Source organism: Phalangium opilio, unplaced genomic scaffold (genome assembly GCF_054372755.1).
Source record: "Phalangium opilio isolate 3A_F unplaced genomic scaffold, DU_Popi_V2 ptg000082l_1, whole genome shotgun sequence".
Classification (NCBI taxonomy): domain Eukaryota; kingdom Metazoa; phylum Arthropoda; class Arachnida; order Opiliones; family Phalangiidae; genus Phalangium; species Phalangium opilio.
In genome coordinates, this window is record NW_028324189.1 from 9,421,680 (window position 1) to 9,543,575 (window position 121,896).

General features: G+C 37.0%; 5 protein-coding genes across 15 annotated transcripts; 2 read left to right on the plus strand and 3 right to left on the minus strand.

Annotated features, from left to right (window-relative positions):
• The first annotated feature begins 3,144 nt into the window (after window positions 1–3,144).
• LOC149651470 (uncharacterized) lies at window positions 3,145–64,889 on the plus strand. 4 transcript variants are annotated; one of them, XM_089848400.1, is made up of 16 exons: window positions 3,145–3,875; window positions 18,134–18,235; window positions 44,091–44,268; window positions 54,388–54,514; window positions 57,515–57,705; window positions 58,727–58,855; window positions 58,918–59,103; window positions 59,185–59,375; window positions 59,461–59,694; window positions 59,756–59,905; window positions 59,966–60,130; window positions 60,196–60,435; window positions 60,495–60,683; window positions 60,754–60,913; window positions 60,987–61,067; window positions 61,131–64,889. In XM_089848400.1, the coding sequence occupies exons 3-16, from the start codon at window positions 44,253–44,255 to the stop codon at window positions 63,893–63,895; spliced, it is 4,824 nt and encodes a 1,607-aa protein (XP_089704526.1). In that variant the 5' UTR covers window positions 3,145–3,875; window positions 18,134–18,235; window positions 44,091–44,252; the 3' UTR covers window positions 63,896–64,889. The 4 variants fall into 4 exon arrangements, with proteins under 4 accessions (XP_089704526.1, XP_089704527.1, XP_089704525.1 ...); XM_089848401.1 differs by lacking the exons at window positions 3,145–3,875; window positions 18,134–18,235; window positions 44,091–44,268 and having other exon boundaries at window positions 53,902–54,514; window positions 61,131–61,213; window positions 61,310–64,889; XM_089848399.1 differs by lacking the exons at window positions 3,145–3,875; window positions 18,134–18,235; window positions 44,091–44,268 and having other exon boundaries at window positions 53,902–54,514; window positions 59,188–59,375.
• Window positions 64,890–65,485: 596 nt separating this feature from the next.
• LOC149651471 (uncharacterized) lies at window positions 65,486–75,067 on the minus strand. The gene is made up of 5 exons (XM_089848408.1): window positions 74,919–75,067; window positions 74,459–74,560; window positions 68,820–68,854; window positions 66,971–68,713; window positions 65,486–66,234 (listed from the first exon to the last, which is right to left on the minus strand). The coding sequence occupies exons 1-5, from the start codon at window positions 74,932–74,934 to the stop codon at window positions 65,989–65,991; spliced, it is 2,142 nt and encodes a 713-aa protein (XP_089704534.1). The 5' UTR covers window positions 74,935–75,067; the 3' UTR covers window positions 65,486–65,988.
• A 788-nt stretch (window positions 75,068–75,855) lies between these two features.
• Window positions 75,856–82,385, plus strand: LOC149651472 (guanine nucleotide-binding protein G(s) subunit alpha-like). 3 transcript variants are annotated; one of them, XM_089848411.1, is made up of 14 exons: window positions 75,856–76,623; window positions 76,725–76,771; window positions 76,838–80,074; window positions 80,279–80,454; window positions 80,517–80,592; window positions 80,746–80,800; window positions 80,857–80,976; window positions 81,043–81,140; window positions 81,197–81,251; window positions 81,314–81,417; window positions 81,478–81,657; window positions 81,716–81,846; window positions 81,913–81,974; window positions 82,046–82,385. In XM_089848411.1, the coding sequence occupies exons 4-14, from the start codon at window positions 80,343–80,345 to the stop codon at window positions 82,247–82,249; spliced, it is 1,197 nt and encodes a 398-aa protein (XP_089704537.1). In that variant the 5' UTR covers window positions 75,856–76,623; window positions 76,725–76,771; window positions 76,838–80,074; window positions 80,279–80,342; the 3' UTR covers window positions 82,250–82,385. The 3 variants fall into 3 exon arrangements, with proteins under 3 accessions (XP_089704537.1, XP_089704538.1, XP_089704539.1); XM_089848412.1 differs by lacking the exons at window positions 75,856–76,623; window positions 76,725–76,771; window positions 76,838–80,074 and having other exon boundaries at window positions 80,383–80,454; window positions 80,517–80,656; window positions 82,046–82,383; XM_089848413.1 differs by lacking the exons at window positions 75,856–76,623; window positions 76,725–76,771; window positions 76,838–80,074 and having other exon boundaries at window positions 80,383–80,454; window positions 80,517–80,623; window positions 82,046–82,382.
• A 768-nt stretch (window positions 82,386–83,153) lies between these two features.
• da (transcription factor daughterless) lies at window positions 83,154–110,866 on the minus strand. Of its 6 annotated transcripts, none has more exons than XR_016371231.1 (16): window positions 110,407–110,866; window positions 109,799–109,875; window positions 109,518–109,691; window positions 95,627–95,711; window positions 94,150–94,295; window positions 93,864–93,914; window positions 93,368–93,616; window positions 92,474–92,719; window positions 92,303–92,362; window positions 91,608–91,853; window positions 90,236–90,675; window positions 90,019–90,132; window positions 88,944–89,089; window positions 88,677–88,840; window positions 88,390–88,482; window positions 83,154–86,641 (listed from the first exon to the last, which is right to left on the minus strand). XR_016371231.1 is itself a non-coding variant. In XM_089848407.1 (16 exons), the coding sequence occupies exons 1-16, from the start codon at window positions 110,486–110,488 to the stop codon at window positions 86,600–86,602; spliced, it is 2,247 nt and encodes a 748-aa protein (XP_089704533.1). In that variant the 5' UTR covers window positions 110,489–110,866; the 3' UTR covers window positions 83,154–86,599. The 6 variants fall into 6 exon arrangements, 5 of the variants coding, with proteins under 5 accessions (XP_089704533.1, XP_089704529.1, XP_089704528.1 ...); XM_089848407.1 differs by lacking the exon at window positions 88,390–88,482 and having other exon boundaries at window positions 90,236–90,509; window positions 90,585–90,675; XM_089848403.1 differs by having other exon boundaries at window positions 88,390–88,428.
• A 347-nt stretch (window positions 110,867–111,213) lies between these two features.
• On the minus strand, window positions 111,214–120,508 carry LOC149651474 (angiotensin-converting enzyme-like). Its single transcript, XM_089848409.1, has 10 exons — window positions 119,191–120,508; window positions 118,798–119,077; window positions 118,489–118,724; window positions 115,605–115,832; window positions 114,770–115,019; window positions 114,493–114,704; window positions 114,284–114,425; window positions 112,754–112,849; window positions 111,514–111,642; window positions 111,214–111,417 (listed from the first exon to the last, which is right to left on the minus strand). The coding sequence occupies exons 1-10, from the start codon at window positions 119,270–119,272 to the stop codon at window positions 111,270–111,272; spliced, it is 1,803 nt and encodes a 600-aa protein (XP_089704535.1). The 5' UTR covers window positions 119,273–120,508; the 3' UTR covers window positions 111,214–111,269.
• Window positions 120,509–121,896: the final 1,388 nt, after the last annotated feature.

Sequence of the window (121,896 nt, forward strand, 5' to 3'; positions counted from 1 at the left end):
ATTCTGGGCTTAATAACTTAACACCACTCCATATGGGAAGTAATTTAAGTTTCCCGTTATTGTTGTATTGATGCATTGAAAAATGAATATTACAACTGTTGAACTTCCAATATTGTTTATTATTGCGTCATGAGTCATGGGTAATCTATGAAGTTTTGACTTGAAAGACGGTTTCCAAAATAATAATACAGTCCTTAACAGTGTAGGTAGCCATTTAAATGCTAAAATCTGATCAGATAAAAGCTAGTTCAAGCCTTTTACTAATTTTTAATGCAAAACCGAGTACCTAACTGCTGATAAAAAAAGTGCTAAATGGGTGGAACGCCTGTAAAAGCGTTTCAACTGCTAAATAGCTATGTACTTAAAAAAAGAAGATCAATTCCAAGGGGCTTAGATTCACAAATACACCATAGTAAAAAAATACGAATTCCTCGGCTTTCCCTAATATTTACCGTAATTTCACACTGAAGTCCTTGATTTTTCCAGGTTATTCAGGTAATTACTTTCTAAGATATTGGCTTAAAATTCGATAGATACTAAATATTTTAGCCACGATATTCCATTTAAACTAATACATCATTGCGGTCAAGACAAAAAAAAATATAATATAAAAATGCGAAAAATATTGGGTATTATTTTGTTGGATGTTTTGTATCTTTTCAATTCGGTGTAATCTTATCCCATGGCGATAAAAAACACTTTATCAAATACACGGACGTCGGCAGTGTTAAAACACGATTTAAAAATATATTTCCCATGTTAAACGCGTTGAAAAAATTAAATTTAATAAGCGGGCGAATGTATATAGAAAATGGGAGAGTGTATAAGGGTTGTGTATTTTTTTTAGATTTTCTTCATCTATGTAAAATGTTATACCGTGTAGCTTCGCATACTGATAAACTATATATATATAATTCACGAATTTCTTACGGTCGCGTTCGCTCGAACACGTTTTGCCAATCAAAGAACTGAGCTGAACGACGTGAGATAACGCGAAATTACAAAGCGATTTGGGTGGTGGTGCACCATGGTTATGGTGGTGAATTTAAACACCAAATCTCAAACCGCAATATATTGAAATATATCTGTATATATCATAAGCTCATAAGATATGTTCACCATAAGTTTGTCACTGGTTACAAACTGGAACTCGTCATGAAGTGACGTGGGTCATAGATTAATCGACGCCTGCTTTTTGGCGCTGTCAAAGGCTTAGTATACAGACTAAATAAGAAGATGAACTGAAAAACTAACCGAGTGTAGCCATGCAATACTCGCTTGACGTTCTCAGCAAGTATCTTGCATTACGAAGTATAGGTAGTGGCATAATTATGGAACATATCTTATAAACTTATGATATATTTAAATAAAAAAGATCACTATTAAAAGTTTCATTTCATTTGAGTATGCATGATATCAGGCTGAGATTCTTAGCTAAGCTTAGAGATTTTAACAGCAGTAGCTAAGTCTATAATTAAAGTATAATAGAAAGGTCCAATTAAGAACATGGTAAAGTAATTAGTAAATACTTGACATATTCTAAAGTCCAGGCTTGAAATTTTACGTATCGTATTTAAGTTTAATAGATAGTTTACACACATGAATTCAAACCATTTACACCAGAAGACCAATTTCCAAGCTACCTGATGGAGGACAAAAAGGGGAGACGGTTTCTGTCCTCCAGGTAGCCTGGCTGACCTCCTGGTGTAAACGGTATGAATCCTCCATGTCTGTATACTATCTATTAAACTTTACGTTCGTTTACAAACACAAATGAATCTAAAGTTTACATAACCGAAGAGTGCGTTGTATTTAATTGATTGGCTTAAGTTAGAACGCCTAACGCGTCTTTCAAATTCAAAATCACCACGGATTTAAAAGAAAAATTGAATATAATACGATTTAATAAGGTCTAAGGTAAAATTGATCTCCTAATTTACGCGGGGTATAGTTCACATGGACAAAAAGAGGAGGGGGGAGGTAAAAAAACGTTCTTACGAATGTGGATCACGTATCGTCGGTTTTACGGATTTACAAGATATTACACGCTTCCTTTCTTCGTGCTCGGAGAGAAATAAACGCTCCTTCCAATACCTTAACCGAGGGGAGGGTAACTCCATCAATTGATAAATGAAGCCATTCCTAAGACCCAGTTAACCTTGATGTAAGAAAAAAAACACCTCTCCATTCTCCAACGAAGGAAGTGATCCCCATCTCGACATTCTGATTGCCGAAAATTCGAAATATATCCCTTAAAGTTATATACGGGAGGGGGAAAACTCCACACTCCTAAACTTCTCAATACCCTAAATATCACTCCCCCTACTTTAAGTCGGGACCCCAGTTCGAAGAAAAAGCAAGAAATTATATAATGCATCTCTTTTCAAGAAAGCTCCAAAGAGCATATACTTGCTAGGAGGAGCGAGACCGGATTGTGTGAGTGGTAGTGGTATAGCCAAGTTTTAACCCGGCCTCGCACCATGGAGGAGAAAATTCCGTATGATTTTAAAGGAATTGCGTAACAGTTTAAGTTAAGTTAATTTAATTTCATAATATGTTCTTTGTAATAACCAAGAAGTGATATCTAGTTTATTAGGGAGAAGGTATAAGATGCCTAAGTTTTCGCGCGCCATAGTCCCAGTCCCCCTTTCAAAATACAAGGGGGGACGTAAAAGGAGGCCGGGCTATTTCGCTGCCTCTCCTCAGTCGGAAAATACGTAATTTTCGTCATTCGCGTCGCGCTGACGTGTGTTCTCAAGAACCAATGAGATGCTGGTTGTTATTTAGAGGCGGGGATTAACTCCGGACCTGCGTTTGGACTGGAGATAAAGCTGGAAATGTGGCTAATTTAAACTTTCTCCCTAGTAAACTAGATATCACTTCTTGTAATAACCAAACCAAGTTCTATAGTTAAAATATAATTGTCACGCCTAAATTGAAAAACATCAATTGATCTGATAAGAAACCTCATAACTCATTAGACGACTTAAACGTATTCCACTATCCCTTTAAGTTTTAAGAAGCGGAATCCTTAAGAAAAAGGGGCTGACTATAAGAAACAAGAAAGTTTTTCGGGGGTGTGGAAAAAAGAACCAAACCCACCATTAAGGAGTCGGCTAAAAATTCGCGTCACAACGCATTCTGCGTAGCCGGGAGAAAGGTCTAGTATGAGTAAAAAAAAATAAATCTCTCATCAGTTTTTAGCCTTTTTCTATAAACCGTCCGCTAAGCGCGTGCGCCTGTTAAGCCCAATCTACGGAACGGATGATACGATCAGCGCCACAGTTCGGACAACATCCGCGTCATTCCAACTGATTCTTTGGCTGAAAGCCCGGGAAAAAATCTTGGAAAAGGCCGCGGCGTCGACTCGCGAGAAAAACGAAAAGACTTCTCAACTATCGCTGATGTCTTCATCGAAAAACCAGCTAAGCGTTGAGTGAACCTTCTTAAGAGACTCTAGAGAGGGAATCGGGCGGGTAGGCAAGACATTCGTGGTTAGTTCGTTCCACCGAGAGTCCGTAACCATCGGCAAAAACGCAGCACGAGTCTCGCCGACGGAACATCTGCATTCCTTGGACCGAAAGTCATCGCGACCAACCCATCGCCGGATGTTACTTTTTAAACGCTCTTAATTAAGGATTGTTAAGTCTTCCCATAAGTTTGTTGCTTGAAAGATTTTGAAGTTAAGCCTAACTCGATCGACTCTCATCTTCTATCTAGCACGTGGTGTGTGTGATTCAGTTCGGTTCCGTTCCGTGCCGTTTAATCGGACCATAACGTTTACTTAATTGAACTATTTTGTAAACTATCTGCTTGGTACATTTGCTAATTGGATATTCGTTATTGATACGTAACTAATTGGATTGGATCGTTGTGTAAGTATTAGCAGGGATCTAATTAAGTTAGTTAAATTGGGTTAAATGGGATAATGGCAAGGTTATATTAAGTTTAAAATTGGTTTAGGCGTAAGGGTTCCAATTAAGTTTAAGTACTTGATTATGACAGGCTTTCGGGTGTTTAAAACGATATAGAAAAACATTTTGTGAAATATCAATTTAACCAAGCTGCTATTAACTAACTGACAAGTGAAGCCAAATGCTTAATCACCTAAATGCCAGGCTACACAACATTCCTAGTAGCTGTATGCATTATTGGTAGAATATTTTAGCTATAGAGAAAGACTATTACAAAAAATATCTATGAAGTCGTTATATATAGTAATTTATACACAACTTAGTCGGTGTTGTGTAAACAAAGCCCATAAATACTATATTGTCAAAATATTTAAGAAGTACGTCTGTAAGTTTTAGTAACGCATAGATCTGGCCACCATTTTCCAAGATGGCGGTGGATATACCTTTCTTAGTAAGCATCTAGTACTTAACATAAACTTCCAAACAAAACTAATTTATTTCATCATGCCAGGTTAAGGGGTTCTAGAAATAGACTACTATAAAGTCCTTTAGAAAGTCTGCAATCTAGAAAACTGCAATGTTAATCCAGAAAATGGTTCTTAAAGAACAGAAAACTTCACAAACTTCACGAGTCAGCTAGCCCTAAAGGAAAACGATGACTAGAATCTGATTTCAAACACAAGATAACACGGGCGATTTTCTGCATTAAATTTTCTCACGTGGTTTATGTTTCAAGTTCCAAAAGAAAAACTATGTCCCTTTGAAACAAACCGCTGCCGCCGAGTTTGCAAAAAAAATCACAGGAGCACCCCGTGTTAAAATCCGTATATATCTAAGACAGTTAATCCTTAATCTCTGCCAATACTGTACATAATTTAATAAATAAAACATAAAACGATAACTGTAGAGAAAATTTACGACTGTTTATTAAAACAAAGTTTTGCAAGAACAAAAAATGACATTGTTCTCTTATAAAGCAACTTAATAGTTAAACCCCTAGCCGTTTTATTCATCGCGACTACTGGGCATTGAAATTAATGATGCTTTAACTGTTATGTATACGATCATGCATTTCAACATTTTTTCGATAATCAGTATAAGATAGTTTAACTCCATCGCTAGAGTAACTTTATACGCTAAGGTTATTGTTATACCCTTGGTTAGTTCTATTTATGAATTTATTTCAAAAATGATGACACGCGAGTCTCTCATTGAAATAACGCGCATGATAAAACATGAAAAAAGGTTTCGGATTATCTATTTCCTTTATTGTAAAGTCAAGTCAAGTCTTACTTGCAATAGTATTTGTAATTCTTACTGTCACTCGAAGTTTATAAACAGAAGTTATTTTGTCCCAGCCCAAATTGCTGTACAATAAAAAGGAAGTTGAACTTTTCTTTGAACCTATCATACTCTGAAGTTGTAGGTTAGAGTCTGACATTAAGGTTAATTTTAGTTTTAAGAACTATGTCTTAAAACTTAAGCTGAAATTTAGCTTTACTTCTAAGTTATGGGTTTATAATCTAAACGAAGCTTCACGGTTGACCAGAGCCTAAAAACAGCTAGGACGTTTGAAACAGGCGCGATCACAATATATTGCAGAGTGTTTAAAAGCTTATTTACATTATTAGTGTGTGTGGGCAAAGACTAGTAGCACCTTTCTGATACTTACTATACATTTTCAAATATAAAACCAACAAAGAATGCCGTTAATGCTCAGTTAACGCGCCTTGTATTTAATACGGATTGGACGCTTTCGTGCGTACGCCTGCCCGGAAACTGTTTAAAGTTAATTACTTAATTAGGGGGCTGTCTGCTTCAGTTTGGTTTGGGTTGGACGACGATCGAGCTGTCGTTCTCTTCAACGGACAACCGACTATTAAACGCCATTAAACAATGAATAATGGTAAATAAGCATTTTGCATTTGACTTTCTAACAGTCGAGCGAAAAGGTGATGGTCTTACGATTAAAGGGAGGCAATTGTTAATTTTTAATGCTAGGTTATAGTTAGTTAAAGCTATAGAACTCGACAAAAGGCATGTCCATTTTCTCATGGTATTCTTATAGATTCTCTTTACGTGAAGATATAATTAAAGTTTACTTGAAGGTTGTGAAAATACCAATTACAATTATATACAGTATTTCTTCTATTTGAGGACACCAAGGGGGTAGAATAATTCTACTATTCTAGTGGTTTCCTACTACTCAAATTAATTAACACTCAAATTATAACTCGAAAACGGTGACCCGGACGCCAAAATGCCATAGTAGTTACATTTCGTCCAAAGAACACTGCCCTCAACTTCTTGCAATATAACCCTTTCAGAAACACCACTGTATACTCTTTAGAGGGTTGTAAGAGACCAACAAAAGTCACTTAACAACTTCGAAGTAATATCCTTTCATCTCTTCATCGTACATTAGGCTTAGCAGAACGTCAAGATTACTCGACAACATTTCTGTCAACAGGTATTTTAGCATATCTTTCTTCTTAGTTCTAAAAAAGTCCATAGTCACGAAACGCTTTACGACATCAGTGAATGGGGCCCCATGCCATCATCTTAAAGTTTTTAGACCTAGCTAAAAGAATATTAGTCCCGGGAAGTTTCCAGCTATAGTTTTGCACGGTCTCTTGGAGCTAATAGATTCGTTGACAGGAGCATATCTGCGCGCGAACCCTCGTGTCACCAGCTGTCCAAATAGCGCGCCTAGAAAGCCAAGTAAGTCGCGGGCTATAGTCGTGTCGTGAGAAGCCATGAAATGCTATGAAATGTTTGAGAGTGGAGGTTTTCCAGTGCATGGACCCCGTCAGGGGTGGAAAAAAGGAATTCCATAGTGCCTTATGGTGCAAGGGATATACGCCTACCATACGTGGACAACTTTTAAGAGACCCTTATGTGGACCCTTCCATTAAATACTTGTAGAGAAACTAACACACAGAGGAGCTAGGCTATAGCCCAAGAAGGTGACCTCACCCTACCCTAGCTGTGGTGTTCGCTTCTCTTCTGGAATTCACGTAGTTGTCTATCCATCTATGCCTTACGTTTCGCCATTTGCACAAATCTCCTTCAGATCTCATCAATTATAGACTAAGGTATGTGCGCCTTGATAAGCCTGATTTAAAAATAATTTAGGCTTAGCAATGTTTCCCCTCTATATTAAATTGAGTTAGTACTGTGTTTTAATAAGCGTACAGTGTAAAGTCTAAAACGTAAATGGTCCGTAACATTTCTTGAACCCCCGCAAGAGAGGCCCATGCACGTCTATGAACTTTGAACTCAGAATAAACAAATACCCATCAAGAAGAAGTCAACGCTTCCAAAAAATGGTTACGCATTTACTTATGCGAAACTTAACACTATATCCGGGTAAATTCCAATATTGAATAAGTAAAACGGGGGTGTTTTTTCAACCTCCATAGGGTCTGGTTTCAAAAAAATCAAAAATCAATAAATCGCAATGGACGTAAATCGAAAATATTGTATTTCCTTAAAAAGTTAGTTCTTGAATCGATCGACTTCAGACAGAGATCACGTGATTTCATTCCAGGAAAAAAGCGCCAGAACCGTACCGTACCCCCTAGAGGTCAAAGAGCATCCTCCAGCGCGTGGGACATAACATAAAACGGGAAGCATGCCGCTGCACGTGAGTTACGACGGACAAAAACGGCGGGAAACTTTGCCTTTTTTCGCGCCAAGCTCGTCATCGAGAACCGAACACGCGGCTACAAAATATATTCTTTATTTAAACAAGCAAATATCGCGCTAGGGAAATATTGTATAATTTGATGATGGCATGGTATGGTATACGAAGACCCCAGAGAAAAATCCACAACGATCCCCCACTCCCCCTATAGTAAATGCGCTGTATAAATTGAGTACGAAATAAAATGCATGCCGACAACTTGATATGGTTATTCAGATGGGGGAAATTTCGGGAAATTTAACGCCTTCCTGCCTTAATGCCCGTAGAGTACATAGTTCTGGCTGGTTGTTGGTGTTAAGTAAACAGAAACACCGCGTGCCTTCATGATGTCTTCAATTCATCCAGAAATGTATATTTTTATAAGGTTACATGTTATAGTCCAGCTATAAATTCAACTTTATTGGACAATCCTTATAGCTTTTCCGCACCCATATGGAAATAAAGTTGTATTTGATCATAGAACAATTAACAAAGAGATTACATAGATGTAATTAAACAATTCTGTACGTTTAAGAGTTTGTGATCTCCAGGAACACATGCAGCTAAAGGAATGTATCTCGCTGCCTGTTACACCTCGTTCGCCAATGAAATTACACTGAAGCCCGGCCCACAAAACCCTAGTAGATATTAAGAAGGGATATTTGAGGTGATAACGAGTCCTATTAGCTGTATACATTCCTGTATGTTTAACTAACACGCCATCAGACGAATCAACTCTTAAAAGGCAAAAAGTGACCCCAACTTCTGCAACCAACTTTCACTCTTTAAGTTCCAACTTAGGTCGGTTGATTCACGTATTTGCAAGTGAAAACGTTAACTCGTGTAAAAGAGGCAGCTTAAGTTGAATCCAAATAACTTAAAATGCAAATAAAACCATCATCTAACTCACACTAAACAATCTTTACTTAGTATTTTTTTTTTATTTTCAACGGTTTCGTGTACTGTATCTAATTCTTGCCAATGTGTAAACCAAAAGCAAAAGAAAAGAAAAGAAAACCCCGAACATTTAAAGGTTTCAGCTTCTTATTTTGCTTGGCGTTTTCGGGAAAAAAAGATGTATAGGAGCTCTTCCAACAAGTATACAGTGAGGTAAAGATCAACCCGACAATGATATGTTTTGGAATAAGCGAGACTGCCGACGGAAGAAATAGGTATTGCTAAATTGCAGACCCAATGAAACTGCGAGAATGTACAATTAGTAACAAGGGAAAATCATACGCCTTTGAGTTCAATTATAGTTTCAATTAATATAATTAAGTTATAGCGGGAATGCATACAGCTTATTGGAATCATAGTGCCCAAATATATCCTTAGTTAATTTCTACCGAGATTTCTACAATGGTTTTGTGGGCCGGGCTTGAGAACTATACATCACGTCTCATAATTCTGACGTATTTCTAACCGTGATTTCATTGGATTGTAGCAACGCGAGCAATTAAGGTGCAACGGGTAGCGATATAATTCGTCATAAATAGTGATTAGTCTAGCTCTTCCAACAAAATCCGCCTAGATTCGTTGAGTGAAAATGGCTAGGCAAAGCCGTATATATTCATGGTAATTTCATAGATCTGCAGTTTAGTATAACCAAGAAGTGATATCTAGTTTATTAGGGAGAAGGTTTAAGATGCCAAAGTATTCGCGCGCCATAGTCCCAGTCCCCCTTTCAAAATGCAAACGTAAAAGGAGGCCGGGCTATTTCGCCTCTCCTCAGTCGGAAAATACGTAATTTTCGTCATTCGCGTCGCGCTGACGTGAGCTTTCAAGAACCAATGAGATGCTGGTTGTAATTTAGAGGCGGGGATTAACACCGGACCTACGTTTGGACTGGAGATAAAGCTGGAAATGTGGCAAATTTATACCTTCTCCCTAATAAACTAGATATCACTTCTTGGTTTAGTATAACTATTTTCAAACAAAATAAAACATCTAGTCGTTCTGATCTGTCCCACACTGTAAAGCGAGCAAGTACCGGTGCTAAGAAGGAGGGAAAATCGCAACCCAAACAAACTTCAGAATCTAAAAAGTTCTGTAGAGATCAACGTCGCGCGAAAAATTCGCTTCGCTATAGTGGAAACGCGGTGGAAAGCGTAGAAAATTCGAGGTAGCGCGAAAAATTAAGGTTGGTTTTCCCACAGAGAAATTAGACTACAGGTTAAAGGGGGATTGTGAGTCGGGTTCGCTTGATTAAGCGTGCTGTATGCCTTTGTACTTAGTGGCCCTTAAAGCTGAGATTTTATCCAAGGAATCCCCGAGAAACTTCCGACTGAAGACGAAGTACGTACACTACATACGTAAATAAACACAAATCCGTGGCTTGGAGCCGAGAGAACATTGGGAAGAGGTGCTGGGAAAGAGTTCTTTCTGCAGTGCTCGGGATGAAAAAAAAAATACTATCTTTGGGATTGGGGGTACGTTTCGAAAAGCAACTAGTACTTGATGGAACTTTTCGTCAAGTCGAGGACCGCGCAAAGGCCCCTCTCAATCTTGATCTATCTAGTCGAAAGACTGATTAAGACATTAAAGGGATTATTAAGTTGCTTGTGTGAAAACAGAAAAGGGTGGATTAAGGTTCAATTTGAGGTTTGCTATGCTTTGCTTTACCTAGGACTATGTTCTCCAAAATTCGAAATTATGGTCAAAGATTGATCAATAAAATCTTAATTAGATAGGGGCTAGAGAAATTTCTTAATTTTAACCGCTAACCGCATGTGCTAAGTCAGGGTTGCCAGTAAATTGTGAACTGAATCGAACAAAATACTACAAGCTTCACAGTATCTGTTGTACAATTAAACTGCATTTATGTATATTTTGCATTTTTTAAATATTGCAATTGCAATAACACTTAAGCTCAGACGCAAATTAAAGTGATAATTTCGTATACAAAAAAGAAACACCTTTATCTGAAATAAAGGGATTGATTTGAAGCAGCTTCATTAGTAAAATAATCTGGGTGATAAATGGGACGGATTTGAATCGGATCTCTAGATTTTCGTTGGGTGTTTAAGGGGGACCACCCTCGAGTAAGCCGATTGGGTGGCCAAATTGTCATTAGAATTAATTTAGAATGTAATTAAAAGAAAATAAACCAGTTTTCCCCCAATCGTTGATAATATTTTTCTGACGCCTTCTCAATGAGGAAATTTAAGAAATATAATTCCAAGATTTCGGCACTAAAAAAAAAGAGTACGTTTAAGATGAAAGATACACCTATTTACGAAATTGATGAAAATACGCGTTTCGAATTGACTTGAAAGCCATACCGACACACCATAAATCAACTTAGGCAAATTATAAACAACCCTTAACTACGAGTTTGAAAAATTGCGGACGAAGTTGGTGGTTTTTTTTGTTATTATTATTTTTTGGATTAACGCTTTGTTTTGGCTGAGGTAAGAATTTAAAATAATTTATTTGGGTAATTGTTTAACACGTTTAATCGTGTTTATATTTAATTTAATTTATTTTATTTAAATATTATTAGTTAAATTAAAATGATCAGCTATTTTATTATATAGGCTAGGCTAATTTTGTATTTAATGCTCTATTTACTGAACTGACATAAAAATTCGGTATATCTTCTACACTGTTGATTAATATCTTTAATTTTGAATGGGGTTAATTTAATCTTTCGGGTTAAATACGCGTTACCAACAATTTTGTAATGAATAATTAACATTTAAAAACAACCCATTCGGACCCAAATTAATAATTTATAAGCATTTATTTATAAGATATTCGGTGTTTTCCTAAATTAAAAATTAAAAATGGAAATAATTTCCAAGAAACGTTTCTCTAAGAAAATAAACCATGAATTTCCTTACAGAGCATGCGTGCTATGAAGAACACATTCATGTCGCTAAGAATATAATAATGAGACACTATAAGATTCAAAACTGATATGATTCTAAGCTAAGCTATTTTAATTTATATTATATTATATTATAGATTTAATTATTTCCACAAATAAAAATTTAATATTAAAATGTCTATAGGTTTATAAGATATGTTTCATAAGTTTGACACTTCGTAACGGAATAGAGGCTTACAGCTCGAGCTAGTTCGAGAACGACAAGCGAGAATTGACCCATACACTCGGTTAGTTCTTATTTAGTCTGCATTACTAAGCCTTTGACAGCGCCTCACCAGGCGTCGCTTTATCCTGAATCTATGACCTACCTCATTCACTTCATGACAAGCTCCAGTTTGTAACCAGTGACAAACTTATGGAACATATAAACTTAAGAAAGTACCTATGCGAGAATGATATATACCAGAGGCAGAAATTATATTCTTAGTAACCTGAATGAATTCTTAGCATTCATTTATAGTTATAAATTCGTGACCTCTAGCCCTAGGTGTGAATGGCCCCTTAATTTTAAGCATTGAAAGAAAATTGAAGCTAGCCTATAAGAAAGAGCTCAAAATCATTAGACGTTTTAATAAGGATTCATAATAAACCCCACTAGTCATTTTCTGACGCTCGGAACAGTGGCGAAATTTCACTTTATAAACCGAAGAAGAATTAAAGCCTCGGAGATTTTCGTTTGATGTAAAATTGTAACGGGCATTGAATAGAAGTTGTTTCGTGAAATCGAAAAACGTCGACGGTACAATAATAATAAGACCAAAAAAAAAAGGTTTTTTTAGCTCCAAAGGATATTACCCAGAACCGCCAGAACCAATAGCTAGCTTAACTTCTTCTCTACAGATTTTTTAAGCCGCTTAAATTCAATTTGAATTGGTACTATGGCCAAAGTTAAGCTTACCATTTCAACTTAGCGATTAAATTTAGAAGTTATCATTATAGATATTAATTCGAAGAGGAAAACTAAAATTTCTCAGAAGACGTTGTATAGATTTCTTAGCTCTTTCACTCTATATTATGAACAGTTCTGAGGGACATTGTATAATTGTTTACATAAGAAAACCAAAATATATTAATAAATAGGTTCAATTTTAATTGCTTGTTAAGCAGATTGCGACATTTTAATTATCTGTTCTCGCTTGTGGTAGTTGTTGACAATACTGTATAGAGAATCGATTTCAAAAATAATAAATAAATTGTTAAGCCTTGGTTTAATTATATGGAATTGTGCGAGCACTTATTAAAATGCATCTAGAGTGGGCGTACATACGTATCATTAGCGAATACTGTAGACTAACTACTTCAACTTCATTTACTTCTAGTTAAGATATAGCATTGAAAGTATTGTCAATTCGGCTTAAAAATAGATACAGAGGCAAAACCAGAGAATCTGAACTTGAAAAGAATCGCAATGAAAAGAGATTTCTAGCAGTAGATATGTTCATTAATCTCCGAGAGTCGACGGACGTATTTCTTTCTTATAATTTTTTTTTCTTCTTCTTCTTATACCTAGGCATTTTCGCCATCCATGTCTTGGCGTAATTATTGAGGCAGTAAGAGAAGGCAGCATATATAAAAAAATATATTTTCCTTTTCCAACTATACTTTTTAAAGTAGAATAGAGTTCGAATGAGAAAGGTTTTGCACCGCGGGATATGTAGAAAACTAGCAATGAAAACCCGAACTAATACGTAATGCCCAAAGCCAAGCTTTATAATATAACCAAAAGGAAGAAAAAAAAATATATCTCTCTTAAAGAAGTCGACTGACTTTTTAGTTTAAAAGAAGTATACAGAAATCTAGTTGGGACCTTTTTCCTTTCTTTCTTTTTTCGTACCCTTGTGGAGTATTGACCGCCGCTCTTTGCTGTTTAATTTTTAAAGGGATAATAAAGTCAAAAATTGTATAAATATTTTAGAGTACACAACTGTACAGCAGAGTAAACACTTTTAAAGGGGCTCATTGGAAATACACAGAGATGCATACCCCTAGATGTTGGCTTCACCTATGCTAAGCCACTCCGTTTAAGCTTGAATGGGGTTGTGTACAGGGTGGAACCGACCCGTCAAAAATTATGAGAAAACTTGTGTCGTACATTTTAAACATGTATCAATAAATCCTGAAGTATGACCCAAATTTTCCGGTTTAACTGTAGCCTAAATTAATTTAAAAAGTTTATATGACGCATAAAAATTACTTGATACCTTTCAATTAACACTCTTAATTAATAAATACTCGCTTTTTATCTTGAATAACTTATTAATATTAAAATTCTTCTAAAATATGTCTATAAAAAGTCCTAGGTTTGTTTATAAGTCGCGTCAAAAAAGCTATATTTTTTTTATTATCATACACACAAACAAGTTACGTATTGGGAGGGTTATGTTGCGTACCACAATAACATGACGCTTGCTACATAATCAAATCTATTTCACTAAAGTTACAATATATTAATGGGGGGACCGGTTTTGGTTTTGGTTTGGTCGCGGCTAACACTTTGATTTTGTTATTTCTTAAGAGTTCTTTTTGAAAAAAAAAAAAAAAAATGGCGCACGGTTTATAGGGTCTAAATTACTTTAGCTCGAAATCAAATTGGAAATATTATTAAATTTGAAATTATAAGCGGCGTAAAAAAGGTTACTATAATCGGTAAAGCACGATTCCATGGGTTCCGGGATATATTAAATTCACTTAGTCCGAGTTTAGTCGGCTCGCTTCTTACGCCTGGCCGTACCTGACAATCATGAATTTATATTGTCATTCCAATAGTATCGAGTAAGTCCTGACGACTTGACTGACTTACAATCAACGCCAAGTCCAAAACCGCTTTAGCTAGAAGGTTGAAAATTTTCAGGGACGTTACTCTTAAATAGAAGGTATAAGCACTAAGAAAGAATTTTAAAATCAGTCGCCATCTTTTAAAATGGCGGCTAGAAATGTAAAAAGCCTTTGTAGAATAAGATTTGAGAATTTAGTAAGATTCAGTATTAAGTATGATGATTCCCTATACCTTATGGACGGACTTTCAATGGCTTTTAGGGTTCGATTCGCCACCATCTTGGAAAATGTCGGAAGAGTGAAATGTAAAAGCCTTTATAGAATAAGATCCGAGCATTTCGACAGACTTAATATTTAGTACGATGGTTCCCTATACCTTATGGATGGACTTTTAATGGCTTTTAGGGTTTGATTCGCCGCCTTCTTGGAAAATGGCGGAGGAGTGAAATGTAAAATACCTTCCGTGGTAGAAATTCACGCGAGAAATGAGTAAATTCGTGCCATAATATATTCGGTTCAAAATTGGGCTTATATTATCGCGATGGCAAAAAAAAAAAGAAATAAATAAAGCGTTCTCGCAAATTAAATGTTGAAAGATATATTTTCCTTTCCCTTTAGCCCTAATTCGTTTGCAATGAAATATGTTCTTTTAGAGAGCTCTTCGTTTCGTGATTTGAAGTCTAATAAGGCAAAAACCGGGGAGGATATTATCCCATACAGTGTATGTACGTACACGGCACCCATACCAATTTTAATCCGCACCGCCGTGAATAGCATTTTTGTTTTAAAGTAAAATATTGGATATGATAGCGTTGCTTTAGTACGCGCAAAGAGAATTTATAGATTTGATTCTGATTTGTGATTTCTCATGATATTTCCTGAAAGGAATGGTAACTTTAGCAAATCACGTGTGTAAATGTTAAGTGACAAGACTTAAGTTAGGTTAAGTTTGCAAGAACACGTGGTTCGTTGTTGTTGGCTTGCCAATATGGCGGAGATGGACCCAAAATCCCAGTTGGTCGGAGTTGCAATTGGTAAAAGAATGTCCAAACTCATTAAATTGCGTTAATTTCAGCCATTGTAACAAATTTAGGCCCACTTTGTATTAAGAGTATATCGACCTGCAGTGAATCATATATTAAAACAAAATTTAGCTAAGCCTTATTTGAAAAAAAAAGCCACCAAAATAGACCTATTAAGCCTTGGCGACTCATAACCCCAATTGATATAATTAGGCCTATATTGAACCCATTGTAGCAAATTTAGGTCCACTTTGCGTTAAGAGTATATTGACCTACAGTGAATCATATATTTAAAACTAAATTTAGCTAAGCCTAATTTGAAAAAAAGGCCACCAAAATAGACTTATTAAGCCTTGGCGATTCATAACCCTTATTGATAATTTAGGCTTACAGTATTTCTTAGACAATATTGGCGCGTGATTCTTATCGTTCCACGCGCGCAATTCATCTAAGCCTAATTCAAAATCAATCCATATTCCACCCTTGAAAATAAAAAATATGACTAAAATAGGCCTAAAAATTCAACAAGGTCCATTAGCCTTGGCGAATCGTATATAGAAACGCAATTAACCACTTGTAAATGAGTGTAAATAAATTTTTCTTGGAATTAACCCCGATGAACGACCGGTTAAGAACAAACGAAGATTGAATAAGAAAGAAAATATAAAACAGAAAGATATAGAAACTAAAAGAGGTCATACTGCAATAATACAAATATGAATTCTCGAGTTAGGCTTAACGAATGGAGAGATAAAAAAAAGAAACTTAAACAAGAACACACGATTTTAGCCTAGGCCTAAAACCACCATCGAGCAATTAAAGACACTCAGTCCTCTAAAGAACTAGGGGATTTACTAAAAATTATTTTTAACTTTTTAACAATAACAAACCGGAAAAAGGCTGGCCCTAAGTTGGTTCGTTTCGTGTTAAGATTAAATGAGTTTTAAGCTTTTAATTTTAAAACCTCAGCACAACCTGTCCATATTTACCTTCTTTTTCTTTCAAATAAAGAGGAGGTTTTATGTTCGGGGTTTTTTCTTGTAAAAATTATGAAATGGAAAAGGAAGCGCTTAGCTTATAGGCGTCATTCGAGTTAAAATAATAATTTGAGAGTTCATTTTTTCGGAACAAGAAAAAAAAACGCCCCTGAGTATGTGATCTTATTCTTTCAAACTTGAATTTAAAGGGAAGGGCAAACAATTAAAAATGAGAACTTATTGGTAAAATCAGGGATAGATTTAATTTTAGAAGTAGGAATAGAGAACCGTTAGTATTTACTTCAGTCCGACTCATAGACCACCCAGTATAGAGCCCCTCCCTCCAACACGTAACGAAAAGTTTAAATTATCTTATTGGCTCACTTAAACTACGTTTTGATGACGTTGCTGACGGGGACGGCGAAAAATACGTAATACCTTTTTACCTCTGTCGCTATGACCCACCTCTTCTTTCATACCCCCTCGTCCCGTGGAAGGGGGTCCGGGACTTTGACGCGCGCCCAGATTACTCTGTTCTCCATTCCTACTTCTAAAATTAAATCTATCCCTGGTAAAATGCATTCACTGTATCTTCAAAATACCTTGACCTTTCTTGACTAACCGCATGCCCTTCAAGGTTGCCAAAAATTTGTTACTAAGCATCTGTTGCAGTTTAGAAATTGAATCGAACAGAATACTAAAAGTTTCTCAATATCTGTTGTAGACATCTTTTGAATCGCCTGGCAACACTTGTTCGCGAACTTTCTATACTTGGTTAATCATAACATGGGAGAGAAAATTAATTTATATAATTAGATATATCTTTCACCCTCACTTTAAGGAATACTTGAGAGGCCAATGGCGCTTGTGTTTTCATTTTTTCTTTTCTTTTTTTGACAAATTGAGATATAAGTTTTTTTAAGAATAAAAAAACAGTTAAGAGAATGCACGATTTTTATTATAATACACATATAGGTACGCCTTAACCATTTTTTTCCTCTTCAATAAGTCATGTAGAAATCTTTTGATGATTAATTAGCCCGTTATCACCACTGATGAACTTTTTTTCACGCCATATAGATAAACAAAGATGTATTACAGAGAGAAAGAAATATTGTAAAAGACACGAAATATTAAAGAATTTACGCCCAAAAAATATGAAAAAAATCATAACTAAAGTTTTGTTTACTTTACATCTTCCATATTTGTGGGTAAAAAAATTGCTCGTTAAAATTTTCTCGCGTTAATAAAACGCGTGGCGCGTGGGTTTTGGTCATGCTGATTTTTCGCGCGCTTTTCCTCGCGAGCCAAGGACAATTTAAAAACTTTTCTATTAAATTAGAAACGGATATTCACGTTATTTGATCATAAGTTCGTAAGATATGTTCCTTATAAGTTTGTCACTGGTTACAAACTGGAGCCTGTCATGAAGTGAATGAGGTAGGTCATAGATTCGAGGTAAAGCGACGCCTGGTGAGGCGATGTCAAAGGCTTAATAGGAAGATGGAAGTCTTGAAAACTAACCGAGTGTAGACGTGCAATTCACGCTTGTTGTTCTGCTAGAACTAGCTCGAGCTGTATGTCTCTAGCAAAACGAAGTATCGGAAGTGTAATACTTACGGAACATATCTTATATACTTATGGTTTGATAGACATTATTACAATTATAGGCACGCTCTGTTTTCAAATATATAATTTCTAATTTATTCCTTATACACTTGTCTTGTGGTTGTGAGTTTAAAATGAAACGAGGTTAAATTAAATCGCATTTCACTATATAGCTGCTAGGGTATATATACATTTTAATTATAAATATTAATTATTATAACCGTGTCAATATTTAACTTTTATCTATTTAATTCCATTTACAGAAATCGAAAAAATTTCCCCGCGCCTGAAGAAAGAATTGAAGAAATAAAGAAAGAAAACACCTTCTTGACAAAATTTCGCAAGAAATCTAAACCTCAATTCAGGTAAAACAACATTTTGGTCAAATTTTCTTGGCACCCAAACTAAAGATTGTATCGCAAAAATATGTCAACACTTTGACGATAAATTTAAAAAAACAACGTCAATTTCAACTTACTTAAATACCTGACCAAGGTGTGGTCCTCTTCATTTTTAATTAAATTTTTAAGGACCGTAACTCGGCTACCATTTAAAATTTACTATGCTTTACTTGCAAATAAGCGCTAAATACTTAGTATTCCAATAGTAACTCCAACCGTAATTCAACAGTAGTTCTCTCATTTCCAATCGTAAACCCGCGGGGATCATCGAATTTTATCGATAATTATTGAAATGAATAACCTATCTTTATATATCTTGGTAATCATTTTTAAATACTGTATCCCAACCCTAACGATTTAGAAAAATACAGAGCCCAAGGCTTAATTACAATTTAACCGAAAAGCATTTAAAAGAAAAAAAAAAGAAGTTCAATTAACTGAGAAAATTAACTTTAATTTTCGTACCAGAGCTCTAAAAATTTATAGTTTTATCCCCTTTTAGAAATGCGACTTGAAGTTGTAAGAATGTTAATTCCATTCGCATAAAAACGCATGAATTTTTTCTGAATTATATCATGAATGTAGTGAGGAACTAACCATCTGCAGTTTGAAACGTTAAGCCTTACTAACCTTCTGCAGTTTGGAAGATGGCTAAGCCTAAACCCCAGTTCTTAACAAATAAGAATTGATATAGTTAAGCCAAGAAGGGATATCTAGTCTACTAGGAAGAAGCAATAAGATGCCTAAGTGTTCGCGAGCCAGTCCTAGTCCCCCTTTCAAAAGACAAGGGGGGACGTAAAAGGAAGCCGGGCTATTTCGCCTCTCCTCAGTCGGAAAATACGTAATTTTCGTCATTCGCGTCGCGCTGACGTGAGTTTTTAAGAACCAATGAAACGCTGGTTGTAATTTAGAGGCGGTGATTAACTCAAGACCTACGTTAGAACTGGAGATAAAGCTAGAAATGTGGTGACTTTATACCTTCTCCCTAGTAAACTAGATATCACTTCTTGGTTAAGCCTCTCCCCCCACAAGTAAATTCAATCTATATTCAAGCAAGAAATGGATTAAATTCATGTAGAGAGTACATGTTACAAAAATGTTTAAGAGAGTTAGTTGCACGTGCTATGATGTACTTGATTTAAGCTCGTTAATTTTTGGTCGGTTGAGATGGCCTCCGAAACTACAGGCTATGTTTATATATTTGCGCGAATTCCAGACACTGGTATATATATATATGTATGTACTCGGTTAATTGGATGTGTTTTAAGGACTGCTGGATTTTTTAAGACATCTCGTAAAGTGAAGCTCTCATCTCATCTAGGAGAAGCAAAACTCTCCTTCTCTCTTTTTCCTTCTCTCTCTGTTTAAAAATGAGGTAAATAACCCGTAGGATAAATCTTTCAGAAACCAAATTTAAGTCTATTTATAAATCAGGGATAAACTGTCAAGAATATGTCAGAATTTTTGAGGAGATAACTTCCGAGTTGGTTATCATCGTGTTTCAAACATTTTTTTTCTGGGGAGGGAGATAAGACAGATAAAATAACGTTTATCTCCGATGATCTTTCACTGATTATGTCAGAAATAAAAAGTCGAGGAGATAAATTATTTAGGGTAATAGGTTAAAGTGGTAGTTCTATGAAATGCAAATGACGTTTGAGCATTTTTTTTTGGAACTAATGTTTTTAACAAAAGTATATGGTTTAATAGCAAAAAGTACACTTCGTTTTGAAAGTTGCTCGCGCCGCGTAATATGAGAAGCCTCCTTTACCCCAAAATAGTGTCGACCCCCTAATTCGTATGATGACTTTCCTGACTGTGGCACAGGGAACAAGCTGTGAATAGGCTCAAAAATTAACGTTTGGATCGCCAACATCATTTACTACTTTCTATAAACCTGTGACGTCAAGGAGCTCTTCCCTGATTGGTTAGTTCCTGTAGGAGGTTGAGCGGAGTGTACTTTCCATCTCAGTTTACATGTCGTCTGAAGTCAAAGGCTGGGAATTATTGATGAAGTGCACTTTTTGATTTTATATCTATATACTTTTGTTTTCGCTGATGAAAATTTGACTAGAGTTTGAGTTATTTCAGACTTTCGTGAAAACATGTCGCCCTAACTTTAAAATATATGTAACGATTCACTCTAAAAACACTTGTCACAAAAATTAGGGTGGTTTTTTTTGTGCAAATGGGTGTACGTTTTTCTACTTTACAGTAAAAAAAGGGGGAAATAGCATTGACATAAATCGAATTACGATATTATGAAAGCGCCAATTGGTTGCGCGCGGGGGCCAGGGGTAATAATGGTGTCGAAAAACTCAAATATATCAAGCCCTTAGGTTTTTCCCTTTTTAATAAAGCTATAATTAAGTTCATTTACACGGCGGTGCCACGATATTTGAACATTTCTTTTTTTTCCCCCCGATGAAAATCTTTATTCGGGGACGGGCTCGAACCAGAATATAATAATGTCTTTTAACAGAAGGTCATAAAAGGGAGGTTCAAACGTATTTAGAAAGTTACATATCGGTCCTAAGCCCAATTCGTATCTGTAAGTTCAACTATAGGTTCAACTATTCATTAAATCGCTTGAGCTTATTCTTGGACTTTACTCCTATCTATTTCTGATTCTAAGCCTAATCCTCTGAGGTTTCTTAAGCCTAATTACAATCCTTATCGAACTCAACTGTTAATTGTCTTCATTAAATCGTTAAGCTTTACTTGGACTTTCTAATTCTAAGCCTATAATGCACTGAGATTTTCTAAGCCTAATTACAATCCTTATCGCAGTCAACCGTTAATTGTATTCATTAAAATGCTAAGCCTTAATTGGACTTTCTAATTCCAAGCCTAATCCTCTGAGATTTTCTAAGCCTAATTACAATCATTATCGTACTAAACTGTTAATTGTCTTCATTACATTGCTAAGCCTAACTCTTGGGCTTGTATCTATCCATCGAAATAAGCCTTAAAAATTAAAACCCTGTTCAAAAATACAAGAATATTTAGGCTTAATAAATAAATCAGAAATGACGGTTCAACCTCACTTGAAACAAGAAGAATTTAGTCGGTGGCGATCGCATGCACGCTTGGGCGCCGTTACCTAATTTAAATCAAGCAACTATACACTCGACTCGAGGTTCTTAATAACTCAATTAAAAGTCCTGGCGTAAAAAAGCCCATTATGAGAATTGTCTGTTTATCTACGGTGAGACAAGAGTCCTCGAAGAGACTATACGTCGAGATTTGGTCGATTATCATATTTTGGCTATTTATCCGTCACCTGCGCTTCTGTAATCACCCAAGCTGTAGGCGAAATACCAGAATAATTTACTCCTATAAAAGCTGTCATTTTTTTGCTTGACGTGTATTATGGTTTAGCTTGGATCGCAGTTACATTTGGGGAGAGCAGGGTAAAAAAAAAAGAAAAGAAACAATTTACAAACCACCACATTTATAATGAATGATAAAGAATATCTTAAACCGGGCAGACCCATAAGTGAAATATTTTTCTTCTAAGTCTTCATCTTTCCATCTCACGTATCACTCATAACACACTCAAAAAAGGGGGTACAGGTAAAAGAAGATTTAGATGGAACAAGAAGCAATATATCTAGTTTACTATAGGGAGAAGGTATAAGATGCCTAAGTATTCGCGCGCCATAGTCCCAGTCCCCATTTCAAAATACAAGGGGGGACGTAAAAGGAGGCATCTCCTTAGTCGGAAAATACGTAATTTTCGTCATTCGCGTCACGCTGACGTGAGTTTTCAAGAACCAATGAGATGCTGGTTGTAATTTAGAGGCGGGGATTAACTCTGGACCTACGTTTGGGACTGGAGATAAAGCTAGAAATGTGTCGAATTTATGCCTTCTCCCTAGTAAACTAGATATCACTTCTTTGATGGAGCCAGGGATACAATCAGTAGGAATCTTTGTGCACCCATATGATTTCTACGCGGGTTTTGTGGGCCGGGCTTATGACTTCTTTCTAACAGTAGCTATTGTCTATCTCGTGTCGCTCAGCGCAAGATAGCACGAGGAGACTGGGAACATTTTTTGGATACTTAGAGGAGAAATAATCTACTTATGTCTCCACGATAATTAGGAGAAGTATAATGATAAAGAATCTAAACGTGACACTGTAATTTCCAAGGAAGGACGTTAGACTAAGACTTGAGCTCCATAAAACAACTTCCCATAGAATAACGTACGCGTTTTAGGTTTGAGAAGGGACTGCGTGCCTGCAGTTGATGAAGAAATTACTCAATTAGTCTCAATATGGGATCGTCAGAATGATAATTTTATGTTTCTTTTTCTTTCCATCTTCTTAATTGGTCTAACTTGGAATAATACGAGTTTTTACCATGAATTTATTCACTTTTTGCCTTAGTACTTACTGCTCTAAAAAATAGTATGTGAATTATGACAAGCTCTCAAACCCCGCTTTGAAATTAACATGTTATATATGTGGACACGTACAATGGTTCTTATCAGTGGTATGTATTCCTGCTTGGAAAGATAGCAGAAAAATTTGCTTAATTTCGATAAAATTCCTTAAACTCTTATTGATGTCACCCGCAAAATAAAGTATTGCATACTTTTGTAATATTATCAAGAAGTGATATCTAGTTTATTAGGGAGAAGGTATAAATTAGCCACATTTCGAGCTTTATCTCCAGTCCAAACGTAGGTCCGGAGTTAATTCCCGCCTCTAAATTACAACCAGCATCTCGTTGGTTCTTGAAAACTCACGTCAACACGACGCGAATGACGAAAATTACTTGTATTTTCGGACTGAGGAGAGGCGAAATAGCCCGGCCTTCTTTTACGTCCCCCCTTGTATATTGAAAAGGGGACTGGGACTATGGCGCGCGAATACTTAGGCATCTTAAACCCTCTCCCTAATAAACTAGATATCACTTCTTGATATTATATTACATCACATTCATAATTTAAATAAAAACTATTACAACAAACACGTTAGATTATTTAATTTTAAGTAGACCTTTCTTAAAATTGTCCTTTTAAAAATTGGTGTAATAGGATGTAGTTTTCTTTAAATGATGGGTGTTGATCGTAACTAGGGACCGTTTACGAGTATTTTATAAATATTTTAAAGCTATATACTATATTCATTCTTTTGGCGCTGGGTATATTTAAAGTATAAGGGGCTCAATTTAATTCGTGATCGTTTGGCTCTACGTGCCTTAATGGTTGCGTTATTACCCGTACCCAAAGAGGCCTACGTAACTTTAATACAGTTCAAAGTTGAACCAAAAATTATCCAAGAGTCACGAGTAAGTGTATGGGCCCTAGAGTGTGTGGGCAGATATGTAATGCTGCTTTTTTCTATATCCCTCCTTTTTTCTCTCTTAAGAGAGCTAGCGCGCTCTCTCTCTCTCTCTCGGCCACGCTAATTATGATGTCAAAGGGGGTTCTAGACCCTGTATACTTCTTCGTTTCACATCAACCCCCGCTTAGATCTTGCCACGGAGAAAGAAGAAGAAAATAATGTTCTTTATTAGACTTTGATACGGTTTAATGGTAGCTTGTACCGGTCAGGTCTCATTCGCACCTTTAAGGTTAGATTACAACTATAGATACCGAGGTTAAGATTAGATCTAGTCAATCAGGCTGTTTTGCGTTGTTTATAGTGCGAACGATACCACTGAAACATTCCCTTATTCGTGGAATTGAAAACAAGATTAGCAAGACGTATCATAGTTTCGGATGCTATGTACATCGTTACTTGTTACCGGTATCGGGACTGTCAGCCGTTTATCACTAATTACGTTGAGTTAGTGATCCCCCGAAGTAAATTGCTCAATCACACCATTGCCATTATAAGCTTTAAATAGATAGTTTTCGCTAAAATTGCTAAAGAGAAGTCCTCATCCCTCTATCAGCTTAAACTTCAGCGCAGTGTTGTAAGGCCCTCTGTTGGTCAAGTATCGATTAAAACTGAACTGCTAGCCTTTCTCTCTCCAATCTCTTAACTCACCAACGGCCTGGCAACACTAGTAGAACGGCAAAACACCCATAGTCGAAAATATGTGTCAACATAAAATTCACAACTAACTACGAAAGGTCAAAAGCCAAACATAATATAATAGAGGCAATATCTCGGAGGTGCGACAATAACCCAGAATGTGCACTAATTACACCAATTACCATTGAAACTATTTAATTTATATTCCGAATGGAGTTAGCAAATTAACTGTACGATAAAGAATGAAGCCACCCTTCCATGGTCTATCAGTGCAAAGGTCCCCGGTCACAAAACCTTAGAGTAACAAAATCCCCCAAAACGGATGTTACTAGACAACTCACGACGATACGATGCAGAATTTTTCTTATATTAGGGTGAAATTTTTTATATATATACTCCCCATCTTTCCTAGTATATATTTTGAATCCACGACGTTGAGTCTATGCGTTGGGTGGTGGCTCGAGTAAAAAACCGTAATGTACACGCTGGTACACGCGCGCCAGTTGAGTCAAGAAAGAAGACTTAATAGTAGGGGGCCTCCCCCGTATATCCTAATAAGTGGGTATCGCCAACACCGGCATAAAACGCTTACGAAATAAAAAAAAATATATATTAAGGGGGGTTATAGCATAGGTTAGGTTAGAGAGCCGCACCGTATACACTTTTTAAGCTCGAGACAGCTTCATGCACGGTCGATTTACATAACAAAGGAAGACGTTTTTATAAAGTCGTAGATTTCTTCGCTATGGCTTAAATATTTTAGAAAGACGGCCAGTAGAAAAAAGAAAAAAGTTGATTATATGTTGGGTATATTGTCAGCCAGTTTCGCGAGGAATTTCAACCCAACAGATTACGCTTCTTCATCCTACAACTAACTCAACTTATACGCCATAACCCTATATCGCGTAAGTATGGGACTTTGCTATCAGCACGTTCAACTATAGAGCCCTTTCAAATCATACGCTTGAATTAGGGTTAAGATGGAACATTGATAGGGTACGTCGACAAAGAAGACGTGGTTAGATAGGGGCTTCAAAGTTACAAGTCTACCATATTTGGTCCGAATTTAAGTCGTTGTTATCCGCATACCCATCAAAGTTACGTCATAACAGGGATATATTTAATTTAATTTTAGAAGTTGGAACGGAGAACAGAGTAATCTGGGCGCGCGTCAAAGTCCCGGACCCCTTTACACGGGAAGAGGGGGTATGAAAGAAGAGGCGGGCCATAGCGACAGAGGTAAAAAGGAACTTCGTATTCTTCGCCGTCCCCGTCTACAACGTCATCAAAGCGTAGTTTAAGTGAGCCAATAAGATAATTTAAACTTTTCGTTACGTGTTGTGTAAGGAGATTTAAATAATTAATAATATCATATAAGATATAGGGGTTGGATTATATTCATGATGGTTTAGAATTAACCCACGTGGTGGTTGATAGTCTCCCTACAAAGGTTTTAATAAAAGCCCGGGTAACCGCTAAGTTTTCACTATTGGGACTTGCGGGGTAGATATAAATTGTCTAGGGGATGATTTTGTTTAATTAATAGATATAGTGAAATAACTAAGAAGTTTTAGGGTTGCCAAATAACATGATAAAAGTTTAATACTTATAATTAGCATGCTCAAATAATAAATAACGTACGTACGTGTCTTAAAAAATATACACATGGGGTTATCCGAATCTTAAGGATCCGGATTAAACAAATATAAAATAATGGTAATAAATGATAATTAAGAAAATAATAAAATAAACCCGCGAACGGGGAGGTACTCAATGTTTAGCATAGAGAGTCATCTCTAAGGTTGTATCCACGGTGCCCATGACGAATCCTAGGATGTATTCCTATTAGCGCGCACCAAGAGATAATTAACGCGCACCAAGAGATGATTTCCGCGCGTCAAAAGAGGTTTTCGTCCTCATAAAGATAATTATACTTTAGTCTTTTAAAATAGATGGTTTTCGTCTATTTTAACGTCGACGCGGGACGGTACGTACTCGGACTGGCGGGTATCATGTAGCTACGGCGCGAGAGCCCAACGGACGAAGTGTGGGGCTTGGTTTTAACTTATAAACCATTGTTTGACCATAGTCACGAGACCGCGCTTGGTGATGAACTTTCGTCCACAGCGTCCAAAGAGAGAATAAAACTTCTTTTACTATCCTTCGCCCTGGTCCTCTTGGTTCTGGTCCTCTGGGCCTTTCCCTTCCGTTGACCTCATGATGTCTTTCGTCAACTCTTGAACTCCGTGCGTCATGGGTTTATTTTACGCGTACGTCAGAGGTCAGAGGTTTTTACCTCTTTTAAAAAATATAGTTACACCTTTGCTAACTGCAGGTGTTTTCTTAAACTTAGAGCTATACAAAGTGGTTTAGGTTTGGCAACCCTCCTATTTTCTAGTTATTGTAATGGCATGGGGCATAGTGACAAAAGGGGGAGATGGGTAGAGGTTAAGAAACTACTGTCGTAGTATCCCAATAGATGAACTGCGGAACAAATGGGTAACCTCTGCAGCAGGTCAACCACGCCCGTTGAGTAAAAGAATTCAATAGATATTGTTCAGCTTAAGATCCCAAACGACCAGCATCAGGGACCCCGTGACTAAACAATACTAGTGGAGTTCTTTGAGCTTTATGGAATTTAAGAATAGTGTTTTTGAAATAATTTGAGTGCGTGAATTTTGAATTTGGAAGAATTTTAAGTCATACCAACATGAATATTTATTAAATTTGGAAAATAATTATTTAATTGGGAAAATAAGTAATTTGGACGTTACAGTTGGAGGGAGGGGCTCTATAATGGTCTATGAGGTGGACTCAGAATGCATTTGATTAGGCGCTGCTCCTGCGCGCGGGGGCATCTACAGCGCCCCCCTCCTGCAATTCATCCCTGTGCCCAAAATGGTACCTGCGGAACCGCCGTCAAGGCACACGGGATCGGCCAGCGGGCCCGGCAAAGCCCCTTAAGCAGGTGACAGAGGCGGGACACCGTCGGCAGCGAGCCCAGCCAGGAGGTGGTCGGTGACAGGGCTCGGACCAAGACAGCAGAAGGCTCGAGGGGCCGGGGGATCGCCCTCCGAGCACAGCAGTGCCATACAGTCCAAAAAATGTATCCGCGACCCCCAGAGGGTTGCCAAGAGCTGGGGATGAGCCAAAGCAACACCTGGGCGGGGGCGAAGCGGCCGAGCAAAACTGAAGTAAATACTAACCGTTCTCCATTTCTGCTTCTAAAATTATATCTATCCCTGGTCATGCAAGAAAACAAAGTGGTCAAACACCGCCGTGCTCGTAACAAATGTTCTTTCAACCCATACTTAAAGAGAATAAGATAAGGTTATGATAAGACGTATTTATACTGTATATACGGCAATCTCTTCCCTGAAAAGAGGGTGGTGTTTTGAGGCTTAGGAGATCCTCAAATACATCTCGTAAGAGGTTGAGAAAACTATATATGCAAATATTATAGGTGGTTTCTTAAACTAAAAACATGAGATTGACAGATATTGGGTTAGATATATATTTTTTCTCTCTTTCACTAAGTGTAGGTAGTTTGTCATAAGTATATATTTCTTATCCAAGTTTATATCTAACAGTATGTAAGCAATTTTGGAAGAAAAAGGGATAGTAGAGCATCAAAATTAACCCTTTGTTTTTGGAGATTATCTCAAATTAAAAAAAGCGTCACGTGCAGTGTAAAAATTGAAAGAAATAGGAATAGGAAGAAGACGTACTGGAAGTTTTGTTTTCGGAAGTAATGACGTCAAAGTTCAGTGTTCTATTTGTCTATGGATTGTACGCAACAAGGTTAGTGACTTCCTTCAGAATCTCTGAAAAGGCGACAATATTAGAACACACACTTATAAACATACGTTACGTTTTACTAAATAGAACTTTGTTCAACGTGTCACTACGATAATTAATGGTTATTTGTAAATTTCTTGTTAAAAACAAAGAAAAGAAAATACTGGTTCAACGTGAGTTCAACCTAGAGTCAAAGTAGGGAAACTAGCATTGTCAACGACATTCATATTAGGTAGACAATAGTTTTAGGATTTAGTATCGTAAAAATATTCTCTAAAAATAAGACCAGCCCATTCATAAATACCATGTCTCCATCATATGTTTTGGATTTTGTTGTATTTCCCCCCTTACCAACGCCCTAATACGAAAAACTGTTGGTACTTGCACCATGCATAGTCTTGGTTTTGCTTAGGGCGCGGATACGGGACTATTTTTACGCTTGTCGTCAAACGGGGCTGGCTGACTTAACAGCTTTGACTCTTCATTTTTCCTTTCAAAAACTTTAATCCAAAACATCAGAGTTTCGTCTCCCGTACCCATGCATTCAGCTCTTACTCCAAGTACCATCCATTGATCGAAGAATCAGATGGAAACGCTTTTTCTTCTTTTCTTTAGGAGCAGAACTTCACTTCAGCTTTCGTTATTATCCAAGTTGATGAATGTCTATATTGTCAGTAAGATTAACCTAAAGGAAGCTGGCTGGCTGGCTAGTAAGAAATCCATCAAGTGTATGTTAGACTACCTTTAAAGTTAAACCACAAAGCCTTTGTCAATTTAAATTGGAAGATTTCAAGTTTTGGAATCCGAGAAAGCCTGCTGCATGTGAGATAGAGAGAGAAAGTATTTCTGGGAATGTTTTGAAGTTCAATAAACATTCAGTTAAACGAGCGAGTGTTTATCCTTTCCACAAACTATCATCCGGTCTCTTTTACGATTCCAGAAGTCTTCTTTAAGTCTATGATGGGGTTGGTAACCACTTCAATGTGTGTGTGTGTGGTGAATTCTCTCTTGTACATATGGGTTTTTAAGTATTTGCAAAGACTGAGGGACTTTGTATAATAGTCTCTTCATTGAAAGTCTGAGTCTCTGAGATGTATTTAAAGTTCCAAAATACTGCTTCTAGTTTTAAGTATTTCAAACAGTAAAATTTGCGAAGTGAATCTCCATAACTTGGCGACGGTCGGCGTGAAATTTCCGTGAGTCGGCGACGTTCGGCGTAAAGTTTCCGTAAGTTGGCGACGTTCGGCGTAAAGTTTCCGTAAGTTGGCGACGTTCGGCGTGAAGTTTCGATAAATACGAGAAAGTTTTTAACAAAGTAGTTAAAAATATGATAAATTTCGGCGCAAACACAGATTTTTCTTAAACTTTGGTCACAAACTCTCCCCAGAAACTTTAAAATATTTGCTGAAATTCTTACAAACAAAAGAAAAGAAGAGATCTTTGAAAGCATAGTTGATTTTTCATATCAAGAAGTCCTCGAAGGAACAACTTGAAAACTTCTTGGAGCGCGGCAACTCTTTCAAAATTTCAAACATATATTTATTATGAGAAAGGAGATCTTGACAACAAAAAAATGTCATTCTTAAGAATGTCTCTCTCTCTCGTTTGCTATTATTTTCTTAGAGAGTAAAGTTAAGTTTCCCCTCTTCTGAAGACTATATAGTTTCCTTTGCTTTTAATAAGAGGCGTAGCGTGTTGTTACGCCACGCGAAATTTCTCTTTTCTTGAAGCGCCGCGCTGCTAAAGCTTCCATCCTCTTTGGCTTTTCTTAAAACCTTCAAAATAAACACGTGGAAATCATTTGGCAGTGAGGTCCCTAAGTCAGACTTGACTTTCTACAGCCGCATGAGGGCGGATATTCGAGCATCCTCTTAATTCTATACACCTCCCTATTATGTGCCGTCACTAACCCATAAGCCTGGCGTAATGCCTTTCAAATCTAACTAAACCCTACTTTAGTCTGTACTAACCTCTAATCTCTGTAATATTGGCGACCCATGGCGAGGGTGTGCTTATGGAATTTTCACTACCGCACTATTTTTTTTTCTTCTACGCTTCAAGTTGTCATTAAAAAGCTGCGCTTAAAAAAAATTCCAGCTTTCTTCTAAGAACCATCGAAAGAAGAAAAAACATTCTAGAGTCTCAGCTAGGCGCCGACAAGTTTGTCGCGGTGTCAAGCCGACCATGCAGTCGAAAATCTGCCATATACCGTTTATAAGAAGGCGCGAAGTGCTGGGAATTTTTTGCGCGCGGTTTATACAGCGTGGAGGAGATCAGAACCATACTTGATTTGTCTGGAAATCGTGTTTAACTACATTAACAACTCAATTATACAGACCTATGAAACCCTATGTAAAATTAAAATTAAGGGTAATTGATTTGACTAGTAATTATAAAACATAGCTGGGCTCGCCCTACAATCTCAGGAAATATAAAGTGTCACGTGATCTATCTTTCAAATTTATCCATTTAAATACGTCTTTACCGTAACATCTCGAGTGCTACTGACAATCACCTTCCAGCAAGGGTCAACCAGTTTGACTCTAAACGGTTTCACGCACTCTTGAACTTGTTCGTAATAGGTTTATCGTATTCAGACTTGGAAGTTTTGCTTCCTCCGGAGACCATAGGCCTTGCACCCATAGGAGCGACTTAAGCTCAGGTCAACGTTGGGTCGCGCAACCTCCATACACCAAATAGCACTCCCGCCCAATTGGAACGGGCGCTTGGGTGCTGGCTGGACTTTTCCCCGTTCGTTTCCGCTACTAAGGGAATCTTTTGATTTATTTTCTTCGACTATTGCTTGCATTCAGCGGGTTACCGTGTCTGGTCTGAGGTGGATAATTTACCTTTTAACTGGCTAGCGTATCTTTCCGATAACGCGCCAAAATTCCTCGAAAGAACCAGGGCCATGAGATGAGCTATGATGAAGTCACTCTGGTCCTTGCAGTTTCAAAGGAATGAACGAATCGAACGTACCGCGCATCTAGTCTCTTAGTCACCCAACGCCTCAGCCTCAGTCGGCGAACAGGCAACGTAAGATTTCGACGAGCCGACGAACGAAACGAATACGCATCTTAAACCGATCTCGATTCCTGAAAGATAAACTTCCGGTTGGCGAGAAAACGGTCACCGTAGGACCACAAATCGTCTTTGAACGAACAAGTACGAAAAAAGCGGTCGCAGTGGTCAGAAAACCAACCCCAAGACCGATCTCGCTTCCGAAAAGATACTTTCGGTTGCGAGAAAACGGTCACCGTAGAACCGACAAATCGTCTTTGAACGAACAAAATCGAAAAAAGCGGTCGCAGTGGTCAGTAAATTTAACCCCAAGACCGATCTCGCTTCCCAAAAGATAAAACTTCCGGTTGGCGAGAAAACGGTCACCGTAGAACCGACTAATCGTCTTTGAACGAACAAAATCGAAAAAAGCGGTCGCAGTGGTCAGTAAATTTAACCCCAAGACCGATCTCGCTTCCCAAAAGATAAAACTTCCGGTTGGCGAGAAAACGGTCACCGTAGAACCAACTAATCGTCTTTGAACGAACAAGTACGAAAAAAGTGGTCGCAGTGGTCAGTAAACCAACCCCAAGACCGATCTCGCTTCCCAAAAGATAAAACTTTCGGTTGGCGAGAAACCGGTCACCGTAGAACCGACTAATCGTCTTTGAACGAACAAGTACGAAAAACGTGGTCGCAGTGGTCAGTAAACCAACCCCAAGACCGATCTCGCTTCCCAAAAGATAAAACTTTCGGTTGGCGAGAAACCGGTCACCGTAGAACCGACAAATCGTGTTTGAACGAACAAAATACGACAAGTGGTCGCAGTGGTCAGTAAATCCGAACCGTTTCAGACTGGCAAGACCCATGAACGCAATGTGAGTTCGAAAGAAAAGTGCTCAATGTGTCCCGCAATTCAAACTAAGTCTTCAACGCCCCCGAACCGAGTGATCCACCGTTTCGAGTCGTACAAGAAAAGGTGCACGCTATTGTTATACAGACTAAGTTAAAAAAAAAAAATACCTTATTTTCGATTTAATTTTTCGGGGTTTTACGATGAATTTAAATGGATTTGATTAGAAATCACTAGTATTTGACACTCCTAATTTAACTAATCTACAAGCGCTGGTAATTCCCTTATTAAACTATATTAAAAATCTATTGAATCTTCGAAAGGTGAGATAAGTATCGAGATTCCCAAACAAAATGCGTCACGTTGATCTCTTCCACGCTGTACACGTCTGAAGTAACTTACGTAATGTATATAGCGAAGGTTTATGTTATTATTCAATCTTTTTTAACGAATAGAATCCTCGAAACGCTTCTGGCCCCAAATTTGGCGGGGTAAAAAAAATCTAATAATAATAAGTGCCCTCAACATCTCAAAAAGAGGCAAATTGCTTGTGGCCAAATTAACTTTGGTTAAAACGACTTTCGGAAATGCAAAACTGAATACACTTTTTTGGTCAGACAATAAGCAATAAAACCCACTTTTAAAACTACCAATCATATTCTGGAATGACATGTCTCTTCCCCGTTTTTACAACGAATCCATAACCAATACACGCATGGTTGAACAAGGGTCATTGAAGTATAATTCTTCTCTTTTGAATTCAATCTTTAGAGAACAGACGTGTTAAACCGTGACCCCACAGTCCCTCAACGTGCGCGAAGTACGTACTCCCGAGAACCTATAGGTACATCTGCCTTGGCATGGTATGGCATGGCATATAGCGTTGTAACTCGAGAACAGTAGGCATGTCAGTGTTTATACGTAACTAATTGATAAATATAGACCTTTCCCGAGATGGTTACCCATTGAACTTAACGGAGCTTGAAAACGCTTCATTTTTGGTCCAGACAAGAGACCTTATAGGTCTAAAACAATGGGTTTCCCCAAAGGTTTTTTCTCCCATCTCATACATAGCCTTAAAGGCCGACTTCCACCGAAAAGGGTTCTTACGAACTGAAGACCGTGCATCGATTCTTAACAATAGAGCGACCGTGCCAATTTTCGAGTCCCCACTGGGGCAAAATTTGGAGGGGTTCTTACGAACTGAAGATAAACAATAGAAAGTCTCTTAAATATTTTATTCCCGATTTTTACGACCCTCTGAAGGAAAATATCTATTGTTTATCTTCAGTTCGTAAGAACCCCCGTATCAAGGTTTTCAGTTCGTAAGAACCCCTCAAAAATTTGTCCAGCGGGGATTCGAAAATCGGCACGGTGTTACTCTCGTTGCACGGTTTTCAGTTCGTAAGAACCCTTTTCGATGGAAGTCGGCCTTTAACCGGAGACACGGCATTGACGTACGCTATTGATTCTTAAAAGGAGAAATAGAACCGTCAATGTCTGAAGTTGTAGAGGAAGGAGTCAAGGCGCGATCGAGGCATGGCGCAAAAAGGTTTATATTTAACAAGCTAGCACTTTCTCTATCCGAGAAGACGAACTTTCGGGTAACCAAATCCTGCGGCAACCGGACAGACGGCATCTGTCTGTCACCGAGTTCAGAAACGCGTGACAAACTCAACGCGGGGTTAAGGCAAGCCCGTCACCGTCACGCGCGACAAGTCACAATTCTTCCCCCTATATTGCAGATGTTAAGCCTAACTTCATTTTACGCAAGAATAAGAAATCACATGACATACGGCTAGGAAAACACAAGATGTCCTTTAAAGAACAGTATAGTTCAATTTTTTTTTTTCAAGTCTTCAGTATACCAACCAGCATGCATTTCGGCCGGGGCGTCTTACCAATAGAACCTTTTAAACTTTAAATTATGGTTGTAGTATATAGTGAAAACATTCGTTTTATCACTTCCCCCTCTATACCAAACTTTTGACGTCACTACCCCTGACAACAGAACATTCACATCCAGTATATTTATCTGCTAGCTAAAATTAATTAGATTCCCTTTAACCGTTTACAATGATTCTTTAAGATTTAATTCGTTTTTAAAACTCCAAGGTTTATTATAGAAATGCTAAGCCTAACTTGGGCGGAACGAAGGCAGAATAACAACATATTGGATAGGCCTTGCAACTTCTTATTTATAGGTATTGGGTTTTTGTAGAAAGTAAAAAAAAAAAAAAGAAAAAGTTCCATAATAAGCTCGCCGCTATCTATGGTACGATATAGTCTGTCTTGTCTCAAGGATGGTTTTAAGTGGGCCCCAAGAGAGAGAGAGAGAGAGAGAGAGAGAGCTTGGCAACGAAAAAGGAATAAAAGCAATAAGCCAACCATCCAACTAACTATCCTCCAGAAGTCGAATGAATTATGGGTCCGGAGTATCTCGCAAGCCATCCATATACATATCCCCCGCATGCAGAAGAGCCGTAAAATAAGGTTTTTTGTTTATATCTTGGCTTCCTTTTAAGTCGGAGTTTTCTTTTTTATCTATGTCAATGTCACTTGAGAAGCTTATTTAAGGCGACCAGACGATACCCGCGTCCATTTCACTAAATCCAAGTGATAATGGATATAGATATAATGACACGGGGTATACCATTTCCGCGTATAACCTTACACTGTTTAAGGTCTGGTCTGCCATTACGCCACGTAATATTGGCAAGCGTAAAAAATAAACATGTTTTCAATTTTGGGCTCGTTTAGATACTATACAGTTTGCACATAAGTTTATAAGATATGTCCCTTCCATAAGTCTGATACTTCGTAATGCTAGAGACTTACAGCTCGAGCTAGTTCGAGAACAAGAAGCGAGAATTGAATGTCTACACTCGGTGGTTAGTTTTGCAGGACTTCCATCTAGGTCGTATTTAGTCTGTACTAAGCCTTTGACCACTCGTATTCGCTTTACCTCGAATCTATGACCTACTTCAATCACTTCATGACAAGCTCCAGTTTGTAACCAGTGACAAACTTATGGAACGTATCTCTTATGAACTTATGGTTAGCACTATACGGCGAAGGAGATGCATGCATGGTTTAGTTGGGTACACGGTGGTCTGTTAACATTTCAATTGGCTTACCACACTGCAATTACTACGAGAATTATTTTAAAGTAGATCTTAAAGGGGGAATGAAGTCGTGAAGTAGGAAACGGTCATTAATACGCCATCATTTATATTTTAAAAGGCTCTTTTAGACCAAGCTAGCCCGTTTGAACGCAAGAAAAAGGTAGCCATCCCATCTCGTGGATGATGGTATAGTTAAGTAGTCTCAAAAGAGAGAGAGAGAGAGAGAAAAGGTTTAACCAAGATGGTGAGATAAGAAAGTATACAAAAAAACTGGAAAATCCTTTTACCAGTTAGCCCCCTTGTGGTATTAAAAAAAATGGCTAAAAGTAAATTATGATGCTAAATCTTTCTTCTGCGGTTTTTGAAGGTTCCAACCAAACCCTCTCTCTCTCTCATAACAGACGGCTTTGTTAAGAGACCATGGTAGTTTAAAAACAAGCACGACATGCGATAATGATTCAAGAACAAAGAATTTCTTGTACCTATCCCCGCGTTTTAACAAATGATATTTAGGGCTAAAAGATTTGTTTTTAGTGGTCCATCTTTTTAATAGCTTTATTGGGCATTACGGAATGGAAAACGGCACGGATGAGGGGGTCAAATCAAACGGGTTGGTTGATGGGTGAAATTGGGAAAATTTTTAATCGTGTTCGAGCATTTTCAACGGCTCAATCGGTAGTCGCGGTTCGTCCCAAAAATTCCGTGGGAAATTTTGCAATTTCACCCAAAAGAAATTGTTAAATAATAAAGTTATTATATAATAGAGTTGTAAAACAGCTAGGCGCGAGCGTTGAGAGAAGAGAACAGTCCCGGATTTAATTTTTATTTCTTCATTCTTCAAAAGATTTTCCGTTCGAAGGTCAATCGATAGTCAATTTTCGAAAAATCACGATTTATTTCTTTTCCAAAAAAAGAGTTGTATATAGTCTCGCGCGTGACATCACTAATTAGGCATCCTTCACGTGCATCGAGTCTTCTAATACTTGTGGCTAACTTATCTTGGAAATATATTTGATAATATCCCAGCGAAAGAACGAGAGAGCGGTCTTTATTTTTGAGGATTTAAAACCTTGACGTAAGCCGATCGACTTTGTTTAAAATTTCAGGCCTCATTTGGTTGCGGGTAGCCTCTAGATGACCGAGATTCAATGGGTAAAAAAAAAACACATCTTAGAGTATCCATTTTCTTCTAAGAAAGCCGTATTACAACTGAGAATGGTTAGGGGGAGGGGGTTCAAAAAAGGGGGAGAAGAAACATTGGGGAAAAATAATCCAAATTCTTGTCGTCATTATGGCCATAGCAAGTGTCACGTAAGATGGAGCATTTTCGGCTTCGAAACTCAAGTTCCCTTCGGATTACATTACCAATCCATTTTGAACGTCGCCGTCCATACTTTGCCGATTAGCTCCCGACATTTTTTTCGCTCCACAGGGCAAGGTTAATACGTGAGATGGTTGCGCAGTTGAAAGAAACGAGAACAATTCTCTTCTGAACCTTGCTGGTCCTCCAGAGAGTCCAAATTCAGAGAAAATGCGCCCAAGTACGTCCATGAGGCAATTCTAGATGGAACGACTAAATCCTTATCTTCTTCAACGCTTCCTCTGGATCATTAGCTGCGATCATCTATGAAAACGTATTTCATGACCTCATGAGGGATCCAGTTGCATTATCAATGGCATTTATGAATCAACACTACTATAGTCGCAGAGCAAACAATTGCCAGAAAAACATCTTTCTATTTCCGTGTCATAGGGAGTTAGTTTCCTGTATTCTTCTTATGTACAACGAGTGCCAATAACAATAAAACTACTTTCAGTTCCTCAAGTGTTAGATTCCCGAATCCATGAGACATCCTAGGTAACCCTTTGCCACCAAGAATATTGGAGGCGATGTGCACTACCGCTCTTCCTTCGAAAGCTTCCAGGGCCTTAAACCAAGCCACGTACAGAGCAAAATGGAACCAATCCTTTTTCCAGGCCAGAGGGACCCGACCCCAAGTCCCTTAACCATCTCATTTAGGAATAATGTCCAACACAGAGAGGGGAGGCGACTAACCATACTCAAATTCGCGAAAATTTCCACAAAGACCAAAATGAAAACGTTATCGATAACCTTAAACCCCGGCGAAGACCTCCGGATTTCATTTGGACGGGCGGTTCCAATAGGAGTAAAGATGGTTTGGTTATACCTTGGGCCTCTCGCGCGTAAATTAGCAATGGGACTGCTGCTAAGCCTAAAAGAAAAACAGGTTCCGCTTAATTCATATTCCCCCGAGGGGTTAAGTAATTCTTCGCAATGCATTCGCGGTATTACATGGCGCCGTGCCGGAACGTACGTCGTGAATTAATTTCCCCAGACTCTCTCCTTATTTTTTTTTAAAAACCGCTAACAATACAATTAGTTTCGTGCGTGTCTTGGGCGGACCTTTCTTATTGGTGGTATGACCAACTTGTTTCTGATGTTTTTTTGCAAGGATTAATCTCTCGGATGTTGTCATCTCGGGCAGGCAATCTTGATATTTTCTTTAAAATCTCGTCGAAACTTTGAGTTAGGAAGAGGCCTAGCATTTTACCAATAGTGGTAGGTAGCCCCATGCCAGAACCGATTAAGAAAAGCGCCTTTTATTAAGCCTGTTAGAACCAAAAAAATCTTTCAAGGACTCGTCTTGGATAGATACAAAAATTATTATTAAAAAAATCAATCCAAGGGGTACCTAAATGTTTCCCTTAATTAACGTTGAAATTTGGACCGTCGAAATATTCCCATACTTATAAACCCCCTAGATTCTTCAACAATTATCCATTTTATGAAATAAAACCTACTAGAATCAAAAGTATATGGATATAAAAACAAAAAAGTACACTTCGTTGAAACTAGCTCGCGCCGTGTAATATGAGAGAACTTCTTTATCCCAGAATAGTGTCGACCCCCTCTGCGCATGATTACCTCCACAGGGAACAAGCCGTGAATAGGCTCATAAAGTAGCAGCTGCTATCTCTAGTACCCAAAATTAACGTTTGGATCGCCAGCATCATGTACTACTTTCTATAAACCTATGAAGTCATGAAGCTTTTCCATGATTGGTTAGTTCCTGTAGGCGGTTGTTTCTCAGTTTACATGACGTCTACAGCCAAAGGCAGGGAATTATTAATGAAGTATACTTTTCGTTTTTAAATCTATATAATTTTGCTAGAACTAAGACAATTAACCATATCAGTAAAGAAATTAAACCAGAGTTCTAGACTAAAACGACACGACTTTTTCTATAAGAGATTCAAAACCCATGTATATTTACGTGATTCAAAGCGCATACTGCCCTAAATACTAAAAGGACCCACCCATCCGTATGGTACAAGTCAAAATATCTCAAAAACACACACACAAGACAAAGCTGTGTCCCCCCTTAGAACTGGTAATTCTAAATTTAGTCAGTGACGATATGGGGCCTCTTTTGAATAGACTATATTTAGTGTATTATCCCTAAACCATCTTAAACCCTAAAAGAAGTAGGAAAATATACATATAAAAACATAACATATTTCTGTAAACAAAAGCGTCCTTAATAAACATATTTATATATATATGAATAAATAAAAATATGACGGTATAGTTACACCTGGAGGGGCATATATATAAAAAACCTTAAATCCCAAACGATTAGTTAAACATAATAGCTGGAGGTCTAACTGGCGGCTTGTTACAGTGTAGGCTATTTCGCACAATACCAATCTTGGGCTAAAAGTCACTGAGGCGTACGCCAAACGAGCGGTTAGCACCCATACAGTTATTGGTATATCCATGTCCCGTAGAAAATCCATAAAGTACAATAGGGTCCTTTGATAATGGTGTTAAAAGAGCTCCTATCGCCTCAATCTGATCCCCAAAGAAATATATGTGTGTATGTACGCGGTAAAACAGAATGTGGTTTATTATATACAACCATGAATATTCAATGTTTGTTTCGAAAATATTTTCGGAAGCTAATATTATAAATACAGAATTATAGGATTTTATAGGAGAAAAATGTGGAGTTATAGGATTGGAAAATGCTAATATATAATACGATGCAGAAAAATCTCAAAAAATAACAAATTGAATTTTCTTTGAAAAGAGGATTTTAACAAAGTTATTGGTTGTTATCGGATTATATAGGAAAAATACAGGCCTTTTAGGAATTATAGGACCACTGGGCTACATGAGAAACGTTTATTTGTTAGTTTAGATGTTTGTTCTATTTTTAATTAGAACTTAACGAGTCTCGTGATAATTGACTCAATTAAAAATATTACGGGAAAACCATTATAAGTAACGCAAAATTATTATTCATGGGAAGTTTATATTCATGATAAAAACCTATGGCAGTATGATGACCGCAAAAGAAATAAAAAAAACTAGGCTTATCATTGTAACGTTTAACAATGACTCTAGACAGCGTGGAAATAGAGCCAAGTTAACGCTTTGGAAATCCGTGAAAATTGCTCGATCGAAATCGGTTTTCGGGGATACAAAAAAATTTCAGGCTTTGGAACTCTGTTGTGTATTGTTGTGAAGTTCAAGAGAGAGAGGGAGAGATAGAAAAATAATAATATATGGTTTGCAATGTAACATGGACCCTCGATTTAAAAGCAGGGACCAACAGAACGAACCCTTTTCTTGGGAATGAATGTACAAGTAAAAAAAAGTTAGAAATCTCTTTGATTTCACGGTTGAACGCCTGCGATGCCACGCAGTTTTATCACGTAGATGAATAATAAAACGTAGAGCTACCTTAAATTGATGGTTTCGAGTTCTTTGGACGTTTTCTGTTATAAGAAAGTCTTTTCATTGTCGATACGAGCCGATATAAACCAAGTCAAGAAAAACAACCCTTTGAGTTAAAATTCTAGCTCAATTTTAGGATCATTCCATCAACGTTGTTCGTAAGCCTAATTGTCTTCCAAACGAATGAAGAAGTTTTTATTTTAAAATGATATTCTAAACATTTCAATCTTGGGCATACGATTATGGTTCATTTTGGGAGAGAGTTTCATCAAAATGGTTCTACGTGAAGTAACTATTGCAAATCGGTTTGGCTAAAGCAAGAAGTGATATCTAGTTTATTAGGGAGAAGGTATACGATACCTAAGTATTCGCGCGCCATAGTCTCAGTCCCCCTTTCAAAATACAAGGGGGGACGTAAAAGGAGGCCGTCGGGCTATTTCGCCTCTCCTCAGTCGGAAAATACGTCATTTTCGTCATTCGCGTCGCGCTAACGTGAGTTTTCAAGAACCAATGAGATGCTGTTTGTAATTTAGAGATGGGTATGAACTCCGGACCTACGTTTGGGACTGGAGATAAAGCTGGAAATGTGGCGAACTTATACCTTCTCCGGTAGTTCTCCCTAATAAACTAGATATCACTTCTTGGATAAAGTGAGCCGATAAAACAAGCCAAAAACGAAACTACTAAAGAACTCATTGTAAACATTGGCTCTAAGGTAAACAAATACAAACAACATTCAGTGCGAAGAAAACAAACAACCCCTAGAAACTTAAACCAATACTATGAAACATTCCGGGCCTTTTGAGTCGATAAAATAATCAATCAAGATCTACTAAAACTACACCAAAACTCCGGACTTCATTATTGGTCCAATCGTATAATAGGATCAATAAGGCGTAACCTAAGCCTAAATCCCAAACTTCGAAACAGCAACCAATACCAGATAATATTTCTAAATCTTATCTTTTTAAAATACCAAGATGATGGTTTCGATCGCCAAGGCTTAAAAACGCATCGTCTTAGCTAGAAGTTATAGCTTTGTGAGTTACACGTTACATAACATAGATTCGGTTCCGGTAAATCACAGAAACGTTGGATTGTCAAGAATGTTTCTTCATCTACAAGGACTGGCATTCTTAACTAAGAAGGACGAATGAGATTGAGATACACGAGGACTTCTCCTCAATGAGACATACCCATGAAGGAAGAAAAAAAATATCACGCTAAGCCTCGCACAAACCAACTTATATAAGAGATCAAAAATGAAGATATAGTCATAACGGGACTTTACGGGAAGCGCTTTTTTTCTTGGTTCTAACTGCAGTAACTTTGACTCTTATTTGATTTCCATCTTCAAGGAGGAAGCAGCCAAAAATGTATTTGGATTCATTCACTTCATTCGCCTAGTTTTGCTGAAATAATGCAATTCTTTCAGTAAATCTCGCTCTGTCGAAGAAAGATGGGAAGTGATTCTCATAGAGGGATGTTAGCAGCGTGATGGAAATAAAAACATTTTCTCGTAACTGAAACCATTTCCCGTATAACGAACAGAAACTGGCATTTTTGATGTTTATCCACGAACTTAGTAAGAAAGGGACGCTTCTGTTTAGTAATCAGGGGAGTATAACTTCTTGTCAGTGGAATGATGTCAGTAATATTTGATTACATCATCATCATCGTATTTGGGTTCACGGCTGGGGATATAGGGAAGTCCGTCCATCTCATGCTATGTTCACACTTGCACAGGAGTTGGTTGACAACTCGTTTGCACAACTAGTTTTGAAACAGACTTAATAGTTCGAAGCGATTTCAGCAGCCTCGGTTCATGCATTATTTAAGCCGCTTCTGTTGGTGTTGTTTGCTAAGGCCGGTGAAAATAACCTTACCAGCTGACTGCACGTTTCAGATATTGCAATTTTTCTTTAATTATTTCTACTTAATCCTTAATCACGATTTAATTCAATCACCTGATTTTACCGTTAATCGATCTATTCCATCAAAGTTAATTGAAAAAAAATTACATATCTACGCTTTTTCCAAGAACAATTCCATTTTCCGAGATCACATTATCATGAAATTGATTATTTTGAAGGGATTTAGTGTCGATGCTCAATAACTTGTCGTACATGCACCCGTACAAGCAATAGATATTGTACGAGCTGGTCAACTTTGACCTCAAATTATCAGATCACAGAAAGGTTTTTTAAATAGGACTTTGTCTTCATTTAAAGAAAAAACTGTGGAAATCGGTCATCGCCGAGAATCAGCACTAGCGCCATTGTAACATATAGTTCGACCCCTTAAGCTCCCAAACGCACCCTCTACCAAGTAATTCGCCTTATATACCCAATTAAAAGCGCTAGGTCTTCATCTTTCGTAACTGTATCCATCCAATCCCATAGCCGGTTTATTTTTATGGTTACATTACATCTCCCTTACGTAACGAAGGTAGCTAGCTCACGTGACAATTCAACGTGAAGTGAATTTGCCATAATCTCGTGCGTCCAACCGCACGTGAAATTGGATTACATAATAAAAATAAAATAACCAATTTTCTGTCAATCTTTACACTTTCAGGGTGTATAAGAAATTTCCAAAAAACGTGTGTCGTTTTAAATTATACTTTAAAATCTAAAGTAGCAAGATTTATGATCTCCACTGTTTTCCATATTGGTAAGAACCATGATATGCCTGCCATCTTGGCTTGGCTCATCAGCGACCATTATAGCTTCTTACCCATTATTTTTAATCTAAAGCTCTGCAGGCCACATATTTAAAACAGCAAAAAAAAAAAATTATCCAAAATTCTTGAGATAGGATGATTTTCTCCATAACATTAGTGTCTGTTTTTACGATATTGTTTATGAGTTTAAGCCGGATTATCTGATGGCGGTAGACCCCAAAAAAACTTTCGTATGCATAAATTGGTAATGCTTATATCGTAAGTTTTTTTTTTTAAAAATCCACCCTTAGGGTATTCTTATAAGCAGCACCATGGAATGGGCGCCAATTTCAACGGACTAATGGCAGACGCAATAAGTGTCAAGGGTGATTTAATACCGGTTGCCATTACCGTATAAATTTCCAAGTTGGCGGGAAAAATCGTAAATTTTGGCGGGTAAAAAAGCTAGTCATAAGATAGGATTAATGCCTTTGACAGGTAGAGAAGCGAAGCCTAAGCTGGCAACCAAATATACGGCATCACGTCTATGTAACGTAGAGTGCCTGTCATTCATACAGTATATTTTGGTGTAGAGAAAAAAAAATATTAATTTTTTTCTTTTCCATTTTCGTATTTCGTTAGGCTTAGGTTTATTTGAAGGTGAATGTATATTTCTCTAATTAAGATTAAAATTATGGGATTAAACACACGCGATATGTCTAGGTTATTATATACGCTTTGCGGTTTTATTTATGTGTTCTGTGGTTTTGAAGGGATATTGACACACTCCCTCCTATTGAGGTGTTTTTGTAATCTAGGATACTGTATGCAGACGGTAAAGGGTTTGACCCCAAGGTCACAGAGGAGGTATAATAACGTTTCAAGCAATTGCTGCTGTTTCAAATGGACGTAAAACAAAATAATTACTTACCTGTGAACTTAATTTAAGTTCAGGTGTGGTTAATTTCGTGGCTCTAACGAGGGCGGTTGTGTTTTCCAACCTCATTTCTTCGTGTATTTTTTGATGAAACTGAAAATTAATAAAAAAAAAAAATAAAAATTCATGACATTATATAAAACTTGCTTAAAGTAATTTAAATTAAGAAATTTAAAAAACCATTTTGTACGGCTTGGTTTTTTTTTATCATCATGCAGAGTTAACATTTAAGCGCTTACCAAGCAACTCAAAGGCTACAACAAAGCTTCCAACATTTTAATCCATTTAAGGAGTGTCTTAATTAGTTCATAATTTCAACTTAATTTAATCCCAGTAACGTAATAAAATAGGTGAAATCGGAGGTATATGCGAACAAACCTCTAAAAATATTTTTTGTACGGTTTGGTTTTTTTATCATCATGCAGAGTTAACATTTAAGCGTATTTACCAAGCCACTCAAAAGCTATACGACCAAGCTTCCAATATTTTTTAATCCATTTAAGGAGCGTTTTAATTAGGTCATAATATCAAATTAATTTTGTCCCAGAATTTATAAACATAATAATAACAACAAGTCAAAATAGGAGATACATGCGAACTAGCCTCTAAAAATATTTAAAAAAATATATATATATACATACCTGTCTAAAAACTTTAACTTATTATAGTACCTTTAAATTTCAAATTTCAGGTAGTACAGTGGGAAATGCATATATTGTACATCGAAGGAAAGAGAGAGCCCGGTTCGAATCCACCCGCTGGGATATGACTTTATAGAGGCCTTGGTAGTACATAGTTGAATCTAAAAAGTTCAACCGCCCAATGCCATCGAAGGAAGCCATTTTTCCCTCCAATGGATCCACATTTCGGTAAGTTTTCTTTAACTAAACCTAATATCCAACCTAAAGTGGTACTTAAATCACTTTTTCAAATATTATATACTAAATAAAAACCTTCGTTTGAATTAAAATTATAAGGATATACCTATATAGGTTTTTGACCCTCTTAATGGTAGGTAATAAAATATTGGTACCATTTAAGTACACCTTTAAAAAAACCTTAAGTTTAAATTCGTTTACTTAAAGGTAGGGCCGATCCTTAACAAAATATGAAATATTAAAAAATAAATAAAAAACCCAAAGATTTTAGTTTAAACATTTTACAGTTGACAGGTTCTTAATATTTTGATTTGGGGTTTTTAAAAACCCGTCATACGAACTTAATACTGAAATGATTAGGATGTATTTTATGTTAAAACGGAAGTGTAATGTCCATGGAACTTAAGGATTGAGATGGAAGACATCTTAAGTCAAGGGAAAATGTACATACAAGATTTAAAAGGCGTGTCTAACTATTTTTTTTTAAATCCACTTATTTAAAAAAGTGCTTATCTTAAAAAAAAATTATATATTTGGAGCAAATTTTACTCAAGCTGTATGTCAGCTTTACCAAGATACATATCTTGAGATATTAGATACAATATCAACTGTTAATAGGACCACTTTCCATATGGTCCAAGTGGTCCATAGATAAATTATCATAGAAAAATTCATGTCAAGTATTTTTTTTTTTTGACAAAAAGTAAAAGGGTTAGGTCCTTTAAAGGCTACGAAATCTAACAAACCACGTACGTCAAAACCAGTCAAAAGTTTTCTAGTTCCTTACATTTTAAACCCTGTTGGAACAAAATAACGTTTCAAATCAATATCTCTTTAAGGGGTTATAAATTACAAATATCAGGGTACATTCTGTCAGGGAAAGAAGAAAATTTTGAGATCAGAATCAGTTCAGTACTTTACTTGAAGAAGAAGTCCTAAAAGGGTACCGCAATGCGTGCATCCAACAAAATACTTTTAACAATTCATATCTCCCTCTCTCTTTTGTCAAAAACCTATTATGCGAAAATAGGTCCCCCTATAAGTCCTCCATTACCAGCCAGCTTCATACGCAGTTGACAACGTGAGCGAGAGAAACGGTTCCTTAACCAAGGCCTAAATTTACCCTAACCCTTGGACCATTTCCCTTGAAAGGTATTCTGGGACTCAAAGAATCCAATTGGAATATTTGGGGCATCCAGGCGGAATAGAGTAGTGCCTTCAGGTTGGCCCTGTCGTATAATACATTCTTCGCGAGTCTTTGTCCTCCGAAAAGGGATAATCACCCATCACCCATACCATATCCCGAAAGCGGTCGGTCTCCGTTTATTCTTGAAAAACGACAAGGAATTATAAGTATAAATGCATCTGACAAAGAGATAGAGCGAGAGACCCGGCCGAGGGACCACGATCTTGGATAGATTTTCGGATAGAAATCCTTGCTAAGCCTTGGCATTTTCATGGGGGTGAAATAAATCTACAATACGCTTGAGAAGATTACGATTTTGAGATGAAATCAAATCGGATACACCTGTAAAAGAGAGGGGGGAATGGTTCTAAGGAGTATGTATGGGGTTTACTGAATTCCATTTAAGATTAAACCATAAGTTTATAAGATATGTATATGTTCCATAAGTATGTCAATACCTATACTTCGTAATGCTGGAGACTTACAGCTCGAGCTAGTTCTAGCAGAACGACAAGCGAGAATTGCATGATGTCTACACTCGGTTAATTTTGCAGTCCATCTTCCTATTTAGTTTGTACAGCCTTCGACAATCAGGGCTCGAGTAATTAAGCAAAATAGCAACACGGCATTTTACACGACAAAGCTAGGAGCATTTTAGGAATTACTTTGTCAAGAATCATTTTTCTCATGACTGCCATGCAAAACCAAGCACCTTTGAAGCAGCAAGTCACTAATTGTAATTCCACCCTGCAACCCTGAGGGGAAACTTTTCGCAGAAGGAAACGCGATTACAATCGCGTACACGTCAATCGCACTTAGTCCCATAACGGTTTAAAACAAAACGTTCGTATAGTTATGCAAGATCATTTCTTTTCCCAGAACCACGTACTTACTTAACTATATGGGGGCCCCACGGTAGTTATATCAGCTAGCCATATGCGACTATATACTATATAGAACCATATGGAAAAGATCCCAAGGGGTACCCATTTTCTTATTCCGATTACTGTTGCGATTAGGCGACTTAAAGAATATATTATCCACCCTCTAAAGAAGACTGTTAAGGCCTTTTCAGACAAATACAACGTTTTGACTCGTTAAGATGAGTCAACATGAGTTGATAGTACGTTTCAACAGAAGTTGGACAAATTGAATCACCAAATTATAAGTTGATCTTGCACTTACCAATTTTTGATTACTCAATTTACTTTGTGAACCATCTATAGTTGAGTCAAGAAGTGATATCTAGTTTATTAGGGAGAACGTATAAGATGACTAAGCATTCGCGCGCCATAGTCCCAGTCCCCCTTACAAAATACAATGGGGGACGTAAATAGAGGCCGGGCTATTTCGACTCTCCTCAGTCGCAAAATACGTAATTTTCGTCATTCGCGTCGCGCCTACGTGAGTTTTCAAGAACCTATGAGATGCTGGTTGTAATTTAAAGGCGGGGATTAACTCCGGACCTACGTTTGGACTGAAGATAAAGCTAGAAATGTGGCGAAGATATACCTTCTCCCTAATAAACTAGATATCACTTCTTGGTTGAGTCGAGAGTTGTATCGTCTGAAAAGGCCTTTAGACTGGCTAAATTGACCCCCAGACAACAGAGTAACCAAGGGATATTCGCGTCAAAGATTTGGTTCCTTTTTTTTGAGGTGAAACGGAACGAGAATTTTTTTTCTTTTTTTTGAGACGTACCATGTCCATGTAGGGTTCAGAGATTCCGCAACGTCTATGTGTTTACGTCTAGCGTGTCTCTTTCTTTCCGATGACTTTTGAGGAACGCGGTTGGGGAAAGTGTCGGCACCGTGTTTCCGAATAAACAAGGGTCTAATGTTACCCAAGGAAACGAAGAAACCGGCCGCGGGTTTAGGTCAACGCATGCGCCCCAAAGACCCGACCTCTTGGGATATGTAGACAAGCTTCAAACTATAGGGAGCTAACAGTTCTGACCCTGAAACGTCACACCCTTCTATCTCTTACTGGAGTTTCATCCCCCGGGCCCCTAACGGTTGGAAACAGTATTCTACGCGCAAAAATTCCAACCAGAGAGAGGCTGAGTGACGTCAGACTATCTCTTCCCCCTAGCCTGTTGTTAGCTCCCTATAGAATCAACTTATAGTCTTTGTCATTGTCGCGCAGTCATTCCAAGGAAATGATGGAATAACTCTGGGTAATGTTTTTTAACTTCGATGTTAATATACTTCTACATTTAAAGGGATAGTAGCGTGTCTTCCGGCGAAAGTTTTAACTCGAAACATTGTTGGATTGTCTGCAAACCAACCGGGTTTAATTATCATAACTAGAACCGGAAGTGTCAGGGGGACGGGGGAAATGGGAAATACGTCGTGCGACACGGATTCATAATCGTAAAAGAAAAAAGATAAAACGCGAAAACATGATTACGTTAAATTATTCATTAAACAATTTTAAGGGAAACAACGCAGCCCATGTAATAACCGAGAGGGCTGGTGTTTTCATATATATCATTGACGCCATTATTGATGATTGCATCTTATTTCCTGGGACCAGGGTGTTGTAATGACAGGAAGAGCGTATAAAAAAAACGGGGCGCGAAAAGATACCAAATAAATAAATACCCCAATTCAATAATTCAGTTGTAATAATTTGAAGGAACGAAGGGTGGTGGTTAGGGCCAACAGAGAAAATAAATCCAGAGGAATGGAAAGTTAGTGGTACGCTTTAGGTCTGGCCAAGAAGTGATATCTAGTTTACTAGGGAGAAGGTATAAATTCGCCACATTTCTAGCTTTATCTCCAGTCCAAAAATAGGCCCGGAGTTAATCCCCGCCTTTAAATTCCAACCAGCATCTCATTGGTTCTTGAAAACTCACGTCAGCGCGACGCGAATGACGAAACTTACGTATTTTCCGGAGAGGCGAAATAGCCCGGCCTCCTTTTACGTCCCCCTTGTATTTTGAAAGGGGGACTGGGACTATGGCACGCGAATACCTAGGCATCTTATTCTTCTCTCCAGTAAACTAGATATCACTTCTTGGTCTGGTGTTAGGTGTTCATCACATCTCGCGCTAAAATGCGCGTGAAATGGAAATTTTGTTAGCACGATTGGTCAGATTTTTTTTTTTTAATTTACTGGTGAATTCCGATCCAATATAATTTTTATAATCATTCAGAGCTATTTCCTAATTATTTAAGAATACAGGTAAATAACAAAGCGTAAACTTCTATTCCCTTTGCTAAATTATCTCCGATTGCAATATTAACGTTCCAACCGGAAATCAAGATAACACTTACAAGAGTGGGGAGAATATAGGACTGTATTCAAATAAACAACCTAGTTATGAACGGAATAAATTTAAATTAAAAACAGGCCCTTTTTCGTTTCAACATCTGTGCTTGATTCTTTTATAACTACTAACTACATCGAGATGAATAATTTTGGGAGGGGTCACTTCTTTTAAACCATTGCAGTTGAGACCCATCCGGAATTAATTAACCATCTGTGTCGGGTGCGTGGTAATGTAACCACTTTTGTTATTGATCAAATAACGGATGTAAATTTGAAATTGAGTTTAAATAGGTATATTATGTTCTAAAGCTGAATACTATAAAATTAACGTTTCCAAAAACAAAAGTCATATTTAAGTTCAAAATTTTAAATAATCCTAATTAACCAATTATATTATCAATTAAAGACACACTCCCAAGCAATATTGATACCTAATAAAATTAAGTTCTGAATTCTCATAGTTTCTTTAGTGTAGGACCGACGGACCGTGGTATCCATTGGATCAGGGGCCACGCAAACTTACTGTCTATAGATGGGGCCCCATTATTCATAAATTTATTTATATATGGGGACCCAGTTTACTACCACATTGCCCAGGGGCATGTAAAGCAGTTGAGACACCACTGCTATTGGAGAGCCTAGGAACACAAGACGAAATAAACAAATTAAAAATCGAGCCCTGAATTTTTATAAAATTTTGATAACTTAATTTTCTACTAAGTTTTATATTCGCTTTAATGAATATATATTTTCTTTTAAAATCATCTGTTGGTATATAAGGGCATTATTACAGGATCTCTAAATCTAACATCTCTACATCTCGCCAAGAAAAAAATCAAAAAGAAGTTTGACGAGAGAGAGATAGAAAGAGAAGAAGAAAAAAAACCTGTTTCTAGATGGAGAACTTTTGGTCTTTTTCTAATTGAGTGATTTAGGAAAAAAAAAATGTTCCTCTCTCTCTCTACTCCTCTCTCAATCTTATGCCACTGAGTAAGAATTCGGAACAAAGCCAAAACGAGGCCTTTCAACTTACTTAAAAAGCCAGTTCGCATTCAATTTTCATATTTTAATTAATTAAATAAATAAATAAATAATCATTTCTTAAGGCCATATTTTTTGATTATTACGAAATAACCGAATAAAATTCAAATCGATGTTTTTTCTCATTTTTTCTTTTCTTCAGAAGGTCCAGTCATTATTAAACATCATTATTATTATTTCTGAACTATTTAAAACTTGTTGCTTAGAAAAAAAAAAAAAACCGTAGCGAATTATTGAATTGTGTCAAAAGTAATAATGAAGTTATTTAATATATCTTTGAATATTAAGTTTATAATTTTATAACCGCGTTCTTGTGATGGAATTTACTAATTAAAAATATATACGTGGATAATTTGAAAGTATATGCCTTAGAAAAATATATAAATTCATATTCATATTCATATTCACGATAGAGTTATTATTTAAAATAAATTAAATCCATTGAAAAGGGGTCGCATATTTTCTATGATGTTAGAATTTCTCAAAAAAAAAAAAAAATAATAAAATTAAGGACAATATAAAGTTAAACGTGTTTCTTTAGTTTAAGTTACATCACTCACTTAAAAGGGGGGTTCTGAAATAATGCCATTGAAGAAGGGAAGTCATAGCAACCAAATATAGGGGTCGGTTTTAAAGGTTAAAGGCTGAGGAAAGAAGGAGGGGAACGACCGTGTGTGATGGTATGGGGGCATGTGATGGCCATGACATTGGTTGGTGCATTGGCTTGCCTTCATCCACCAGCTTGCTTGCTTGCTTGTCAGTAACAGAAGAAGATAGTAAAGAGCTCTTTGGCGGGAAGATAAACGAGGTAGAGAGCCGTACATGGCCCATGGAAGGCGTCTTTACTAGCGATAAAGGTAGAGAGAAGGCGGACTACTTTCAAAACTGAAGCCATGCATTCAAATAAAAGGTCAAATTCTGGATAGATAACCTTTTGACCTTGAATTTGACCATTTTCTCTTGGTGTCTTGTTAGTTGTTTAGGTCTCAAGAGTATGTTGTTAAGTATCAAATAGCTAAGCCTATTTTTACAGCGATTACCTGGCCAATTAGTTAAGCCTAATTTTAAACTTCTAATCCCGATCTTTTAACCCTAAAGGGCCTAAACGTTCTGCACAATCAACACCAATTAGTTAACGATTCAATCACGAAATTTCTTCAACGCAATTTCCCCTTTTCTTGGCGACAATTAGGCAGGCTCTCGCACCGAGTTTACAACTTAGTTTTATACTCTATAATTAATCACCTTTAATTAGATTTTAAGTGTCGAATTAGCCCGAACGAGCTAGGCCTTAATCATACCTATAATGACGAAGGTGGATCGCTTACTACTTTTTAAAGTAAAAAGAAGTGAGGTAAAAAGCTCGAAAAGAAAAAAAAAAAAAAATCCACCAAAAGTTTTAAACATATCATTTTAAACATACTATGGGCACATACTACGACGCATTCAATTCTTGGAAAAGATGGGTAAAAAAACGGGGGGTTACCCATACCATGATAGTACCCTTGTACCCTGCCAGTAGAGAAATAAGTCATAAATTATTGCAAGCCCGTATCCTGTTGACTTTATCCGTCAACCTTAGTTACCATCTTGACTTTGGAACCAAACCTTAGCTAGGTTAAATCACTAATACCAGGCTACTTTGAAAAGATTCCTTTCAGAACATCATAAGGGTCAACTTAACCGCTTACCAAATGTCAATTACGAATACGTTCGGTTAAGTACTGTCACCTTAAGTTGTCGCTCGTGACAAGCAAAGAAAGTCATTAAAGGTATTTCTTACAACAGCTTGAGGTTCAATTTTCCCGTTTATTTTTTTTTTCTGTTCACTTTTGGATAGTGGATGATATATAAAAAAATAGCCACCGTTCTCCCAGAGGCATGGAGCAATATCATTATCATTAAAAACGCATTGGGTACCGTGCCGCTATCCCTGATATTATGTTATTTCGCGCCGAGACAGCTACGACGGTGACTTTACTAGTGATTTCTCTTTCCGAGGCCTTTGCTATAGCTACAATAATCGAGGGAATATGATTGGGGTAGATCCAATCGTAGATGATGATCCTAAGCCTTGTTTGAACAAGAAATTGTACAGGTCTTTTTAATAACTGAAATTGGTGGATAGTGGTGCTTTCTTAAAAACCCCAAAAACAATGAGTGTCCGGGGTCTAAATTCGAATGGTCTGATGATCTTTTCGTGCAGTTGAATTACTTGGTTTTGGCAAGAAGTGTTATTAAGTTTACTAGGGAGAAGGTATAAGTTGCCTAAGTATTCGCGCGCCATAGTCCCAGTCCCCCTTTCGAAATACAAGGACGTAAATTGAGGCCGGGCTATTTCGCCTCTCCTCAGTCGGAAAATACGTAATTTTCGTCATTCGCGTCGCGCTGACGTAAGTTTTCAAGAACCAATGAGATGCTGGTTGTAATTTAGAGGCGGGGATTAACTCTGCACCTACGTTTGGACTGGAGATAAAGCTAGAAATGTGACGAATTTATACATTCTCCCTAATAAACTAGATGTCACTTCTTGACAACTTTTGCCCCATAATATACCCTTTTTCAGAAGTCAGTTGTAATATAGAGCCTGGTGTGTTGAACACCACTTTTTCTTGATGGGTATGTGGACAACGAAGACTTAAATTAAGATACGCCTTCAAACAATACGGACCAAATTTGGTCTCTACATGGTATTTTGATTGCTTCTGTGACCTCATAGAGCATACGTACACAACTGACCTATGACAAACACTTTATCATATTATCTTCCTGAAATTTCATTCCGTGGGAAATTTTGTGGTGCAAACCTCACCTCAAAACCTGTCTTTTCTTAAACCAAAATAGAAAAAAAACACCTTCCATAAAACTTTAATTGCGTGTTATGGGCTTTTATCGTGGACAGTTGATAACAATTTTTAACAAAAGAGATAGGCCATAAACTAGCTTGAAATCTGCCTATTTATGGACGGTTTGGGGAAATTCTTTTTTCGACTCTACAATTTTACTGGTTTTTACCCCAAAAAACCTCCACTATCGATACACCGTCGTCACAAACGTCCACCCCCAAGAAAGGTCCCGGTGATAGTAGAAACACTTTGAAAATGGGATTTTTTTTTGGATGGACAATAAGTACCATCGATTCGACGCCCAAAAGTCTATGGGTATAAAGTTGGGAGCTTCGTTATATCAATCATGATGGGCAAACGATGGCTGAATGGAGTTTTAAGAGTCTTGCCTGACGCTTCACTCTAGGAGAGTTAGGACTCGCTCTCTCTCTCGTTTCTGTGTTGGGCTGTTTCTGGCATCTGTCAAACCCTGGCTTTATATGTCTATTCCCTTGGTTCGACGCCTCTGCCTCGCGGCGCTAAGCATTACTTTACGGGTGGGGCCCGTGGCCCCTCTCAAGCCCCTTGCCTTATTTTCTCAAATTTTCCAGAAGCCTATAGTCTAGCTGTTACCATCCCTAAGTTACTCCAAAAGACACCAGAGGTTCATGCAATGTAGTAGTGTAAATATTTACAAATGAAACCAATTATGATTACAAGTCCAACCCATTTTTCTCTCAAAGTTGAATTGCGCTAAGATTAGACGAAAGGCGAAAGTGGTTAGCCCCTTGTACTTTGGTCAAAATTGCCATACATTTCAGACCCAGCTGAGTCCAAACGTAGTGGACTCAGTATTGTGTCTCCTCCGAGGGGCTAATCACCTTCAGATTATTTAGCTATTAAACAGTAGCGCAAGGCGTAATCCCTTCAGTAAAGTGAAAAGAATAGCCTGCAACGATTACGCCGTTGGTCTCAAAATGGATTGTTATATTACTAAGACAATATTTTTACTTCAACTTGGTGGACTTCGGGTTAAATTTAACTAGCTAAACCCAGGGCCTTTCCCAAATGTAACCTTCATAGAATGGTAAGGTAAAGCCGATTTGAACCCAACAACTCATCCATTAGTCAGAACGAGAAGGCAGTCGATCTTTGTGTGCCAAACTCTCTTACCCGTCCCAAGTTATCCGAACACTGTATAGGGAAAATACCCCCCTTTTTCAAAAGACGAAGATGTTCTTACAATTTTGAAAGAAAGAGAGAGAAGAAAATATCTTTTCGCCCCTCTCCTTTTGGGACGGGAACTTTTCAAAGTTTCGGGGAATGGAAAAACTCCGGGAGGGTGAACCGAAAGAAGATTGCTTGACGTTGGAGAGAGAAACGTTCCTCGAGGTTCGAGAGGAAGGCCGGTAGAAAACTGTGGTTACGGGGAATGACTAGTACGGGAAAATAGTTGCGTCGTACCCGAAGTTCTCGCGGTAAATGTCATCGGAGGGCGGTTGTTTACCATTGGGATAGTCCTGGAACAGCCAGCCGAGTCTTAAGTCTTATTTAATAATATAGTGAAAATAACACGAAATGATGGTGACGATGTCAAACGTCTGGAGGACTAAGTGTTTTTAAACGCGTACATACATTTATGGACAGCGTGGTTTCGTTAGATTTAGTGGTGACTTTGTGTTGCGCGCTAAGTGATTCGAATAATTTGCCGGAAGTGTCCGAGGAATCGGAATGAGTGATCCATGCTGGAACAGCGCGTTAATCGAACTTCCTCCTCCGTTGCAGGTCTTCCCGTACAATTCCCCAGCGCCTTCGCGGCAGTCAACGCGCCAATACCCCTGGATCAGAGAACTCACGAGGGACGATACGTTTGGGAACCGCGATTGCATCCCTTGGCTCAACCGCCGCACGGGTAAGTTATCGTTTCGTCTTCATTCTTTACACACTCAAACGTCACGGATAGTAGACAAGCTTTACTGGGTTTGCCATATTGTTAAACTGGGGTAGTTGACAGATATGTTCAATTGAACGAGGTATCTGGTATATTTGAGCTAAGACAGTTTCGTGTTCAACCGATCGAGGTATCGGGTACATTTGAGCTAAGGCGGTTTCGTGTTCAACCGATCGAGGTATCGGGTACATTTGAGCTAAGGCGGTTTCGTGTTCAACCGATCGAGGTATCGGGTACATTTGAGCTAAGGCGGTTTCGTGTTCAACCGATCGAGGTATCGGGTACATTTGAGCTAAGGCGGTTTCGTGTTCAACCGATCGAGGTATCGGGTACATTTGAGCTAAGGCGGTTTCGTGTTCAACCGATCGAGGTATCGGGTACATTTGAGCTAAGGCGGTTTCGTGTTCAACCGATCGAGGTATCGGGTACATTTGAGCTAAGACAGTTTCGTGTTCAACCGATCGAGGTATCGGGTATATTTGAGCTAAGACAGTTTCGTGATCAACCGATCGAGGTATCGGGTACATTTGAGCTAAGACAGTTTCGTGTTCAACCGATCGAGGTATCGGGTACATTTGAGCTAAGACAGTTTCGTGTTCAACCGATCGAGGTATCTGGTATATTTGAGGACAGATTCGTGTTCAACCGATCGAGGTATCTGGTATATTTGAGGACAGATTCGGGTTCAATCCACCGAGGTACCAACTATATTAGACAACAGATTCGTGTTCAATCCACCGAGGTACCAACTATATTAGACAACAGATTCGTGTTCAATCCACCGAGGTACCAACTATATTAGACAACAGATTCGTGTTCAATCCACCGAGGTACCAACTATATTAGACAATAGAGAGCTTTCAACCGATCGAGTTAACAGATAGATTTGTATTCAACTGATGAGTTAAAATATGTGATAGAGAATATATTATGTTCAACTGATCGATTAGGAGGTACACACGTTAAATCATTCGCGGTGATTGATAGATTCGTGATCAACATACTGCGGTAAATGATAGCGTAAGCATAGATTTGTGATCAACTGAACGTAATATCAGATAAATTCAAAGATAAGTTTACGTGTTCGGAGATACACGTGTTCAACCGAGCTTAACTGGCCTACATCATCTCGAACATCGACTTCGTAATTAAAACTCGATAGCTAATTGGTTACTTATCCGCATAACTTTCAAAGACAAGTAGATAACGTTCACCGGACAGCTGCAAATAATTAATAATAATATAAGACTTACGAATAATACCAATTACTGACACCTCGAAAACTCTGTTAAACAGTCGTAAAATACGTAATCCTTAAATGCTCAAAATCCCCTTAACGCTGAAAGTAACTTCCCAATAAACACAAGAAGGTTCCCCTTTCCCGATTAACCGACATCCTCTTTAGAAAGAAGACGAAAAAAACCGCATTTAGTCCGTTAAAGACATCAACATCATTCCCAAATAAGATAAACGACTAGTCGAGAACTTTGATTAGCTTGTAACTGGCGCGAAAAAGAAGAAATATCTAAATGCCAGTCATCAAGGGTATGGGACGCCCACGTTAGGCCTAACCAGTCAAAATGGAATTTATAAAAAAAATCATTTGATCCTGAAAGATGTGGTGGTGGCTTTTGGAATGGTAGTAGACAAGCGAGCGAGGGGCCAGTCACTCGGCGTACCTGTACTAAATATATTCCATTAAAAGTACGTCATTGAATCTGACAGTGATTAACCCCTCGCGTAGACAAGCTTTAGAAATACAAGGCTAAAGATTAGGTTCATTAAACCTTAAAAAGTATTCAAAATACATTTAATACTAGAATTTATTGAAATATGGCATGAATAATGGACTAAATTTGTGTTAGCGAGATTGTTTATATGAACGGATACATTCTAGAGATAAAATTGATTAAATTCAAGTCAATTCGGCATCAAAATCATCAAAATTGCCTCCCGCTGTTTAAAATTCCTAATATCATTAAAGATTCCCGTATTAAATAAAAATGGAGATATTTTTAAAAATTCACAGAAAATTCTGCCAAAAAAGAAAAAAACTAGTTTTGGAATTCCACTTCTTTTTTTAAGCTTGAAGAAAGAATGTTCTTTTAGCTATCCACACGCGCATACCCAAATTTATCTCTTGTTTTTTTCTTCTTCTATATTTTAGAGAATTCTCAAATATCATGAAATCTCATGAATAAAACATTTCATAGCTTTAAGCATAAGTATAAAAGCGATTTAGATATTATAGTGAAGAGAAAATAACTTACTCTCAAACTTAAACAGCCCCGGAGTATATCGACAAATACACGAACTTAAATTGGTCAATTCAATAACACACCTTTAAAAGGGATGGCGAAATGAAAAAGCTTAAAATAATTACCAACTTATCCTTGTCATAGCGTAAAATTGTATTTGAATTAGTTACCTTAGCAAAGTTCATTATATCGTAAAGTAGAGCTCTCCAACCATAATAAACATCGTAACTCAATTATCGTAGCTCGAATATCGCCTCAATAATCGATACCAAAAGCATATGGTTGGTAATTAACATACAAAATGATTCAAACGCCAAGAGAAGTAAACATTGCGCAAATAATCATTTACATTTGAGGACATTCTGCAGATCATAGTAATAAAAGCTCAAAAGATATTACTAAATAATAAATAATGTCGATTAAAGTTTGACTAAAATCCGTCATTTAAAAAACGGTGATACGAAATGAAAAAGCTACTGTACACTTCGCCATCCCTTTAGACTTACTTCATGCCTAGAATTTAATATTCCCGCGCGATAGCCTGTTAATTATCCCCTCATGGATCTTCCAGCAGCGTCCAATCGGGTGATTAATAGATCCTATTTCCCCCTTAACGATATCATCCCATCCGATTAATAGACATTGACGTGATAGTTTTAAACCATATGTTGGGGAAAATCTCTCTATATCTCATTATATATAGTTTGATCTCTAACGGTGGTAGTCCCGTCCTGACTGATTTAACATTACTGTCGCAAAGACGAGGACACGCTAATGGACAACTCGACGGATTCCACTCCCCCTATTGTCTTAGTCCCTACGTGGATCAATTCTACTCATTACACGCCAGTCCCACTGTCCCAATGCGAGGAATATCGCCTGTTGACCACAGAGGTAAGTTTAAAACATACTTAGAAAATGTCCCGAAATGAAAGAGTTATACTGTAAAAGTTAATTGTTGGGGAATTAAAAGGGAAATCAAACTCGAGGGGCCATTCACTCAGCGGAATCTTGTGACCGCGCTTAAATGATTACGTGTCACACGTAATCGGTGTACGTACTTCGGTGGGTGATTAGCCCCTCGACCACAGTAGCGTTATTAATACCGTAAAAAAAACAACCTCACTATGGTTTAAGTAGAACTTTCGAATAAATGTCGAAATTGGTCAAGAGACAAAAACATAATGAGGTAGTAAACTAATCAAATCAAGAGAAATTAAACAGCAAACCTAACAGAGTTAAATGTTGACCAAGATTAGACCCATTATTATACTTAAAACTCGTGATACTTTCCCTTTAAATTATTTTTTTTAATCCAAAACTATATAAATGAATGAGAAATTATAATTCAATCTAATGGAGATAAAATGTAAATGACTTTTTCAAGACTTATCATCGGAAAATTGTGGGGTGTACCGCTGTAGGCAACATTTGGCTAAATTCAATACACCTGGGGTCCTTGGATTAATCAGTTATAACTTGATACGTACAAATACAAATGCCTTATCATAAACTAACCTTCATCTTAGTATCAGGTTAAATTGTAACAATGTCCTTAAAATATGATATAGTGGGAACGATTATTTATATATTCAACATTAATAATTTCATATAGACATATAAAAAAATGTAGTCAGAATGTTTAAATGAAGTGGGCGTTAACTGTGGACATTTTTTCCAAACTAATTTCCCTCATCGTTTCTTCAAATATTGTAATTTAGTAATTAACATCATTATTAATAGACAAGTTAAGCAATTTAGTTAAAAAATTGTATAGAAGCGACATAGCTAGGGAAGCTTTCTCTCCCGATCTCCATTGTGTCATCCCGGCACCTTACCATTCCTCGCGTCGCAACAACCAAAAACATTTATAACAATACTAATCATTACCCCTATATATTAATCTAATTTAAAGGGATGCCCGTATCATCGGAGTACTTGCAACAGATGGCCGCCATTAGCCAAAGAAATATCATGGCCGATATGCACCCACAATTACCCCCAAGTTCAGTCGCCAGTAACGATTTACCATTCTACGTGGATGGTAAGAATATTACATATTTCTCTAAAGCAACGAGGGCATCCTTAACCTTATTTTGGCAATAGGATCGCGCATGGCTAGCCCACGAACTGGTCTCAGATACGGTCGAAAACGCGCCCTCTCTAGTTCACCGTACTCGGAATGTTTTGACATCAATTCTATGATACGTTTCTCGCCGAATTCTTTAATGTCCTTTATGAATGGGTCAAGGAGTTCTAGCGCCAGTGGTTCTTACGGTCACTTGTCCGCGGGTATGTATTTATTGCCCGAAAGTACCTCGTCAAAATGGTCTCGGGCCAGTCGTCTAAATAGAATCTATCTTACTTACTAAGCAGGAACCCTTAGTCCGGCGTTCGGGGTTCCCCCACCTACGGTGCCAACTCAACTACAACAGCTGCACCACCTGATGCGTCAAGGAAGCATCGGTTCCCCCGTCATGATGCCTTCAACCGTCCAACAACCTCTTTTGACTAGTCATCTGTATTCTCCATACACTAACGCGAAACTCGACGGTTTAATGGTGGTAAGTTTTCAGAAAGACAAAAGGGGAGGATGGTTTCTCTAATGTCTTTATTATGTTAACGATTGTTCTTTCGTACGCCAACCAGCCTGATGGGATGGGCGGTAGAGAAACGGCCAGTAACGTTGTCAGCAGTACTGTGGACACGGAGGAGGGAAAGTTATCCCGGATCAAAAAGGAAAAAATTCCGAATTCAAATCACGAAGACGATGATAAAGATGGTTCAAACGACCTCAAGGATGAGCCAGGAGACTTCATAGAGACTAATTGTCATTGGAAAGATTGTGGAAAAGAGTTTGGTACTCAAGAGGAATTAGTAAAGGTACTTCCAATATTTGAAAACATTCAAAGACAATGGAGCTAACCCATGACTCTGTCTTCAGCATATCAATAGTGATCATATACACGGTAACAAGAAGTCGTTTGTCTGCCGTTGGAAGGACTGTTCCAGGGACGAAAAACCATTTAAAGCTCAATACATGTTGGTCGTACACATGAGACGACATACGGGAGAGAAGCCCCATAAATGCACTGTAAGTGTTCTTAAATAACTTCATGGAAGAATGAAGAGACCCTAACAATTCGTTATACAGTTTGAAGGATGTTCCAAAGCTTATTCTCGACTTGAAAACCTCAAAACACATCTCAGATCCCATACAGGCGAAAAACCTTACATGTGCGAGTATCCAGGTTGTACCAAAGCCTTCAGTAACGCGTCAGATCGTGCTAAACATCAAAATAGGACTCATTCCAAAGAGGTAACACTTTGAATATTCAAAGTTAGGTGGAGAAATGTTTCTAATGGTTTCAAACATTTTTGCAGAAACCATATGTATGCAAGGCCCCTGGTTGTACAAAGCGTTACACAGACCCAAGTTCATTGAGAAAACACGTCAAAACTGTCCACGGACCAGAGTTTTACGCTAATAAGAAGCATAAAGGTGGTGATGGCGGAACGGGAGATACCAAAGACGATAATCCTGGTAGCAATCAAGGCAGTCCGAACTCCGAAGAAGGAGGAATAAAATCAGTCTCCTTGTCCAGCCCAAGCATGAAATCTGAGGTAATTGTTACTATCTTCAAAAATTTCAAACATGAATTAACACCAATAACCCTCAACAGGATCAGGGTTCGCCGCAAGACCTAGGAAGTCCGGTTGAGGACATTACGCTAACTGATTCGATTGGGTTGCCAAATCACTGTTCAGAAGATGCTCCTATAAGCGATAACAGCGTCTCGACAACCAGCGGACAACACGAACTGGCAGAAGTTGAGGAAGCTACTTGGGATTTGGTCGAAACAGGAATTGAAGTAAGTATTCTTGAGTTTTGTGAAGAGTACTTCAGTCTTCAGGTTCTAATGTACCGTGTCTAAATTTCAGCACGGTGACGAAATTGTGGCTGCGGTAACATGCGGAGTTAGTTCAAGTCGAAACAATGAAGAACGGGATAGAAGTATAAGGAATCGACTGAAAAATAAACTCCAAGCAACGTTTCGTTCGCCAAGATCCTGGTTTCCGAATATCCTACCCAATCGAGATGGTAATTAACGAGTTTTTTTGTTGCTCGAGTTGTTTAATGCAAAAGCTAATCATACTTATGTTTTATGCAACAGGAACTTCCAGAAGCTCAGGAGTACCAAAAGGGAACTCATCACGAAAAAGTTTCATGGATATTTCTTTCTCAACTAAGAATGGTATTATGCTCAAGTTCTAAAGTTTTGAACCTAGTTAACAATGTTGGTATTTTATCAATGCAGGAGATTCTTCTAAACAGACGACTTTAATAAATACTCAAACGACAATGGAAAACGTCAGAAGGGATAGCAATACTAGCAGCACTGTAAGCTCTTTTTACAGTAGCATGTGCTCTGATCTGAGCCACAGCACTCAGAGTAACACAAGTACTAGGAGCACTAAAAGTACCGCTACTGCTCAGGCTCGTCGTGAAAGCGAATCAATATCATCGCACCATTTACCACCGCCCCCAAGAGTCAATTCACCATGCGATCCAATTTCATTAGGAAGTTCCAGAAAATCCAGCGATAGCCAATCGAGTTTACCACCAAATGTGACGGCTCACCTACAAAGGATTCATTCCAGGGCCTTAGCAGCTCAGCATTTGGCTCAAACATCTAACCTCGTGGTGCAGCGACAAGGAAGTGCTTTAGCCAGTACCTCAAATTTGAGCCTAAGCTTGAATATGGGAAGTCGACAAGGATATCAAGCAACACCAACAAACAGCGAATCAAGGGCTGAAAGTTCAGTGACTTTGAGACCATCTAGTGTCGTGCCAAAATCGAGGGCAAGTCCTGTAAGGAGTTGCAATGGAGGACACAATCCAACCAATCCCGCAGCTGGCGGTTCATCTCAAAACCCACAAGGGGCTGCTGGTATTAATATGCACCCTAATGAAAACATTGTCCTGGACCAATGCGAGGAGAATCTACCCATTGAAGAGAATCTGGATTTGGTTCTACCTGACGAAATGATTGGCTACATCAATCAAGTACAAAGGGTGGAACCCAACGATGTACCATTATCACCGGCCTCAACACAAGGATCGTGTATCAATAATCAAATGCAAGTTGATGTGAAGCCAAACATACCCGACATTAGAGTTTACCCTGATGAAACATCTTGTTCGAGTGGAAATCAAAATTTTACAACGGCTAATCCTAACCCTCATTGCAGCAACGGATCTAATCAATTCAGGGGTCCTAATCAACCATTGGTTGCTAGTGCTAGCCAACCTACAACTCAAATCAAAACGGCACCTCCTATGAGTCCTCCACAAGGTTCCCAACAATGCCAAAATGTTCGAGCTCAACCAAACCACCCGCAACAACAACCCGCCCATCCTCAACAGCATACAATGCCCCAGACACCGACGCATCCAGTCCATCATTCCATTCCTCAGCACCCACCACAAATGCCTCACCCAGGACATAATCACGTGGCTCAACATCCAAACGGATACCAAGTACCTCAACATCATTACCAGAACATGAATAACATGGCTGTCCAACAACAATCTTATAACCAAAACCCATCAAGGTGTTGCGCGAGTAACAACGGAAGTTATTACAATCAAAATTCTCAAAATTCGACAACCGATTTTCACTCAGCTAGTCACATTCAACCTCAAATGCATGAGGATATGTATCGACATAATCATAACCAACCCTACCAGAATGGTAATGGTAGCGGGTCGAATTGGAATGCAGGTCCACAACATCCGAACAATGTACCACAGATGTGCGCTGCACCTCAACAACTTCCTAGACATTTGAATCCTCAAGAACACCAAAACCCATCAATGTGCACTTATAATTACTATCACTTGTCTCACAATAGTTCATTAACAATCGCTTCCCCACCCATGAACATGCAACAAACTCAACAACAACAGTTGGGCAATCCATTACCAAACCAGGCTCATTTTGTAAATCAAAATCAACAACATAATTCGTGTCTTCCACCTAATATGAACGTTCGCACCGCGCAACAGAACATGGCGGAACAAATGTGCCTTCAAAATAACCCCCGCCCAATGAGCGTGACATTACCAGCATCAAGAATTCCTCAAAATTACCCTCAACCGCCTCATTACCTGAACGGCAATGTCCACGAATACGGGTACAATACCAACCCTCCAAGCGTTTGTTCGCGACAATCTTACAACCAACAAAACCGCCAATACAACGCGTTACCTCAGGGAAATAACCAATACTCCCAACAATTACCGGCGTACAACAATGGCGGGTATTACCACAACAGTAATCAAAATTCACAAGTGCCTCAACAACATAACTGTCAACCAAGTTACAATCAACACCCTAACATGACTCAATCGTGTAGTAAGACATCCTGTTGCGGATGTAACCCCAAACCAGAGATACAATGCAAGAGTGTTAGCCAATCATCTTTATCTAATATGCCACCAGAAGCTTACCAAAGAACTTTAGAGTATGTTCAACAGTGTCAACAATTTATAACTAGTAAAGACTCTCACACTAACATTAAAGAAGAGACTGAATCCGTAAAATCTGGTAGCTCCCAGGGTGCTGCTGGTAACGCGGCTCAAGGAAACACCGCTAGTTTAACCCTAATTGGTGATGAAAACAGGTCAACTCAAGTACCTCCTACGCCAATTAACAGGGAACAATCTACAATTATTACATTAGAAACGGTAGAAAACATCGCGGAATTTTCTCCGGGTTGTAACAAAGTTACAAGTAGCACCGATAACCCACCGGACTTTATGATGGAAGGTATTAATGAGGGACTTAATGATAGTACAATTCTATCACAGACTTTGGGTCCAGCTAGCCCTGCCATAGCTATGATCACCGATTCGTGCCTAACTCCATTGCCAACCAATCAAAATGACGAGAAATCTCAAGGTTATTCAAAACCAGGTACCCCATCATTGCTAACAACCTCAAATATGGTTATAAATGATATGAACTCCACATTGTCATCGCTAATGCAAGAAACAAGGTATCTGAGGATGTTACAGTAACCTTGTAGAAGCGCGTCAAAAACATTGTAAAAAAAACCCCAAATCAACAAGATTTTATAAAGTGCCATTAATTATTGAATAAACTGTTTTTATACTCTGCAAACGGATTACCGATATTGAAACGTCGAAAATGGAGGTTAACCATGCTATGTAAATTAATGTATATTTTTGAGGGGTTTCTACATATCATGTACATACATGATGCAGAATTTTTTGGAGTGCCTTAAGTCTAATTGACCTTATATTTGAATAATTAATTCTCTCAAATGTCTTCCAAGAGTATTTTTAACAAAGTTTTACAACATTTTCCCAATTGCAGATAAAAATAAGGTAGGTATCAAAGATATTTAACAAAGACCCATTAAGCCTTACCCCATGTGCCTTAAAATGATTTGGCGCTGAGAAATACAGTTCCTAAAATAATAAATACTCTCTATAGCATAATTTTGTTCCGAAACATTTGGGGAGGGGGGGGGGGTGACGTAGATTAAGTTATAATTAAATCATTTCCGATTCTGCCGAATCATATTAAAAGGCTTAAGCCTTGGCCTCTGGGAATATTTTTTTTTTAATGTTTATAAATAATTTCATTTTCTAAATTAAAAAAAGTATATTGATCAAAATATAATGGTGCTTTAGTTATGAAAAAGATGTCTTTGATAAGATTAAAATATTGCCAGATATTGCAGGTGTTTTGAAGTTTAAACCAAACCGACTTAAAAAAAATCATTCAAATATTTTTCCTTTGATTCTGTGATATGCGCATTAATAATTTAATTTAATAGATCATGCCTTTAAGTTTAATTGTATCTTTCAAGCCATAACTGCTTTACCAAGTTTTAAAATTCATAGGTTACCATCAAGTTAGCGTTGAACTAATAACACCCTTTGCCAAATTCATTATTATTGCTAAATCTGTTTCATTTTAATGAGGTTTACACAAAACAGCCCAATTATCGAACGTTTGTTACCGAATAAAAGATTTTGCCATGTATTTCAATGGTGCAATTACTAATTATAGTCGCACATCAATCTTTTAAGATTGTTGAACACGTAACACAAACACTGGAGACGTTACACACAATGCTTACCTAATTAAACGGTAATTCATGATGAACCCACGTTGCTCCAAGGTTGCTCTGCCACGTGATGACCAAGGCTTAACTCAATAATCATTTCCAGTTAAGGGGAATAAATGCACGCCTAGAATTATAGAATACAATTTAACAACGGATAAAAGGACTACTACAAACTTTATTAATAAACTTTATTGAAATCAACCTAATTAACATTAAAATTTACCTTCCACAACATTTCCGGAAGCACCGTCATCATCCAAATGCTCACCTCTGTTTCAGAAACCGCGAACTAAAACCACGTGACGGCGCGGTAAAGAAGCAAGTGCAGCAGCAGCACTATATAGTGTCGCCACTCTTTGGCGGGAAAAAAATGCGCCAAATTTAAAAAATAAAAAGCCATGCGCCAGTAGATCAAAGCAGAACAAAAAAAAGTATATATATATAAAAAGCAACCCAGGCAATACATGCATTTCGATCCTAAATCAAATGAAGTAAAAATAATAAACATTAATTAAAACAATAATGAATTATTTTATTTTCAAAATTATTTTCACATACCGCGTGAGCAAGCGTGTGAAAACACTTCTATTTACACAAAAATAAACGCGTTTTTATCACCTTCATCACAGATATTATGGTTCATTTTTGTATAACCTTAATTGTTTCACTTTCAGAGAGTCGATTTGCTTTCAAATTTTATCAAAATTAAACAAAATTTTCATAGAAAGAAAAAACAAGATTGGTATGAAAATTTTGGTTTTGGAAAAATCGACAATTTGTTTTTTATAATTTTAAAACTTTCTGAAAATTACTAACTAGGGGCCTAGATCCGAAAATCATGGGACTCTTATTACATGTATTACTCCGCGAAAACTCACAGATGGACGAAAAAAGAAATAATAATAATTAATTTTAACAACCTACCATCATGACAACTTTGGCGATACTTCTTGATTTGATTTTTAATCACTTGAAAATTGAACTTAAAAAAATGTCTTTTATCGCTAATTTGATTTAATTTTTCGATTTGGCTTTCTTTTCAGCCTTAGCTGGTTTATCATCTGGTATGAGCTGGGTGGTAATGGGCGCCTCCGTCGACTTGTCGTCCTTGTAGAGAGCGTCATTACGATGGAAGTGGTCGGCCGACTTGGGACAGTTGACCGTATTGGCGAAACGGCAAGTGAATGTCGTTTGGTCGTATAACGTGTAGTTGGGACACAAGAAACTGTATTTGTTACCGGCATGACAATAATGGAACACCTATTGATGAAATTAGAATATATGTTAATTAGTTATTTTACGAGAAATTAAACTAATTAGTGAAATACTTCACAAGGGAAATTGCACGTTTTCTTTGTTATTTTTCGAGGTTAGAGGTTACAAAAGATAAAAACTTAAAATTTATTTCATGGCTTTCACTTCAGTGCCAACTGATTTTGTATATCGTATTGTCAGTGATTAGACCATTAAGCCTAAAACAGCCAACACCCAGTTAACCTTAAGTATATTTTCTAAACTACAGCCAAAACATTAATTTAAAATCGTGCCGTTAAAATAACGGTACCCTAATAACTAGTTTAAATTTTATATCGCTTGAGGCAACGTTCTTTCTGTGAATTTGGATTTTTTTTTTACTATTTCAGTGGTCGTCAGAAAGTACTTTCGTTTAAATATTACACTATATTACTTTATAAAAGCATAAATTCAATAGGAGGCGAACTAGTTTTTCAGAACAAACCATAAAGCGAAAACGCCCCTAATCAGCCGGAAAATATTAAATACTTAAACCGAGTTCCACCCACACCTAAAGAAATTAGGCTTAGCTATCATCATATGTTAAGTTTGTTCCATTCTATTAGTGGTTTTCTCGGTAAGGTCATAGGTTAAGAACTCGAATTTCTACTTAGGGAAACTGTTCTGAAAACACGATTGCTTTCAATGCAACGCTTACGTGGGAAGGAAGATACGAACTTATTGTATTCAGTTATTAGCATACCTGGCAGAAATGAGGAACGCTGGCGTAGAAACCATCTGGATTCTTATCGCAATCGAAGACTGCATCTTCGGGGACAGTTACGTAAAATGGATAGTCGACCAAACTGAATCCGGTAAGTTCACGTGGTAAATTTGGGTCACCGAGATAATCAATGATACGTCCGTCCTTCCTCTTCTCTAGATCCGGTGGAGGTACTCTCGTCGATGGTCTAGGTGAGGTAGTCGGGCCACGGCCTCGATTTCCTCTCCTACGTCCGCTGTTGATATCTCTATCACGTCCGCGGTTGCGGTTGTTATTCCTTCGTGGTGGTGGATCATCGTAATCGTCATATTCTTCATCGTAATCTTCATCTCTGTAACGGGATGGTCGACCACGTGATCTTGGTCTGTATCGTCTCTCTGTGTATCCGTCATCTTCTTCGTCATCGTCGCGACTCTTAGGCCTAAATCTTCCACGAAACTTCTTTTTCTCGGAAGCGGCAGCTTCCGCTTGCGCTTGTCTTCCAGCGGCGCCGAATTTAGAGACTGGACGAGTGGTTACGCTTGTACTTGTTGTCGAAGGTGGACGATAAGGGGCGCGTTGCGTCACTTCACGTGGTTCGGATTGTTCTTCGTATTCATCGTCGTGATCGTGGTCATCGGGTTGCTCCAGAACTACGGCGGGTTTGGGTGGTTTGATAGCGAATCTAACCCTACTAGCGACTGGCTTCCTTTTTGGGATGGGTGTGGTAGGTTTATCTATGACCTCTTCCTCTTCCGAAGCAGCGGCAGTTGTGGGTCGTAGTTTTGGGGCAGTTGGACGGTTGCGTCGGTTACCAGGACGTCCGGGCGTACGTCTCGGTGGTGGTGTGGGTTCTGGGGTTTCTTCTTCGTCTTCCTCAGCGACAGTTGTTGGTTTGGGAGCAGCGGTTGATGTACGTCGTCGACCACCTTGTCGGGCTCTAACTGCAGCTGGCGCGTTAGTTGGAGCAGCTTCGGTCGTTGTAGTTGTGGTGGTTGTGGTAGGTTTAGGTCTGGCTGCTTGTCTCGCTTTCGGGGGAGTTGGTCCGGAGGCAGCCACAGGCTGTCCACCTAAAATTTTAGCTATTAAATCATCTGGTGATGGAGGGGCTGCGGCACCAGGTGAAGGCCTAGGGGGACCGGCGGGTTTGGGAAGACTACCCCTATTGGCGTTCGGTCGCCTGACAGGATTTCTAGCCGTTGTGGGGGCGCTGGTTGTTGTCGTTGTAGTAGCTGGTCGCGTGGAAGGTCTTCTAGAAAAGGTACGCGGGGGACCGCTGGTGGTCACTACATTACGTAAATAACCACCTTCGTCGGGGTTTTCGTTATTGGGATCCGGGATGTACGGTAGTGGTGTTTTTGGTTTACGCGTAGTTGTGGTCTTAGGTCTTCGTTGATTGGTTGGCACGCGAACGGGATCTGGTAGTTCATAGTCGGGGGAACCTTCTCCTTTAGGAATGTCTTCGTAGTCTTCCGGTGGAGGAGTGGGTCGTTTGGGAGGGGCTTGGGGTGGGCGACGGAGAGACGTACCCGGTTGGCTACTCCTAACGGGCTCCGCGTCATCCTCGGCGGATGCTTCGGCGGGGGTTTCGGAAACAACTACTGGTCGTCTTTGGTACGAAACGGGAGGCGCTGGTGACGCTTCTTCTTCGTCTTCGTATTCATACTCGGGTTCTGGTGTGGTGACGACGGGAGCGGCTGTTGTCCTGCCACGTTGACCTCCGCGTCTTATTTGTCTCTTTGCCTGTAATTTTTCAAATGTAAATCGGACTGCGACCAAATTTCAAAGATATTGAACCAAAACGTAAACGTTGGATTATCTTTGCAGTAGCCAAGCCTAATATACTTACCACATTATGTTCAGAGCCGCAAGGAAGTAGAACTCCTGTAAAAAAAATAAAAAGAAAAAAATTTAGAATAAACTTCGTTAAACTGGCACAAGTAACAAGTCATAAATTTAAGTAAGACTCAGGTAAATAGTAACTAAACCATATCCGGTACTCAGTTACTTTCAATTTCTAAGAAACTTGATATAAACCCCGAATTTTAGAAGGAAAAAATTCAATTATTATCATTAAAGGAAAGTTGAAAAACTTGACCTCTGACCACCCCTAAGGCTGACAATCACGCAAGGTATAATATTTAGAAAGTTAAATTCGAATTCGATTTCAATCCCTAAATAAACTACTTGACTACTGTAAAACCGAGGTAGCTATAGTGAATATAATGAAACAAATAATTCATATAGAAAAAGTTAAGCCTTTTTTTCAGGTCAAGTAAGTAATATCAAGCAATAACCAATTGACAAAATAAAAGACGCTTTTTGAAACCTCAAAACACGATTCTGTACACGTTTTCAATAATAATAAAAACGCGTATCCAGCCCTAGGTGTAATTTGTTAAAAAAAAAAGTATTTCTTAGCCTCGACGACGAGAGAGTTGTTTTATTTATCTTTATTTTAACTGGTTCTACGTAGAGCATAGATATAGGCAGGTCGTCTAATAGGTAGGGCAATGACTGTGGAACGGGGTCGAACCTAGACAACTTTTCTGAACGCTTTCACTAATGGACTAGTTTTTCTCCTAGCTTGAAACAACCAAGCCTTCTTTTTTTTTTACAACACCTATCAACTTTCGTGAAGTTAGGGCTAATTTTTCAAAGAAATTATACGAATACTTTTAGTTTCTAAAAAAGGGGTAAAAAAAAGGGTGTTGCAGGTTGCAGCGTGGGGGTTTAGCTTGGATTTAAGTTTGCCTAAAGGGTTCGGAAGAACTTAGGGAAGATAGGCACGTATTGAGTTTCAAAATTCCTTACAGAAGATTCGATTAATTTACTATTGGAGTTCTATGAACCTTTTTTCGAAAGGTAAACGGACTTTAGGCTTAACAAAAGTATAGGTTTTGCATTTATGATGATTACAAACAGTAAATACTAGAAAGTAGCTCAGTTTGATCTTACAAACACTAAACTTGCGTTAGGCTCAGCAATTAATGCAATTGCAAGCCGTTAAATCTTGAAATTAAACCAAATTAGGCTTAATGAAACACCATATTGGAGTTACGATTGGCAATTCATACAATTAAACCATTAAATCATCGAAATTAGCGCAAATACGTGCAATCCTTCATTCTCAACCCCCAGATCTTTCCGAATTAGGCTTAGCAACATTCCTAAAAACTCCTAGAATTACTTTAGTCTTAACAACTATCAAAATAGGTTGATTACAATGGCACGCCTAGTGTTTCACACATTTCTTGGTGAAATTGGCGACCCTAAACTCAAGTCAAGCATGCTTCAATGTCCTTAAAAAAGTTTTTCCTTAGTATTTAAAAAGAAAAGGAAACTTTTATCTCTCTCTCTCTGGGGTATAAAGTTAATTTCCACGTAATCTACCTTAAAACTGGAATATCAAGGTCCTCTTTGGTTTTGTTTAAATATTTGTCTAGACTAAAATATTATAAATTCTCTAATTAATATTAAAGTTTCGCGAATGACAAATTGGTCGGTAACGAATGAAGCGCATTTTAATTCCGTTTAATTTTTAATTCCGAGGTTATTTAAGGTATTTTTATTAGAGGAGGTCGACGATACTAAATACCAACTTTCAAGTTTTTCCCAGCCAAGGTTGAATCTGGAATTTACGAGTTAGGTCTAATCAATATTAATTCGAACCTGTTTAGACTTTAGAGCGATAGCAACAGGATCTAGTCTCGAAGGAAAGTGAACATTTAGGCCCATAACCCAGGGACGTAAAACTAAAACAACATTAATATTAATTTGCATTTAATTAAGCATTAACCACTAAACAATTTTCAAATAATAATAATAACCTAAATTAACTCTAACTCTAACGTATTGTTTTAAAACGCTTCCTTTTGGACTCGGAGTAAGGAGGTACTATAAAAAAATTACAATAAAATCGTAGATATTAAATATTTATCAATGTTTTTTAGAAACAATAAAGATTCAGTGGAACGTGGCGACACTACGATGGAGTAGAACAACTCTTAAATATAATTTGTTTAATAATTAGGCTTAGGACCTATCTAGCTCTTCCGCCGGAGTGATTTGAGGTGAGGTTGAATGGCCTATTTAATTCGCTAGCGGTAAACAATTTCCCTTGAGAAGGAAGTGCAATGTAAATTTAAACGATTACTTTTTCCGATTTTTTTTTAGGTGAAACTTAGAATCGCTTTACGCTACAATTATTGTGACAATTTTCAAGAGTCAAGACCGTTATCTTTGAAGTAAGTTGCGACAAAATGTGGTGCATGGTTAACAAACTATGAAATTAATTCCATGAAGGTTCCATTTTTTTTCTTTCAACGATTCATGATAGATTCATTTAATATTATATTATAGTATAGTATTAGGTTAGTTTCATTATTAAATATTAATATTTTAATTTAATTTAAATTAAATCTAAAGGGGCAATTAAAATAAATAAAACATTCACTAGAACAATACCTAAGCCTAATTCTAAATTTTTTATCTCTAATCTAGATAAATTTTAATTAATGCAGATTTAGGTTAATTTTAATTGGTTGGGGGTTTACTAATCTGGTTTAATTGTTAGGTTATAACAATTATCTAAATTAGTTTAAATTCAATGAAAGTATTCATTCGAATTCACCTTCTTATTTTCTAACCTTTAAAGTTTTTAATTTAATTATAGCGCAGCAATTAATTGGGCCAGGGTTAAAATAATCTTCAAATTAAATTAATATATATTAACATATTAAAAACTTTTCATGATATATCTAGAATTTTCTGAAAAAAAAAACAGATTTTTATAAACAAACCTTAACCAAAAACATCATTTGCCCTAATTCATCGATATCAAAATAAACTATGAGATCATCTGGTGCAAATCCCGAATCTAATACCAAATAAGATTTAAAGAAAGAAAAAAATAGTGTTTTTCCCAATTTTTTCGGTTAATATATGCGTACTTCGACATAATTTTTACGTCAAATGTTTTCTATAGTAATTCTATTTATAAATAATTTTATTTTTGGTACAATATTATTAAAGTAGTCACTAGAAAGTGGTGGAAAAAGTTTTTAACACAATTCCCGCTGTGTTTTTGAGTGGAATTAAAAGAAGTATTTAAGAGAAAGCTCCAACAGATACCGGCATGGGGTGAAGTGACATGCACTTTCGCGTTTCTAGCTATATAAGAAATGCATGTAGGCCAGGGGCGAAACGATCCATTCAAAGGCTAACTATATACACTCTATTTTTAATTGCTTGATTTTTCGAGGGGGATAATTATTGTAAAGGCATAAGGGATTTAGTAGACGACCCCTCGCAAAATAAAATGATCAAGACTAAGTACTAGATTATGTTATAAATTTGATAAACAACATTTTATAAAAATGTACTGAAATTGCGAAGCTAATTGTCATCATTATTTACCATCTTTGGTACTTACCCCCATGTCCTCTAATTACTTTAAATGTGCTGAACCAAGTATTAAGACTTAAATAAATTAATATAAAATAACATCTTCTTTATACTCTATATGTTTGAGCTACTTTTGAGCGCGTCAAGTCGATCATAACCAGGCTCAAAATTAATTTACAAGATTGTAATTAAGAAACCTAAAGTTTCGAATACTTATTTACTTGCGATTCTAAATGAACATTTAGTTAGGTGGATCAATGTTATATTTAAATTTACAGAAACTACCTGTACGATTTAAGGAGCAACATAATTAAACTAATGATAAAACATTAGCCTTGATTGAATTAATTATATAAAAATGTATGGCGCTGATGTTATATACAAGAATACCTTATTAAGTTCTGTCAAAGGCACGAATCTGCCAAGCCACATTTTTTTGTTTGAAAGGGAGGCGCCCTGAATTTTTGGGAACTTGGTGAAAGTTGACTTGTAACCTGTTTTTAAACTAAAAATATACGCCTAAGGGAAGGTTTAGTTTTCGAATTTATCTTAAGTAGATTTTTCTTCGCATATATTTTGAAGATCTGACAAGACTTGAAACTTTGGAAATGCCACGACTTCATAACTTAAAAAAGAAAAGAGTTACTTATTTTTTTTTGTTTTGGTGCCGAAACCCGGGAGTTACGTGTGAATTTACACTCTAATAGATTAAGACTGACTTTCACTTGAATCAGAATAACCCATCTTAAAATAATATCACTAACGGTGAAAATATCGTATTTTGAATAGTATCGTCTAGAAATTTTCAGTCCTTTGAAGATAAAAACTCAACATTCCGGTTTCTAAGCCTAATTCCGAAAAAAATATGCTAAACGCCTTACGTAAAACTAGTATCGAATATTACCAGAAACGTTTATCAACCGGTAAAGTAACGGTTTTGACCGGTTTTAAGAAGAAAATTAAATAATAAAAAAAGGCTAATAAATTAGTTAAAAAAAACATAAATTAAAATTCAATATTTTTTCTCGAAACAGAAAAACCGCTATTAACTTTTCTATTTTATTTTTAAATGAAACCAGTTTAAACTTGTTCTAAAATACTAAGGTACTAAGAAAATAGAAGAAAACTAACATATTTAATTTAATTTTAGGTAAAATTTTGACGTGTTGAATTTTGAAAAGAAATTAACTTCAATTTCAAATTAAAATTTCCTTGTTAACCGACCAATAATGTGGTTCAATTATCATTATCTGATTGGAAAAAATACATACGGATTTTATACACTGTCAGATATTTTAAAGGAACTATATAGTATCTTATAGCTTCCGGCAATTTAAGAGAAAAAAAAATAGATTTTGAAAGTAGAAGATCAATCTAATGCTATTTTAATTGAACGTTTTTTTATAAACTTATCCTTCAGCAAAAAAAACTTAAAAACCCGCGTATTTATGTGATATATTATATTATCTCATCTAAGTAACGTTTTCCCCTAGAAATATAATTAAAAATAACTTTTTAAATAAATTTCAAATTTAATTAATAAGTTAAAAATTAGTTTTCAAAAATTATTTAACAGAAAACTGAAAATTCCACCGATTTTTTTTTTAAACCTGAATAATTTCCAAACAACCTGAAATACAGGCCAAATATTCAAATTTTTTGCAATAAACTTGTACGTTCAAAACTAGATCTATTGCAATGGTCTGCGAAAACCCATAGAATATTTTAAGCGAAAAAACATCGAATACATATTTGCATATTGTAAATTATTATTTCATAGTTCCAATAGCGCAGCTACGTTTAATGAATGAAAATTATAAAAATAACAAAAACAAATACGTCAACATCTATAAATAAATATCAGCAAAACCCAGAAAGAACACTAAATATATATTGTCCGCGAATTACTCTTATATAATGCTATATTTAAACTACATAAAACTTCCTCTTAAAGTCGAAAATAAACTAAATTTTTACTTAAACTTACAAGAAAATAAATAACAAAATTATTACTGATAAATTAATCAAGTATTAATTAAACAAAATAAATGGAAGTTAAATTAAATTAAATTAAAAACTTGCCTAATAGGAGAACCGCAACCGCTAGCCAAAGTCTCATGGTATTGGGAGAGATCTTTTCAGCGAGTTCCTCAAGTCCCGGAGCTCGCGAAGTAAAAAAGATCACTGAAAATTTGAGATCAGTCTTACTAGACTAGAGACTCCGAGAGATACAAGAAATAATAAAAAAAATATAAATTCTCGCCCAAAAAACGCGTTTCTTACAGCGTGATCAGAATCTGGTGGGCCAAATAAGTTCGCTAAGAACTCTCCCCAACTTTGTATAACATTTATTTTTGAAAAGGGGATTGAAATTTCAAATCAAAGGGGGAAAGTTTAGAAGAAAATTTAAATTTTCTTAAGGATGGAAACAGTTTAAGAAAAAAAAAAAAGATTTTGGAATAAGTAGCAAACGACAACGTTATACGTTAAGCTTAGGGCGTTTTACGCATGCGCAGTAAAAACTACTGTGAAAAGATCTTACTTGTTGTGTCTTTCATTATTTCGATGACCCAAATACTTCAAGCAGATCAAATAGTATAACAAACCCGAATTTGTTATGTTTGAATTCTTTTTTTTTTTTTTAATTTTTTGGTCGATTTTTTCCGGAAGCTAAGTGTTGAGGACGAAAATTGACTCTCTTCTATAGGATATAAAATTCGATTTTAAACTTGTGTTTATAAAAAAGAAGGTCGTTGTTTGAAGTAACTATCTGTTTTGCCAATTGCCAGGTTTTTTTTTTATTAAATTTATTTTGATCAACCAGTTTTGAGTTATACAAGAGCTAGGTCATAAGTTACGACCCGTGTCATACATAACTTGGTCGATCTATTATATTGTTCTTTTGATTCTAAACACTCATGGGCCAACGTAAATCATTAATCGAGAAAAATTAACGTGAAAGTAACGAAGCAGTTCCTAGTTGACTTTGGAAGGTCACTGGGGTCAAACTCTAGTTTTACAATAACTGTCCTGGAGGATGTGATAAATAAAATTGTCCTCTATTCAAGAGAGACATAGGGGGGGGTTAAAAATTGTCCGAAAAACGTTTACGAAAATGTCTAGCGCATTAGACTAGAAGTATTGAGCTAACCAAATTCTTCACTCGGCATTAGTGAAAAGACTTGATAAAACACAAACGGTTGGCCCTCTAGTGGCGGTTTCAGAATTTTTCCCTCCAAAACGTGAGACGCTCGCGGTGGTAGACGGCCGAACTAGATTCAAGGAGCCGGGTCCGTGTTCGGCGGCTTTAGGTTGAGGGGAAGGGGGTAAGAAATGTTTTTGGAACTCGACCAATTTTTCTCTCTCTAGTTTTAGCGCGTGGGAAGCGGCATAAAATCCTCAAATTTGTTCACTAGTGCCAGGATCTATTACCAATGCTAGAGCCCTTCACTTCTAGTCTCATACCACTTCTGGACGTACGTATGTCACAATTTCAATTAAAATTTAAACTTGACAAAAGTGAAGTTCAGAATTATGCACTAAAATTATTTTCGACTAAGGTGTTACACGTTTTTCGGTCAGGAAAAATAGAAGTAACACAGGGAACCTCCTCCTATATCACCAAGTGTCATAGCGGTATCGTTACAATTCCAAATTTGCCTAAAACGTATACATGTAAGGCCTAATTTCAGGGATCGTACAAATTTATTGGAATGAAATTCCCTGACTTTTCCAGGTTTCCCCTGACCATGTGCAAAAACGTACATGGCAAATTTATATTAAAACCAATCTAAATTCACTCGAATAATTTTTGCACGAGTTGTTATTGTTATAAAAATAAGTCATCTATTTCGTTTTAATTTAACTTAAAGTAAATCATAAATAGTATAGTAGGAGCGAGCGAAGCCAGCTCCGCGAATTTGGGACTCTGGTCAAATCTCAGACCAAAGATTTTCTGGACACCCTTATACTGTCATCCAGTCTTTAAATTAACTTCCCATATATTTTTCCCTGAAGTTTAAGGGCCATTTTCAATTTCCCTGACTTTTCCAGGTCGTGTACGAACCCTGAGTGTGAAGGTCCGATACTTCTGTCGTGATACAAACCTTACTTCAAAATTCAAATGATTAACTTCTCGAATGAAATTAAAATTTATAATTTGTCTCGATATCGATGTTTTCACGGTTTCACCTTGCGTTCCCAAAAAAATATCCTTGATAAAGGTGGTTACATATCAAAACAAATGGGTGGGTTGGTATTGGTTTGGTCGGTTCCGCTTACAGACTAACTGTTTCTTAAAATTATTCTTATTTTTCTTTATCTCGCTCATTATCATGCATTGGAGAAGACGACCACTGTTTCGGATACGTAGTCAAACGTCACGCGTTACCCTTGGTACATTTTGAAGAAAGAAAACGAAACGGTGGTTCTTTTAATTATTGTGATTTACACTTGATATAGCGCTCCACCGATTCGAAGGAAATTGAAACGGGTTACCATTACCAAGGTGAGGTATTTTTTTTTTTTGTTCACGGGTATGTATGTTGGAATTAGGACCCTTATAATTGTAACCGCCCCAGATGGGTGTTCGTTCGATTGAAGAATTTAATTATCTAGTTTTCTTTGAAATGAAAGAATGGCGTTGTTAATCTGGTTATTCTTCAACTACGGTTTTAATTGAAACATTATAGGATTTTATAGGAGAAAAAATGGGTTATATATAGGATTAAAATAATCTAATATGTAAAATACAATAGGATTATATAATAAAATCTATTGAACATTCGAAATGAAAGGAAACTTGTAAAATGATCTAGGATTGGACATGTGGCCTGCAGTACAGACCCAAGTTGGCCATTTTACATCAATAGAAATGTCATCACATTTTAGTACACAACTAAACCACAAAATTACCTCTGAAAGATTGACTTAAATATAAATTTTCAAATATTCCATATTCGAACTCGGTTTAAAATAATCCCAAGGCGAGAAGTAGAGCTGTTACATAATGAAGTGATTTTCCAGAATATTTTAGACTACCATCCATAACCACTGGGATGGAGACAAAGGGATCCTGTTTCTACCTGGCAGTTTTAACTCCAAGTATTTAACATCATCGTTAAGATTATTAAGCCTTAAATGCTAACTACCATATATTCAAATTATATATATACACATCCCTGAATTCTTTACAATATCAGAGATCTGAAATACCATCCATAATGAAGGCAACTTAGGCAAGGCGTTTTCAATTTTAATTTCTAGTAACAAAGCCCAATTACTGATTACCAATTACCCAAATTTAAAGCTAAACAGTGCATCACGAATATCATGAGTTAGGGAGCTAACATATTATTAACTCATGCGAATATCCATTAGTCTAAAACTAATTCTATCGCTGCAAGACAAGAAAAAAAAATGGTAAAACTAAAAAAGAGAGAGAGAGAGAGAAAGAAACCGAAGTTTGGCATAGAGAGGAAACCGGTTGCACCGGATTGAAATACATTACAGCATCGCCAACATACTAACGGGGTCAAATAATGAAAACGATTGGATATTTTCAATATTTTTCAGTACCTTTTGATACTAACGTTCAAACCTAGACACTGCCTAACTTAAACCAGATTTAAAACTAAAGAACGCTGCCTTCATCTCTAGTATCATTTACATATAAAATATTTGAACACATCTTAGTCGTTAAGCCAATAGTTCGTTCACCGATCTGGAGCCAATAGTGAAAATGTCAAACAGAAAGGAATACGTTCCTGCCAAAATCTATGCTACCTTTTTACAATATTGGCTCTAGAATATAAAATAATGTTTAACTTTTGAATTAAAAGTACGTCCGGTGTCAAAGGTTGGGTCTCAAAAGTCAAATGGTTGTATGCCAATATTTCTAGCTTAGAGTGGCTGGTTCCATGAACTTAGTCTACCTTTCCATGAATATTTAAATAACATTTTTTTGCTTAAATTTATAAGCCCTTCTCAACATACATACAAACTAGTTAACATTCATGAGAGACTTGAATACCTAATTACTGTACCGTCAAAACACATCCTGGTTTGGGAAAATTTTTCATGTTTACTGAATTGTTTTGGGTCCAACTTTCTCTAAGGCCTAAATAAACGGCAAGAACAAGTTTTCTAGATATTGAAAACTATTAATACACGACGTGTCAAACCTAACCAAACCAGATTATTGTAAAACCCTCCCTCCCCCTCCCTATACTCTGCCGTGTAGAGAGTTTTTAATTTTATTAAGTTGAATTTACTGTAGGGTATAACAAGATATCCTTGACATAGGGAGACGATAAAAACTTATTAGAATTCAATGTAGTCGTCGACGACTTTTGGTTCACGTACAGTTTTGAAAAGTAAATTCGAAGTTTTTTAAAATTTTTCTAAATCTATACTGTACAACCGCGCGTAAACGAGTTTTTCGAGCGCGTATGGTTAAGATACCCCTAATTTGAAAATAACAGGGCGTATTTAACTGTAGCTGCGATTGTTTTGGGGGCTTTAATTGCGAAATTAAAGAACCCGAGGGGCGAATCACTTCGAACGAGAAATTAATATAATCAAAACTAAATAACTAATGGTTTCGATTCATATCATTTAGAGGCTTCAATTTAAAATCAACAAATAGTTTTATCCTCGGTTTTTACTTTTTAATTACTTGAACAAGTCCAAACACAAACACCTATTAGCAAGTTAGCCTGCCATATGACGTACCTTTACCTTACACTGCCCCAGGAATCTAATTCACACGGTATTTTTAATCATCCTTGATTTTATGACGAAGTACTTAAACAACGTTCTTAATTATACTGTATAGTCTACCCTTTAAACTGTATCGTTACTTATGTTTTGGCAGGAAAACGTTGTTAGAGGTTAGACTAGATTTTTCTTATTATAACTGGGGGACGCAGGGCTCTACTTCAAGATAAAATGGGCGAAGACAATGCCTCTGTAACTGATCTATAATTTACATAAATTTACAGTAAAAATGCGGAATATTTTTATCCAATGAATTTTTTACATAGAAAATGTTCCAAATAGGTAATATCAAGAACAGATAGAATTGGGCTTTACTGCCATGGTCCCATTTTTTTTCTCACCACTATTACAGGTTAGCTCTCAACTTTCACTGAACACCGCCTGCAATTTCAATTGCATTTGCACCAAGGCGCGATTTAGTTGTATATCGACAAAAGTTCGTTGTCTGAACGCACCATTTTAATCGGTTATCAAAATATTACCCTCCTGATCGTCTTAGCTCATTGTTAATTCAAGTACACGTTAGCAAACTGATATAACAACAGTATACCTACAACTTACTGATAAGGAGACCCAACACTTCCTTTTTAAAAACCCATACGAAACGAACAAAGACTATATACTCAAAAGTATTAAAGTTAATCTTGTTGAACTTTGCTCTCAACCTGTCGACAGTTTTTCTACCTAAAAGATAAAAAAGAGTACAGTCTTTTGAAGTCGAGGTAAATCCGGGGGGCCCTTATTGTCTTATTCTCTTGAGACGCGGACATCCACTTGCAAAGTTAAAGCTTTCATTCAGGATAGGCATTTCCTATGGTGAAATATTACACTCCGGACCATTTACGGGTCAACTGGCTACGATTTGGAGACAACAGAGACACAGGGTCACCGTAAAATCATTCAGGGCTAAGCCCAACTCTGGTAATCGCAACTTCGAAAGATTTTCTTTCAAGGTTTCTTTCTCGGAATAACCGCACCCTGATATTCGTTTTACCTTTGGGTTTGCGTTTCTACGCGTGTTTTGTGTCAAAATACGAACGTTGGGTTGTTTCAACTACAACGGAATGTTTTTCAAAATATTATCTATGTCTAAACTTATCGCATTTTTTATCTTTTAACATATAGATTGCCTACTTATCCGGCAAGTAAGTTTGGTTTAGTAAACAGGTACAGGCCGGCCATCACGAACATGGGTTGTTTCAAAGAAACGGACCCTCAGAAGAAGGCCAGTAAGGATTTGGACAAAAAGATATCGAAATGGATGAGAGAGTATAATAATGTAGTGAAACTATTACTACTAGGTAAGCTTTTAAACAAGAAATTAACGGACGCAAATTAAAGGTTGAATTGTGATTCGTTTCAGGTCCTGGTGAGTCAGGAAAGACAACAATCATCAAACAGATGAGGATATTGCACATGGAAGAGGGGTTCACTGATGAGTATGGCCATTTGATGGTCTTGAAGCATTATGTCCGTGTTTTTACTATCTTGTACAATTTTCTGGTTCGTTTAGTCATCGGGCATTGTTCGCTTGTGTCACGTCACATTGCGTTGGTCTTCAAGTAAAACGTTGTCTGGTTTTCTTTCAACAGGGACAGACGAGAGAAGGCCAAAGACATTAGAAGAAATATTCTGGAAGCCATTAAAGTATGACTGCGTTTTAAGTAATCCAACACTAGGTACTTGATAATATAACTATACAGGAGCTCGGTGGCAATATGGCTTTTCTTCAACCGCCAGTTCAATTGGCTGATGAAAACAATAGAGATAGTTTGAACTTTATCAACAACATCAACATGATGACGGATTATGAATATAATAACGTAAGACAATCATTTCCGTTCCGAACAATCAGGCAATTGTCCTCCAAGTTTCAAATATTTTAACAGGAATTCTACGACCACGCCAAACGTTTATGGTCCGATCAAGGTATCCGTGAAGCTTACAAGCGTTCCAACGAGTTTCAACTCATAGATTCAGCCAAATAGTAAGATAGAATACTTAATAATCAGGTCCTTCAGTAACATCTTTCACTTGTCGCAGTTTTTTAGACAAAATTGACGAGATACGTGAAGCGTCATATATACCATCAAACCAGGTAGGTTATGGGCGTTGTAATTAAACTTGGAAGCGAGTCAACATCGTGGGGGTTTTTTATAGGACATATTATGCTCAAGAAAACGAACAAGTGAGATTCAAAAAATTGAATTCTGCGTGAAGATACCAAGTAGGGTTGGTCAAGGCAAAGGTACCCAACAATTTTGGTGAGTTTGTGGAATTTACGAACAGTTGACACACTCTTTTTGCTCAAGAACAATTTACAGGATGTTTGACGTCGGAGGTCAACGTGGGGAGAGAAGACGTTGGATACAAGTCTTTGACGGTATCACGGCTGTTCTGTTTTTGGTTGCGAGTAGTGGGTACGATTCCAAGATCAGGGAGGACAACACGACAAATAGACTGGAGGAAGCCCTAAAAGTCTTTGAGGAAGTTTGGTTTAGCAGGTAAGGTAGACATTCTTTATCCATGACACGTGACACGAAGGTAATTGTCCCGTTAAAGATTTCTCAGGCAATCTGGATTCATTTTGTTCATGAACAAACAAGATGTCTTAGAGGAGAAACTTAAGCGTGGACATTCTTTAAGCCAGTACTATCCCGATTTTGAAGATTTCACGATACCAAATTGCGAAAGTGAGCGTCATTAAGATAAATAATTAAGCCTAATTCGACTGAGAGCTAAGTCTAACATAATTACAGAGGGAGCAGACAATAACAACGAATACCACAGAGCAAGAAGTTACCTTAAGGAACGATTTCTGGTAAAGTTATGTTAGGATAGTTCGATTTACACGCTGATCAATCACTAACTAGTTACGGGTAAATTTTAAAGAGCGTCACGACAAAATCAAAACCTAACGTACGATACAGTACAGCGGAGTTGTATTACGACCTGCAAGGTGAAAAACAAAGCAGGGAATGTTACTGGCATTATACCACGGCTACAGACACGGACAACATACAAAAAGTATTCCACGATGTTCATGTCATGATTATCATGGAAAACTTAAATAAAATCGGAGCTGCCTTAAGTTAAACCGTTTGTTCCAGAAATTTTTTGTACATTTTTTATAAAAGTAAACAATAAAAACGAATTTTTTTTAATAAACAAACTGTCTTAAGTTTAAGTAGTTGTTGTACGCGTAGCACTAAATGATTACGTAACCTCGGAGTTATCCGCGTTAATAATGGGGTTATCTCGACATAATATTCATCACGGTGAACTTGAAGATAAATACTCAAAGGCCTAACAGTCTCGCTTAATTATCCAATAAATAATTATATAATATGTTAGTTTGAGGACTGTAAGCCTACGAAATTTGGCAACTCCGGAAATGTTTCTAGCCTTAAGAGCCGGATAAATTCTATAATTAAAATTATCATTGGCATCTATAAGGCACTTATAAGCCTAAACGCTATCAAATAATTAAATTACTTAAAAGTTAATTCGAGTAAACGAATAAATAATTATATAAAATGTAAGTATAAGCAAGAAGCGATATCTAGTTTATTAGGGAGAAGGTAGGGGAGATGCCTAAGTATTCGCGAGCCATAGTCCCAGTCCCCCTTTCAAAATACTAGGGGGGACGTAAAAGGAGGCCGGGCTATTTCGCCTCTCCTCAGTCGGAAAATACCAGTAATTTTCGTCATTGGCGTCGCGCTGACGTGAGTTTTCAAGAACCAATGAGATGCTGGTTGTAATTTAGAGGCGGCGGGGATTAACTCCGGAGCTACGTTTGGACTGGAGATAAAGCTGGAAATGTGGCGAATTTATACCTTCTCCCTAGTAAACTAGATATCGCTTCTTGGTATAAGCCTATGAAGGTCACTTTGCAGCTCGCGAAATGTTTCTAGCCTTTAGAGCCGGATAAATTTTATAATAAAAAATTATCATTGGCATTTATAAGCCTAAACGCAATCAAATAATAAAACTCCCCCAATTAAAAATGGCACTTATTTTATTTCAAATTAAGAAGTACCAGGTTGTTGTTGTTGTTGTTGGTCAGATAAGATACTCGAAAAATTCCCAAAACGCACTAGACGCCGCGTCGAATGAGAACAAGTTTTCTTGTATGTTTTTTTTTTTTTTTTTTTTTTTAATTTTTCAATATCTTTTTTTGTTTGTTTGTTTGTTTATATTTTTGGCAAAATAATACGCGAAATACGAATGAATATTAGCCAGTGAGCACTATATATATGTATTTATAAAAAAAAATTATTGGAGGGATAGGAGGTGAAATTATTTCAGCGCGCAATATTAATGAAAAAAAAAAAACGAAAAAATGATATTAAATTAATTCTTTTGTCTAACCTTTGAAAAAGAATTATCAAAAACAAAAAAAAAAAAAAAAAACAGTATAAAAATATACTGCACATTTAAGTAAAACACAAATATAATTATGATGCGGACAGATTTGTTTAGTTTAATTTTTACAGCCTAAAATGTTTTTTTTTTTAGCTTAGAGAGCAAATTTTTTTAAATATATATCTTTTTTGAAATTAACTTTTATAATTATTTTCAATATTTTTTTTTTTTTGAAATTCATGATTCTGGAAGGAAGTTAATTTCAATTAATTTATTAATTAATTAATAGAAAACGAAGAAGGGGAAAGAAAAGAAGGGCGATAGCTCACAACATTATTTAGCTTTTTCGAAACCTTTCAATGAAGACAGAAAAATAAAATAAAATAATAAAAATAAAAAAAAAAATGAGAATTTGTAAAAATTTTTACAAGCTATGATTTTGTACAAAACGTTGATCTCGTTAGAGTCGCACGCACGCAGCTTCAATTTATTTATTTATTTTTTTTTTATTCAGGGGGTTTTTAATTTAATAAACCACAAATAAGTGATTTACTCAAATATTTTCATCCCAATTAATTAATCTCATCTTTACTGTACCTTAATTTAATTTAATTTAATTCTATTCAACTTTAAATGCTAAGTACTTCTCGCCTATCCTGAATTAAATTTTCTGCGGGTATATTATTAAAATAGATATTAATTAATTAATTAATAATTAGAAGATGCAATAATGTCAAGTACTTTATTTAATTTTAATTAAATGAAAAATGATTTAGAATATTTTTCATTTAACGTATTTCAATCAAATCAATAATACCTTTTTTTTTCTTTTGTAGAAACAAAAACAAATACGGCTAAAAAATAGCTACCATATTAAAAATACTTTTTCGATTTTTTTTTTAATCTTTTTGTATGTATTTAATTAATTAAATTCACAATTAAACAGAATAATTCTACGATAATAAAAATAACCTACACGAACTTAATAATAATTAATAATAAAAAATTCAATCGTTTTTCACCCGGCACCTCATTTTGTGCACGAGTAAATAAAATACCAAAAAAGTACTTTAGGCCTTTTTTTAATTGTTAAACGAAGAGGCTTCGTAATTGTTTTTAGATATCTAAAAATATAAATAGTGCTCAGTAAGAGCTTCAAAATGAGCCTAATTTCATTAAAATCGGGTAAACTCGAATATCACCACCAAAATGGCGGTTATATATGTAAACTGCTGACTCATTCTGCCAAGGCTTAGTTAATAATAGCCGTAACTCCATCACTTATTGGCCGATTTTGACCAACTTTGGTTCATTTCATAGCCCAAACTAATCCCTATTTAAATCTATCATCTAAAAACAAAAATTAAACAAAGAGGCTTTGTAATTGTTTTTAGATATCTAAAAATATAAATAGTGCTCAGTAAGAGCTTTAAAATGAGCCTAATTTCATTAAAATCGGGTAAACTCGAATATCACCACCAAAATGGCGGTTATATATGTAAACTGCTGACTCATTCTGCCAAGGCTTAGTTAATAATAGCCGTAACTCCATCACTTATTGGCCGATTTTGACCAACTTTGGTTCATTTCATAGCCCAAACTAATCCCTATTTAAACCCTATCATCTAAAAACAAAAATAAATAAGGCTTCTCATTTACAATTAAATATAATTAACCATGTACCAAAATTAAATTTAAAGATCATTCAAAATTAATTCTAATTGACTTATTTTGCGCAAGAAATTTAATTAAATGGTACATAATTTAACTATACCTGATTTGAAAAAAAGGAAGGGGGAAGAAAAGGAGGGGGGGGGGTCTAGGACTAAATTATGGCAAATCTATTTGACAATAAAAATGATTTTTAAATCATTAATAAAAATGACAAGGTTGTGCTGACTATACAATAATATTAAAAAAATTGTTGAACTTTTTTTAAATGCGTGAATTTAAGGACAACATAACAATTAAAAATTAATTAACGAAATAATTATGAAATATAATTAAACTAAACAATGGTAAAAGAGAGGGGCGGGACACTTACTGGCTTTTTTTTTTGTGTTTTCACGTAAAATTTTTGACATAAAATTTTTTTAAACACAAATGCATCTTCCGTTAATTATTTAAAATTAAAATCCTTAATTAAAAAGATTTTTTATGCCAAATTTAATCCCAATTAGAGGTAGAGAGAGAGATAGAGAGAGAGAGAGAAAATAATAATAATAATAATAATCAATTTTTCATCCGCAGTTTTAAAAACATTTCATTAAAAAAAAAAATGCGATTATTTAAAAAAATTTTTAAATCTTCGAAATCACAACTTTGGAAAAAAGAAAACCCTGGCTTTTTTAAAAGTTTTTTTGAAATTAACTTAAAAAAAATATTAGCGCACGGGGTTTTTTTCTTTAATTCTGCCAACGTTATTTATAATTTTCTTTTTTCGCGTAGGAAAACTTCGCGATAAAAAAAAATACCAAATTGGATTTTTTTTCTTCGAAATACTTAAATGGCTGACACAAAAAAAAAAAAAAAAAATAAAAAAATGCTGCCAATTTTAAATTTTTTACTCGATAAAATTGGCGTAAATATCTTATAGAGAGAGAGCTCTAAAAAGGTAAAACCTCTTTCTTTCTTCATTCAAACACCGTTATTTTGAGTTCGACACACGTTTCTCGTTTCTCACACCGAGTGAAGGAATGGAAAGATTCAACAAAGTTTGTTTTTCACTAATTGTTTTTTTCATTTATCTCAACCTCAATATATTTTTTTCGGCACTATAGCACACCAGTTAAAGCTTGTTTAACATGATTATTTTTCACACGACAAAGTTGGTTCTTGTTCGTTTCTAACCCAACAATTGCCCGAAATGTTTTAATTAATCTTACTTGTTAATTAATTAATCCAAAGTTATCTGGCTTAAAAGCCGGGGCCTGAAGTGACGATGGCAGAGAAAATATATTCCAGCACTCTTTTTTTATATCGTTGGAAGTTCGTTTTTATACTGTCTTTGTATTTTTTTTTCTGTTTGTTTTTTTAATTATTATCTTTTTTTTTTTCACTTAAGCAGAAACAAAACATCCACTACGGTGGTGACTGGCTTGGAGGTAATATAGGTTGAGTACCCTGCAATTGTTATGTATAAATATGAAGGGTTATAGAAACGGTACTTTCAATGGTTGTTTTAATGAATGACATGTAATGGGTTTCAATTTCAAAATGGTTTTTTTTTTTCAAAACCCAATATGAAGCTTTTATGACCTAATGACTACTGGTCAGTGCTAGGATAGGTTTGCAACAAAAGTGAATTTTGACTTCGGTATACGATTGGAATGTATTATAAGTTCTGTAACTGATTCGCTACAGTTCATATGGAATATGGTAATGGCAGTGTTCGTACAAAATTTTTACATTGAAAATCCCTGACTTTTCCAGGTTATCCCTGACCAAATGTTGCCTATATCCCTGACCATTTTAAGGTTTCTACCAGAGCCAACTTCATAATTACACCTGGCTCATATCTAGCATTGCTTGAAGCATGGTTCGATCTACCAAACGAAATCCCTGACTTTTTAGGAAAAATTTTAAAATCCCTGACTAATCCCCCTAATTTTCATATCCCTGACTAATCCAGGTTCGTACGAACCCTGAATGGTTAACTGAAGATGATATCAATTGTTCAGAATTTTACAATTGTTGGAATTTGACGCGTAGAGCTCACAGCTGTCTCATATTTAGCATTGCATGAAGCATGGTTCGATCTACCAAACGAAATCCCTGACTTTTTAGGAAAAACTTTTAAATCCCCGACTTTTTCCCCTAATTTTCATATCCCTGACTTATCCAGGTTCCGTACGAACCCTGAATGGTTAAAGGGGCTGTCCGACCCCCTCTCCTTTTTTACCCACCCGCTATGTTAAGCTCTATGAGGAAGATCGTCGTTTGTCCCACTGTCCGAACAGCCCCTTTAACTGAAGATGATATCAATTGTTCAGAATTTTACAATTGTTGGAATTTGACCCATAGAACATTGATTTATGACCGAACTCTCCCCCATTTTCATTTTCTAAACCAAATCGTAAATTTCAAAGGGGGACGTCCCATAACCATTACTTTTTATAGAAAAAGATGTCATGGGTGTTTTCCGCGTTCTTTCTCTTTCAAGAGCTTCTAATATATACCCCTGTTAGTTGTTAAGGAAATTTACATATAGGCCTAATCTAAGAGTATATAGACATATTCTGATGAATTAGGAATGGCTTAACATTCAGTGCGATTTAATTGAATGTTATCTTGTAATTAAGTAGAAAAATCATAAGGCAATTGGGTCATCTTGATAATCTTTTTGACGCGATTAATTTTAATTACTATTTCTAAAACAGAACTCCTTGATTAATGAAATAGGGGTTTGAATAGTCATTTGGAAATCGTATTGGAAACAAAGTCAGAAATCACTAATATTAGCACCAAGATGCGTGGTAATCTGCGGGGACATCGGCACACTAACTGTGGAATGACTCAGGCATAGTGGGACACTCGAAAATGGGGATGAATGCTCGGAAAAAATGGCGGGCGGTCTACGTCAGACGAATCAGGTAGCGTCCCACTATGGGTCATTCCACAGTTAGCGGGCCGATTTCTCTTATGCACCCTCACCCCCCCCTCCCCATCATCCTTGTAAGCACGTAGCGTTTTATCGCGGGTCAAAAAATTCTAAACCCACAAGCTATTTAAACTTCTCCCATATTTCGAATTAAATTTAATCATAGTTGAAAAAGATAACCACCACCATCTTAAAGAGTCGAGATATATCGAAAAAAAAAAAAAAACGAACGAACAATTCTACACATAGATAATAAAGAGTGCAACTTCACCTTTGGAAAAACGGTGATAAATCACGGGTCAATTACGAGCTGCGAAAAAAATATTTCAAGTGCATTGGTACACTAAATATTTTTGAAAATACCCTAAAAATTTGTAACAACACTCGATTATACATTAATAAATTTTTAAGATATTAAAATTAAAATAATAATGATTAATTAATAAATAATTAATTAATTAGTTAATTCATAATTTGGCATTTGAGATATTTGCAACTCAGTGCTCAAAAAGTGCAATAAATAAAATAAAATAATGAAAAAAAAAAAAAAAAAAATACCTGTAACGCTTGAGAGAGACCAGCGGGCAAGACTGAGGCTAATCTTTGATGCGCCATGGGATCCATTCCGGAAGGATGCGGCATACCTCCCAATTTGGGTCCCTCTTCACTCTTCTCCTCTTCCCTTCGCTTTAGACAAGCCGCTTTAGGATTTAGGTTGCGTTCTGTACCGATTACATTAACGTATAACAACATTTGAAGTTACGGTGTTTCAAAAGTTCAAATTTCCATATTGGGAAGAGAAGGGATTGGGTTGTAATAATATACCTCGAACTTGTTGTTCAAGACTAGTTATCACTTCTACCGCCTGATGAAGAATGTTCAACTTCGTCTGAGCTTTATCAGTTTTAAGATGTACCATACACATCCTACCGAGCTCTTTAAAAGCTTCGTTGATATCTCGAACTCGAATTCTGATTGTTAAAGTTCAAGAAAAAAAAAAAATAACGTCAAGTTAGGGGGGATGTTGGAAAATAAATTCTCAGTTAAGAACTGCGCGAAAAATGGATTCTTCGAAACTATTTTCCGAAAAATCCGCAAATATTTTCATAAACTACATCGTGATATGAAACAGGGTTCTTAAAGGGAGGGTGAAGTAGAAAATCAAGTGATTTTTTATCGATTCTTCTACTAATTATAAGACCAGTCTCCATAGTGAAACATTCAGGAAATACCAGCTCCGAATGATTTTAAAATTATTTCAAATTAGGTTCAGATTTTAAGGATAATTTTAAAAAAGGTCCTCCGACCAATCGCGTAACGCCCTGCCTTTTTATAAACAAAATTCTCGTGGCACGTTCCGTGTCGGATGAAATTTATCACGAGATTTGATAAAATTAGGCGCGCGATGTGACAATCGTGGCGCGAGACATGGAGCGTGCCACGAAAGTTTTGTTAATAAAAAGGCAGGGCGTTACGCGATTGGTCGGAGGGGCTTATTTCAAATTATCCTTAAAATCTGAACCTAATTTGAAATAATTTTAAAATCATTCGGAGCTGGTATTTCCTGAATGTTTCACTATGCAGACTGGTCTTATAATTAGAAGAAGAATCGATAAAAAATCACTTGATTTTCTACTTCACCCTCCCTTTAATAAGCTTTAAACGATTCAAATTGCATTAAAATCCGACCACATTTGCTCTCAAACCCCAAAATGCCTTTGATACGTCATGCACTAAACATTTTAAGTTGACAAGAATCAGTTTAACTTCCGTAATTACAGGTCTAAGACTAAAAAGGTCTAATGGGGAAAGGCATGCAAAAAATATTAGTTTGTTCGCGCAGTCCTATGACAAACCAACACCCTTTTGGTTAAACCTTTCATTCATGGATCTCTTGTACCTTTCTCGGGCGTTATTAGCTTGCCGCCTTTCCTTTTCCCTTTCAGCTTTGACTTCAGGAATTTCGTCCTCATCTCCAGAGCTACCAGCGTTACCCATCGATTGTTCACTATTACTATAAGGGTTAAATTGTTCCAGAGTTTAAGGGTCATACATTGGCGCCAATAAATCGTCAAAGGTCATTGGGGGGGAGTTGAAAGTAATTTTAGTAGACTTACTATCTAGATCGTGGTCTCTTTGTGCCCTTAGAGTTTGTCGTCGTAACCGACCCTGGAGAAGGAGAGGAGGAAGTTACGATGGTAGTACCACCACTTATAGTAGGGGTAGTTGTGGTAGCCGTAGAACACACCAAGGGGGTAGATACCCCCAAAGAGGCGAGATTTGGCGTGTTTAAATTTGGTAATGGCGTCCCCGTTTTGCCTCGACCCAATTCCTTCTCCGAATCTTTCGTTTTGTCCAATTTGGAGGCGGAACTAGTGTCCGAAGGCATCCCTGCAAAACCTGGTCCGTTAGTAGGACTGACATCATTCAAGTTTTGTAGATGATTTGAAGACGGGGGGAACCCACCGTAATGGGGTAAAGAGGTTTGACCGCCGGGGGAAGTTGTCATCGAAACCCTGTTCCTTAAACTATGATCTGGTAAATTGGGAGAGGTAGGCTGAAAAGAGAGAAAAGGGAATGTTCCTTAACACCTTGCAAGATGACGAACTTTACAACCCATGAGATGGTAGGTGAAAAACTCGACAAATTATGTGATGGTAGGTGAAGTATTTAACCACTGAAGAGATGGTACGCGAAGTGTGCAACAATTTAAGAGATGGTACGCGAACTGTGTAACAATTCAAGAGATGGTACGCGCAGTGTGTAACAATTCAAGAGATGGTACGCGCAGTGTGTAACAATTCAAGTGATGGTAGGTGAAGTGTTTAACGACTAAAGTGATGGTAGGTGAAGTGTTTAACGACTAAAGTGATGGTAGGTGAAGTGTTTAACGACTAAAGTGATGGTAGGTGAAGTGTTTAACGACTAAAGTGATGGTAGGTGAAGTGTTTAACGACTAAAGTGATGGTAGGTGAAGTGTTTAACGACTAAAGTGATGGTAGGTGAAGTGTTTAATGACTAAAGTGATGGTAGGTGAAGTGTTTAACGACTAAAGTGATGGTAGGTGAAGTGTTTAACGACTAAAGTGATGGTAGGTGAAGTGTTTAACGACTAAAGTGATGGTAGGTGAAGTGTTTACCCTTACCGAAAAAACCACCTCTAAAACACGTCTTAGGTTGGGCTGAAGACGTTTTTTAGAGGTTTTTTTTCGGTAAGGGTAACGACTAAAGTGATGGTAGGTGAAGTGTTTAACGACTAAAGTGATGGTAGGTGAAGTATTTATCAACTTAAGTGATGGTACGCGAAGTATTTATCAACTTAAGTGATGGTACGCGAAGTATTTATCAACTTAAGTGATGGTACGCGAAGTATTTATCAACTTAAGTGATGGTACGCGAAGTATTAAACGACTGAAGTGATGGTAGGTGTAAGAACTTATAACAAGTGTCCGGTATGTTTAGTTAAAAAAAGAAACAAAACTTGACTTACCACGTGGGAATCGAGAGACGGTAAATTGACCGTAGGTGGGTAAGGATGGCCGCCAACCGAATTCAAGAGGCCATTGGAATGTGGTGGGGCCGAACCCATATTGGAGACTGGCCCACCAATCCCAGCCGATCCGGGAACCCCTTGAAGAAGCGACCCTTCCGCGTGGTTTCTTAAGATATTTATGGCATCGTCTAATCTCTCTTCCATTACGCCAGGTGTCTGTTGAAACTTCAATTTCAAAGGCATCTAAAAAAGTGTGGGAAGAAGGAAAAAGATACAAAAAACTTAAAAGTCAATAAACATTCCCAGAAGCGAGCAAACAAACAAAAAAAAAAACAAAACGTTGAAACAACAGATCGCTTTAAACCCAGCCACTATAAGCATAGATGGCAATTGTCTACTTTATGAAATAAAACACTACGCAACCCACAAACCATCTGTTGAGCAAAAAAAAAACACTTGTGTTCTATCATGAAATGACGCGAGTTAATATTATATAAGTTGATAAAATATGTAAACATTCATGCAAGAATGTCATTTGGGGGAGGAGTTTACAATTAGTTAAACGCGTGGTAAAAGACGGTATACGAAGCCAATAAAGCCACTAAAAGCAGCGATATATTTTTAGCTACCACATCCTGAGCGATAAGATAATACCACAAAAATGGCGCGAGTTTGTTTATTCATTTGTTTACCTCAACTTGGTCTCTTAGGATGTGAATAGCTTCTTCTAGTCGATCTTCAACTCTATTTTGCTATTGTACAAAATTATAAACAAAAAGGAAAAAAAAACCCGGGGGCCGCAAAAGATATTTGATTTGTGGGACCAACATGCCTTTTATAAGTACTTATGTCTCGTTACTTACCATTTGGTGGACTTGTCCATCAGGATAGTTAGGGGCTTGCGTATGCGAATTATTTCCTCTGGACCAATGAGGTACTCCGGAATAATCGACATCGTTAGCGCCCGGCGCGTTAGCTTGCTGTTGCTGCTGTTGTTGTTGTTGTTGCCGTCGACTTTGATTCGTAATACCTGATAGGGGAGGTGGCGAACTAACGGGAGTTGATGGTGTTGATGAAAAGCTGCTATTCGTTTGTTCCGTTGAGTATATCTAATTAAATAAAATTAGGATTCGCTTCGAATTAACCTTGACACTTCGCAAAAAAACACCTGAAGTAATACATTAAACTTTGTGACAGCAATTAATACCAGAAGGGGATAATAGAAGAAGGATGACACTCTGTATCCTCCCTATGCTTTAGTTATGTAACGTCATTCTTCCCAGGCTCACCCTTTAAGTTTGCTTTCCTGCTCATCAAACTACAAATGGGCATCGCACCGTAAGGTGAATTCGATAGTTGTTTGGCACTAAATCCCCAGCAATCATCCCACAAACCTCGTCTTGACGTGGGACAAAATGCACGAACGCGTCTTGCCAAATATTTAAGCGCTAATAGAGTAATGATGAGGGAACTATTTATCGCGTATGTGATTCGGTTTAGTAACCTTGCTCTAAATGTTCCGATGTTGGGAAGAGTGACGTTACACTCACCCAGCTTTGTGGTACACTTCTCTCGAAGAGAAGTATTATATACTTCTGGCAATACCCATGTAACAACAACAGAGAATGTACGAATATTAATACTAGGGATGGGACAGTCACAACCTGTTCTATACAGTTTCGGGGATGAATGATAACCATTTACACTATCTCTTCTTCGCGAGAACTTGGGAAGTAAATAAAGTAAAGTGTACTCACAGAGGCTAAAGCCTTTCCTAGAGCGTCCCCCGTCTGGTTGTTAGGTGGACGTCCTCTAGTGTTAGCAGCGACTATTGATTCGGAATTATTCATGGGACTGGGTGAAGCGTTGGGTTGACCATAAAGTGGCGAGGATGAAGAATGGGGTGCGGAAGGATAACTGGACGGTCCTCTTAGACTGGACATGGGTGGAAGACTCGTGGACATAATGCCCGAAGGATCGTGGCTCGGGGACACCGTATTGTACCCCTAGAAAAGAAACCACGGAAGGATTGTTTTTTTTTTTTTAGAAAAAAAGTAGGCCAAAGAATCACGGAAAGAGATAATAAAATTTCATGGAAAATGAATGAAAATGAATAGACAAATTTTAAGAATAGAAACATGCGAATGTTCAATTACAGTAATTAGGGTTTTTAATTATAATTAAAGATATTGATTGCGTCTAACTCAGGCTTTATTATTTTTTTTTTCGATATGGGCATAGAACCGAACTTACTAGCCAAGTATCTTGGGTACATGTATTTGTACTCGTAACCTCTACTTTAATCTGTAAAAGGCATAAGGCAAGATGATTCGCCAATACTACCGTAACTAGTTATACATATTAATTAAACAAAAAAAATAAAGAGTTATCTTTCCTGACTAATTAATGATTTAAAAACAAAATGATCGAGAGGTTTTGGGATTGACACTCGTGCTACGTGTAAAGTGGTTTTGACGATTTTTTGTTGGGGGGGAAAAAGGTGGTATGGTGGTGGGTACTTGATAAAAAAAGATCTTACCATGGCTTCAGGCGGGAGATGCATGGATGTGAAGGAGGAGGCGGCGGGTGTTAAATGACCACTGCCTCCCATCATAGTGTTTGAGTATGGATATGATGAGACATTCGTATTAGGAGGCCAAATTTCTGATGGATTGTGGCTACCATCTACAAGGAGTTTCGTGTAAGGAATGGGTCAAAAATTGCTCAAAAAAACTAACACGAAAAAATTATACTGAAAATCCCTGACTTTTCAAGCTTATCCCTGATCATATTTTGCCAATATCCCTGACAATTTTAAGGTGTTTCCCAAAGCCCACTTCATAATTACACCGGGTCCAATATTTATCACTGCTCGAAGCATAGTTTGATATAACAAACGAAATCCCTGATATATCCCTAACCTAACCTTTTAGATAAACGCGTTAATTCCCTGCCTTATTCCCCCATTTTACAAATCCCTGATATAGTTTATGGAAAAACATTTCGTTAAACTTTGACCGCGCTTAAACATGTCGCGAAATTCACTGTCGACATTAAAGTTTTCCGATACAGGGTTCCTGAAAGGTCTGTAAGAAATTACGGGGTCGCGTTGTGTTCTTTGGGTGATATCGGGTTGACCTAAGGTCAACCAACAGTTTTCAAGTTGTAAACATTGGGAGTGTCTTACGAATAACCCCTTAAATATAATTAAGAAACTATAAAACAATAATAGTTAAATTTAAATTTAAGGCATAATGATAATAGGGGTAAAACACTCCAATCATAACTATAGAAAACCGTGACCCTTAGGGCAAAAATGTCGCGGAACATTTTCAACTCTAAATCACCCGACTCATAATTTCTTACTGACCACTTCGAGAAACGCCCTGTAAAATTTCCCGACAAAATAGGTCAAAACTTGAAGAAGTTAAAGGGAGGGTGAAGTAGAAAATCAAGTGATTTTTTATCTGCATAGTCAAACATTCAGGAAATACTTCAGAATGATTTTAAAATTCAAATTGTGTTCAGATTTTTAGGATAATTTTAAAGAAGGACCTCCGACCAATCGCGTAACGCCCTGCCTTTTTATTAGCAAAATTCTCGTGGCACGTTCCGTGTCGAATGAAATTTATCACGAGATTTGATAAAATTTGTGCGCGACGTGACAATCATGGCGCGAGACATGGAGCGTGCCACAAGAATTTTGTTAATAAAAAGGCAGGGCGTTACGCGATTGGTCGGAAGTCTTTCTTTAAAATTATCCTTAAAATCTGAACCTAATTTGAATTTTAAAATCATTCCGAAGTATTTCCTGAATGTTTCACTATGCAGACTGGTCTTATAATTAGTAGAAGAATCGATAAAAAATCACTTGATTTTCTACTTCACCCTCCCTTTAACAAGATATATTAATAAATAAAATTTTAATTTGACGTCAAGTTAAGTTTCAAACATATTTGTTGTAAAACGATCAATACCGGAAATTAAGTAAATAATAACAGTTCAATTAAACTTACCCATGAAATAGTTTTCCCCATATGGATTAGGTTTCGGTGACGTATACCTCGGTTGGTCCGGATTATAAGTTTCAACTCCATAGGCCTATGAGAAAGACAAAAACAAACAAAAGAGTCAAGTCAGAACCGTCTATAATTAGCTAGAAGCAGTCCGGTATTATTTTTAACCACGAAGTAAAACAATCATTCAGATCAACATCATTCACGAAATGTTAGTGACGCTACCAGATTTAAAAATATCACAGTTATCAACTACTAATCATGAATGGGGAGAGAACTCTTCAGATTGACAGGTGGGTTTAGCGTGGTTTAAACCAGAACAAAAATAATTTAAGGGTTACAAAGGGGTATACGACCATGTCCCAGATGGGTCGTTTCAAAAATATCGGGAATGCGATGTACGTTTTGTTTCTCTATAGCAGGGTTCCTACAACTTTTGGAAAACAAATTTCCCTGAGATTTCCAGGTTTTTCCCCACATACTTCCCTGAATTTTCCAGAGTTAGTGTAATGCTATTCCTATGGAGGGGATTGTTTGCTTACGTTTTGCTTAGTTACTTGTCGTAGCCCTAAGTTTTTAGTATGGTTGTATGGGGGACAAATTGGACTATAACGTACTCAAAGGACATCTCCGTATCTCTAATATAACCAGAGTTATGAGCTTTCAAAGTATAGCGTAATGTTAATCCTATGGAGGGTATGTTCACGAACATTTTGCCTAATTACTCGGCCCCTGTTTGACGCAAATTTCCCTGATTTCCCTGAATTTTACTAAAAATTCGAAATTTCCCTGAATTTTCCATGAGGTTTTTGTCAACTATTTATTTCCCTGATTTTTCCAGGTTTTCCAGGTTTGTATGAACCCTGCAATAGCCCTATAATAGTTTGACATTTTTCAAAACAGATAGACAAACCTGCGGAGAATGAGAATAAGTTAGAGATGGATTGGGATAATCTGAGGGAAGTAAATATTCGTAATGGTAAGGTCGAACTTCTCCTTGCGGCGCTGACAAGTTTGAACACAATAAACTAGGCATGGTTCAGTTCAATTCTTCGTGTGAAATTGTTTTAAATTACACTGAGTTCGCATCACAGCGTTTCAATGAACATTTCAACTCCGAAATTCTTGCATTTCTTGGTTAAGAAATTATTAAACTATTCGCAATGATTAAGTGAACATTTAAACTATAATGAAAACCATCCGAAGCACCATGAAACAATGAAATTTTTCTTGATGCACAACGAAGTAATTTGAAGATTGAAATCGCAACTATTTAGAACTGACGCAAAACTACAGAAACTGGGGTTTTATTACGCAACACAATTGATTACGGATAACAACTAAAAGAACCAGGATTAGTTCGAAAAAAAAAAAAAAATATATATATAATAAATAAAGTTTCGCGGAATTTAAATAAGGAACTTTATTTGAATCCTGATTCCTAAATACCAAAGTAACAATTCCGCGTACCGTTTAAACTGTTCCAAGTTATAGCGGCAAACTTTATCAGTCACCAAAGCTATTGTTTAGGGTTAGGTGACACACACAAAAGAAAATATAGAAATTTTATCCCAACCAACAACTAACTCCACTGCGTCAGACTATATACAATGATTTGTCGCTATAGGGTCGGGGGACAGGACAAACTTTGAAAATGGGGGTTAATGCGAACGCGTATATAGAATTTCGCTATTTCCGTTCGACGACCGTAAACAGTGCATTCGCCTATAGAAAAAACACCCCCCCCCCTCCTTTTCTAACCCCCCCCCCCCCTACAACGGAACCAGACCAAGAGACTACTATACGAAATACGTAATACAAAGATACTATACTAAAAAGTAGTAGTCTACTGAGACTACTGTTAAAGGATACGAAGGGTCTCGTATTACGGTTTAGCTATGGTCAGGTAAGGTTGGGGAAGTTAGAAAGAGAGCGGCGGCGCTCAGTTGATCCCTCCCTCCTACTTCCCCATCCTCCTTCCGAGGCTCTAGCTCTCTCCTCTCTCTACTTTTATCCCCAACCAACGAAAAAGAGAACCATTTCCTCTCCTCCCTAAGCGTGGGGGGTCATTTATAAAGCCGCGGAATAAATTACGCCTTATTTACTCGGTGTCGTTCTCCTCTTTCTCTTCGCAGAAACTCACACAGATAGTTAGGCCTAATTAGGGTTGGTGGTGGTGTTGTGAATATACCAAACTTTTCTAATATTAATAGTTTTGACCGAGGTTATTAGAGCAAGTTTTCTAATATTTAGACACATTACAGGCTAATTTTAATACAATTTAGACTTATGATAAAAGGTAAATAATTCAGTAAGTTTCCTCTATTTCATAGCTCTGAAAATCAGATTAAAAAGATTCAATTCACGAGTCTCCCAATGACTGAGAGCTCTGGTAACAGATAAATTCTCTAAGAAACATTTCCCATGCTTTAGCTAACAAATCCCGAGGGGGGTAGACACTTTGGATCTCTGTGTACACCTGAGTTCACAAGAGTTCAGCTTTGACAGTGCATTGAGTTCAAAGCCTTCGGAACTCAGAGTTCAGCTTTGACAGTACATGGAGTTCAAGACATATTGTACACCTGAGTTCTCAAGTGTCTACCCCCTCGACAAATCCTTAAAAACCGTAATTTAAATTATTTCATACTATCAAAACATTATTTGAAAATGCCCATCTTTCATAGCTAATAAATTCAACAAAGCATTAATTACTTTGAAATTCAAATTCCCATGTTTCACAGTTATCAAATTCTACAAAACTACTTCAATTTCCTATTCATGGACTTCTAACAAGAATGAACACCATCTTCCTCTCAAATTCATACCAAGAAAATGAATCGAAACACCAAATTTGCATAATTTCTAGGAAACAGGGTGAAATAAAGCTAAAGCTAAACACGTCACACAACAAACATCAGTACACTTTAAAACCCCAATGACTTTGCGTATTCAAGATAAGATCATCATTTCTGACGAATCTAATGGAGAAATTCAATGGAAATTTCCCTAGCTATCCAAACCTATAGATGCTCCGAAAAACTATATAATCTCTCTCTTCATCCCAAAGAAGAGTCCAAAATATCCTTAGGGGGTGTTTTGGGAAACCATCACACGCGGAATATTGTTTTGGGAAACCATCACACGCGGAATATGTATAAATACAGCGTGTTTCAAAACGGATAATTAATTACGGGACCAAGTTCTACGGAAAATCAATTTTAAGTTTTATATTGGAGTATTTTACGGACGACCCCTTAAATTTAAGTAAGACAATGATAGAGCTATATCTCAGAAGCCTTAGTGCGACGTCACCCATGCTATTTCTATTTGCTCATAGAACCAACGCGGTACCAAACATGGCCGCCAATGCACTGCCAAAGCTAAGCCCCTGGGTGACGTTTGACCTAGGCACTGACGTCACAACTGAGATAGCTATATAGAGTGGTACGTACCTAAAGGGGTTAGGGGAGGAGCTACAGGGACGTGACGTCAACATTGGTATGGTCTAAATTGTATGGCCTTAACTGACTTCCAATATGGTTGCCAAAACCGAGGTAAGAGATAGGAGGGTGTGACGTCACGAGAAAGTTCGTGGTAGCAGACTATAGGGGGCTTTTAGATGGGATAGTAGTACGTCACACCCTCCCAAGTCTTACCGCTGTTCTGGTAGTCATATTGGGTGGTCTCAGCTTCATTCCTGCAGTTTAAACCCACCAATATGGCAGCGTAAATTATGTCACGAGACTCAGCTCCTACAACTTAAAGCTCTCTATTGCTAATTCAATTAAGGGGTCATCCATAAAACACTACGTTATTCATAACTTCTTTAGGCCAGGGGTGTAATTATTATCCTTTTATGATACACCCTGTATAACAAGGGTTTAAGCTTTATACCTACGTACACTCCGGCTTGTTTATAATACGTAAGTTTTATGGCTAAGAGCGCTTTTAGCTAGGAGGGACGAAAAATTCGGGGCTGAAAATAAACGCGTGCTACTAAGGCCTACCACTAAAAAAGATTTTTCTACTTTTTTTCATATATTTTTTTTTCTATCCCAAGTTTATAGTTGAGTTGTCTTTTCCTCCTCTCTTTAATGATAAAAAATGCAATAAAAATTCAGGACCCCCTCTGAAGTTTGCTCAAGTCATGCCTGGATTTTTTGGGGTAAAAGTCTTAAAGGGGTAGTAAAGCGATGCAAAGAATAACACTACATAAAATCCTCCTTTCTTTGTTCTTCAAGAACGAAACAGAAAATATATATTAACTAATACAAAGGGTTACGTTTGAGGTGCTACTGTTTGAAAACAATGGTATAAAAGGGTAGAGATTAAACAATTAACCGAATTAACAATTTTCTACATTAATTTAACGTTTTTAAAAGCGAAGAAAAAGGATTATACTTAAGCCTAAATCCAAACTATTCCGAAGAGGCAAAAGAAACCTCCCTTAACGACTTCTCGGGAATTTCCAATAAAAACAATGTTGGAAATTACAAAGTATAGCCAATAAAAATGAGCCAGCAAACGAAAAGGGGAGTTTACCCTGCCAAAACATTAAAACATTGAAAAACAAAACCGAGCTAGACTTTTTTAAAAATTGTGTTAAGCATATATCCTACTAACTGTAACAACAGTACATTGCGACGACCGCAAAGTTTGAGAAATTTTAATTTTTAAAACGTCCGGAAGAATGTTATGGAACTGTATCTGTAAATATAGAGTAACCAAAAATAGTTTTGCCACCACTGTTTTCAAGGAGCAAATGACGTTAAAACACGCACAATTGCAATAAAATAGATTTTGCTTACATTTTTAATCGCGCAAAAGATACACGTATACTAAGAGGGTCAAATAATCGTTAATCTCAACGCTTAAAAGTTAATGAAACTAAAATAAATATTTGGCGGGAATGAGCGAAATTGGCGGTAATACGCGATTTTGGCGGGAATGCTCGAATTTGGCGGGAATGCTCGATTTTGGCGGCATTCAATAGGATAATTACAAGAAGTGATATCTAGTTTATTAGGGAGAAGGTATAAATTCGCCACATTTCCAGCTTTATCTCCAGTCCATATGTAGGTCCGGAGTTAATCCCCGCCTTTAAAATACAAACAGCATCTCATTGGTTCTTGAAAACTCACGTCAGCGCGACGCGAATGACGAAAATTACTTGTATTTTCCGACTGAGGAGAGGGAGAGGCGAAATAGCCCGGCCTCCTTTTACGTCCCCCCTTGTATTTTGAAAGGGGGACTGGGACTATGGCGCGCGAATACTTCGGCATTTTATACCTTCTCCCTAATAAATTAGATATCACTTCTTGATAATTACTAAACCAATATGAAATTCCCTGCCATTTATAAGAATTTTAAAAATCCTTGTGACAACCCAAACCTTATAAATTGATAATTTCTTTTTAATATACTTTTGGTAACACTCAACACCGGCATACGTTAAAGGCGGAATAAGGCATATACACACTTTGACGTTATCATTATGTCTAATCAAAATTCAACGAGAGTATATCATAGTAATTCTATATTTTATCCCGTCTAAAACAAAACAAATAAACCGGGGTCCGTATATTGGGTTAGTATATACATCACGCAACGAAACTAACCTATTTATTTTTGTATAAAGAAAACTGCCATAGAGCGGCGCAATACCTGTTGCTTCCCTCCACTTTACCTAAAGCGGTTATCGATTTAAACGTCAAAAATTTGTAATACAAAGTCTGAAAAGTCGATCGACAAGACTTTGTTTAGTTTAATGTCAAAACCATCGACATAATATACATCTTTAAAGGCCTACACCCTATATTAACAACTCTTCCACTGACCGATATATCGGTTTGGCTTACTGTCCTTTATTTATTTAGGCCTATTTTTTTAAAAAAGGCCAAGGCTTAAAAACATAACTTGATATTTTGAAGAACGATAAGTGTTTTAACTTTGTCTTAAGCCATTCCGTTCGTGGACACCAGGGAGCCCAGTCAGAAATTTAAATTCCTTATAGGAAAAATAGGAATTTCTTTCCAGGAATTATAGGATTTTGTAGGAGAAAAAATGTGTTTTATAGGAAAATATAGGACTAAAAATGCTCATATATAATATAAGCAAACACCACAATTTCGGTGTCTATTCAAATGTGATCTCGATCAAACAGCTAATTTTGATAAATTTGATGCTCAACTATACGAAAACTTCGACTAAGTCAAAAATATAGGATATTATAGGACCTTACATGAAATTATAGGATAATATAGGACTGGTTCAAAAATATAGGATTTTATAGAATTATAGGATAATATAGGACTGGTTCAAAAATATAGGATTTTATAGAATTATAGGACCACTGGGCTCCCTGGTGGACACTTGTCTCTAGGACAGAGTTCATAAAACCCAAGTTTCGCTTCAAGAATTTGAAAAACACAAATAAAACAGCAACAAAATTGAAAAAAAAAAATTGTTTTAAAACAGAGAAATGAAAGTCACGGATCACTCACTAAACTCCTAAGGGATTCCATTCACATTTTTTCTGTAGAACAAAGCTTGAATCCTTTAGATAGAGAGAGAGTGAGTGAGGAAGGGAGAGACGGGTTTGAGCATTGCTACAATGTTAAGCCTAACTCATCCCTTGCCAAGCTACCTCCAAAAATCCTTACGTTTTTCCCCCTTTTTCTGGGGCTAGTGGGGCATATCGGAGGTAGAGATCTATCCTATCTATTTGGTAAGATGGGATGGGAGGAAGCGAGAGGGAGAGAGAGAGAGAGTGGTGGTGGTATACTAGCGAGGAAGTCTCCCTAAGGAATCACCAACAAGGTAGCAACATCTGTGAAAGTAAACTGCCTCCGCGAATTTTCTCATCATCGCCGTGTGCTAAGGCTTAAGGTTTGGATGGCTAGAAAAGAGCATTTTCTCTCGCTCTCTCTCCTCTCTTTTCTTCGAGATATCAAGCCATCAAGAGACTAAGAGAGGAGAGATGGGCGGGGAAGATTGAAGGAGGAGAAAAAAAATCCAGGCCAGAGATAAAAGATAAGTTAAAACAAGTCGGCGCGAGATAAGAAAGCCGCCTTTAGGGGTGGTGTTAAGATGAGATAAAACTCTCTCTTCGGCCAGCTTTTTAACTCTAGCGGCGTGTGGTCAAATGTTTTTTGAATAGGACCAAAGTTGTTCACAGATTGATTGAAAAAGACTTCGGAAGTTGACTTTATCTAAATGTCTCGCCAACCAACCAAGGAGACAGGGGGATGGGTTCCCGCTGCTTCCGCAGTTACAGTGGACTCGGGGGAGTAAATAGGTTTGCCAATATTATCGGGTCCGGTTGGAGGAGTGCTCTACAAATGACCTTTATTGACCCCCAAGACGCTATTTGAAAGTGTCTTCCGTCTCTCAGAGACTGGCGTCGCGTGGTTTACTAGTAGTTTTACTTTAGGGTTAGAGGTCATGGGGGTATACGCTTTAGAATCATGCGGAAACAATATCTTATAAAGAAGTTTGTCGGTCATGTATTTGAAATTAATTTGAACTAAACTAACTTATTAAAGTTTATTTTTTTTTCTTTATTTTTCAAGTTCCCATGCAGGTTTGGGATTCATAAGGTCATTATTTCGTATTTTATCTCTACATTCGATTCTCCCTCCGATTGTACTTTAACATTTAACTGCAACTTTTGCAGAAACGATCATTAGGCTTAGCTAAGATCAGAACTTCAGAAGCAATCCACCAACTAGGAAACCATACATGGATGGAACGTTTTGACTTAAAGATAAAAATTTCAGCGGGAGATTTCTATTTCTTAAAGAGAGCGAGAGAGAGAGAGAGAGAGAGAGAGAGAGAGAGAGAGAGAGAGAGAGAGAGAGAGAGAGAGAGAGAGAGAGAGAGAGAGAGAGAGAGAGGAGAGAGAGATTTTTACTTTTTCTCTCGGTCTTTCTCTTCTCTTTACTCTCTCTCTCGCTCTCTCTTCATCTCAAACTAAAAACGAAACAGAAAAAAGATATCGAGAAATAGCCTAAAAGAAATAAAGGATGAGAAAAAAAATAAAAAAATCAAAGGAGTTTTCTTTTCCAAGAAAAATAGATATCAAAAATTGGCCGCGAGTATGGATGGAGGGATGAAGAAGCAAAAACTTCTTCTCTTCAGATAGTTTTTTTTTTCAGAGATGCAAGAGAAAGAAAGGAGGGATTGGACAATTGACTCCCTGAAAAAGTATTAACAAATTTTCAGAGATTCGTTAACCTTTCTAGTGTTTTACTTTCAAGATACTTTAAATGAGAAACTGGAATAACAATTCTAATTTAATGGACTCCAATGTTCAACTTCATAACTTGTTTAGGGATGTCCCTTAGAACAGTCCAACAGTACTTTGGTACTATAGAGCTATTTCAGAGGGGGTAATGGCTACGTCACCAATGCTATTTGCCCATAGAGAAAATCTGCACAAAATGGCCGCCCTGGTCCGCCAAAGGCAGGCCCAATTTTCGTAGCAGACGAAATTTTTCCCCCACTGAAATAGCTCTATAATAAAACCTTTAAGAACACGCTGTATTATACCAAGAAGCGATATCTAGTTTACTAGGGAGAAGGTATGAGATGCGTAAGTATTCGCGCGCCATAGTCCCAGTCCCCCTTTCAAAAACAAGGGGGGGGGCGTAAAAGGAGGCCGGGCTATTTCGCCTCTCCTCAGTCCAAAAATACGTAATTTTCGTCATACGCGTCGCCCTGACGTGAGTTTTCAAGGACCAATGAGATGCTGGTTGTAATTTAGAGGCGGGGATTAACTCCGGACCTACGTTTGGACTCCAGATGAAGCTAGAAATGTGGCGAATTTAAACCTTCTCCCTAGTAAACTAGATATCGCTTCTTGGTAAAACAGTGTGGAATTTAAAAGCTAGGATAGTTCATGAGTTAATGACTGCGTAAGTCAATCATTCTCGGATTAATATTTCTAGGGATAACGCGAGATAATGTCCAGCACCTCTCTGTATCTTTTTCCGGACCCTAGCCCATCTTAGCCCAAGCCCATCTCCTCTTAACTCGAGCGGAGAGAGAGCAAGAGCGAGAGAGAGAGAGAGAGAGAGAGAGAGAGAGAGAGAGAGAGAGAGAGAGAGAGAGCAAAAAAAAGTAGTTCAATCACAAAGGAGCGAAATAAATCGTAGCAATTTCCCAAATAGCTTCTTGCCAGCACCGGGAATTCAATTAGGTTAGGGGCATCGCATCGCATCTTTAGCTAGCTTTTCACTCCATACTCTCTATATATCTACAATACGACTTCTCTCATGCGATCCTAAGGATTGGCTGGGGATAACAACCGTGGTGCGTGCTGTGGTGGGTACGGTGCCTCGTTTTAACTTAACCTAAGAAGAAAACTCGTATAGGAACAACGGGTCTGTCTTAGCTCTCCTCCTCGGTATTTTTTAGTTCCCATGACTATTCTATAGTTAAACTTTGCGTTCCAAAAACAAAACCAAAATGGGCATTGGTATAAAAATCAACATTGTTTACTTCTTAAATAAGGAAATAAAGATATTTGACTGAAGATTAAAATTATTTCTCAGTCAATATCTAGTAGTTTGATACAAAACTATAGATTCAGCATCGTAGATCTAGGGGTTACGAAGATACAACAATGATAATCGAGGGAAAAACGGATTTCACAAATACACAGCGAGGACCAAAGCACTACGTGCAATCAGGGATAGATTTAATTTTAGAAGTAGGAATGGAGAACGGTTAATATTTACTTCAGTCCGACTCGTAGCCCAGTATAGAGCCCCTCCCTCCAACACGTAATAACGAAAAGTTTAAATTATTTTATTGGCTCACTTAAACTACGATTTGATGACCTCTATCGCTATGACCCGCCTCTTCTTTCATACCCCCGTCCCGTGGAAGGGGGATCCGGGACTTTGACGCGCACCCACATTACTCTGTTCTCCATTCCTACTTCTAAAATTAAACCAATCCCTGGTGTAATCAATTTAGAGTCGAAAACGTAACTTCTATGACAGATTTTACCCTAAGGTGCACCTTAGACAAGTTATGAAGCGAGTATTTTACGGATGATCCCTTGAAATTAAGTAAGGGGTCATCTATAAAACACTTCAAAGTTCAATCATAAGTTCTAAACGGAGAGCATTTATTTTCGACTCAAATTAGCCCTGAACTTCAATCCTACCACCCTTTTATTACTTTTTGGCACACGTTATATAAATAGATTATAAAATTATAGTTTAATTCTACAAATACACTTTTCATTATTTATAATTTACGATGAAAAAATTGGCGTTTATACGTAATTCAACCATTACATTGTCGAACGTTTTCCGATGGGATTATTCGAACTCGAAGGATATATATTTACTTCAACTACCTAGCTGTCGTAACTAACTGTACATTTACCTTTATACAACCTTTAATAATAAAAGGGCTGGATTATTTGTTTTCCCCCGTATTGTAATTCACATAAAAACAGAAACTATAACTAAAATAAACTAATTGAGGCATTTTAAAACTAATATTTTGAAGGGCTGTCAAAAAATTGAATAAAAGATATTCTAACCCTTACTTAAAATTATACTAAAACTAAAACCGTTCCAATTTCTTTAAGTAATACGATACCCTTCATTTTTATTTCTTACCCAATGCAATCTTTAATAAGGTCATATTAGACAATATTAAAGGGAAGGTGAACTATCACGAAATTAAAGTCATTTTTCAATTGATTCAATTATTAGATCAATCTGCATATGAAAATGCCTCCCAATGATATTAAAATTCAAATTAGTTCAAATTAGATTTCATTCGTGTGGATAATTCAAATGTTGAACCTCCGAAGGCCTGCCTCCTTATTTGTCCCTTTTTACCTATCCTTGTATTTAACGGGCATACCGATGGCAGATGGTAAGTCGGTAACAGTCAAGGTCAAAATTGTTAATATAACTCTCTAAGATGTTTGGTACCGCTCGTTTTTTTTAAAAAAAAAAAAACACTAAATTTCTTTAAAGGGATTTTGGATCAAACCAAGGCGTTGTAAAGGTTTTTTAAGGAATTATTTAATATAAATCAAGAAGTAGTACAACGTCTGGCATACGTATAAGAACATTTCTTAATGTACAAAAAAATAAAAGATTGATGATTTACATCAAATTGTTAATTAAATTTAATTATAATTATTAATTAACTTATTCCCAGGGTCAAGGATAGCTATATAGCTATAGATAATCGGGGGGTGTTATCTAAATGACTGGAATTTGGCTGATTGGATTGGGGAATAATATAGCTTTGGAATTATTGGAGCTAGGGCAATATTTTAAAATGATGGTGCGTCAGCGAATGTCTCAGACAACTGGCCATTTATTATTTTCTCATCGGGATCCGAAAGGGGAGAGATGGTAGTAGGTCCCTATCAGCCCAGGGATAGAGAGAGAGTGTGAGAGAGATGCCAGAGAAATTGGGGAAATTTCACGATTTTCGAGTCAATAGGCTTAAACCATGCCATGAATTAACTAAATGTTTCAATTTTCCCATGAATATTTGACTATAATTTAGTCTACTATTCCGTGTCGAATTAAATGTAATTATTTTAAAAACTATCTGATTTGATGCCAATTGTTAATTAAACTAATAACCTTTAAATTTTTATGTTTATCAGCGAGAAATTAATAATTTAACGCTTCATAACATCGATTTAATTATTAGGGGGTAAAGAAAAATAACCTCGACTATCTCACGTTACATGGTTGCCAGTGAGTATAAAGTACATATAGTTCGAATCAGTTCAAAACTAAGATTCCAACAACCACTAAATCCACACACGGAGAACCACGAGTTTATCATAGATATATATTGAAATGAATGATTCTAGATAGCAAAAGTTAAAGCTTCAATAAAATTGGTTTTTCTTTTTCCTAATCCTGAGGTAAGACAAACAAACCATTGGTTAAGGTTCTGGCAACACTACACCATAGTTCGTCAAAATCAAGTAACTCTTGAGAACTAATATTTCTAAACCAGACATGTAGAGTGGTTGGTACTGAGAGGGGAGGAGCTACGGGGACGTGACGTCAATATGTATGGTCTGAGCTGACGACTTCCAATATGGTCGCCAAAAACCAAGGTAAGAGATATAAGAGGACGTCACGAGTAAGTTCGTAGTACCAGAATATAGATTTATTTAATCAATTCATTCATTAAACGGGGGTAGATATATATAAATATTCATGGTAAAATTGATTGTATTCGTGAATAGGGGAACATTGCCTCCCTCCCTGTTCAGTCAATCGGGTTCTCCTAAACTCGAAAGCTGTGTCAACTGACAGTTATTGATGTTAAACTCATCTTTAAGCCGCGTGTATTCCCGATGATAGTTGGTTAATTGATCTTCCCCCTTTCCCTATTTAATGGTTTAAATTCTATCTCCATCGATATGATCCTACCGATTTTCCTCGATTATCTTTAGTCATTGAAATCCCTCCTTGGTTTCAATGTCTTTAAGATGACGCGCGCGGATTTGAACTAATTCGAAATTCTATTCATTTCAAAGCTAAGCAATGGATTCTAATTTACAGTAAGTCTTTCACTTAATAGCTTTGACATTAAATTACTTGATCTATATGGCTCAATGTCTTTGAATTCAATAATTAACCAAATGATTAATGATTAATTATTACCCCGAGTACTGTTGGTGACGTCACATATTTTTTAACGGAGATTTTAAGGGTTTCCCCCCCCCCCGAATTTATGGATGGAATTACGAGAAATTTATTATTTTGGACCATGGAGGATTCATACCATTTCCACCATGAACCAGGCTACCTGGAGGACAAAAACCTGTCTGCTTTTGTCCTTACAGGTAGCCTGGCCTTTTGGTGTAAATGGTATGAATCCTCCACGTGTGTAAACTATATATAGTCAGGGTTCATACAACTTTTGGAAAACAAATTTCCCTAAGATTTCCAGGTTTTCTCCCCATATATTTCCCTGAATTTTCCAGGTTTTTCCCGTATATGGGGTATCCTATGGAGCAAATTTAAACGAAGTAGGGGGGGGGGCAAATATGACTATTACATAATCAAAGGACATCCCCGTATCTCTAATATAACCAGAGTTACGAGCCTCCAAAATATAGTGTAATGTTAATCCTATGGAGGGGATGTTCATGAACATTTTGCTTAATTACTTGGCCCCTGTTTGACGCAAATTTCCCTGATTTCCCTGAATTTTACTAACAATTCGAAATTTCCCTGAGTTTTCCCTGAATTTTACTAAAAATTCGAAATTTCCCTGAGTTTTCCCTGAATTTTACTAAAAATTCGAAATTTCCCTGAGTTTTCCCTGAATTTTACTAAAAATTCGAAATTTCCCTGAGTTTTCCCTGAATTTTACTAAAAATTCGAAATTTCCCTGAGTTTTCCCTGAATTTTACTAAAAATTCGAAATTTCCCTGAATTTTACTAAAAATTCGAAATTTCCCTGAATTTTACTAAAAATTCGAAATTTCCCTGAGGTTTTTGTCAACTATTTATTTCTCTGAATTTTCCTGGTTTTCCAGGTTTGTATGAATCCTGATAGGGTTCATGTGTCTTATGGAAAAAAATATTTTTTCTGATCTAATAAAATTTAGTCAAGCCTTTGAAATTCCCCCAAATTTTAGTCAACTTTATTTCCTTACATTTAGCATTTCTATTTCAGGGTATTTCTTATATTTATGGGTTAAATTAAATAACTTAAACTATTAAGAAATTTTATGTTTATATCTAAATTTTCAGACATATTTTAGTTTTCAACCATAAGCCTTAATACTTTTTTAAAAACTCTATTTGGAAATTCATTCACACACCCGAGAAATGTACCCCCAAAAGCATTCAAACCAAAAATGAAAATTTTGACTTACACTAGCCCACTGAGGTTCTAACTCATCATTTTCCATCGAGTCATTTTTCCTTTTTCTAGGTATTCCTCTATTTGGTTCCGGGGGTAATAAACGTTGGTTAACAGCACCATATTGGTAATAGGATGGATCTCCTCCCATGGGATCCTGAGTGTCCGGAAGTACTCCGTAGTTATCCTAGAAATAAACAAAAAAAAACCCACCAATATTTAGTCTTCCATTTACTAAAACATTACTAGAACCTATATTAACAAATAATTAAAAATTAAATTAATTAAACTTACATGTACTTGAGGTAGACCATCTTCCGCGTTAGAATATGACATTCCATAGTTGACTTCTTTGTTCTTTTCATTATAACCTATAAATATTTAAAAACCCAGATTAAAATGCAACCAAAACTACGAATTAAACTATAATTGGACATAATTATGGTTAAATATCTTAAGCAATTAATTAAAATGTCATGTCTTTTATACCTAAACAAAATCGCCTTGCAACAAAAGACCCATACTTATTCTTTAACTGATCAGAATTTGGCCTAAAACACGCTTAAACTAAGCCTAATTATTAGGGTTATTCCGCTAATAAACATTAGGCCTAACACTGCAATTCCTTACGTAGAATTTCAAAGATGCCACTGCCAAACAAAAGAAAATAGCAACACAGAAAAGCTTCAAAAGCGATAAGCCTTGGCTTCGCAAAAAAGCAAGATAAAAAGGGAAGCCGAGGCCTAACTGGCTGACTTTAGGTCGGGGAATACAGACTGAAGATTACGGTCCCGAGAATCCCCTTAAACCAAGGTCATTGGTCCGTATGCTTCTAAGCTTAGAGGCCTCCGATAAACGAGGGACTAACTAGGCTTAACCATATTAAAGATTAAAATAGGTACCTGTTTTCTTCGCGATCTTTTCAAAACAATTTTGGAACACATTCATGTAGATATGCATCGGCTCATCCTCATTGGCAGCCATGTTTATTATCGCGCGGCTCTAACGCTTCACTGAAAAGGCCTATACCGATATAGCCCTTGGCCCTCCATAATCATAAGGCGGGCGAAGCGGCCGAAAACGTCGCTTTCTCCGAACAAAGCGTTCCCGACATAGCGCGATTAGACCCTCGAGTTCAGACTCGGATTTTACACAAAATACGCGCCAAAAAACACAGATATCCGTACACCAAACTCTTATTTAGATGACCAAGTACGCGTTAGTTACTAGTTACGCTAATTCGCTTTGTTTATTACACCGAACTTAGTTAAATCCGTTTTAGAAATACTACGCGTCTCTCCCTCCAAACATCATCGACGCTAAGCGTTACCTCTCCCTCGGCTCGCGAGACGCTTTTGGCGAGATTTTAGGCCGAATGGCGCGATGGTAGCGCCACCAATTAGGAGGCGGGTTATTTAAAAGACCCATTACGCCGCCTAACTGGTAACTACCTACGCGCAAAGTTCCTAACAACTTACGCGCGCAATCCAAGCCAAAATATTAAATGTACCTAATAAAATTTTAAACACGTATTAAATCTTTAAAATAATAAACCTAATACGCATATAAAAATAACAATAATTTTAGGAAAATTAGTTCCAAATGCGAAGATCGTAGGCCTTTCTTTAGTTACTTCACGCGTCACTAGGTCTAATTATGATAATAGTGTTATGCCCATATTCAGTAGTCAAGATCTTTTGAATATACTTTGTTTTTATTGGCTAAAACTATTCAGATATATTTCTTCTAGTAATAAGGATACAATTCATTTTGATTCGTGACTTTTCAGTCTCAGCCAATCAATGAGAACTTGATAGTAATTTAGAAGAGGTTCCGCCGTAATGTGATCACGTCCGCTTAGTGATTTTAAAGCTTTTTGCCACGGAATTGAAGCTCCCTTGGACATCATTGCCCTTATTTAATGATAACAGCCATTTTTAAAAGAGTCACTCAAAAGAGCAAGAGGAAGAAAGGGGAGGGGAGGGGTTGTACTGTGTTGCGAGTCTCACCAAATCTTTTCGCCGGCTTTCTTGGAACCTATTAGACAACAATGGGCTAGAGGCTTGGCTCTGTTAGCTTCATCGCTATGACACATCGCCTCTAAGAACTGATAACGAAGAAAAGTGCCGAAAAAATATCTGCCAAAGGATGGGGGAGGGCGTTAAACGTCTTAGAAACTTTTAACAGAACAATAAGGCCTAAGATCGTGGTGTTGGACACTTAAATCCAGGACAAAAACTGATACCTTTTTCGAAACCTTAATCTTGGAAACTAAGCCTTAACAAATTAAGGCCTTAAGATAATGGACAAATCATAGGTTGACTCAAGGGGCTCGAGAAATTTCCTGATCTGAATCTAACAGAACTGCAAACTTTCATTCTGTTGTGATAGCGGTTGAATTTCATACGTCACAAATGGCAGACAACACTTGTCTGCACGTTATTTATACTGAACATTATAATTTGTACAAACATTGATGCAAAATTTGCAACTAAGGCTTCAGACGTTTTACTTCGGGTTAAGGGACTTCTGACCCTACCCTGGACATAACAGTAAAGGGGGGGGGGGGTAATTTCTTTTTAACTTTACAACCTGTAATCTTGTTAAAAGTTGTAAAAACCAATTACTGTAGGCGGAAAAGTATCTAAATCCCATAAAAACAACAACCGTTTGACTCGGTTCAAACAAAAAAATCACAGCCGCGAAAGTCACAGAAGCTATAGGCCTTTCCGAAGTTCAATTTTTGCAGCTGCAAGCCCTGCAAAGTGTGTTAGCATACCAAAGGAAGCCCTACTAACTCAGGCATAATGAACAACAGAGTTTTGTAATATAAAGCAGCTAGTTCCCGTGTTATAAAATTGGGACGATCCCCATAGAAAAACCACCTGTGAAGTGATAGGTTTCTAAAAGCCTATCCTATCCAAAAGACATACCGACGTTAAACGGCGACTGTTGACAATGCGAACACCTGATTTCGATCCTATGTCGAGCAATTTAAAACCAGTACCACGAAAGGCATAAACTCTAACATAATAAAATGTTAAAGCTAGCCTTTAAATTCATTGCCTACATTTGAAATGACAATATAATAGTCTAATACTTAGTGGGAGGTGAAGCTACGTTCGTTTCAGATGAAATCATCAATGAAGTTAAGCTTTTAAACTTTATAGTAAATGCATTCACAAAATTGAACATTATCATTGGTATGAACCCCTAACCTCGAATAACCTTACAAAATTCTAAACTTGCCTCATATAGGGCATGGCTTTTATAACATGAAACTTGGTACCCGGATCAAAATCTCCATCTTTAATTTCAGGAGCACGAATTCCTTGATAGAACTCTCTGAAAAATGGATAGAGAAAATTTAATAATTTGAAAACTTGATAAAATAAGTTTTAAATTAGGTAGTCATTTAAATAAAGAAAAACAACGTAATTTGAATTTAAAAGGGTATTAAATAAATTGCTAAGATTAAAATAAAATTATGTACCATCTAATTGGGGGCTTTTAAGAAATAATATTTAAATTATACGTTTAGGCTAATTATAATGCAATAAACATGTTTTTAAGTTCTTTTTTGGCAATTTCTCGTACGTAATTACAATGATAAGAAGGTAGCGCTACATGATTCGCGTCTAATAGACCTTTGAAAAGATAAAAAGATGCAAAACGTTACGTCAAATAATAAAAATTTGACCACGTCCTGCGTCGATAAGCGGCTACGGCTAGACACACCCGGTTTATTATATTAACTTGAAGAAAAGTTTCAAAAAATGTTTTTTCAAATTAAAGGATAATGTTTTTAGATTATATTTAAATTGACAAGGACTTATATGTTTTTATCTCTAAACTTACAGGATGCGGGCATGATCAAGGACGTATAGATTTACTTCTTTTTTCTTTACTTTCCAAAGTTAAATTTGCATAAATTTCCCTAAAACCTAAATCGGGCCTAATTTTAAAAAAGCTTTAAAATGTAATATGTCAAATTTGTAACACAATAACAGCCTAGTTTTTAAGCCTAATTAACCAAAATTTTGGGCTGAAATAGACTAGAAAACAGAAACAAATTAACACCATTAGTCTAAATTATTAATCCTAATTTCAGCATTAAGAGTTAAATTTATAATTTCAGCATAACGACCCCAAACTAGGGTGGATATAGAGCTTCAAATTGAAGTTAACTATGACCCTATTCAGTGAATCACAGTTTAACATAACATGGCGCCATTAGGTTTAAAAAATATTAACGATGAAATAAAAAAAACTCCTAGAACCACAACCAATGGTGAAGTTTACCTATATAGAGTTTCACGTGGGTGTTCTATCATTAATACTGGCGGCACTATGATTACACCCTTCAGGGTTAAAGCCAGTTAAACCTCATTAATATAACGGCCTAATTTAAGAAGTAAAAAAAATGTCCCGTTCAATGAGTTACAACGTAAAATATAGTAAATCTAGTGGGAATTCATCGTAAAACATTTCATTCTGAGTTTGAAAAAAAAAGTGAATTTTTCTTCATATACTTACGTTCGAGAACGTTTTGTAAAATGGTCAAAGGTAGGGCGGATTAACATTCAATGTTAAACGTCATAAAGATAAAAAATAGTCACTCTAAACTTGTCTTACTAGCGTTGGCGATAATTGAATTTGTGTAGGTTGACGTTTAATTAAGCGGTTTGTTAAAAAAAAAAAAGTGGAACTAGCTTTTCAATTTCCGTTCGTAGGTGTTAGCAGAAGTTAAACCTACCTCTATAAGTATGAATTTCTCACCTCATACGCCACCATTCGGAGTTATAATCAACTTCACGTATTTCGCCACTGAATACCTTGTATCTCCATAAATCAACATTCAAAGCCCATGGAAGTATGGCAACTTTACTTAAAGCTTGCGTCATCAAATAGTTCAACTCGTCTACTTGAATGAAATTAGGCTTAAGTCTTTTTATATCGTTTCAAGGTCACAGGGGTTAAAGTTCAACCTTCAATAGAGATAGGTTGGTGTTTTTCGAAGCACCACTTGTTGGTGGCACCGTCTGATATGGAGTCTCCCAGAGCCTCGTGGAAGGCAGAGTTGGGACTCGTTCGGAAGATCATTGGTTGGTCTTTGTAGGCCATGAAGTACATTATGTGCCCCATTTCGTGGAGAACCATTCCTAAATCCGTGGATGAACCATTCAAACAGACCCTCATCCTGTTGGGTGTAGAAATAAATTGCTTAGAATGAAGTTGCGTCGTGGTTTTAGAGAGAGCTTTAACCGAAAGTCATCTTGGGTTGAAAAGTCATAGGCAGCTCCGTGGCATTCCGCGGTGTTGGAGTTAGGCTTAGTGAATATAGATTTCTCCCAGAATTCTCTTGGTAATGATGGCATGCCCATTGAAGTGTAAACCTTCTGTGCCATTGGTAATACATCCATGGGGTTCATTTTAAATTTATCTTTCTTGGTTTGTTTCGGAAAAGGTAAAAGAATGTCACGTAGGTTTTCCCAGTTGTAGCCCCACAAACTTCCTAAAACGTATCAGAAACGCAAAATTTAAGGCTTAATAAAACTTTAGATTACAAAGTTTCAAAATACTTTCTAATCTAAGCAAGAACAGTTTGATTTGTATTTAAAATTAGGCTTAGCACACGTCAAACATAGGTTTAGCGTGCAGCAAACACGGTCCTGTTAAGCCTATTCGAAAAGAATCGTTTGAAATAGGCTTAAAATACTTGAGAATACACGCGTCGTCTCAAGAAACAGTGGCTAGATTGTTTTTCGAGTAAACTTAAAGAAATTAGGCCTAAAACTTCAAATTAGGCTTAGCATGTAGTTAAAGCACGCGGGAAACTTTTAAGGCCTGTTTTACGGCAAAACGCGGTACACACAATCCCTTTCGAGAGGCCCTGAAGCATTTTATAGTGAAAATAAAATTTGGGGAATTCTGAATATGAGCTAGTACAGAAGGAACGAAAAAAAACCTCGTAAAAACAAAACCGGATTGCGCAGATGTTATAACATTTCTAATGGAATAAGGCGAGGGGGGAGGGGTAGAAAACTCAACTAATTGAACGCTCGTGTTGCTTAGCCAGAAAATAGACAAAAAGGTATACCTAAAAGATGTACCGGGATAACCCCTGTCCCGGTAGAGTTCAACACCTCGGAGAAGGAATTACGATTAGGCCCGTAGGAGTGTGAATATAATTGGGCAAGTCGTCTCTTGGCGTGCTCCAAAAGTAACTGATAGAATTCGTGGACTGTGTTCCATAATTGGAGAGCAGATTGTACCACATCGCTCATCTCTAATTCCGAACGCCAGGCCATACCGTAGTCGAGGTAGCCTGTGTTTTAGCAAAAGGGGTGATCACTCAAAAGCTAGCAAAACCACACGTTTCGAGTTATACACTACTGCGAAGATACAACTCGTTAATTCTCTTTCTGTCCCCTTCTCTCCCCCCCCCCCAGAATCGGGCATTTTCTCTCGTACCATTGCACACAACTATGTCTGATGTGTGACGTAGACTTGCACCGAGGGGCAAGATACTACAAACTTAACCACAGCCCTGACGTTTCAGCTTGGGTGGAAGAGTTGTCCATGTAACGAACTAACGATCCCCTCAGATTTCGTGTACAGTAGGAAAGCACAGGACAAAATTTATATACTTATCTTATTTTTAAAGGGAAAGTATAGTGTATGAAGTAAATTTGAAGCCTAACCCGCAAATCGAAAGATGTTTCCAGGTTTTATCGTCACGTTTCATATTGTATTTTCGTATCCAAAACCTATCCCTTGCTACAGTAATGATATTTCATCTCAGTTACTACGATATCCAGTTTTATTGTTTATTGTCAAATTATTCCCATCGCGTTTCGCCCTCCCTTTGAAAGAGGGGTTGAACCGAGTTTCAAATTCGTATATAATTCGAATTTCTGTTATTATAATTGTTTATCGTTGTTTTAATTAAGGTTCTAACGGTCCGATAATGTTTATTCCTATTATTTCAAAGCTATTTTCTTCATTATTAATTTATCCGGGTCATTTAACCGTTTATTCCAAATGATACTTAAAAGTTTTATAGATTTTTCAATTTTTGTCGCGGGCCAGTCTATGCCTAGCATATATACGAAACTATAACCTTCGCATAGGACGCTATTTTTAAACACATTTCAATCGTCAATGTTTAAGAAAAACATAGGTTTAGGCGCTAGCAAACATTTTCGTTAGCATCTTTCAATGAGAGAATATTCAGCCCGATTGTTTGCATTTCCTTCTCCCATTGACCCCATTTTTTAATTTTTCTTAGTTTATAGTTTATTTCGAAAAAAAACAAAACGGGGAAATAAAAAGTTTCAGATAATTAGTAACCTCGATTTTTAGGCCTAAATCGTGTGTTTATAAACAATAGATTATTATTTTCCGATTGAAGACGTAATAGTATTAATATCACGGATTAGGCTTAGCTCTGTATCAAAATTCCATTTATGAAGGAGGATTTCAGAGGTAATATTGCTAAGCCTACTTTTTTCAAACTACAGCTCGAGTTTTTCAATGGTAAAATAAGTCTATTACTGTTGAGAATACGTAAATAAAACAGTTTGTTTACATATTTGATCTGTTGCGCTGACTCAGTTTTAAAATTTGTAAAAATTAAATTTTCATTTTCTCTAAATTAGAATTAGTTAAGCCTAATTCCGGCCCTAACTAAGCCTTTCAAGAGAGGGTGTAATTAAGTTAATTTACCCCTTAATTAACGCCTTTCCGCTGCTTTGAGAGAAGAAGGTGGAGTGAAAAATTCCGCGGGATTTACCTACTCCTAAAAATATTTAACGCCTTGCTGTAAAATATATATTTCTCGGACCCATCATCGAGTTTAAATGGGCAGCCCGCGAAAATACGTGAGGGCATGCTAAGGGCAATAAGTAAGACAGCTGCCAGAAATCCCCCTTGCAAACACCCATGCAGTACTCGAGAGTGGATAGAAACAGAGTATTTCCTTGGAATAAAACTTCTAAAACAGGTTTCCGAAGCGTTTGGGCAATCGTAAAAACAGACGCACTAAATACTCCAGGTTATTAACTCTAAGTCAGAGAGTGGAGTCTAGATTCCGGACTAACGGGGTCCCGCTTGGTACAGTCTTTGTTACTGTACCTAAGTCTCCGAGATCATTTCCATAATCTCTTTAAAACGCGCCAAGCTAAACTGCATCGCTAGGTTGGCGCTAAAACTATAATAATAAAGGCATGAAGGAGACAATTCTACGCCCAGGAACGTTTAGGGTTAGCGAGTCTGCACGCGCTTTGTTTGGTTGGTCCGTTTCATACGTGGTCGCCCTTCTAATAAAATTATATCACATACCTCTTTCCCCAACAGGCTTAGGAATTCTCCGCTTAAATTGCTAGGCCTAAATCTTTCTCCGAAATTATCAAAGAACCTTTTCTTAATTTTCTAAGCTCTTGATAATTGGGAGCTAGAGAAACGTAACGTGTCTAAGCTTGCATTTTTAAACGGATTTTACAGTTGCATGGTTTGTTAGCAAAGGTGTCTGACTATGTATGTCTTTGATAAAGCCTTACGGAGAATGGTGAAACCTTGTTTTGAAATTGTATTGCGAATTAATTTGTTGTTTCAATTGAATTTAAATCATTAGCACCTAAGATACTTCCTAAAACTGATTTGTTTATATTTAGTTGTGAACGATTTTAGGCTTAGCAATTTTAAACTACTTTTTAAAATAATTAAATTAGGCTTAACAATGCCTTAAACGTTGGAAGTGTGTTAATATCGCACGGTTTATTTCAAAAACAGAAGCTTTCGGAAATTAACGTGATTAGAAAGACGTGTTCGAATCAATAGCGCACATAACCCTGAATTAATAATATACTTAAGTCTAAATTAGGCTTCACAAGCTCTTATCAATGCGTGGTAGAAGTTTGAGTAATATATAGTGAGAAACATTATCAGATAAAGGTCTAAAGGAGTCGTGCTGGCTACATTACCGTTATCTTTAGCGCACTTATTGAGTAAATGAACCATTTTAGAGAAGGGTATTCGAGCCGGGCGTCCAACTTTATTCTGCCACGATCTCCAAATCAGTTTCAACAGATCAGGATCTCGAACCGAAGCCATGAACCTATTGACTTCCTCTTCCCCTCGCAAAGTCAAAGTTTCGTTCAACTGTATCGTACCCGAATCGTAGATACCAATCAAATCAGATTTAACCATGGATAGTTCCCTAAAATACATTACGAAATCTAAGCCTAATAACCCTAAAACTACACTAAAACACACGACGAAAACGTATATACCTGGAATCTTCCGGATCGTCGCAAACGACGCCGGAAATCATCAACGACAACATCCGATTTTGAACCGGAGCTAAGCCTAAATGGATAGAGGTATCTTTACGGATGTCGCGAGCCCATAACTTCCAAGTACGCATCCAACGACTATAAGTCACGTGAAAGTCACTCAAAGCACGTGAGTTATCGGAGGTCAAATTGGTGGAATATTTCCAGTCAAGTGATTGTAGTACCCAAGACATGAAAGCGTACTCTCGGTTGAATCGGGACAGCCCTTGTTTAACTTCTGTATGAAGTACAAGAAATGGGATTTAAGTTAGACTGGACACAAATATCTTACTTTCCCAAAAAGTTCACAAGAAGACGATAAACCTAATCAAAAACAATTAGACGCAATACCTCTAGTTCCCACCAAACTGCAATCGCAACTGTACAAGGTCACCAACGAGAAGGCAAACGCAACACCCAGCATCACCATCATGTCCGTCTCTAAGCTAATGCGTCAAGAGACAACGACCGTCGCGAATCCTTCTGATCCCGACACGAGAACTAAACTTAGCCTGTTCGGTCCCTAGGGTACAAAGGTCTCGACATACGGTCCCTTGGTTTATAACTCCTTTCAATTAGTAACGCAACACCATCACCCTATCTACTGAGAGCTCAACCACCTGCCGGCTTCGTCCGAACCCGAAGACCAAGGAGAGATTTTTGCCGCCTCGACCCATAAATTTAAGAAAGCATACATTGCAAATTTTGATCTCAAACACGGAAACGAACTATGTTTACATACAACCTATCGCGAGAGATTTTACGACGTATTGTATACGCTAACCAATTGGGACTCCTGGACGCGTGGGTTTCAGGAGTCATTTACCATAGGCTCTAAGAAACTTCATTCAAAATTCTAGGGGTCCTAGAGTGAAACTGGACTCCTAAAGGCGGCTAGTTGATAAGGGGTCCCGTAGTAAATTCCCAAGCAAAATATTGACTCTCGTTTTCAACACGGATTATGTTACAATCCCCAAGATACCCAGGGCAGTTTTGATGAAACGTCAAGAAATTACCAACGTCACTCGACAGCACCACCAAAAGCTATAACAATCCTTTTTTATCAAACACCTTACTCCCTAGTTTAATTGAATAGTCGCGTACCTTAATGGCACCATATATTATTTTACCATAGATTATAGTACATTCAAAGCTATAAACGTGCTATCACCTATAGTTATCCCTAAAAAAACTCGTGCGGCCATGGCGCATTGTGGACTTTGGTGATAAGGGAAATATAATAATATTATATGTATTTTCAGACCAGGTAGGTTGTATAAAAAAGGTTCCATAATCTAAAACGGGTTCCTCTTAGAGTCCTAAGGAAAGTTTATAAGGCTCGATTGCCTTGCCTAGCCTAGCTTAGCCTGAGGTTCTGAATTGGGGATGAATTCAAATATGATATCGCTAATGGAAAACGGATTTAAATATACCTACATTTTTTTTGCAAAATAAGGCGAAAAAAGATTAGGCCTGAAGGGATAATAGAAGGGTTTTCAGGTAAAAAGATTTCAAATTGTACCGTCAAAAGGTAAAATAGTTCAAAGCTAAGTGTATTAGAATTCGCGCACCTAAGGAGTGACGTCTTGAAACGATACTACATGATATTCGTTCCGAAAAAAAATAAGGCACGTGGCCTGGTTGAGCCAATTAAAAAACTCTGATGTTAGTGTAGTCGTTTGGACACGTGTGTGCAGTGAATCTGATTTGCTCTTCAAGATCACGTGCCTCATTTTAAGGGGCGGAGTTTGATGACATAAGGTGACATAATCTTCAAATTTTTCGGTTATTATTATCTTATTAATTTGTCATCGATGAGATAATTAAAAATAAATTGATACCTATTTCGTGCTTAAAATTAAGTATTGGGAACATTTATTATAAACTTAGTGACGTATCGCTTTACTTATGGTGGAAAAACACTAAAGCAAAAGATATCAGTTCCTAAAACTCTTGGGTACAATTTAACAAAAAAATATTCAATGCCTTGAATATAAGAATCTATATTACGCATTACCACCAATTTAGTTTAAAAAAATAAAATCAGGTTTTAGATGAAGTATTCTAAATTTACTAAGTTCGATACGTAATTGAATTTTAGTCACTACAAAAGATGACCCAACAAAACTTGTCTACAGACGCGGTAGCACCACCATCAGGAAAATACCTCAAAATTGACCTTAAGGAAGGTCTAAAAAAGAAACAATCTAGATCTTAATAACTACCAGCAGATGGTCTGAAATATATATTGACCTAGGCGATATAACAACAAGGGTTTCCAGGGTACTGCGCCGTATTATTGGTGCGGTTTGCAAATTTAGGCCGACATTATCGTCGTAATGATTCTGGGGCGCTAAAAATTTACAGCCTAATATAAATTGTCTCAAATTCTTAATGAGGTAAAACCACTCACTATACCTTATAGCTCAGCTCGAGTTCCTTCAAGTTTTAATCCGATATCGCGTACGATAATTATTCTAAGGATTATATTTCGTTAGGTATAATCCTTTGAAAATTTAATGAACTTAGTGTTTTATTAGGGCAACGTGAATAAGGCCGTTATTTATAACTTTAAGGGGTAAGCGTATGCATGGTTCGTACAACGTTTGGAAAAACCCAATGCTTAGATAATAGACCCTTTGTTTTTCAAAGGTCGCAGCGTCGTCTGCTTAAATTAAGGTTAAGATGGAACATCCACTATAGAGGGGCTACGGGGGCGTGACGTCAATATTGGTAGCCTGAGATGACGACTTCCAATATGGTGGCCAAAACCGAGGAAAGAGATAGGAGGGTGTGACGTCACGAGAAAGTTCGTTGTAGCAGAGTATATTGATCCAAAGTCACCAGTCCATCAAAGTCAATATCTAACGTCTTTGTTGTATACATACACATCAATGTTTCGTCCCAGATATTTTCAAATGCGAAACCAACTTATCAAAACCCCCACCTGAATTTATCAGATGGAGTTATAACAAGTGTTTTTTCATTAATTCTTTTATAATTGTATGAACCCTGAGAATGGATATTGTTTTATAAGTTTTTGGGCGCATTTTAAAT

Coding starts and splice junctions, on each gene's coding strand:
- LOC149651471 (XM_089848408.1), bottom strand. Junction 68,714..68,819: donor GCGGCTCTGAACATAATGTG/GTAAGTATATTA, acceptor GAAAAATTACAG/GCAAAGAGACAAATAAGACG. Junction 66,235..66,970: donor GCGTTCCTCATTTCTGCCAG/GTATGCTAATAA, acceptor TTTCATCAATAG/GTGTTCCATTATTGTCATGC.
- da (XM_089848402.1), bottom strand. CDS start 110,488: ATGGCTGCCAATGAGGATGAGCCGATGCATATCTACATGAATGTGTTC. Junction 91,854..92,302: donor TCCTAAGAGACCAAGTTGAG/GTAAACAAATGA, acceptor ACACTTTTTTAG/ATGCCTTTGAAATTGAAGTT. Junction 86,642..88,676: donor GTCTCTCTCAAGCGTTACAG/GTATTTTTTTTT, acceptor TAACAATTGCAG/GGTACTCAACCTATATTACC.
- LOC149651470 (XM_089848398.1), top strand. CDS start 54,345: ATGCTGGAACAGCGCGTTAATCGAACTTCCTCCTCCGTTGCAGGTCTT. Junction 59,104..59,184: donor TTACGGTCACTTGTCCGCGG/GTATGTATTTAT, acceptor TTACTTACTAAG/CAGGAACCCTTAGTCCGGCG. Junction 60,684..60,753: donor TGGTCGAAACAGGAATTGAA/GTAAGTATTCTT, acceptor TCTAAATTTCAG/CACGGTGACGAAATTGTGGC.
- LOC149651474 (XM_089848409.1), bottom strand. CDS start 119,272: ATGATGGTGATGCTGGGTGTTGCGTTTGCCTTCTCGTTGGTGACCTTG. Junction 115,020..115,604: donor TATCCCGGTACATCTTTTAG/GTATACCTTTTT, acceptor GATACGTTTTAG/GAAGTTTGTGGGGCTACAAC. Junction 114,705..114,769: donor TCAACCCAAGATGACTTTCG/GTTAAAGCTCTC, acceptor TACACCCAACAG/GATGAGGGTCTGTTTGAATG.
- LOC149651472 (XM_089848411.1), top strand. CDS start 80,343: ATGGGTTGTTTCAAAGAAACGGACCCTCAGAAGAAGGCCAGTAAGGAT. Junction 81,658..81,715: donor GAGGAAGTTTGGTTTAGCAG/GTAAGGTAGACA, acceptor GTCCCGTTAAAG/ATTTCTCAGGCAATCTGGAT. Junction 81,847..81,912: donor CACGATACCAAATTGCGAAA/GTGAGCGTCATT, acceptor ACATAATTACAG/AGGGAGCAGACAATAACAAC.